This window comes from Gobio gobio, assembly GCF_949357685.1.
Source record: "Gobio gobio genome assembly, chromosome: 7".
NCBI classification, from domain to species: domain Eukaryota; kingdom Metazoa; phylum Chordata; class Actinopteri; order Cypriniformes; family Gobionidae; genus Gobio; species Gobio gobio.
In genome coordinates this window covers 42202327-42324222 of record NC_137103.1, presented here as the reverse complement: position 1 = coordinate 42324222, position 121896 = coordinate 42202327, and the positions used below count along the sequence as shown (strand labels likewise).

Here is a 121896-nt window from a genome sequence, read left to right as displayed (position 1 = left end):
GTTCTTTTGTCCTTTATTCAATCTGTGTCTGAAACTGCTTCTCTTTTCCCGTCTCAGGGGAATATATGATACCTGTGAGACTACTCAGGGATAAATTAACTTAATTTTTTCTATTTTATTTAGTTATTAAATACTCTGCAATATCCAAAGCAATATTTTTGGTGATGTAAGGCTTGGATGCAGCTGCTCGGCCATGGAAACCCATTCCATGAAGCTCTCTACACACTGTTCTTGAGCTATGTTGCATGTTTTTAAATTTGATATTAAAATATAGGCCTATTTTAATTTTCTGATCACAAATAGTTCTCAATTTCTTTTTAATGGATGGATGTGAAGGGTTCTACATGAAAGAGTTCAATACATTTGTCTTGTAATATAGCACTGACCCAAAATGTATAATTTCCAGTTGTGTTGAGCTGTATCGCTCCAATTTCAACAGTACAAACCCTCAGATCTGACATTTTGTCTTGAAAACAAACAAAATCTTGACCCAAACCAACTCAATTCTGTTCTACAGTAAGTAAATGTGATACTTAACTACAGTGTATTCTCAAAAAAATACTACATTTGTTTTTCGGCCTAAGGATTTTATTCACATTGCAGGCTCTATTTGGGAAGGTAGCTGCATGAATCAATTTATGCCTCCAGTTTTCATTCCATTCCTCGGGTAAACACATTTTTGGTCTGAATATTTGAATATGTGGACAACTTCTGCTGTTTAGCAAGTTCTACCTTTCTTAATCTTAAAAGCATCTCTTGCCTGTTCACTGCAGAGATGCTGACATTACGACAACAGAGTTGAATGGGTGTTTACTAAATTAAAAAGTACTTTAACGTTCACTTTTGTTAACAGGCCTAAAATAGTCAACAGATCTCACTTTCCTAGTGCAGTGCTCGGTGCTTAAATTCACAGATCAAAGTGAGGAGCTCTCATTGTTCAGCTCACACTACACACAATGTCACCATTCATGCATGGATGTCTTTTAAGCCAAAAGCCTCTCATAACCCAAAGCATTGCTGGGTAAGGAGAGGAGGGTGCACTTGCGCCCCAAACCCTGACCCGGTCAGATCTCTTTGATCCCGAAGCCTGTGTTCTTCGCAAGCGTCCTTTGATGGAAAGTCTTAACCGACTCAATGACAGTACAGAGGACAGGCTGCAGTAAAGTGAATTTAATGTGATGACCTTCTCCTGAGGTCAAAATTGAGAATTTTTTTTAATGCACTGAAACAGCACTTGAAGCCTTTGGTGGGTAATATGATGCATGATGTAATGGTGGTTAATATGATGCATGATGTGGGTAATATGATATGATACATGATATAATATCATAAATCTTGTACAGGTGCCAAGTTATTCCTATATAAATGTATAGTGGGCATATTTTGTTTGTCCCTGAAACATTTTTTGGGACCTTTTCTCATCTGTTCAATGTCTTGCAAAGATGGGACCATTGCACAATGTCCATGGGACTTTCAAAGATGTCCAGACTTTACGGTCAGCACATTCACCATTCAAAAGTTCGGGGTCAGTAAGATTTTAAAAATAACTAAATTAATACTTCTATTCAGTAAGGATGCATTAAATTGATTAAAAGTGACAGTAAAGACTTTTAGAGTATTACAAAAGTTTTTGATTGCAAATGAATGCTGTTCTTTGGAATTTTCTATTCATCACACTATCATCAATATCATGGTTTCCACTAAAATATTACAAATGCAGCCTTGGTGAGCATAACATAACACATGAGCATTCCAAAAACCTAACCAACCCCAAACTTTGGAAACGTACCGATACCATGTCATGGTACTGTTGGACAAACTTATCAGTTGCTAGTCAAATCCACTTTCGTGCTATCCTCCTGTTCTTGGTGCTTCTGAGATTTACCCGGGGGCTATTTTTCCTCCATCATTTCTCTGAGAGAATAAAGAATTACAAGGCAAGAGAAATAATTTGGATGTGGATCAAATAAATCTTCAACAATTTTTTTTTTCTGTAAGGCTGGAATTCAAATCATTCGCTCCCTATGTGCACTCCCTATTCACTGCTACTGGTCCCCCGATTCACTGCTATTCAAATACAATCAATAATTCAAACTATAGGAAGTGCTCAGTATGCATTTTGTTTTTGTTCATTTTCAAACCAGGGTTTACGCTATTTGAAGAAAAGCATTCAAAGTTCTCGTACATACAAATTTTGAAATAAATGCTGTCCCACAATTAAGGCAGTAAATAGATTTCAATATACATGAGCTGTTTTTTTTAAATCTACAAAATTCTTAAATTTATACGAATGAACCAATATACAGTATATATATCTGTAATATGTTCATGCTGACATTATTTAATACTTTTTGCATTTAAATGAACATACTCACTTTGCAGTTTTTCCACCTATTTCTTTAATTCAAAAGGGTGCGCTAGAGAGCTTCTGTAACAATACCTGCTCCACAAGGAGTAGACGAAGAAAAGACAAAAACAAACCCAGTAAACAGAAAAATGAAGATGCTGTATTGAAAATGTACAAAAGCTATACACATGTTGAGTTCTGCGAATGACTCACAAAATACCAACCAACTCCGATAGTTCACTTTCAGAAATCGCTCTGTCCTTGGTGGGAATTTCTTGTAACGGTCCAAAATCAAAGGCAGATGTCATTTTAGTATGTGCCTGTGGTTTATCACAAGCCCGAGAGGGTGATGAACCTGTTAATTGGGATGCGATCTCCGCTGAGAGCACACAGAGTACTTGCATATTCCTTTAAAGACATCTCAAATGGACGCATGGGTTGAACGGCCTCCACTGACTGAAGTGCAGAGACGTAATGCTGTCCTTCAACATCACACAGCTAGATGAGAGGCAACTACAGAGATATGAAACTCCTGGAGCATGCTTCGAGGGAATCTGTCAATACAGATGAAATTGACCAGCTCCGAGGAATTGTGCAGAAATGTATTTCCATCAGTTTCTCATAATTCCCCTTAGGAGTAACAAGGAGGTACATCAGAGCATTGTGCACATTATGAAGAAGCTTGTGCAGTTAATATGCAGTACACATAATTTAAAGTATGAAGGATATGGAATAACTATAAACAAAACAGCAAAACGCAGTAAAAATATCCATAACTCTATTAGTGTAGCTACATACCAGATTACATAGCATTATATGAGTTAAAAAACTTACTTATTACTTACTTCTTTTATGTGAGGCACTTAGTGAATTTCAGTGCACTGATGAGAAAGGGAAAATCAGACTTATACAAGCCCAATAACCATTACCCTGATGTACACTAATATGCATTTACAAACAAACTTACATCAAACATATATGGCTTTGTTAAACATCATCTTGAGGTTTTTGACAGCCTAGTTGCATACAACAGTTGTGTTAGCAAATGTCTGATAATGTAATTGACAGTGTCCACCTGAATGCAGCAAGTTTAACTTTTGCAAGATACTGTATTTCAGTGCCTTTGCTCATGAAATAATGCATAAACACGTTTCTCTGCCTTAGAGCACAAATTAGTGTTCTTAAAACAGTTCATTGTTATTCTTTGTCATTTTATTGTTCAATGTCTTTACATTAAAAGCCACCCCTGATTTTTGAACAAATTCTTTAATTCTCAAGCCATCATGTTTAAGAATTTGCTTTCCTCTGCAAGGGCCGTTAACATTGAGCTCATGTCCCCAATGGCCATGTTGCCAATACCTGCCGGTATCGAGGCTAAAGTAACAGAGTTACGCGGGGTGGTGAGCCGTGAGGAATTCTGCGAAAGACTCTGCAGAAGGCCCGGACTTAATGTGCCGGACATTAGGCTCGAATGGTCTCCATCATCTAAAATGGCATCGAAGTCTATTTGAGTGTGCTCAAGGGTTGGAGTGGAGTCCACTGTGCTGGTGACCTGATTAACCCCAGGAGATGCCATTGTAGACACTGAAGCAACAGGGGCTTGGTTTGAGCACGGGGACATGGGAGAACTGTAATCAACACTGGGGTCCAACATATGGATCTCTCCTGAATAGTAAACAATGCTGTTCCCATTGCTGTGTTGACCAAAGTCACCTGGTCTCTTTGGGCTAGCTTCTGAGGAGTTGGCGTTGGACAGGGAGCAACCATTTTGCTGAACCAAACCTGACCCTGAGTGTTGCCTATTCAAAGGTTTGGGCTCGGATGGAGGTCTTGGCTGTATCAGTCCTCTGCCTGTATTTTGACCGGCAGTCTGAGTAAGGGGAACATAATTTTGCTGGTTGCCGTTATTCATATGTGTAAAGTTTGATCTGTAATTCTGCATCTGTTGGTTTTGCACCGCTCTCCCATTGGGTGGACCCATGCTGTTGCATGCAAGTTGTTGACTGGAGTTGAAATTGAGGTCCTGCCGATATACAGGTTGAGGGTTTACTTGCTCGCCGAGATTCTGACACGGATTGGTAATAGACTGCCGATACTGCTGGACAGAGTTCATCCTCTGGATGGTCCTCTGTGGATAACCCTGTTGCATGCTAGCCAGATTCTGGCTCATTGGTACAATCTGTTGATTGGTGCCAAAGCCTTGGTAAGGGCCAAAATTCTGCTTCTGCTGAACCACTGCCAAGTTCCCTCTGAGTTGTTGCTGCTTTGGAAGCCTTGCAGTTGTATCTACAGAACCAGAACTGACCTCGTTCCACTGCACAGGCATGTTGTTCTTGTTCACGTCTTGCGTTTCGGCCAGTTGCTCCGGATGTGAGCAAATAGGCTCTACATGGCTTCCATTGTTGCTTGCCATGCTAATTCGCCGTTGCCCATAGAACTGTTGTTGTTGAGAGGTCATATTTCCACGGAAGTCTAGTGCATGACCACCGTTGACAGAAATCCCTGGGTCCTGATTTGAGCTACCATTCTGGGACCTGAGGTACTGTACCATGTCATCCGGAAGCACCAAATCATCCTCTTGCTGATCACCTCCATCACTGGCCATATTCTCCATTAAAACGTTCTCTGAAATACTAGGAGGCCTTTGGCTGAAGGGATGACGGTGCAAGCTGCCATCAGAACAAGTGTTGCTCTGCAAGTTGAAAGCACGTCGATCTAACGCAGGCAGACGCGAAAAGTTCATGTTGCTGATGCTGTTGAATCGCTGAACCCTTGGTAAGGAGAGCGGATCGAAAGTTGTACGACGAACAGGATCACTTGCTCGTCGCAGAAGATTAGCCTGAACTTCGTGAGGCATCATGCCAGGGGCACTGTAGCCTGTGTCACTGCAGCGTCTTGAGTTGACTACACCTTGGGAATGGTGCAAATGTGTTGAACTCTCTTGCGAGTCGTTGTACAGGGCCATTCTAGTTCTAAGACTCATGCGTTCCATGTTGGGTAGAGGTGTCGGTGGCGCACCCCCTGTGGCTGCAGCGTATTTCGCCTTGAGGCGGTAGTGTTGTGCCGGCGTGAGATTTAGTAAACTTGGGAGTCCACCTGTACCGCCGCAGTGGCTGGCTTCACTAGAGCGCCGCGACATATCTGTGGAGATGGGGTCGTAAGAATCTGCAGAGCTGATGTTGTTGTTACGGACTCCAAATTGCGAAGCCTCGCTAGAGCGACGACTGGAGTAGCAGGGTGAAATACCAGAGGACCGACGGCTTGTGTATGCTGAGCTCATTGTGCTGGTGGAGCTGTCTCTGCGCTCATGCAGCTGATTTAGCATTGTCATCTCATACGAAGACAAATCTCCTGAACGGTGGATTGGAGGTCCAGGCATCCGAGTGCCCATAATTGAAGTCTCCAGCAATGAGTCTAAAAAAATGTATGAGAGTAATGTTACTTTCTCACAATTCATGAGAATGCAAAGATGGAACTCAATTTCCAAAGTAACAAGTTACCCATTTTTTTGGGCAGCAGTACTCACCAATAGAGGGTATTGGAGGCAGCTTGGTATTTCGGACTTGAGGTGAAGCATTCGCCCAGGAGCAGGAGTCTCTCACAGTTTTTAGTTTTTCCTTCTTGATGTGCTCAAGATGTAGTAGTCCTCCCCTGTTTTTACGTAGCTGAAGACCTACTCCTGCAGAAGTACCCGGAGAACCGGTAGAATCTACTACAGGCGTGTCATCTAAAGCACTCAGGTCCCCCAAACTGCCTCCACTGTGCACTGCCATCTCTACTCCACTGTCATTGTTGGTGGCACTGCCAAGTGGCGATGGCTCACTGCTACATGATGACTGACCACCAGGGCTGGACTGATACATCTACAGAGGAACAGTAATGAGCAAAGGTCAGTTCCACTTACATTTTATCACAGAATCAGTAACGTTTGTGGAATAAAAAAATGAACATTCAGATGTTTTCTGCCTCATATTTCTTATCTGGTTTATGAAATCTGGAAACAAAACTAATATTGTTATTTATTTGAATTAGCATTAAAATTAGTTTTTTACTAATGTTAAGTGGCGTTACCACCACAGGAACTTTCCAAGGAACTAGGAACTTCACTAGGGCCAGGGTCTAAATGGTGTTCCAGGTAAAAAATTCCTCCACAAAAAGTTCAGGAAATTTTGGGGGTGGGACTTGGGCGCTGAACATGCTGATTGGTTCACACAGCATTTTGATTGGTTGACTCCACGCAGCATTTTATTTCAACCGCCAGTTTTAAAAGTCTGTTGTGCTGCGTGCAGTAAGAGTTGTTTGCTATTCGAATAATGGAGTTTAAAAAATGGACAGACGAGGAGGTTCAGGCTTTATTAAGCTTATATGCGGAGGACGAAATCCAGCGGGAACTGTAAAGTCACGCACAGTCCTACGTCACCGGACTAATCTTCACGGTACTTTAGACCACAATGGAAAGGTCTAGGGGAAAAAAAAGTTCCTGGGACAAATTGTTCCGGGTAATTTTGGTGGAAACGGGGCTTTAGATACAAACTTCCTTTGTGTTCCTCCTCATGAAATGTACAACTCACTTGCATATTGGGGAACATGATTAAATATTTCTGATTAAATATTTAAATATTTTCATTAAAATTGTTCTACTGATAGTCTGCAATAAACAGATTTTTTTTAATAGTTCTACAGAAAATGAGCTTTTAACACCAAAAGCAGGAGGCAAAGGTGTTGGCCTCTATTGTAGCATTAGTTAAAAGCAATTCAGTGAGGTGGCTAGATGCATAATCTTTAATATGAAGTCAAAATCAAATCACTTCCATTTCGGTTACAAATGTTTTCACAATACAACTAAACCAAGCATTACTGAAGTTGGGTATTAAAAAAAGTATTGATTTTGCCATGCATTAAAAAGACATTGCTGCAGGGCTCACCTTAGTACAGTCTGTCCATTATTTTCAAAGAGAAGCAAGTTAGTTAAGAAGAAAGGACAGGGTTAGTATATTAGTTGAGGAAATGGTTAGTACATTAGTTTGAATTCTGCATTAAGAGCATTTCACACAGTACATGATAAACAGCAAGCGCTGCACATGCTATATCTCTGCATGAGGTGATTACTGTATATCCTACATGCAAAAAGCTAATATCCAAGTCAACAAAAATAAGTTGTTATGGCATTTATTCCTCCATAAATTAGATTAGACACCATCTTAAATTTTAAATAATTAATGATTTTTTTTAAACATACCACAGTAATAAATCTTGTACTGCCTCTCTCCCATTGGAAAATAATCTGGGAACTTGTGCTTACCGTGCACCGTGTAAAACTGCTTTTAGTCAAAAACATTGACAGACCCTCTCATCTGATGTAATCATTTGTTAAGAACGAAACTGATTATTCTTACCACTGTGTTTTCCGTCTTGATAGACTTGACATGTTGGCAATCCTCCACTCCTCGGGTGGTGCTGTTGGCCTCCCCTAACCCGTCTGTTCTTCCCCTTTCATGCTTTGTGTGGGCCTCATTTTCTCCATTGCCTTTAGGGGGGTGAGGTTTAGGTGGTGCATCACCACGCTGCTTCTTAGTGACATGTGCTTCTGGACCATGAACGGTCTTCACATGTTTCCTGAGAGAACTGGGATCTGTATAGCGTTTTGTGCAACCTGGGATCTTACACACATATGGTTTCTGCAAAGGAGTGACAGATAGCTTTCAGTGCGCAATCAAATCTGACTTAAATCAAATCTCTAGGTCTCTATGAGATGGGAAACAAAATGCATGTAATGAAACAGATGTTGAAAGCTCGAACCTCATTTGAGTGTGTGCGGTTCTGGTGCTTGGCTCGGTCTGAAGCATTGGAAAATGCCTTGTTGCAACCCTCGTGCTCGCATACATAAGGCTTCTCCCCTGTGTGGGATCTCAAGTGAGTTTTGAGGTTTTCCAGTCGAGAGTAAGCTTTCGAGCAACCTTCAAACTAGACAGAGAGAGTGAGAGAGTGAGAGAAAAAAAGCAAGCCATTACATCAGCCCTCATCAGTCTGAACCTAAAATCAAACAGCTTTATGAGTGAATCTCATAAAACCTGTCAATAACACGTCTGGATTTTATTTCACCCCTAAACAAAAATAAAATAAGAAATTATATTTTTATTTAAACACAATTGAGTCTATTGGACAATAAAGAATATTTTCTATACAATTCTCATTATTGTAATGAAAAATAAATGGTTACAATGTGACCTGGGTATGTTTTCAAGAGATTCACCCTTGAAGAAACATTTTGTATTGTGTTAGCTTTGATCATTTTGCTTGTTCAGACCATGTGATCATCCATTATTATGATTAATCTACTGAAACACACACACACACACACACACACACACACACACACACACACACACACACACACACACACACACACACACACACACACACACACACACACACACACACACACACACACACACACACACACACACACACACACACACACACACACACACACACACACACACACACACACACACACACACACACACACACACACACACACACACACGCACACCCACACACACACACAAGGTGTGTGGAAACTTCAGTAAAATTTAATAAAGACCCATGGCACCTTCCTCTCCTCAGACTTTAATTATGTCTCCATCCTGTCAATCAGCACGCTCAGAAGTTCACTTTTTAATATGATCTCAAGCAACTAAAATTGGCTGGAAACGCAAGACAGCAGATCAGCGTGCCTTCATGATATTTTAAAAGTATAGTAGCCAAGATGAAAATGTGTCCTGTTTAAAATCAGATGTTCTGCTGAAATAAGAAACATGCCTATTTCTGTAAAGCAATAGCCTGCTCTACTTGTGGGTCCAGTAATAGATGTGTGTATTTTTGCAATTAAAGGTAAAGAACCTTCTACTAACTATAAGTAACTTTGCAACTGTGTGCCAACTAACTCGCATTAATTTGCAACTACATGTCAACTAACTCTCTTTAGAGTATTAATAGACTGTTAGGTTAGGATTAGGGTTAAGGTTAGTAGAATAAATTGACATGTACTTGCAGAGTTACTTATAGTCAGTAGAATGTCTGTTGGGGGACTATCAAAATAAAGTGTGATCAGATTAACAGTATTAAGCAGACAGACTACTAACACTGTAATGACTGGTAGTTGACATGTAGTTGCAAAGTTACTTAAGTTAGCAGAATGTCTAAAAAAAAAAAGAGTTAGCGTGCATTTAAGAATGAAATGAAGGCCCGATGAGCAGTGGTGCATCACTTACTGTGCACTTATGGGGCTTCTCCCCAGTGTGTCGACGCATGTGAACCACAAGCATGTACTGGGCCTTAAAAGGCTTCTGTTCTCGCGAGCACTCCTCCCATCGGCACACAAACTCCTTCTTCTCTCCATGGATGTGGTCATTATTGATATGCTGCAGGTAGAAAAAAGTGACAACATAAATGTCAACAACGGCCTTAATTCCTTAAATCTGCAATAAACGGCCAATGATATATATTTCTGTAATGGTAATGGATATGACATACACGACATGCTGCTTAGAGCAAGTAAGACATGCTGCTACGGCACAATATAGCATACGTGAATTACCCGTAGCAGATCTATACAGGTAGAGCTGGGGAAGGTGGAGGGTTTCTTAAGTTCGCTGCAAAATGCTGTAGCAGATGCTGACCAAGTATTTGAAAGTTTTGGTAAGATTATTTTTATTTAATTCTTTTTATGTTTTTGAGAATCGGCCAGTAACAAATACAAAAATGTAATAATAATATAATATACACATACACACTATTGTTCAAAATTTTTGGTAAGATTTTGGAAGGAAGTATCTTATGTTCACCAAGGCTGCATTTATTTGATCATAAATGCATTAAAAACAATAATATTGTGAATTATTACTACAATTTCAAATAATATTAATATATTTTAAAATGTAATGTATTCCTGTGATGGCGAAGCTGAACTTTCAGCAGATATTACTTAATTCTTATTATTTTTAATATATCTTATCAGATATTATTATTACTTATTCTTCAGAGTCATATTCTTCAGAAATCATTCTGATATGCTGATTTGGTGCTAAAAACATTTTTTTTATTACTATCAATGTTAAAAAACAGTTGTGCTGCTTAATATGTTTGTGGAAAACATGATGCATTTTAAAATAGAAAATTAAAAAGAACAGCATTTTTAAAAAATGGAAATCTTTTGTAACATTATAAATGTTTTTACTGTCACTTTGATCAATTTAATCATTTAAATGTCTTCGCTGTAAAACATTCAATTCCCCCCCCCCAAAATCCTACTGACCCCAAACTTTTGAATGGTGAGTATACACAAATAATACTATAAAACAATAATAAAAATAACTATTTTGTGTTTCTTGAACAGTACTTGCTTTGTATTCTTCTAACAGCACCTAACCTTTCGCTGAATGAAGTTCTTCAGGGAAGGATTGCATGAAATAAAATGAAACCATGCCATTATTTTGTTTCTTGAGGTATGTAATTTAGATTGCATGCAGAGAGCACAGACTATAGCCTCAGGAATGAAAAGGGTGTGTAGGAAGGAAGTCCAGGCTCTCAGTTTTGCTCTGGTCTCTAAACATTCCTTTGTTTCCACTTCTGATTCCTCTTCCTTGTCTTCTCTGGCTGTAATTATACCTTACACTTGGTCTCGCTTTTCAAAACCATTTGATCGTATTTCTTAGAAATCCGAATAATGATGGACAGCATACTTGTAATCTCCAACAACAATTCACTTGCAACTACCTAAGACCATATGTTTGTTTGTGCTTTCATTTAAGTCTAGTGTGGGTTTTAGAAAACAAAACACACACTAGGCTCAGCTTAGACTGGTTTGGGCTCGTTCTGGAATTGGAGAATGGCAGGAACCCAATTCCACTGATCCAGAACCCCAAAGGATTCCAAAGCTCCAGGTCTCATGGGGAGCCAGACTGGCTCGGTGTGTTCCTGTCAGACTCTGGGCCCAAGTTTATCTGTCACATCGTGGCTTTCAGATTGTTAATAACGCCCAGCAGAGGGGCTGAGGTGTCAGAGGTGGAAAGGGCCACTCCAGAGCTGCTGGCATGATGACGGATTTACTATATGGCCTCAGGGAAGTTAAAAGGTCAGAGGGTGCACAGAGACAGGAGCCATACATACGAGAGTATATGTGTGTAAGTGAACGCGTTCTGCACCTCTGCGGGTATCAACATGCTCATTAACCTTACACGTGTCAGTGACAGGAAAGGATCAGTTACAACTCTGGCTAAAGCTGTCGATGAGAAACTTGTGCAGTGTTTCTAATTATTTACAGTTGTTTCTGCTTTAAAAAGGCAGATAAGATGTTTGCAATTTGTGTTTCGGTTTAGTCATAATGGCCAGCCATTTCAAGAAAACATTTCAAGCTCTGTTCCAAAACTAAGGGCCCTATCATATACCCAGCACAATGTGGCACCAGGTGCGACGCAAGAGTTTTTTTGGTAGTGACATCATTTTGACGTCCAGCGTCACGTTGTTTAAATAGCAAATGCATCTGCGCTCATTTGTGCGCCCATGGGCGTGCTGGTCTGAAAACGAGGTGTGTTCAGGCGCATTGTTGGCGAGTTGCTATTTGGAGGAAACTGAAATAGACTGCTCCATTGATCGACAACATTTTTTGTGTTATTTAAAGGCCCGTACACTCTGCTTATTACACACACAGGGACGCACAACAGCACACAAACATTTTTTAATCTTAAAAACAAAAGGATTCCTCTCTGGAGAAGCATTAATTTTTTCCGCTTGCAAATTCCACCATGTAAATAGCAAATCCGCCATGGCGCGAACACAACTGGCTTTTAAAGGGAATGGGAGATGAGACTCTGATTGGTTTAATGCACAAAACACACCCTTATGGACAACCCTTTTAGACCTGGGCGCGCTGACCATTTTTCCCATTGTTAGAGACACATTAAATTGGTATTTGACTTGATATTTACAATGTTACAAAATATTTGTATTTAAATTAAATGCTGCTCTTTTGACTGTTCTTTTTAATCAAAGAGTCCTTTGAGAAACCTGGAAATTTTATGTTTATAATATGCACTACTGTTCAAAAGTTTGGGATCAGTACGTTTTTGTTATTTTTATAAATTGATACTTTTATTCTGCAAGGATGCATAAAATAGATTTTTGGTCAGGATCATGTTTTTAACATTGATAATAATAAGAAAAGTTTTTTGAGTAGCAAATCAGCATGATTTCTGAAGGATCATGTGACACTGAAGACTGGAGTAATGAAGCTGAAAATTCAGCTTTGCCATCAAAGGAATAAATTACAGTAAACTACATAAGACACTTCTTTCAAAAACATTAAAAATCTTACTAACCCCAAACTATTAATAGTGTATGTAGAGACACTAATGAAGTTATAATGTAGGCAGAAGACAGCAAAGGCAGCTCACTAGGTTTTGAAAAAGAGCTCTTGTGCTGTGGAAATTAATAGCGCTTAGAGTTATAAGGTATTTCAAAATCAAAGGAGAACCAAATAGGAGTTTAATAGAACAAAGTGACTAACATGAACTAGCTGGTCCTGGGTGTCATACTCTTTGGAACATCCTTCCCAGTGGCAGTTGGTCTCATACACAGCCTCAGGTTCTTGCTTGCATTCATCTTTATCAAGTTCCTCCCGTAACTCCATGTGATCCTGTTGAGGAAACAACACTGGTAAACTTTATTTGTATACTTTATTTTATTAAGTCTATCATACATATCAGTCAAAATGAAATGTTATTGCTCAGTGGTTGCTTTTTAGCTTGTGAGAATGAATAGAGTTATATATACACAGTGTTCCGAAGTAACATCAGTAGGATTTCAGGACAATAAGCATTCAGATTTTAGTTTTTCAAAGAAAGTATTTGTTTGTTTTATTTGTCCTTATCTTTGTTGATAACTGGTATCGATCTCAGAAAGGTTTGTTATATACCGAGCTTTGGTTAAAGATGGCTGAAATGCAACTTTACGCACAACTGCAACCTGCATGGAGAGGTTCTTGAGACTCCAGAGACACCAGCAGCTTCAAATACCTGTTTGCTGCTCAACAGTGGCTTTTTTATAGCTGTCCTTTTAAAGGAACACGCCGACTTTTTGGGACTTTAGCTTATTCACCGTATCCCCCAGAGTTAGATAAGTCCATACATACATTCTCATCTCCGTGTGTGCCATAACTCTGTCTGACGCACCCACCGCTAGCCTAGCTTAGCACAAAGACTGGAGGTAAACGGCCCAGCTAGCCTACTACTCAATAAGTGACAAAATAACGCCAACATTTTCCTGTTTACATGTTGTGATGTGTATAGTTACATCGTGTACTAAGACAGACGGAAAATTAAAAGTTGCGATTTTCTAGACCAAAATGGCTAGGAACTATTCTCTCATTCCTGCGTAATAATGATGGGTGCAGCAGGCGCAATGATATTTCGCAGCGCCTGAAAAAAGTCCTGTGCAAGCAGTTTGTCACGTTGGTTATGTTGACGGAAGTTAGCCTATTTCCAGACGCTGTGTAATATCATTGTGCCTGCTGCACCCATAGTACGGCAGCAAAGTTCCTTGATCATTATGCAGGAATGAGAGGTCCCAAAAAGTCGGTGTGTTCCTTTAATACAATACATTTTTTTGACTTAATCTTTTGTCTTAATAAGACTTTATTTGACTGAGTTCTCTTGTGCTGTAAATTACTCACAAATCTTATAATCTCCATTCAGTTTTCACAAAATATGAGATGTTTTCATGCACCATTTCATGCTTTTCATCTTCAAAAAGATCTTTCTTCCTCCCCATATTTCATGAGAAATGTGACTTGCTTAATAATGTGGAACAACCTCTTTAAGTAGGGTTTTCATTTACCAAAGTAGACCTGGCAAACTATTCAACAAACCTGTCTGAGATTGATACCAGTTCTCTAAAAAGATATGGAGAAATAAAACAAACAAACACTTTCTTTGAAAAACATAAATCTGAATGTTTATTGTACTGAAATTCTACAGAATTTCGGTACAATGTCACTTGCATAATAATTTGGAACACAGTATAATTGATTGTAAGAGCATAGAGCTATAAAACTGATAGGGATAGCGTAGCTTCGATTGAGTTTCTTTGAGTTCATATTGAGATCTTTGACTTCTGATTCCAGACTTTGTTATCATGGGAAATCCGAGTAAAGTCTGAGATATACTTGTCTGATACTCTTGAAGAGACATGACATGTTCATTTAAAAAAAAAAAAAGTTATTTAAGTTATTCTCTCAGGAGAAAAATCTGACAAGCAGGATACCTAAGGAACCATTTGGTCTCACTGTGGTCTAGGGGGAAAAAAATGAGACATTAAAGAGATCTCATTAGTGTTTTATATTTCTTATGGGAGCCGATCGTGGTCTTGAGGTATCTTGAGAATCAGATGGGAACTATTGTTGGTGGTCATGTTGATTTCCAACGCAATATTGCAACCCTCGTTTCTCTTAAGGTTTGGGAATGTTAAGAATGTTTTTGAGCTTTATTGAAGCTTAAAGTTAAATGGTTCAAAACCTCTCTAATGTGGCGAGAGAACGGAATGCTTCACGGCCACATCTAATGTCACCTCCCACATGCTAATTTGTGTGATATCCAGTCAAAAGTCAAGGGTATGTTAACCAGCGAGCGCTATGTTGTTAAGAGCACTAAAGCAACAACTGATAATGGTTTCTTTGAAACTATTCAGAGTTTGGTTTCTTTCATTCCAAGTGTTGAAACCTCAAATATGAAGGGTTTTGAAAGAGGTCCATGCTGACTACAGCATTTTTATATCCGTCCCACTACTGTGTGCTCATCAATTCACATCTGCCCCCCGATCACACTCCACACCTCTCCTCATGTATCTTACCAACACACTGTCACAGAACTGGAAATGAGCCGAGAATTCATAAAAAAAAGTAAGATACGAGAGAGACTTAAAAAAGGAAACAAGTGGAACAACGATTGAATGAAAAGATTACAAAAAAAGGATGATTTGATTTTCTAATGAATGTGCTATGGAGATTTTACTTAAATCTAGGGCTGTTTGTCACACAAAGCAATTTTTTGGCTCCAGAATCAGAGCAAAAATCATAAGGACTTTAATAGTTCGTTTGAGTCCATTTTGAAGCTTAAAACCCTTAAAAATGTGATCCCACAAACCTGAGAACCAGGTGAGATGGGGTGGGGTCCATCTGCTTCCGTCTTCACCTTTGACCTCTTGAAGATCATTGGGTTGACAGTGCTGCTGACAGCGGGATCTCCACCAGCATTCTGCAAGAGAGCAAGGAAAGAGTCATTGGAGACACCATGTCGACAGTTTGGCTGCTGGCATGAGTGGTGATTTCACGCCTACAAAGGCACCATGCTCCAGATGCCATATTTCACAAAGCAACTTGCCGCAGAGACTAAACAGTTTAGACTGCGCCATGAGCATCTGTCAGATGGAAATATGAAAAGGAAGAAATTATTACGCCCAGAGAGCGACTACAGACTTTGATCCTCAGATGGATTCATAATTCAACAGACAGTCTCTCTGAACACGCAGGCTCTCCGTTGAAGTGGGGGTGCCTTTCCTTCCAAGCACTACAGTATGGCAGAGGCCCATGTTTTCTATTAACTCAATAACCCTGACATGGTTTGCTCGAAAGTGAGGGAAATGTGTTTCTCATAACTATAGTGTGTGTATGTGTCTTGGAGATCAGCAATAAAGCTGGAACGAAAACTGATTTGGTGAGTGTCTGGATAAAGTGAGAGCAGGTAAGAGGAAGTTTATATTCTGGATGGCCACAGTGTTTACAGCAGCTCTTTGGTCCTTGGTCGATGAGCATTACACAGCCTTCTATAGAAGCTGATGAATGAAAAAATGGGGATGAATGCTCAGATTAGCATGAATTTTCCGGTTTGTTTATGTTGGTTACTGCTGGTGGACCACTATAGCCATGCTAATCAATGCCATTATGAAACGCTTAAACTAAAAGTTAAAGGGATAGTTCACCCTGAAAATAAAATAAAACCATCTTTTACTCATCCTGCTGTTGTTCCAATGCCTTATGTCTTCTATCTTTTCGGATCTCAAAAGCAGAAACTTTTAAAAATAGTCCCGCAAGCCTCCATATAATGAACTCACAGGAACACGCACAGAGTAACGGCCGACCCGAGCTCAGTATTTTGACTGAATTTGACTATAAATATGGATATTTTTCATACAAAAACGCATCGCTGTGCATCAGAAGGCCTTTATTAACACCCTGGTGCCATATGGATTACTTTTATGATGGATGGATGTGATTTTTTTGGGCTTCAAAATCTATGGTACCATGTATTTTTGTTTAATATAACTCTGATTGTGTTTGGTTGAGGAAGAAAGTCATATACACCTAGAATGGTTTAAATTATGGGATACTTTTTGGGTGAACTAGCCCTTTAAAAACAATAGTATAGAATTTCAACATCAATTATTGATTATTGGCCATAACATGAAAGCAATTATTGGCCTATATTTATAGTTATAATAATTATTTATGGGTGCATTCTGAAACATTATACACTACTGTTAAAAAGTTTGTGGTGAATAAGCTTTTTCAAAATGTATTTGAAACAGAGCATAAGAGAAGTCTCTTTGCATTTATTTGATCAAAAATACAGTCAAAACAGCAATATTGTGAAATATTATAAGTGAAATCTATTTTAAAATGTAATTAATTCCTGCAAAGTCTTTAGTGTCACATGACCTGTCAGAAATCATTCTAATACGCTAATTTGCTGCTCAAGAAACATTTCTTATTATTATCAGTGTTGAGTAGTTGTGCTGCTTAATATTTTTGAGTAAACCATGATAATCACTTAAAAAAAAGACTTACTTACTGATCCCAAACCATTGAACATTAGTGCATAATTTAAACATGAAATGTATAGGTTTCTCAAGACCTTTGGAACCCTGAGAACATGGAAACCTCTGTAAAATCACCTGGCTGGACTCTGTGTTGGTGTCGGCGCTGTTGTTGTTGGTCAGCACAGCAGCTGTCACCAGGGTCTGCTGCCTGCTACTGAGGGAAGGAGAAGGCTGTAGGAGGGGGGGAGTGTGTCCAAACGCATTCAGACCTCTCTGTTGGGACAGCAGCTGGTGGTACGCAACTGGTGTGATAGGATGTGGGAATGTGAAGGACGGACTGAGACGTGAGAAAAAGGGAATAGTCACATTTTGTGTTAGTTCAAACAATGGGCAACCTGCAAAAACATTTACGAGAAGGAAAAAAAAAAATCAACACCAATGGGCATTCCTGTACCTGATGGCCCCGACGGAGAGGTGGCCGTAAGAGCTACTTGCAGCCGAGCTGGAGCGGGAGTTATTGATGTAGGCCACCAGAGAGTTGGGCGAGGTGCGGATCATGGTCTGCAGGTCGATGCTGGCATCCGAGACAGGAGAGATGGACAGCGCTCGCTTCCTGCTCACCCTCGGCGTCAGTCTGGGACTGGGGAAACGGGACACTGGAAAGAAAAAGACCCTTTTTTCAATCTCACCTTAAAGAGATCAGTTCAATTCTCTTTATCTCCAGAATCACTCCCACGTTGGCTTGCATACAACTCACTATGAATAATTTAACAGCCTAATCATCCCAATCTCACCCAATGAGTTGTTCTGCAGAATGTCAAACAGATGCTATTTAACAACATTGATCAGAGAGTAAAATCAGGCAAATTAGCAAGCAAACAAGGTTTGGAATGCTGAATAGCCTACATTTTACTTTGAGGAGATTTGAGTAAGATACTTTCGGAATCTCCAAGAATATGATAAGAATATATATATATATATATATATATATATATATATATATATATATATATATATATATATAATTTTTTTTTAAATTAAAAATTTTTTTTTTTTTTTATATAAAACGTTCTTTCTGGTTCTCGAGTCTGATTGGCTGAGAGCCGTGCAATATTCTCCCAGTATCAGCACTCTAACCATTTCACAGTTTGTATTATTATTTTCTGTGCACGTTATTCATCTTCAAAAAATAGCAAGGATAGAATTGTTTACAATTCCGTTCAAGTATGGGGTTGGTAAGATTTTTAATTTTTATTTATATTTATTGGATATTTACTTATGCTCACCAAGGTTTCATTTATTTGTTTAAAAAGTAAAATCAGTACTATTGTGAAGCATTATTACAATAATAATAAAAATAAAACAAACAAACAAAAGAACTAACTTAAAATGTAATGTATTCCTGTGATGGGAAAGCTGAATTTTCAGTAGCCATTATCATTAGCCATTCTTTGATGAAAAAGAACAGCACTTACAGTATTTGAAATAGAAATCTTTTGTAAAAAACAACAACTGTACTTTACAGTTACTTTTGATCAATTTAATGCACCCTTACTGAATAAAATAATTAATTTATAATAAATAATAAAAAAAACACTCAATGCAGATATTTATATTTACAATTTATTGAAACAGCTGCAAATGTTGATGACAAAAGTCACAATTATATCTACAATCACACTTGATAATTATAAGGGCAAAAAAGAGGGTGGAAAATTACAAAATTACCCTTCCACAAAATGTAAAAACTGTATAATTTGACTTTTCATTTGCATTCCAATTGCTGAGTGAGTGTTGACTTAAAGGCCACGTTTCTATGTGCATGTGCCATGTGCGCTGAACTGTAGTAAACAGGTGCTGTGCATTAAAGCCCTGGTGTAAGAGGACAGAGAACAGCAGCCGGGCAAGGAGGCTATTTTGCCCTCCAGGGGGGCATCAGCAAAGGTGCTACAACAGGAAACATGTAATGGGTCCATTAAACTACACACAAACACAAGCACCTCACAAAAAACCCTCGACTAACATTTCAAACAGACGCCTGTCAAACTCTCACAAATCCACAGCCTCCAACCAGTTAATTACTCTCCTGCCATTCTTTAAGCAAGTTTTGATGTGCATTGCAAACAGCAACTATTATAGGTTGTTACGCTACATATAAACTAATGAGATTTTGACATTTGATCCCTCAGTGCTTCACTTAAAGGTAAAGTGTGTAATTCTGCACCATTACATCAAACGGAAAGGCTATAATACTACTATAACTATTGTCCAGTAACCTAATCTTCTGTATGTGTGGGATATCAAAAACACCTAAAACATAAGTGAATAACAACATGAGCATGAACTGTGTAAAATAGAGCTTAATTCATGGAATATTGTATCCCATAATGCAACGCACTCAACCAGCAGTATGAGCCGGGTTGTTTAACATTTTTCTTAATACTTAACCTTCAAAAAGCTTGCTTATAGATACCTATGCATATTAAAGGAGGAGATTTAAACAACTAAAATAATAGACATCACCTTTTACCTCTCAAAAAGCCCTAAATAAATGAAACGCAGAAAAAAGTAAGTAGGGCTGCTCGATTATGGCAAAAATGATAATAATCCTGATTATTTTTTGGTCAGTATTGAAATTACGATTATTTAACACGATTATTTGTGGGAGATATGATCAAAGTCTTATTTCACAATATGAGTAATTTTAAAAATCAGTGAAATTTCACAATTATCTATACTTCAGTAAAAACTAGTACTAGCTTAACTAATGTAAGAAAAAGGTCCTCAAAAACAATTACATAAGACAAGTAAACAGTCAGCAATACAAAAAAACAAATAAACTAATTACAAACAAAATGAATCCTAATTAAAGTTACTTAAGTTATTCAGTCAAGACCAGTGAGTGATTTTCCTTTGTCATTTGTTGTTTGATTATCATAAACGACAGACTGCAGCAGGTATATTAGGCTGCTGTCTCTTTAAGAGCTTATGGACGGCTCCAATATACTATTATACACGCGTTTTCTTTCTCAACTGTGCATGTTTACATCAGACAAAACCCACTGTGTTTACGTGAATACTCTCCAAAAAGGCATTTTAACATTTATTTGCATATCCAAGGCCCATTTGCTGATCCGTGTTTCGCATAGAGAGCCGTCTATGCTTTTAATAACACTGTTTCCTATCAAACACGTCCCACAGTTTAGCAAACAGCAGTTTAGTAGACTGTATTTTTCAATACTCACTTAACCCTTTCATGCATAGTGGTCACTACAGTGGACAGCTATTCAAAAAGCATTTTCTTGCATATACATGGGTTTTGATATAGTTGCACATCAATCTCTATAGACTATAGTGGACCCTCGTGCATCATCCTATACATTGCCACCAAGTGGCAAGCCGCTGTAATTCTAAGTCATATCACAGTCACAGAGTCATATCACAGTTACATTTTCCAAGTATTGATTTTAGATTTAGATCATCTGTCCACTACACCGCTGTGAAGGAAAAGAATGTGTGCGGGACTCGATTAACTTGTTTTCATAATCGTTGGAAGCCAAATTCGATCAATTACGATTAAATCGCACAGCCAAAGAAGTCCGCATTTTTATAAAAATAAAACCTGCCATCTAAGCAAGACTAAACACTAAATAAATGTGTCACATTTCATTTAATGTTTTTAAGATTGGGAGGCTGGCTTTGCTTGGAGAAGAGCAGCAATAGTTTGCGAGTCTGGGGTCAGACTCCGAACCACGGGATGACAAAGAATGACATGAAATTAGTTTTCAAAAAATAACAATGTCTCTCGATTGAATACCGAAAAACCTAAAAATATACCTAAAACCCCTAATAGAGTCTGTCTAAGAACACGTACAGTTTGCTGTGCGACTGCCACGTTGATGGGACAGCGTGTGGCAGCACTTTGCAGGCCGCTGCCCACAGAGTGAAGAGAACAGCAGGGGGTAGCAGCGTCTGGCCTTCCCTCAGCTGCCGAGTCCCACACACTCTGCAATGGTCTGTTTTTATAGGCAGTGTCTCTAATTTAGGGGTGCACAGGTTCCTGGGAGAGCGCTAAACCAGATGTGCAGTGCTGTGAGGCGGTGGTGGCAGAGGCTGGCTCAGGCAGTCCTGTCGACCCTGTGTGGGATGGGGAATCGTGGGTAGGAGGAGGTGCTTCTAATTGAGGATCTGGCCTGATATATGGCTTTATAATTACAGGCGCTCACTGCACGTTTACAAAGGAGGCAATTATATTAGGCATCTGCTCTGATGTTTTTATTGGGATGCCAGAAAAATGTATTTGAAAGGTGTTATTCCTATGTTCCTTCCCTGCTTTAATTTCCTTTTGGGGATCAATGAAAATTATTATCATGCAAATAATACAAATCAACTAATTGTATAATTATAAATACTTAAAAATTAAACAAGTACCGGTAAATAAATAAAAAATATATATTATGCAATACAAAAGTCCAAGTTTATTTGATAAAAAAAAAACAGTAAAAAACAGTAATATTGTTTACAATTGAAAACAACTGTTTCTATTTTATTATATTTTAAAATGTAATTTATTCCTGTGACGGCAAAGCTGAATTTTTAGCAGTTATTACTTCAGTCTTCAGTGACATGATCCTTCAGAAATCTTTCTAATACACAGATTTGGTGCTCAGAAAACCTGGAAACCTTGATAAATATACAGTACATCTTTTCAGGATATAAAAAAAAAATACTACTGACCCTTAACGTTTGAATGATAGTGTACATTACAATTTAAATAAATAAATAAATACAATTAATTCATTGCCGTGCGCTTGAAGTGCAAAATGTGAGCGTCTTGTGTTAGTGTCTGTTGCGCAGGCATACGTTTGTGTGAGTATGTTGGACTGAGCTGCAGTGGTGACAAGACTCCTTTCCTATACACGCAAAAACCTCCGTTCCCAAACACCAGAGTCCTGCCTGTAGCCGGACAGCAGACGTTTGCTTTGGCAGTAGCTATTATCACGGGACCTTAAACTGTTCCCCCCTGGCTATGCCATACAAATGAGTTCAGCACTTGTTTCCCTCCTTTTTCCATTCATAATCTTCAAGCATTCCTGTGTAAGCGACTCAATTAGAGGCTGCAAACCCCTTCACTTCAACATAGAGTGAAGAAGCAGAGGTGAATTGAGCCATCGGTAAAACAGAGGTCTGTTCAACCTATTATCCTGCTGTTTTGGGCATCAGGCAGAGTCTGGCTGTGAGCCGGAGGCTGTGGTGATTTATTTATTCACATCCATCCATCCAGAGGGCGTAAGGCCAGCATTTCCCATCTCACCCATTGAGAAGCATTGAGTGAGACTTCTCATAACATTGCATGCGCAATAGATTCACTGAAAGTACACAAAAAAGGGCCTAAGGAACGTGCCCATTGAGTAAAAACTCGTCTGGGTGTGATGGGGAAATGCGGCTGTGTTGTTTTTAGTGGCGACTGTGCTTTCAATCGGCGTGTCGCCCTGTCAGGCGCAGACCATAATTAACATGTAAAGTGCACGCCATTGGCATGCACATGCACTTGGCTCAGCAATGGAGCGTTTCAGCAAGACGTGCACTCATAGCCGACGCCGACTCCTTTCATTGTTTGCCTCTGTTTGTTATTTTGGGGCCTGTCGGGGCAAATGCGTTTGGCGTTCACATCGTTGGCAGGAGGAAAGTGATCTGCAGGAGTGAGCTACATGTATTCAAAGCTTTTTGGGTTTAAATTCAAGACGGGTGATGATCCATCATTCTTGTGTCTTAAAGAGTTTACTTTTACCTTTATAAGTCATGGATGACTGATGTGGGGCTACATACTAAGCATATTTAATGACGAGAGATTTGTTTTAAATACTCCTATCAGCACCAAAGTCTGTGCATGTGAGCTAGTGCATGAGTGAAAAATAGCAGGGTTCACTACACAATACAGTATATATTTATTTAAATTTGTTTGTTAAAATGATAAGTAAATTATATATATATATATATATATATATATATATATATATATATATATATATATATATATATATATATATATATATATATAAAGCTAAATTGTTAAAATCAAACACTAAATCAAACATTAAATACTATTTATATAAAATAATATATATATATATATATATATATATTTTTTTTTTAAATATCTATCTATCTATCTATCTATCTATCTATCTATCTATCTATCTATCTATCTATCTATCTATCTATCTATCTATCTATCTATCTATCTATCTATCTATCTATCTATCTATCTATCTATCTATCTATCTATCTATCTATCTATCTATCTATCTATCTATCTATCTATCTATCTATCTATCTATCTATCTATCTATCTATCTATCTATCTATCTATCTATCTATCTATCTATCTATCTATCTATCTATCTATCTATCTATCTATCTATCTATCTATCTATCTATCTATCTATCTATCTATATATATATATATATATATATATATATATATATATATATATATATATATATATATATATATATATATATATATATATATATATATATATATATATATATATATATATATACATTAATTGTAGTGGGGCTTATATCCAAAGTGGAGTTTGTAGAAAATACAGCTTTACAGTGAATTTTACAGCTATATGAAATGTAAAAATGCTTATTTTGCTGTACAGTGAAGTCTATAACAACCTATTCAACGCTGCACGGCAGTTAACGGCTTGGTTTGACCCAGTAGTGCGTGTAAAACTGACGAATGTCCAAATAAATTTACAGTCCTGCACATGTTGGCTCAAATGACAAGCTGGACAGATTTTCCATGTGCACGGTTTTCATTTTTTACAACAACGATCACCATTTACAGGAAAACCGAACCTTCTCTCTCCAAGTCAGCTAATGGGCAAATGGGAATCATGAAGGGAAAAACAAGAGAGCCACTTTGTGCATGCTGAACACTCACTCTTGTGGTGGGTCTGCTGAATTTATTAGAACATAAATTGATTTTTTAAATACGCATACGAATTTTATCGGCACACCATTCCAAGACAAACGCTAGGCTCTGCAATGCATATTTATCAGGACTTTGCTCTAATGAAGGGCTTGCTTTATGCCACCACGCCATGAGCTGACATCGGCCATCAATGAAAGCCCTGTGTCTGTGGGTTGGTGTGGAGAGCCGTGAACACCTGAGTGCCCAGAGTGAGACCACATCAAGCCAGGCGGATGAGAAGGCCAAAGACACAAGCCGGGAAGGGGAAAGCCCTACGCTGTGTTGAGCTAACAAGCCTCACTAAACAAACTGTGGGCAGTCAGCTCCGCGGCGGCCAGCGTTAGTGGTCACAGATGCAGCAACTCTCATGACCGACTCATTACAGTCATAAAAACGCAGAGGCCCGTGTTTGATTAGTGATTGGAAGTAATTGGGACATGTGATGTGAGAGGGCGCGTGGATTTGTGGCACTAAAAGTTACTGTGGGTGGCTGGACTGTTTTATACACGGGTGAAGATTGAACGACTTTCAATTTATCTGATGTGGAAAGCTTTTTTACACAATTTTTCACTGAGCGTAGTAAATTAGTTAGCAAAGGTTAATGTCATATATCATTAACTAAAACTAAAAACCTTTTCGTTACATATAAATAAATAAATAAAATAAAATGTAAAAATCAATGGACCCAATATATTCATAGTTTTTCAATCTTTGCTTAGGGAAGAAAAGAAGTTAAAAAAAAATACAAATAAAAATGCTAAGTTATTTGAACGGATGACGGTGGTATTGTGACTTAGTAACCAACAGTAAATAAAACAAGGCACGCATAGAAAATGAAGACAGGACTGCAATTAGTTTCGATTGGGCAAGATATACATTTACAAGCAGTGCAGCTTGCTATCGCCAAATTGAATGCTATGCACAGAAAAAGAAATGCAGAATTTTTGGATGAAGGTACTAGCAGCAAGGGCATTACGATGACGTTGAGCCCCATACATATGGGAAAGACAACGTCAGAGGGATTTTTTTGGAGGTCCTAGTGACCAGACATTTTATTCACAACCTTTGGCTACGACATTTCAGAATGTCAGAGGCCACATTTGAAATATTATGCAACATTATTGACAGAATCAGCGGAAAAAGCCGATTAGTCACGTGGGTTTAATGTTCGCTACCTCGGAATTTATTTGGCAAATGCATTTCCATCTGCCTATATTTGCATGAACTCTTTTTCGCACAAGTCAAAAATCACCTCAAGTGAGCGTAAAAAAAAAAAAAAAAAAAAAATTCTCGAAATTTGGTGTTTCCATCACTAGTTTCTGATGCAATACTTCAAAATGAGTATACAAACAGGTGAATGGAAACATAGCTAGTGTCTCTTTCAGTTTGAATAATTTCAGTTTCTACTGTAAAGCAGCTCTCCCGTGTGGTTATGTTTTAACCTGTGGACATCTGACCTGAACAGAAGAAATGAACCGGAGAAGATTTCCACGTCAAAGAAGGCGGAGCCTCAGAGCACACCTACCTATTATGTAATCAGGCATGGACCAATGGTAGCTTGAAGGCGTTTACCAGCCAGAGTAAACTTTCCCATAAAATGCGCTTTTTTTGAGCTCCAGAAAACGGACTTCACTTTGGCCTGATTTTGCCCGAAATGACGTCACACCAGTTCGTTCTTTGATTTCACTTGAAGTAAATTGGGGCCTTAAGAGCTACTGTGTGAGGCTGGACTGGATCATAGCAAAAGCGCGTGCCAGCTTGATTACTTTAAATTAGCTATTTGTACTGGCCAGGGTTATTATCATTAACTAAAATTAAAAGAACGTTTTTGTTTCTTGAAATAAAATAAACGTATGCTGATATAAAACAAAATATTGAAAACTTGACTTTGGATTTGTGGCACTAAGAGTTACTGTGGGTGGCTGGACTGGATCAAGGCAAGAGTGCGTGCCAGCTTTATTATTTACAATCACAAGTTTCCTGACTTCCCCCTCATCCTCTCTCACAGAGTTACCCATTCACAACACCGTATTTCTCCCTTAAACTCTGGATGAGAGCCGAAAACCTGCTTGGCACCGTGAGACCTGCAACCTACTCGCCCTGGTTCACCCCTAAAGATTACGCAACGACATGCAATCGCGATCCTCTGGGCATCTTTTAACAATGGAACATTATTGAGCCAGGAGTAATCAGTACCTTACAAGATCAAGACCATACACCCGTCCATTACATGACTAATTGGATCACATTACAAAGCAGAAGAAGGGGGTACATAGCTGCCATAACACATCCTTGAAAACAAAGAGCAGAGATGAAAGACTTGGCATTACAGCCACAGCAAAAAAATATGTCTCCCTCCATAACTGTATTTCCCTTTTAAGGTGAGGTTGGAGGGAAGTCGAGTGTTACTTATAATAACACATCACACCTGCAGCCCAATCTGAATTAGAGGCTGTAACAGAAACGCCTCGTAAATTGTTGAGATGGTTCATGTTTACAGCCGATGTTTTATATACAGGTGAAGATCGAAAGGCTTTTTCTTTGATGTTGAAAGCTTCGAATCTATAATTTTTTGCAAAATTTTTCGCAAAGTGTAGCAAATGAATTAGCTATTTGTACTGGACAGGGTTATTATCATTAAAAGCCCACTGAAGTGCCTTGAAACGCGCAGCATTATTCAATGTGTTGACGTAATTTCCCCTGAAACAGGAAGACAAGACGGGACATATAAAGAAGCCCCTCCCACCCCTTTTTAAAACAGCTGATAGCGTTTCGCTTATATCACAGTTTGACTAGAGCCTTTTAGCTCAGTAAAGCCAGTTTCCTCCAAATCTCTAACCGTTTCTCATAATAATCTCCTCCATATCACTTTAAAATACAGAATTCTGTGCAGAATACAAATGGGTCCTATACGTTTTGTTGCCTGTGCTGACTCGCGCATGTGATCCGCCCTGATAGACTTACATTTTGATTGCAGGGGACCCTTTGACTAAACCTAAAACCATTGTATATTTTTTATAAAATAAATAAAAATAAAATATAAAAAAGTTGCTATGGCAAAAAATTATAATTTTTGTTTAGTCTAACGTGAAGTACTAAAATAACTAAAACGTAATAATCCAAAAACCTATCAGTAAAAATGTTTTAATAAAAACTATATAGACATTAAAACCAAAAGCTAATAAAAATGACAAAAACACAACAAAAAGACTAAAACTTTAATTAAAAAGAAAAAAAAAAACTGAAAATATAAAAATAAAAAAGTATATAATAGTATATCAATGATACTAAAATAACACTGGTACTGACTTCATCTAGTTTTGGTCCATTAAGTGCTTTAAAAAAAAAGATGATATCTAAAGTTTCAGCGTTAATAGTGGCATTAAACAAAATTGAAAAAATAAAGATCATCTCCAAACAGGTTTTCCATACTGTTCCACTGTTTGTCCTGCTAGATATACAGGAAGTCCAAAATCAAAACACCATGAGTTAGAAATTGAAATGTCGGCCCATTTAAACCAATAGAAGAATATTTTGAAAGCACCACAAAGCCACAGTGTTTACACTCTTGGAGAAGCAGGGTTCCCAAAAAAAAAAAAAAAAAGAGCCCTTTGGGAGACACTGGCTCATAAAATTAAACTATAAGGAGCCAAATTTGAATTTGAATTTGAATTGTTAAAATATTAGAATATAATTTACGGCAGGGGTGCCAAATCCTGTTCCTGGAGATCTACCTTCCAGCAAAGTTCATCCAACACAACCGAACCAGCTAATTAAGATCTTCAAGACAAAGCCACTTGAATGCAAGCCTGCAAGGTTAAATTCCAAGTTGGCCGTTACGCTTTGTCCAATAATAAGACCATGGCTGAATCCGAAAACACCCCCTAAACCCTCAATCACCATTCCCTACTTTAGTCCACTAATACAGTTTACTTGAAGGAATGAATGAAAACGAGCGAGCGAATTCAGACGCTGTGTGTACATCGGCTGTACACTCGTTATTGCGGTGCAATGTGGGATAGAATGAGTGCACCCAATAACATCCACTATGGTTTCGGAGACCACTACAAATGGCTGTCCCCTTCAAACAGTGCCCTATTTAATGGTATAGGGGGGCGATTTAGGATCCAGCACATATCTGATTAAGATCTTCAAGAGCACTTGATAATTACGGACAGGTGTGTTGGATTTGAACCCTGCAGGTAGCTAGAACTCCAGTACAGGACTGGGCATCCCTGATTTATAGTATTACAAATATCATGTGCATCTTTAACTGCATGGTGCTATATGAACAACAAGTCTGTAAACAGATTTCAAGCCCACAAAGTATTCGACGAACGCATGTGAAATCAAACGCTTCTGGCTACACGAACTCGTTTTTGTGCATTGTTGCATTCCGAAATGTCAATTCTAGTGTGTTGCTTTCTCAAGGGTTTCTATAATAGTTAAATTAGTGTAAACCGAAGACTGCTAATCAGATGAAATCTGACTAGGCCACAAATTGATTTTCCTGCTAATATTGATTAGATGTGACATTATTGTTGCAAATGTATATATTTTGTCTAATTTTCGAAAACTTTAAGTTCCAGTTTGAGACCCTGGGAACTCAATGCTTACTTATAGCTCACAATAAATAAAGTTAGAACAAAGAATTGCAGCACAAAAAATTGGACCTTTAAGGTGACAGTATGGATGTAGTATGCTGTGTAGTGCAGTACTCGCAGAGTGTAACTCACTGTCCACTGGGCTCATGTAGTCAGGGAGATGAGCAGCCGCGGCCCCCGTCTGCATGAGCAGATCTCCATAAGGGCTGCGATGACTGGTGATGAGGTGATAGTACTCTGAGGGGTTGGCCCCAGGTGGGGGAGGGGGCAGGCCAAACAAGCTCCGTTCCTTCAGGTGTTCATGGGCCACTGCTAAGACAGAGAAGAGTTTAGTATTTCAGGAGTCACACACACATATAGATGGGGGAGAGTGCACAATGTTTGTCACATGACCTTATACAGTATTTAGATATGCTAAATGAGAAAAGGCGTAAAGATTTTTGGTGTTAAAAAATGCTTACCAGTTGTAATTCTAAAAAAATCTTATTTGGCTAAAGATTACCAATTAATTATTAAATTAAGCATTTTGTGTGCCAGATGCTTTGAGGTAAGTTGTGCCAGTGGCTGAACTAATATTGATAGCAAGTTTTGCCTTCAAATATGAAATGATTACAAATGCTGTGTAATGTTGGAAACAAAGTAAAACAAATTCTGTATTTATTTGCAATTTAAATTACAGTTTTATATTTATTTTATATAATATGTAATATATACAGTACAGCGCTGGATGTCATATGGTGATTGTGAAACACACGGAACACTTCATGGTGAAATTTGTTAATCAGGTCAGCTGAATTAAAGCCACAGTGCATTGTTCTGATCAAAATTCATATGATTAACATGAAAAATGTTACGCCAATGTGTTGGACTCGGTAGACAGCCAGTTAGGAAACAACTTGATATATAAATTTTTTAATACTGTATCCTAAATTGTGGATGATTAAGCTATATATCATATGCTGAAGTACATTTCTGGAGTGTTAACGATTAAAAAACAACAACAACAAGAACCATACAGAACCAAAAACCGTGACCCTAAAACCGTGATACGAACCGAACCGTGGGTTTTGTGAACCGTGCCACCCCTAATATATATATGTATGTATACATATATATATTATATATATATTAATATATATTAATACATTTTGAAATATGCCTAAAAGTAAAAAGTGACACAGCTTACTTTGCTCTCCCCTTAAGCTCCTTGCCTAAACTTTAACACCTGCACCTAGTAAACCCTAATCTAAAAGGTGTCAAAGGCAATACATGCAAGTGATATATTTATTTTTCTGTCTGCTTGGGTCAGATAACCATTAGTGCCTCCTACATTATTTCCGTAACACTCGCCTATGACGAAGAAATAACAGCAGTTCACGCCCATGCTGCTTAAGTTATGGGACGCTCAGGATGGGGGGGTGGGGGTGGTTCCACCTCATTCTTGCCTGCTTGGCCATTCATACCATAACAGCTCTATCAGGAACAATTAGGCCCCAGCGAGGTTAAAAAAGAACAGGCGTGTGTTTGTGCTGGATTCATGGCAGAACAAGGCCGTTTATTTTCTCCACGCTCGCCGGATCGAATAACTGCGTCCCTAGAGGGGCTCAGAAACGGTGTGAGGAGGGGCGCAGCAGAGGCTGGGGCTAAAAAAGCCCTGAGGCAGTGGACCAATGAAGGCAGATCAGCAGTCAGAACACTGCTCTGGGGCTTGGGACATCTTCAGTGATCTTAATCAGCCATTCTTTATGGACCTTCTGTTAAGGAGAACATGATTGACTTCTGCACGACTGAAGCTCTGTCACAAAGTTTGTTGACTGTGTATAATGTGCGGACACAATGGATGTAGGGCTAAAAAAAAAATCCAAATTAGACTAGGATTAGTGTGATATTTTATGCAAATCATTGAATTAATCACCTGTAATTCTTTTATGCGAGACCTTTTAAAGTGTAGGTGAACTGCTGGTAACACATTGTATATGAAATGATCGAAAAAAGGCTTTTCAGCTTTTTATCTGGATTCATTCAAGCTCAGTTCCTACCATTATCTCTGCCGCCATTTAAATCACCAACACAATCTTTTCCACATTGCTTATTTAAGTGTGAAAGCAGAGCCATTACTGACAAGAGATAATGCTTGGTGACTTATCTCTGGTTTTGGCTGCTCGTCCAAACCTGTCATTGTAACAGGGCTGAGAGGACCATGCTTTTGGCAAGGGAGATTTGCTTTCTTTACCACTATTATCTATTTGCATATTCAGGCTAACATGCCACGTAAGAGCAGGTCTACAGTCATTTTTTAGCATACTATATGTCCAAGTCATTGACACAATAAAGGAGGTAAACAATGGTAGAGAGTTTCTGTGGTGTTTGTGTTTGTGGAGGAGCACATTGGTTCCTCCTAGACCAATGTTTATATTCTTTCTCCTAGACATACTCCCATAAACATAAAATCCATTCTCAGGTGGTACGATGGGTGATTTGAAAGCACTATATATAAAAATATAGTTAAATATAATTTACTCACTCTAATGTCATTCCAAACCCGTTTTATTCCAAATAAAAACCTGTTGTCATTCCAAAACGTTTTAATGTTTTAAGTGAAGTTAAATGTACCTGGGTGACTTTCTTTATTCTTTTGAGTACAAAATAAGATGTTAGATAGGATGATCACTCCATAAAATGGAAGTGAATGTTTCCCAGGGGCTGTCAAGTGCCCAAAACATAAAAAGCACAATTGTGTAGTATTGTAAAAGTGCTTTGTTACGGTCTTTTCTCACACATCATTATCATATGGCTTCATATGACTACTTGGATTACAGCACATTAATCACTTTTATTTTTTTTTACTTTTTTACTTTTATGGTGCTTTTAGGGATTTTTGAAGTCAACATTCACTTCCATTGTTGAACATTTTGCTAAACATCTCTTGTTTTTCACAAAAGGAAAAAAATAGTTATATGGATATAGAGAGACATGAGGGTGAGACATTTTTTTTATTTAGAGCTGAACATACACTTCCCTTCAAAATATTGGGGTTGGAAAGATGTTTAAATGTTTTTTAAAGAAGTCTCATGCTCAACAAGGCTACATTTATTTGATAAAAAACTGTAATATTGTGAAATATTACAATTTAAAAATAACTGTTAATGTATTTTTAAATGTAATTCATTCCTGTGATGTCAAATTTTAATTTTCAGCATCATTACTTCAGTCTTCACTGTCACATGATCCTTCAGAAATCATTCTAATATGCTGATTTGGTGCACAAGAAACATTTGTTATTATTATCAATGTTAAAAACAGCTTCATTATTTTTTCCAGGATTTTTGGATGAATAGTAAGTTCAAAAGAGCAGCATTTATGTGGAATCGAAATCTTTTATATCACTATATAAGTCACTTTTGATCAATTTAAAGTGTCCTTGCTGAATAAAAGCATTCATTTCTTACTGAAAGGTAGTGTATTTGTCAACGACAACAGCACACTGGCACATGGAGAACATTCTGACACTCACCGTCAGCAGGGCTCAGTCCTCGTGCTGCGGAGATCATGGAGAGAGTGGGGCTGCTGTGGACCGATCGCAGGTAGTGCTCCATGTGTGGGTTGACATACGGGTGTGGTGGGTTGAAGGGGGATTCTCCTGTAGCTGCAGCGTGAGGCGATAGTCGGATGAGAGAGATATCAGAGATAACTGGACTGCCAGCTAATCCATGAGGTCTAGCAAAAGACAAAGAAAAACAAGACCGCAATTAGTTTCTTACACAAAGACAGCCTGCCACATGGTTTAAGTGCTTAAGTGTAGCGTAATTAGGGAAGCTCTGTGCAAATCCATGTCTTAAGGTCACGTAAAAGTACTTTTTACCATCACTATCTTTATCACTTTGTATGTGACAGACCTTAATTATTTCACTTAAAACAAGCTCAGAACTCATCAGGAAATTACCATTTACTTCCTTAATGCATAATTTCTGATTTTATAGTGCACGATTCATCGACTTTCCTTTTTAGATGACATCACTAATCCGTCTGGCTCCCTTCTAATAGTGGTAACACTCACTTTTCACAATTCAACACATTTCTGATGGGTAATCAAATCTCACCCAATATTTTTTTCTCCTTGAATTTCCAGTTTCACTTTGAAATATATGTTGCATATTAAAGTTAAATAAAGAATTAAAATAGTTCATAAACAGTGTGAATCGACAATCAAAATGACAAAAGACAAGTTTTGCAAAATTATAGATATTTGGATTTTTTAAACATATATATCTAACATATCTAACTTCAGTTTATTATTCTTATCTAATTGGCAAATTGTTGTTTTTCTTCTTTTAATGTTTCAAGATTTAAAAAAAAAATTTTGAATACAAAAAATGATATACAGTACATGATATACACACACAAATATACACATTATTATACATCTTTATTTTTATTTATTTTATATCTCTCCCTCACAAACACATACACACCCAAACCCTAAACCTACCCATCCCAGAAAACTTTCTGCATTAAAAACAACAACAACAACAACTAATTCTGTATGATTTATAAGCTTGTTTCCTCAAGGGTACCTCATTTTACCTCACAGAGTCCCCATGCGTCAGTGTGCATTCAGGTTGAAGTCCCCCACTGGGATAGAGAATCATGAACACACACACACATACACACACACACACACACACACACACACACAAAATTCTTGACTGAACTTAGTTTGCTGGTGAACAACTCAGGTTCAGATAAAAACATCTGAAAGCACCAATTGGGTCACACTCAAAGGGTCTTTACGGACTGGGTTTGGGCTTCAGACCTTTACTGTAAAACTGGTCATGCTTTTTTTTCACAACACCCAAACACAGACAAGTTACTCCTCCCTTTACGCCTGGAGGTAGTGAACAAGTCGAAACTGAGAGCGCTGCAGTACATGGTTGGTTGTAATGTTTGTGTGGGATGGATGCCTCAGAAGACGCACAAGCCTGAAGTGTTATGATGAGACTGCTTAACACCCCCCATTTCTCAGTCACTGTTTGAAGAGGCTGATGTGTAGAACAAGATAATGGGGCAGAAGTTCACAGATAGCCCACAGGTCATGGTAAGGATATAAATGTGTCACGTCTTGGCAGGTATCTGCACCGCCCGCATGCCAGTCCAAAGAACACCAGCCAGGAGGCAGCTGTAACTCTTAACATATCCTGAAAGTCGAGCACACATCTCTGATCTTCTGTAGCAAGAGGACTTTGAAGAGATGTTTGCATGTGGTTCCCACAACAACATATTAGCATACAGTGGTTGAACACTTGGATGAGAGCAAGATCAGAACCTGATGTCCTGCATTTACATTTACGCAATGAAATGATCCGGAGCCTAATGTCAAACTGATTCAGACTGGCAAATGCTGTGTTTGACCAATCAGAATTAAGTATTTGAAAGAAAGCTCTTTGTTGCAGTTGAGTCCGTAAATGGAGTGCTCTGGAACACAGAGGGGAAGTCAGACAGTGTTAAATAAAGCAGACCTGTCTATGTCCCCATACTACTTTACTTTCCACTGGGAGAGGAAATGACCATGCGTATGAATCAGAGCCTGCGTTCCACAAGGGTGTGTTCTGCACTTGGGCTGCAAATTATGGGGGGATGGTCGGTTCTTTTGGGGATTTGATGGCAAGCAGGCTACAACTATAGCTACACATTCATTTTGTTTCGAGGAAAATTAGGCCGTACTCAATGGGGAAGAAAAAAAGCCTTTGCCTGAATGAAAGGGGAATGTTTCTTTTATGAAAGTGTATGTTATTTAGATTTGTTTGACATGTGAATGAAGAGGATTACAGATTGCCTCCATCAAAATGTATTTAGTTATGTGCCAAATACTTAAAGTAACAGTTCTGTCATTATCTACTCACTGTCATGTTTTTCCAAACCGGGGAGAAAGTTCAATCTGCTCTTTTGCATACAAGGAATGTGAATGGTGACCAGGGCCTGTCAAGTTGCAAAAATGACCAAAAGCACTTTAAACCGGTTTACACCTGGTCTTAAAATGTGATTTGGACAATCGGATCAAAAGTAACTGAGGGAGACACATACCCGTTTACACCTGGTGTTTTAATCCGTCTCTTTTGTCCACTTTCAACCACGTCCTGATTTCTTTAAAGGGAGGGTCTATGGGCGGCTGTTTTTTCAGATCTTTTGATCTAATGGACAAAATAAACATACAGAGAGCAGCAGCTTTCGTTTCTGCTCTGACAGCCACAAGACCATGCCGAACGCTGTGAGTACATGTTGGAAATCAGAAACACCGCGCTTGGTACGTTTTTCGTCTTTAAACCAAACTCGGGTCTTCAGCTGACAAAGTTTAAATCCTGTCTGGCTAGCACGCTTCCCATAATGTTTACACATTAGGTCAGTAGGTGAAGAGTAGGCAGTCTTTTGTGACTGTTCGAACGCATTCAACCACACGAGCGTTTACACTACGAAAGCAATCCGGTCAAATGAGTTTTCGACCTCTGGAAGTGGGCGAAAGCTGACAAGTTCGAAACGTTTTAGACCCCGTCAACACCTGAATTTAGCATCGTCCACTTGTGATCCGATCGACCAAAATGCATCTTAATACCAGGGCCATACAGGGTAAACAGAGCCATACATGTTCTAAATTTTCTTGAGCTTTGTATGAGGAACAAACTGAAATTTAAATCACTATTAATAAAAAAAAATCTCCCAAAATGACGTCAAGACATGTAACACTAGGTTTAATGTTGTTGATGCCAAACACCATTGGTTATTGTGGGGTTCGTAATTGATTAGCAACATTTGAGAACCGAGGGGAGGAATTAACTTTAGTAAATAACTTGAATTTTGGTCTTCATAACAAGTTATTGCATTTAAGGTGTATTTTGTAGAGTAACAGCTCATTTCATTTTATGCAGCAGAAAATAGTACAGGTTTAAAATGGCATGAAGGCAAGTAAATGATGACAGAATTGGAAACCATTGCTTTAATACATACATTTTTCAAAAAGGGATAAACCGTTTTTTGTACCTTTAATGAGATGTGAGTAAGGCCTACAGTGACTATCTGAATGACGGGTATCAGATGCATTATGCTTGGCACAGTCTGGCTTCATCTCAGTCTCTCATTTATACCATCTCTGTTCGGAGGCCAACCTGCACCCAGCCAGAGTCGTGCTCAGTTTCCAGTAAACGCCTGCAGACTACCAGGCTTGTCCTGTTGCCAACTTTCTGCCATCAGCCTCCTTGAAAGGATAGCCATAAAGACGTCTCTGTTCATGAGGAGCTGAAAGAAAACAGACTCGCCATACACAAACCACCAAACCCTCCCACCTTTTGTGGAGGGGGGAGCAAGTGCTCAAAATTAATATTCGCCTGCAATAGTGCTATGATTTTGCAAACTGCCAGCAAAGATGTTATCTGTATGTGGCCATAAGTATGTGTTGGTTGTCATCTTGACCACCGACAACAGTATGACAACAGATCACCACAGAAAATGTCATGGTTGTATTGTAATTATTGTGACCATTGGTTTCAGTGTCCCAAACTAAACATCAACTGATTTCAATTTTGGTCAGCTTGCCAGAAATTGCCTTCTATGCATTGACAAACTCTATTGTTAGTAGAGCCCGTAACTTTTTTTGGTTAAAAATGGGTAAAATTTGGGGTACGGTAATCTCCTTACCTTAGCCCGATTCACAACAGTAAGCTTTGATAATGTTATCATTTGAGTGGTACTGGTAGGTTTCCTAGGGAAAATCGAGCATGGCGCCGTTCATCATTACAGGAGAAGTCCGGCTAGTAGGCTATCGTATGTGAGGAGGCTGCAGGTGGTGGATCATTTATTACCTTTTCTCACAGCAGCTGGAATGATTAAACGTATCATTTTGATGGCGGGTCGTAATCCAGAAAGGTCCATACTTCCAAGATGTAGAATCTGTGATTCCGAAGTACAGTATCTACACCGGTGTGTTGAATGAATGACAGCCACACATACTCCTCAAAACATTAGATTCATCCCCACTGAGGAGCCGTGCCGATGCACAACCCACGTAAAGACGATAATTCCGCAAAAAACTGCAATTTCATGTTTCAAATAGAGATGGCGACACAGAAGGCAAAACTTACGGACTGCAGCTTTAATGTACTGATTCTTTACACACTTTTTAAAAATATATTTATACACTTTAAAACCCCTGACTAAAGCTTAAAGCCAAAGCGAAACACCATTTGCAACCCTTAACCATAATGTAATTATGAATTCACAGCCTTATTGGCACATAATTAAAGATTTGGAGTAATATTTACAGTGGTTTTGAAGTCTTCCCCACCATACTTGAACTACTATGGGAAAGTATGTCAACAACCGTGAGAGACAACTTTTAAATATACATAAACACATATTAACCCAGTTTTGGGTACATTCCCACATTTCTCAGAGTTGCCAGACAGTCAAAATCGACAAGACAACATGTCAACGCATAAATAAATCAGAAAAACTGCTCTGGTGTTTGAACCCTCAATAATAAGCCATTATTTACAACTTTACCTGTCAGGGGATAAGAAAAAGTGGGCTCCTACTGACAAGAATGATAACCAAGGTCTTGTTGTTACGCCCTCTCTCTGACAAGATGGTACTTGAACAGTTGAGGAGACCTTAGTCATAGACAGTGTATGTCATGGTGCATTTAGAGAGCTTCTTCTTAATAGCTACCTGTCATTTTAGCAGTCTTCCATCGTAGCACCATGGGTGGTACCAGCCCATAGTATCGCAACACAATAACTGTCTCCATTTGACAGTCTTTTTTAGTGTCCGCATTACTCAAAAAAACTGTCAGTGGCTGATGCTACCATGTCGCGAAGCTACTGTTACCATCTTGCAGCAGTCATTAGCAATCGTGACCTAACTGCTGTTTACATGTCTGCAAAGTGCAAAATACAATCAGTGTACACTACAATCCTCATTAGAATACCTTTGCAAAAACCACTGACTTGATATGTAACTTGAAATGGTCATGACAAGTTTTATGGCTACGAAGTTATATAAACTACCCGAATGCTTCTGTGAACTTCATAAATGTTCATATTTTGACAATATGTGCTTTCCTTCTGCAGGCTCTGTGGACTTATTCAGAATACGCATATCCCCTGCCCACATCTCTGGTCAGGTGCTCTGATTTAGATGAATCACATCTTATCCCACAGAGACTGCAGTTAACTGCACTGTGGCAGCCGTGGGAACATCTTCCAAACTCCATGCATGCTCTCCAGTCGCTTCCTTTCTCTGCAGTATTACTGCATGACCAAAACTTACAAACATGCACTATTTACAATCACATTAACCAGAGATATGCGCAAAGTTCCCCCTCACTATATAGAAAGACTTATTAGATTAGACAACTTCTTTTTAGTAAATTCATTGGTTCGAAAAAATGTTGGGTGGTGCTCGATACCACTGCAGTCTAAAACTGTTTTCCAAAAGAAAAATGCTTTCGAGTGAATGAGAGTGATTGAGTGAAAGATGTGTTTTTCTCATTTACTCTGCTGTCATTGAGGTTTGGGGGGAAGGAAAGCTAGATTCTGGATGCTAATTTTTCTGTTTGCATGCTGAAACACTCTACAAACATTTAGACATCTTCAAGACTTGTCAACTCCTCCTATGTATGCGTGTTGAGAGAGATTTGATTGCTTTAGAAATTATTTTGGCAAACGCATATCTGCAACATATTTGAATAGACAGAAACCACTTTTAATCTGCAGGTCACAAGTCACAACATCACGATTGCCAGTGTTATATGACAATAAATGAAGAAGTTAATAAACAATGCTGCCACTGCAACAATGTAATGGCATCCCTGAATGAATCAGTGTGTTTGCACAAATCAGTTATAAGAGCGAATCAATTAATCCCTTTTCGCTCCTAAATGAATCAGTATGTTTGAATAAATGGTTGAATTAATGACTCAATGGGGCCCTATCATACACCCGGCGCAATGTGGCGGCAGGCATGACGCAAGTATTTTTTTGCTAGTTTCAGCCCGACGCAGTTATCATTTTCACGTCCAGTGCAATGTTGTTTAAATAGCAAATGCACTCGTGCCCATTTGTTTGCCCATGGGCATGCTGGTCCGAAAACGAGGTGTGTTCAGGTGCATTGTTGGCGTGTTGCTATTTTGAGGCAACTGAAAACAACTGCACCATTGAGCAACAAAAACCTGGTCTAAAGTCAATGGTGCAGTATTTTTTGTGTTATTTAAAGGGCACGCTAGTAATATGTGCCTATAAGCGCATCACACAAACATTTTTAAATACTAAAAATAATGATTCCTCTCAGGAGAAGCATTCAGTCTTTCGGCTTGCAAATTTTGCCATGTAAATAGCAAAGCCGCCATGGTGCAAGCGCAACTGGCTTTTAAAGGGAATGGGAGATTCTGATTAGTTTGTTGCCCGTTGCACCAAAACACACCCATGACTCATTAAGAGACTATAGGTACAACCCTTTTGGAGCATGCTCCTTGGCGTGCAAACCATTCTTTCCATTGTTAAACTAGCAAAAGTGGATTCGGACATGCCCTAAGTGCACCTGCGCCATGTGCTTCAGACCATGCGCTCAGATTGTTAAAATAGAGTCCAATAACTCACTCATTGAGACCTTTGTTTCTAACTATTGTTGTACATTTATAAATAGATTTATATGTATCATGAATCATTCTATAGGATCCCTTAATCAGACCCTTGCCACTACCCTTCCAAAAGATAACATTGTGCTTAATTTGCTGTGCAATATACATGTAATTAGGTGTATTGGGCACAGGCAGTGAAAAGGACAGCTAAATCAAGGTCTTGATGAATTAGGGGGCCTCTGTCAAGGCCAAGTCACATTAATCAAAGAAGCCAGAGTACAGCGAGAGAGGCCAGGAATTCTCTTTCTCGGGCTCGAGCTCGTGTGATAAATTGTTCTAGTGTCGCTGTGATCACAGTATGTATCGCTACCAAATCTGTGATTCTAAATGCAAATGCGCAGATGCACTGATTGTTTCTCAGGTTAGTCTTTGTTTGTGAGAAAATGCTCCTATTTTATATATTTAAAATGTATTATTTTTTCTATTATCAACTTGAGCTTAAACTGATACTTTTAAAAGAAAAATTATAACTTCAGATTTTCTTATTATTTGGTTAGTCTCTTTTGCTTTTAATATTTTTTTTAAACCTAAGACTTTCTTATTATTCCCAGGTTTACACGTCAAAACCTTGCAAAACTGTATCAGTAAATGCCAGATTCACAGATTCTGTCCAAAACGATATATTACAAGGATGAGAGATGCTAACGTTCTGTCAGCTTTATACTACACACCTGTTTTATCTATGATATGAAACTGCTTGAATCACTGGCATTGTGTCTCACTACTTGGACATTTGTTCTTCATGTGCTGCACATCTCACAACAATCTTTCAGCAGAAGACAAACGGCTGTACTGGACGTGACCTGATCATGGCATGTTCTGAATCTGTGTGCTTTATACTGAAGATGACTCAACAGGTTATTTCTATTTGAGACAATGATTCCATCATTGCAGACAGTGGAAAATTAATGTCAAAGTGTTAAACAAACTTACCCATGCATGGGGTGCAGAGGGTGTGGCTCGTAATGGTACCTCCCCTCATGGTGTCGCATGTCGATCGGAATCGGTGTGTGGAAGGTTGAGAATAAATGAGGAGCTATGGAGTCAAACACAGAAGAGAAAAAAAGACAAATAAGACAGAGGCCAAAATGCAAGATGGCTTTTTTGTGCAAAGCTGCTATTCCAAAACCATAAAAAAAATGGTGGTATGTATGTATCTGTGTATGTGTATGTATCTGTGTATGTATGTATCTGTGTATGTATGTATCTGTGTATGTATGTATCTGTGTATGTATGTATCTGTGTATATATATATATATATATATATATATATATATATATATATATATATATATATATATATATATATATATATATATATATATATATATATATATATATATATATATATATATATATATATATATATATATATATATATATATATATATATATATACACATACACATATATAAATAAATTCAATCCAGTGTTATTTTTAGAATCATTGCGATTTTTTATTAACAGCTTCAATTAGTTTTCATTTTTATATTTTAAATTTAGTTAAAGTTTTAGTATTTTTGTAGTGTTTTGTCACTTTTATTATTATAATTTTTTTAAATATGTCTATTTATTTTTATTTCGGTTTTAATTTGAGTTATTTTAGTGTATCAAGTTAAAAAATGAAAATCTGAATTTGGCAACTAGCTTAAAATTTATTTTATTTAATTTCATTTCAAGTTAAACATTTTTTATGGTTTTAGTTTTATTCACCAATAACCCTGATTCGAGCCATAATAAACACAAACATGTTATACATAACATCAAAGCGATAAGAAGAAAATAGTGTCTTGGAACAAATTCTTGTTCACAAGTGCTATGTAGCCTATTTTTTAGCCTATTTAAAGTACAGTGTTGTTAGCTTAGCAACATGCTAATGCCAAACTATGTTTGATTTGAAAACTGAACTTGAAAACTTACAGACGATTCTTCTATATTACTGGTCTTACATGTGCAATGAGTGAATTACAGTTTCTCATGATGAGTTTTTATTTGTCTGGGCTAAAAAAAGAAGACCAAAACATGTTCTTCCTGTCATAAAAAGGTTGATTGCTTTAAGGGGGTCTTGTTAAAAACCAACATGCTTTCATTAATGACTGGAACTTACTTGAGGTGGTGGTTATAGATCTTTGAGTAAGCACTAAATAGAGTATACCGTCTGCGTCTTAAAAGTGTGTTTATCATTACTCTTTGCTCTTAATAAGCTCCTGAGGATATTTTTGGATCAACTCATCATCTCATCTCCTGTGCGTGTCTGTCTGTGCCCATTCCTCTCCTGTATTAAAATTCTTGGGCATCACATGCACCGGTGAATCAGACTTGACCTGAGAACAGAGACCATGGGGGTAATGTCTTCAGATCATTATCTCCTCCTGTGAGGAGATCAGGGTAGATCAGGGTGGGGAAGGGCCATAGGGGCCTCTCAGGGGCCCATCAGGAGGAGACCTATATGAGTCAGCATTCCAGAGCTGCCGCTTTCACTGCACTCATCACGGTGACTGTCAAGCATGCATTATTCCATTTTAAGACTAAGGAACGTGTCCAACAACCTGGGACAAATTCGCTAAAAAGTTTTCTGCACAATATTTCAGTGCAAAAACCTGCACTCCATTCACCTGCGAGTAGAAGGTAACCTTGTTTATATCTAAATTATGCTTATTATTTAGTATGGGCAGATTTGACATCACAGGGAACGAGACCAAAAGTAAAAAAATTGGGCGATAAGAATGTAAAGTATGAAAGCCTAAAATAATAAAATCACTTTTTCCTCTTCTTTCAGAAAATGAAAAATACAAAACAAAAAAAACAATACTGTACAAGAAGAAACAAATCCTGTAGTAAGCAAATGGACCCTTTTATAAAACTGCTGTAATCCGAGCATCCTTAATTTAATTATTATGAATATAAATATGATTAAATTCCATTGCCATAAAATAATACAGAATAAAAAATATATTTTATATAGCTCTGGAAAAAATTAAGAGACCACTTGACATTGAGAAATCAATGCTAAGTGGTCTCTTAATTTTTTCCAGAGCTGCAGCAATGGAATTTAATAATAGTGATCACAATTTCTTCTTCCAAAAATTGTGTCTCTACAATTTGGCATGTTCCACTGCACTATCACAAATAAAACATCTGACTCTAAGAGTTTGAGCTGTAATAATAAGCACATTTTTGAAACCAAAGCTTTACAAAAAAACAGCGTATGCTAATGTACTTTGTGAGCTTGCATTAGATCTGAATGTTGGTGTTTCCAGTGGAATTTGTCCTGGAGAAATGATCAACTCTTCAACCCCTTCATCACTGTCACAGCGGAAAGTACAACTGACAGGTAAGCAGCCTAATTCACAACTGCAGGGAGGGACTGGTGGTGTGATGGCTTAAATCCATCTCAAAAGCTTAAAGTGACTGCATATTTTCAGGCTGTAGTAGTGCGTTTTTCCTTGCCAATTAGGTGGACTCCCTTTCCTTGGTGAGTTGGATATTGAGAGGCATTTCTCAAATCCTGGTGTAGAGGCCAATGTAATGAGGGCTTGCATGTAGGAGAATAAGCATGCATATACATAACACATTCATTGATGCTTTGGCCAAGTGTGCAGCATGTCAGCGCTTGAGTAAGCCTTTGGAAACTCATGGGATTCCTGTGCGTTTAAGAATGATGGGAACTGGTGCTGTAAAGCATGGAAGATCATATATGAGCTAAAACACTTAGTAAGTTGTTCATTACGAAAGGCAGTTTTTCATTTTTTCTCTCACTGAGCTAATGCAATGTTTCACATGAAACCTCATAAATACACTGAAAGACCAAACAAAAAAGACCAAACGCCATATAATATTCATTCTCTGGATGGCAACCACCGAATGACCTAATCTTGGATGCACTAACTCTGACAGGAGGAAGGCCTCAAGAGGATGTACAGAGACAGGGATGGCCTGAGAAGGGCTTTTTTCATCATCATCCATTGTTCTTGGAGCAAAAGGAGGACCAAAGTCCAGTGCTCAGGGAGGTACACAGGTGTTACCGTATGGTTTGACCCAGTTTCTTCTCTTGCCTTGGCTCCTACCAAAGGCAAGAGGCTTGTGCATAAATATTCTCCCCAAAACAGATTGTGGCCGGGTTCATGAAATAATAATAAGAATAATAAAGACATTTTTAGATTAGTTTTTAAAAGAAATTAAAAGAATTTTCTAAATCTTTAGATGCTTATTTTTGTATTATTACCGTATTAATAAAATTACAGATTTGGACATTTTATGATTGAATTTTCCATAAAATATAGGAATGGTCAAATTTGATTTCATGGTGACTTTAAAGTAATTTCAATTATTTTATTATTTAAGTATTCTGTTATGCACATTCTAGGGTTAAAAAATATTAAACAAAATTCACTAAATAAAATTCACTAAAAACGTATTGAATTTATGAATGTAGACTTTTGAGCAGCAATACAATACAATCATAATGCATCTATAAAACTTAAAGCTGCTGTCCGTAACTTTTTGCGCTCTAGCGGTTAATAAACAGAACTGCATGCGTCTTGCGGAAGAACAAGGCAGCCGGAGCTACTTCTCTCTGTTTATGTCTATGGCGAGTCACGCAGGGACTGTGCTCCTCCGCAGCGGTTCCTACCAGTCCGGTGTGAAATAGTCCCAATATAAACACTTATTATAAGTGTACCATAATGATTCAGGGTAAGACAAAAACACGGTTTAGAAAATGGATTCATGTTGTACATTATCATTATATCACTTTTGTAAATCTTGAACACAAAAAAAGTTACGGACAGCAGCTTTAAGTACATTTGTATTATTTTATTGTATAGCCCCCCAAAAAAAGATAGGCCTATATGTTTTTTTTTGCACAAACTAGACTTCGGTACTAATGCTGCGTGCACGTCAATCACGTGCACTTGGAATTATCGTAAATACGAGTTTCCTAGTTAAAAATTGCACATGAACGCCTTCCTATTTCGATGAGCTTGTAATCATGACTTCAGAAGTGGGAATTAACACATTTCCGATAGCACATGAAGGCAGCATTAAGGCTGATTTATACTTCTGCGTCGTGCAGTTACACATGCAAAGAGAGCATGTGTACCCCTGAGGGAGGGGTTCTGGCAGACCAATCACAGCGCTTGCGGTTCGCATAGAATTGACGCGTTGTTCCATTTTGCAACACACAGCCTACGACGTACCTACGGCGTACACTTGACGCAGAAGTATAAATTGGGCTTTAGTCTGTACAAAAATGTGAAGCTTTGAGCACTGTTGAGCAGAATCGTAAACACCTCTGATTGTGTTCACGGACTCATCAGATATGTCTGTGATTGGCTACAATAAATCAACGCACGGGAGTGTTTGAAAGTGTTTTTGAAGCGTTTGAAAGCACAAGCAGGCGTCTATCAGCGGACCGGTCGCGTGTGTATCTGTGTAAACGCTTGGTGAAGAGCGTCAATGTATATTTAACAACATATTTTTGAAGCGCTGATCATTGTAGCCAATCACAGTCATATTTGATGAGCGTGTGCGCCCAATGGGCAATCAGAGGTGTTTACGATTCTGCTCAACAGCACTCAAAGCGTCACATTTTTTCCATTTCAGTCTGTACTTTTGACAACATTAGCACAAACTATTTGTGTACATTACCTCACTCTTATATTTCTGCCTTTTCTATTTTTGCCAATCCCTGTGAGCCGCTAAACGTTGTTTTAATGGCAATGACAATAAAGATAATATATTCATATTTGATCTATTAAACGTTTTAATAAGCACAATGTTTAGATTACAAAAAGTAGTATTGTTTTAGTCCCATTATATGTGCAAAACTTCCTGTCAGGACCTGGTGAGAAACAGGCATCCACGCTCTGTTGCAGGATTAGCTTGTGGCCGTATGTCCTTTTAAAGACAATAGCAGGTGGTAGACATTATCAACGGGTACTCAAAGTAGAGGAAAAACATTCACTTTTCATGTCCGAGCGGAGCCGAGAGACAGGCGGCTTTGTACTGAGAGTAGCTCATCTTTAGAGGAAGCACTCAAGAACAATAATAATATCCTGAGAGGCCAGGCAGCAGCGGTGTAATTAAAAAGGCTTTTCTGTCTCGCTCCAGGAACGAGGAGGGAGCGAGCAGGAGGGAGTCGATTCAGACAGGAAATTCCAGCAGAATGGCCTGGCAAGGGGCCTAACTACACAGCACCATGCAAACCGCTCCACACCAGATCCCTAAGCTGCCTTGAACCCTGGGAAGCCGCAGGCCGAGTGGTAGCCACCAGTGGAGTCAGCCTATCCTGGTAGCATGCAATTTGTTCCCATTTTTGAACTACCAAGCAAAGCCTTTTTTGACTTAATGTCACACATCAGTGTACATCAGTACGCAACACTTAAATGCTCAGGGGGGAAAAAAAGAGGCTTGTCTTCACTCTCCATCCTGCACCTGGGAAATGTCGCACTGTATAACATCCCTATTTAGTCTGTGTTGATGGTTTTTTCCCAAGGCGTTAGTTGTGGCGGCAGAAGGATTAGGGGTTTAGGGGAGAGCACGAAAAATGCTTCCAGCACTGAAAGGAAGTATTAAGTGAATGCCTCTTCTTTTAACACCCCGGGGGCTTTGTAAAATGATACATTTCTTATTAATAGAGGATTTCTGGCAAAGGCCAAGTAGATTAAGTTATGGCATCCATACCACAGCAGTACCTGGTATACCTGTTGTTAACTGTAGATCCTTTAAGATGTGTCAAATTAGAATATTGCAACAGTTGCTTGCTTGTCTCTTACACTGAAAAGAAAATTTGTCCCCGAAAATAAAATAAAATAAATAAATAAAAATAAATAAAATAAAATACTGGTCATTGCCACAGTGTTGCTATACTAAAGCACAAAGTATGGAGTATACTTTAAAAGGGTCGCACGCTCAACTGTGTAAGAGACGTAGAAGAAGGCGGAAAATGAAGTATACCCGGGCCTTTAGATGTTCTGAGTATTTTTTTTTTTGCATTGCTTTGTGGCTCATACAATTTCATACAATACAACATATACTACTGTTCAAAAGTGTGATTTTTTTATGTTTTTAAAATTTTGCTCATTTATTTGATCAAAAACAGAGTAAAAAAAAAAGTAATATTGTGAAATTTTATTACAATTTATTTGAGCTCTTTCTATTTTGATAGATTTAAAAATTCAATTTATTCCTGTGGTGGCAAAGCTGAATTTTCAACAGCCATTCAGTGTCACATGATCCTTCAGAAAATATTATAATATGCTGATTTGCTTCTCAAAACAATTCTTATCATCAATGTTGATTTTTTCTTTTGTGAAATCCATCATTTTTTTTCATAGCTTATTTGAAAAAGAAATCTTTAGGAACATTAAAAATGTCTTTACGGTCACTTTTTATCATTTTAACACTTGATGAATAAGTCTTTTTGAATAAAAGTATTAAAAAAATCCAAACAAAAGAATCTTAGCCAAACTTTTTAAATGGTAGTGTCTACAAGTTATTGATCTGTCATGCGTTATATAATGTTTGTTGACTTAAGTCATACAAAGTTTTTATTCAAATGTGTTAGCAAGACACAAGGTGTAATATTATTGTCTGAAAGTTTTTTTTTATTTGACACCGTTTTCCTAATGTCATTAAATGACAGAGGTTTAGTTAGTTGGCATAGCAAGTCCTAGGTTTACAAAACCCTGTCATAAATACAGTAGCTCCAGATCCTCAGCAGACCTTATGTGCCTTTCCTGTTAATGTTTACAATTGCTGGCTTCTTTCTGGCAGTCTAAGGCCATGTCAAACAACTGGCAAAATCCATCCAATCACTCACACAATTTCCAGTATGCTGCTGGCCCTTATAAGCCCTGAGAGCCGAATGTGATTTATTAAGCCTTTCTGAGACACTGGACTAGTTGCCTTAATTGTCTCGATACTTCCACAGGGTCTCAGTCCTAGGACAAAAGCTATCAGTGGGCAGTGGGGTCACCAGCAAATAACCCCAATGTATCACCGTACAAGTAGAGCTTGCACTATGTGAGTGTTTGTTTTGCTACACATTAGAATGCTTTTGGTGTAACAGTGCCACTTAGATGATGATAAAAGTCTCAGCAAGACTATAATTACACATAAAGCTAATCACCCACCTGATTTATCATTAGAACTTGTCATTGAAATTACTGATGACACAATTATTGTTTTATAAATAAATTAGATTTTTTTTTTTAAAGAAGTCTAATACGCACAAAGGCTGCATTTATTTGATCAAAATACACTAAAACAGTAATATTGAGAAATATCATTACAATTATAAGCAGACTCTACTCCAGTATTCAGTGTCACATGATCTTTCAGAAATAATTTTAATATGCTGATTTGGTGCTCAATTAAAAAATATATATTATTATTAGTGTTGAAGACAGTTGGGCTGCTTAATATTTTTGTGGATTCTTTGATAAATAGAAAGTTCAAAAGAACAGTGTTCATTTTATATAGAAATCATTGTAACAACTATTTTACTGTGACTTTTGATCAATTGAATGTATCTGGCTTAATAAAAGTAAAAAAAATTTAAAGTATCATCATAACATAATCAGAATACAATGGACTAAAATGAATTAAAGGGTTAGTTCACCCAAAAATGAAAATTCTGTCATTAATTACTCACCCTCACGTCGTTCGAGACCCGTAAGACCTCCGTTCATATTCGGAACACAAATGAAGATATTTTTGTTGAAAGCTGATGGCTGAGAAAGGCCTCCATTGGCATTCAGTACACTTATACTCCCAAGACGGATAAAAGGCACTCAAAACATCGTTACAAAGTCCATCTCACCACAGTGACTCTACAATAATCTTACTATGCGACGACAATAGTTTTTGTGCGCAAAAAAAATCAAAATAACACCTTTTTCCAACTTGTTACTGCCTTCCGTGTGTGTCTCCACGACGCATGCGCGAGAATATGACGCAGATCCGGCGTTCGGACAGATGACCCAGAAGTGATTTGTTTACAATCAGAGGAAGACGCGCGTGTCTAAGCTGTTGGATTCTACATTGATCGTGCTTTAGGTCTCGGCGTAGTGCTCAAAATGGGGTTAGAGTGTGCATTTCATGGAATCCCGAGCCCCGGCGCTACGTCATTTTCTCGCGCATGCGTCGTGGAGGCACACGCGGAAGGCAATAACAAGTTGGATAAAGGTGTTCTTTTGATTTTTTTTTGCGCACAAAAACTATTGTCGTCGCATCGTAAGATTATTGTAGAGTCACTGTGGTGAGATGGACTTTGTAATGACATTTTAAGTGCCTTTTATCGGTCTTGGGAGTATTAATGTACTGAATGCCAATGGAGGCCTAACTGAAGCCTTTCTCAGCATCAGCTTTCAACAAAAATATCTTCATTTGTGTTCCGAATATGAACGGAGGTCTTACGGGTCTCGAACGACATAAGGGTGAGTAATTAATGACAGAATTTTCATTTTTGGGTGAACTAACCCTTTAATATGAAATGACAAAATGTTAAAGGGGTGGTAAACCACGATTTCACTATTCTTACTCTAGCTAGCGTATTATGTTGCTGCTTGAGCATAAACACCATCTGCAAAGTTACAACATTCAAAGTTTAAAGCAAAGGGAGATATTTGCTTTTAAAGAAATCAATTTCTAAGGACTACAGCAAACGGCCAGTAGGCGACTACACAAATTCCTCCAGGGTTGGTGACATCACCAGGCTCAATATTTACATAAACCCTCCTCCGAGAATATTAAATATGGGGGGGGGGGTGAGGCCATTTTGTATCGCGGCGCTGTTGTGGTACACGTATGCACGTGTGTTCTAGACAGAGGGGAACAGGCGCGCGCGGGGCTCCCGCAGCACATGTCACGGAGGAAAACTTCCACAAACTTCGCGAGTTCACACACAACGGCTTGTCCTGAAAGCTGGATTTACAAACAGAAGCTGTTTACAGGCCACAACCTGTAAGTCTGATTTATTTTTCATCGATGTGTTTTCCTGTAATACATTAATTGTACGTTTACGTTAACATACGTTTTCATTAATTGTTTAGCAAGGAAGTAAACAGATGACAATGCTGTTCTGCAAACCAGTCTGTTAAATGCTCATTCATACTTAACGTTATCCGACGAACACCTAACGTTACAAACACTAACGTTAAAATCTCAACAGCGAACTTGGCATTAGTGTAAATGATTCTTTGATTAGAGCTTTTATGTATTATTTATCTACAGGCCTGCTAAACATGGTTCTGTGTGTGATTTGGCTAACTTACTAGTAAAGCCAATGTTTAGTGTTCATTTTGGGTTAATAGTTCTTGCGACAGATATTTGGCTATAATCGTTCTAAAAATACAAAAGTAACAGTGCCATTCAGTAGCGATCACTATAGACCCGCAGTCTTTACTCTTGAGGACTGAACATGTTGAACAGGTTCTGCTCGATCATCTTCACTAAAATGACGCCATTGTTTCTAATACTGACCAAAGCACAGCCTCCAGGTAAGGGGCGTGGCGTTTCCGATAAACGTGCACTGCGGTTAGCGAATCACAACACACTGGGCCAGCTAACCAATCTGAGCCCATCGCGTATTTTTGAGGGACTGGCTTCATACAACCCGGAAAGCATCAGACCGTTTTACAAGGAGGGACAGAGCAGTGTAGAATAAAGGTCAAATATATGAAAAATAATGCTTTTTTTTTTTTAAACGAAGCATGAACACATGTTACAATGCACCCCACAAACACAATCAAGCCTTCAAAAGAATGAGTTTTACCACCCCTTTAACTATATTTAAAGGATATTTGCATTAAAAAACGGTGAATGAACACTGAACACACATGTGTTTTGTCAAGATTAAGTAAATACTTTTGCACTAAGATGTCCATTATCTGCAGGGCTGAAGATATTCCAAGGTTGCAGGATGCCAAAGCCCTCAAAACCAAAGTTAGTCATTTAAAATGGGTGGATTAAAACAATCATACTGACGATCTGACATCCATATAGCATGCCTCAAAATCTCATTGGATGACTGGTTGCGGGGTCACAGCACTGATATTTGTGGTTTCGAAAATGGCACTTAGACATCCTCTTAAGAGCTACTTTGTGCCTTTGGTGCTTTCTTGAATCAGTGATTTACTGCTCCTTAGAGTACACACTATCGTTCCTTACCCATGAAAACCCAGAAAACATCAGCTTAGCGTGATTGAGGGTTTCCAATACAGGCTCATGGCTATGCACTCCCTTAAGCTCTACAAATCCAAAAACGGAAAAGGGAGTTCATTTTAACATCTTCTCTTGGGAACACTGGTCTCTATGGTGTTCCATGAGGCCCTTTGGCCTCTGCACTGCGGCTGATACAAAGGATGTCCATTAACACAATGGATGTACTAACAGTGGTCAGTGCTGCTTCAGCACGACTGGTCTACCAAAAGATCTTTTACAACAGGAATGATGGCCGTGAAGGAAGTATTCTCACATCAAGACAAAGCAGGAGCTCAAGAGCCACAATGATTCATTTGAGGAAATCCCTGCTTGGGTTCACATGGGGGTGAGACCTTGTTATCTGAGATGTTTGCGGGGGGAAAAACAACAGTGGACTAGAAAAAGTCAACACTCAGAATTGTGAGATTATATTTTCCCCAGTGTGGCACAAAGCAGTGGTTTCCACATGTTTTCATCGAACGCTACAGTACCAAAAACTTCACCACCAGGCAAAACATTGTTTTTCATACACTAGTCAATTTTGAGATTTTGGGCTAATTTGTTTCCATAACATGTCTTCTTTCAGACTAGTGGAATGAAAACACCCGCAATGCACATTTAAGCGTTTATTTTACTACACTACAGATCTTTAAAGGCCAATTTCTCAAAAGGATTTTTTTTTTGCTGTTAACATTGTGATTTATGGAGTGATAAACCACTACTGTAAAATCTCTAATATATAAATAAAATGAAGTTTGACTTTCTTTATTCAGTGAAACGGTGTTGCTGTTCATACAATGAAAATCATCTGGGTCCAACGGTTGTTTAAAACATCATCTTTTGTGTTCTGCAGAAGAAAGAAAGTCATACAGGTTTGGAACAACATGAGGGTGAGTAAATCATTATTGGGCGAACAAAGCTTTAAAACAAGACTTTCAAGCTCAGAGAGAGGTTTCCAGGTGCGATAAGATACAGTTAAGGTAATAGTCTATTTACATAAAACAGGATCCTGACTATCTAGCCAAACATTGGCTCTGACTGCAACATGCTCTGGGGGAATTATGTGAAAGAATTTGTTGTAAACCCTTTAAACTGAAAACATCTGTGAAGGCACACAGTTATTGGTCTTGTGGATGCCTCAGTTGGGGGTCAGACAGGCTGGTTGCGGTACCTCTTCTTTGCCCTCTCTAGGGGGCCCTCCATTTTCTGTTTGTATTCCTACTTCAGATGCCTCGGGCCACAAACGCTTAGCAATTTTGTGCTTTTCATAAACCAAAGAAGCTTTGGTCCATTCTCCATTTCGGCCTCTTTGTTATTCTTTCTACACCCAGGCAGTGGTCTTCCTAGCAGGTTGGAATGAAGTAAGTAATCGCAGCAAAGCACTCATTCCTGTTACTCAGCATTTCAAATCCTTTTTGTGCAATTCCAGGTCACAAATGCTTTACCTCAATGCCACTGACAATAAGACCCCTCATTAAAATTCTTTTCCATTGTGAATGCATCACTTCCCGTGGATGAAACTTCCCCTCTTGCTGCCATATCCCCGTGGCTCATGCCTTTCATTGCCATCCATTACTTTTTACTCAGCCGTTTGGACCCTACATGCTTCAAAGAGTCCTGTCATTACCACCAGTGCCGAAATTGGCAGCATTCTTTACTTTAACCAGAAGCGCCTTGGCTCACGAAGCTATCTCATGCCATCACGCTGAGAAAGTGAGATGATTTATAGACGGCTGCAATTTTTTACAACATTTACGACCAGGAGAGGCACTGCCAGCATCAGCGCCATTGGACACATAGATAATGAACTGCAAGGAAACGTTTCCCGTCAGCCCTCCCCTTTTCTGCGGATGAGAGGATTAGGACTCTTAATTAGTGCCTCCAAAGGGAGAGCTCAATTTACGGGATAGCAACAGAGTGCTTGGGGGGGGGGGGGTAGGTTGCAGGAAAATGTCTAACAGGCTGGAATGGGGGCCTCCCATTAGAGAAGGGAAAGGGGGAGGGGAGGATGAGAGCTTCTTTCTCCCAGACAAAAGGGGTGCATTCTGCCTGTACCATGATTCACAAAGTTTTAGAAGGAGGGTGTACAAGAGTCTCAAATTCTGGATGGCCCATGAGTATGGGGGTCACGGAGGTAATGAGCAAATTATTGTAAAATCCTCAGGTGCACTTATAATGATAATATGATTTTCACATAGAAGGTTGCAGTGATGAGAATTGAGCAGAATTCATCATTGCAATGCGATTTCTGCACTCTCAAGAATGCTTTCACCATAACGAACAATGCAAACATGATGTAAACACAGTAAGAGATTCATTGTAGTGTAATGGTGTGTGCATACCAAAAGTGAATTTAATAATTTGCGCGAGAAGATTACATACAAAGTCAATGCAAAGGCGCGAAAAGACGCAAATTCGCACCGGGCGACGCAAATGACGCGAAGTGCGTGGCGCATTTGCCGCGAACGTTTGATATTCGCCTCAAACACGTCTTCCGCGCAAGTTGAATTTTTTTTTACTTGAATTAGCATGACGCGTTGTTGCGCAAGCCAATCAGTGAAGAGCTTATTGACACGTCCGGTTTGACAGGTTATCAAGGAGTATCAGGTTACTCCTCAAGTAGCGCTGGAAGCGGCTGTCATCCAGGTGCAGTTTATGGAGTAGATGGTGAAATTCACAGAGTTGTGTGTAGCTCTGGATGGTGCTGTGAACCCAAATACGTCGTTAGATCCACTCGCTGCTCATCGACTGAACACCAGTGGGCGGGGACAATGATGCGAGTAGGCATTGTTGTCCTGCTCCAGTGGCAGTCGTATGCAAATGATTGTGCCACTGTGACGTCACATGCCACCTCGGATCCAAACAAAGCTTCTTTACAGCTTGATTATATAAATGATTTTTTATTGAAGACGAGGACGTTTTAAGTTATGGAACTTGCAAGGATGTATTAATGATACAAAAACCTTTTAATATGCCAAAAGATCGAGGAAAATTTTATTTCTCATGTCATGACCCTTTTAAAACAGTAAAAAAAACATTTTGTCTGATACATGGTATATGCAAATAACTAATATACGCACAATTGCTCACCTGTAACAGTAGCTGTGTTTACATTGACTCTAGTTATACGATTGTAATCAGACTAGTAGCACAGTCGGAGTAAAAAAAAGTCACATCATCATAATACACCACGTCATCATAATAAATTGGCCAAATACGATCATTTCATTTCGGATTGTAAGGGCTTTTCTAATCCAATCGAGAGGGCATGTAAACACTGAAAAGAGTTCTGCGCATGTGCAATGGCGTAGAAATGGCATAATGATGTATGACGCTGGAATGAAGTCATGAATGGTGTCATTCTAAAAGTTTCCTCGGACCTATGGTCTGTGAAGTGGAGCAGGACAAAGCCCCACCAGCCCTTGTTTCGGACTCTCATCCACAGACGCCTTGTTTTTACCACTTGATAAATATAAGCAGCACGGCACAATGGTTCATGTGCTCATCGTCTCCTAATAAGTACCCAAAACAGATAAATATTAAGTGTGCTCTTTAAAAAAAAAAGAAGTAATGTAGGAGAATAGTGCGCAAACAGCGGGAAACTCCGCCCATGCAGTGTTTGAAAAAATCTAAATAAATACGCGTAATTAATTAATTGCGATGGAAACAAAAGGTGTCCATTTAAACTTAGCTAGTGACCACATAATATAATTCTATATTCACGTGCAAAGTTGCAATGTTGTTCGGGAACCATACAACCTTTAGTTACACCGTGTGGTTTTTAAGAACATACAACAGTAAACAGAATTTCTATTGGTTGACACATTTCTATCACCATCAAATCGTTAATAAATGACAAGTGTCATACTTCCCAAGACAGCTCTAATTCACAAAAATGTTTGCTCTAGTAGTGGTAAAAACAGGGCTGAAGGGGGAAGTAGAGGGGAGCAGACCTGTTGCTTTCCGGTGATGAGTAAGACTCAAGGCACTTGCGTTTCTTTGTGCCATGCCGCCTGCTGCCCATAAATCATTGTGGTAGTCCTGTGCTATCCAATGAATGCCCTTTCTTGTGGGAAACCTTTCAGTCAAGTCATGCTTTTCCCACCATTGTTCCCAATTTGGGGGCCCACCTGTTTACTACTTTTAGTGTTCTAAATGTTTACACAGGACCTTATCCCGTAGGCGTATTTTTTCAGTTGGCTTCACCTAACCTGACCAAGATGTTTTGAATGCTGAACCTGCAATTTAAGTGGTTGGTATGAGCTTTACGTTAATATCCATGTACATAATGAATATGATTGCAGACGAAATTTTAATTAATGTTTAAACGTGTCAGCTTTAAATCCTGTTCGTTTTCGGTCAAAAATCTCGCTGCAAATAAACTAATCCTATGTTTTGGTGGTTGCTGAGGTGAACCCAGGTAAAGAGGCACTAGAGACCAGCTCTAATGTAAGGGTCTTATGAATGCAGCACACAGAGCAATCTGCTATCCTCCACCATACCTCTGAAACCACAGTTTGCAAAAGTGACTTTCTAACAGACTGCAACTGAAATGTTTACTTGGCGGCAATGAAAGCATAAAACTAAATAAACAAGAACCCATGAGTAACACATGTAGCTTTTTTTCCAACCCACACTGGAGGTCAGAGAGGAGAGACATGGGCAAATGTTAGTCTATATGTCTCTCTTCATTCAATTCTAAATGAAAGAACACAAACAAGACAAATTAATGAGAGCGACTCGTCATTGTGAATGGCCAATAATATTTGCCTGGACAGACCAGTTGCTACTGTGTGGGGTATGTTTTCTTTTTTTAAGCATTTCCCGAGGATAGGATTGGACAAAAATAAAATAAAATACACACACACACAAAAATTGTGTAAAATAGTCACCGTTTAATTAAATTATTGTTATCAAAAGTTACTTATAAATTATACCTACATAAAACATATAATAAATATTTATTATATTTAGGTATAATTATAATGTAGGTATATATATATATATATATATATATATATATATATATATATATATATATATATATATATATATATATATATACATACATATATATACATATATATACACACATATATACACACACACACCGATCAGTCATAACATTATGACCGCCTTCCTAAAATCGTGTTGGCAGCCTTCGCTCCCCCAGTGCATCAATGAGCCTTGGCCGCTCATGACCCTGTCGCCGGTTCACCACTGTTCCTTCCTTAGACCACTTTTGATAGATACTGACCACTGCAGAGAAGGAACACCTCACAAGAGCTGCAGTTTTGGAGATGCTCTGACCCAGTCGTCTAGCCATCACAATTTGGCCCTTGTCAAACTCGCTCAAATCCTTACGCTTGCCCAGTTTTCCTGCTTCCGACACATCAACTTTGAGGACAAAATGTTCACTTGCTGTCTAGTATTTCCCACCCACTAACAGGTGCCGCGATGAAGAGATAATCAGCGTTATTCATTTCATCATAATGTTATGCCTGATCGATTTTTGGAACAAACTCTATTTGTGCACACGCCTTAGCCATTTTTAGTGGTGTCTTGTATCAAAGCGAAAAGTTCAAAACATCCTTGTCTTTAACGTCGGGACAAAAGTCAACTGTGAGTCTACTACGTTTTGTTCACACACTCGTTTAACTCCTCTTAGAGCTCTTGTAAATATTGTCAGACGAGCAGAAGCTTGCCTCTGTCTGCCTCTGAGAGAGCTCTCTACACAGGGCAATATTTATCTTAGTGCAGGCCGCAGGGAGGGCTAAAGCTGAAGAAAGGGGTCTAGGTAAACACTTAAGAGGGGTCTGAGACAGCCCTCCAACACTTTACTGAAAAGTGCCAGTGACTGACCTCACAGCTCAATGGCACGGTGCTAACTAGGACAGAGACAAAGCGGGCAAACAGCCAATTGTTTGAAGATAGAGCCTGCAGTGCTAAATAGGGGACGGGAGGATGGGGGCAGGGGGAAATGCCAAAACTCTACTGGAGCTGTAATTTACAGCATTAGTGCACAGCATTAAGATAACTTGTGCTTCTTCTAATGCAGTGGTTACAGTCTTAACATGTCCAGGGCATTTTTCACTCCAAAAAAGTGAAAGTGTCCAGGGCATTTTTCACTCCACTTTTTCAGCTCTTTGAAATACTTCATTCTGATTGGTCAATCGTGGCATTCTGCAGTCAAACATGTTTGTATAACGACTAAAGATATTTAACACCTGTATATTTCATTATTTATGTATCTATCTAATAAGAGGGATAATGGTTGCTTCATGACAAATAACTACATCATCTACCTGTTACCATAATGCTAAAAATTCACATAAATGCAAGAAAAAACTCAATGATATTATATTTAACAAAATATTCATACGTCCTAGTAGCAGAAAATATAAAAATAAAAGCTCATACAAAATATTAATAAGTACTATATATAGTATATAATACTATTTAGTAAAATAATACTCCTGGTAGTATTTTTGTACTGGCTTTAAGTTTTTAAAAACTGAAAAGTAAAATACCTGGATACATTAGAGTAATGAAAGTAATTGTGTTTAATTGTCATAAAAAACGAAATGTAAAAAAAAAATGCAATAGGCTTTATGCACAAAATGTATGTAAAAAACAAACAAACATTTTTCTATTTTGTGGTAAGTTTTGTCATGATCTGTTGCAGGTTTGCATGAGATTCATCCTGTTCAGCCAAATAGGAGGAGACTATGAAGATAAGAGAGCTTTGAATTTTATATGAGTGTCGTTTCATTCTACACCGTCAAACCTTAGACCAACAGAAAAAAACGGACAATAAAGACCATCAGAACATCTTTGTACTAAAGTTTCTTTTAACTGTTTGCACCCACTCAAGAGTACCGACCTGTCTGAATCAGTCAGTTCTCATTACTTGTGGTCACAGAAATGACGATAAAGTAAAATTAGGATTGATAATGGTCAGCAATTAGCTCAAGGTAAAGAAAGAGAAGATGACAAGCTTCAAGATATGTGTTGTGAATACTTAAAACGAGTGGAGACTAAGAGCCACGGTGGCTAACTGGGCACAGCCTGACAGCCGGGATGAGCAATACAATACACTCTGTCTGAGCTAAGAGGAAGGTCATTAACACATAATAGAGAGGGGTGTCACTTTAGACACCTTAATTTGATAATTACTGACAGGTAAAATTACACTATGGAATGATGACAGAACAAGGCATAGAAAAGTTTGCTGTGCCCTTAGCCAGTAAGATACAATGAAACGGTTCGGCCTGCCTGTTCTACAGTCTCTAAACCACAAAATGCAACACCAGGTGATTTTCCAGAATGAAATGACTCACATGGAGACTGGCTCCGGACTGTGGATTTATCCTGCGGGGCAGCACATGAGTCTCAATAATTTTTAATGCATCTTAAAACATGGAACTTAAATTTTGCATTTATCGCTCATTATGCCTTTGATGAAGCTTTCGCTCTGAACAGTTTTGTCACTGGGCCAATAATCTAAATGACTGCCAGAAGTTTTCTCTTACAAAGATATTTAGACAGTAATCAAAGCACCTCAAAATGTTCCTGTTTTCCATTTAGAGTTTGCTAAGGAGGGCATGTTGACTCAAGTCATCTCTTTCTTTTGTATTTTAATAGGAGAGCTCACTCAAAACTGATCAATTATTCTGTAGAACACACACAAAAAAGATACTTTGAAAAGTATTTGGCTATACAATGAAAGTCAATAGCCCCAATGTAGTTTTGGACCCCACTGACTTTCATTGTTGAGCGAAAACATTCCTCGAAATATCTTCTTTCATGTCCCGCAAAAGAAATTAAATGCAATCGCATGTTTACAAATGTAAACAGAGACGGCAATTAGAGTAGCACATCCACGCACACTAAATAAACATCTGGTTTTCTAACGTCTGTCGCGATAGAAACGGTGGCGTAAAACAGAACCGTGCTTTACCGAGAAATCTGATTAAAAAGCAGTTCTCCTCTCTCGCAAAGTAATCTCAAAGTGCATTGAAGTTTAACAGTTGCCGCCGTCTTGATGAAGATACACATGTGCCACAGATGTATTCACATCCACGAGCTGATCCTTCAATGGGTATCAGATGGTGCCCCAGCATCAGCGTTTGTTTCTGAACTGTTAAAGACTTACAGTGAGCTGACATGACACGAGTACAAAGGTATCAAATTTAGATTTTAGAATTTAGACAGATAGAAGGATTAGATAGACAGACAGCATGACAGAACGATAGATATAATAATACGGTAGATATAACAAGAACGATAGATATAACAAGAACGATAGAATGATAGAACAATAGATAGGATGAATAGAATGATAGATAGAACGACAGACAGAACATTAGATATAACAATAGATAGAATGATAGATAGACAGACAGAACGATAGACAGAATGATAGAATGATAGATAGACAGAATGATAGACAGAATGACAGAATGATAGAACGATAGATAGACAGAATGATGGATGGAATGATGGCTAGAATGATGGATAGATAGGAGAAATAGATAGACCAAGCGATAGATGATAGATGACAGAGAATGACAGAATGATAGACAAACAATAGAGCGATAGATAGATAGAACAATAGATAGATAGATAGAACGATAGATAGATAGATAGACAAACAGAATGATAAAACGATAGACAGAATGAAAGAAAGATAAAACAATAGATATAACAATAGACAGAATGATAGACAGATAGAACGATAGATAGAACAATGGATAGATTGATAGATAGGACTAATAGATACAATGATAGATAGATAGAACTAGAATGATAGATAGGATGAATAGATAGAATGATAGATAGACAGAACAATAGAACGATAGATAGATAGATAGATAGACAAACAGAAGGATAAAACGATAGACAGAATGAACGAAAGATAAAAACAATAGATATAACAATAGATAGAATGATAGACAGATAGAATGATATATAGAACGATGGATAGATTGATAGATAGGACGAATAGATAGAATGATAGATAGACAGAACGATAGATAGATAGATAGACAGACAGAACGATAGAATGATATATAAAACAATAGATAGACAGACAGAACGATAGAATAAAAGAATGATAGAACAATAGATAGAACGATAGATAGAACGATAGATAGATAGATAGACAGATAGACAGACAGAACGATAGAATGACATAAAACAATAGATAGACAGACAGAACGATAGAATGATAGAACGATAGATAGAACGATAGATAGACAAACAGAATGATAAAACGATAGACAGAATGAACGAAAGATAAAAAACAATAGATAGAATGATAGACAGATAGAATGATATTTAGAACGATGGATAGATTGATAGATAGGACGAATAGATAGAATGATAGATAGACAGAACGATAGATAGAACGATAGATAGAACGATTGATAGATAGATAGATAGATAGATAGATAGATAGATAGATAGATAGATAGATAGATAGATAGATAGATAGATAGATAGATAGATAGATAGATAGATAGATAGATAGATAGATAGATAGATAGATAGATAGATAGAAAGAATGATATATAAAATAGATAGACAGACAGAATGATAGAATGAAAGAATGATAGAACGATAGATAGAACGATAGATAGATAGATAGATAGATAGATAGATAGATAGATAGATAGATAGATAGATAGATAGATAGATAGATAGATAGATAGATAGATAGATAGATAGATAGATAGATAGATAGATAGATAGATAGATAGATAGATAGATAGATAGATAGAACGATAGAATGATATATAAAATAGATAGACAGACAGAATGATAGAATGAAAGAATGATAGAACGATAGATAGAACGATAGATAGAACGATAGAACGATAGAACGATAGATAGATAGATAGATAGATAGATAGATAGATAGATAGATAGATAGATAGATAGATAGATAGATAGATAGATAGATAGATAGATAGAAAGATAGAACGATAGAATGATATATAAAATAGATAGACAGACAGAATGATAGAATGAAAGAATGATAGAACCATAGATAGAGCGATAGATAAATAGAACGATATAGAATGAAAGAACAATGGATAGACGGATAGAATCATGCAAAAATAAGTGTATAAATATAGTTTGTGTGCACTGAACATGCGAGTGTCACACTGAGTGTTCTTCTGTTTGAGCAAATGATCATTAGCAGTTATAGGCCAATTACACTGTCTCAGAGCATCTGACAACCTGCCAGCTCCAGGTTTCTTGAGGTGTCTCAATTGGGCTACACAAACAGATGAGAACACAAGGTCTATTTAGGCTCCATTTCCAGAGTTAGCATGAACCCACCTGCAATAACATATTTCAGACATGCCTGATTCTGATTCTTTTTCCATGAGGAAAAAAAATATAGCCTTTGATAACAGTCAGCATACTGCTTGAATGGAAAGCCTTAAAGGCTAGTTAATATTAGATATAGGTTAGATATAAAAATAATAAAAGTGATGTATTGCTCACAGTCATCAAAATAAACAGCCATCCCAAAAATATAATAAATAAAATACATGCCTGATATTATAACTAAAATCAACCATTTAGGCATTTTGTAAAAACGGCGTGTTATTAAATTATTAATATTTTTAAAGGTAAATTTAAAGTGAGGTAATCTAAATGTAAAAATAAGCGTAAATGACCATGCACAATTAAATATCCAATATCTACTGAAATAAAAAAGTAAAATGTGCTTGGGTGTGAAGTTTAAATCGATTCTTGAGAACATACTTTGCGTGGTTAAATAATTTCCCATTGAAATCTATCAGCACGTAAAAAGCAAATCAAAACACTGCAGGATGATATATGTGCACCGACACAATGGAGGCTTGCTCTGTACGCCTGCGGTATTCGCTGACTGCTTAAATTAGATAAGAGAAAGCATATTTACACACTGGCCCAACACTGCGATTCAGTCTGGCAGTGACAAGGTCTCAGTCAACATTGCTCTCAATCCATTTAGCTATTCTGTGGTTGCGCAAACAATGGTATTATAAAGGCAATGATGTTTATGCTATTAAGTGGTGGGTTGTGTGGGAGAAACTATGTTCGTTTTTCGCCTCCTGCTCTTGGCAGTGCCGGCACAGCTCCCTCTGGCTCCAGACGCCTCTATGTCGCTGCCAGCAGGGCGAGACTCGCTTGATAGAAGAAACCGTTACCTGGAGCAGACTGCTAATTGGCTATGTCCCAAACGCCAGAGCTAATGAATACTCGAATTAACTGAACGTAACATATGAGGGGAACAAAAAGTTATATTATTTATTCTCTCTTCTATAATACAAATACAGTAAAAAAAAAAAAAGTGGTCCCACTTTATATTAGGTGGCCTTAACTACTATGTACTTACATCAAAAAATAAGTACAATATACTTATTGTGTACATATTGAGGTGGGATACGGGTAAAGTTAGGGCAGGTGTGGTAGTGTGGGTAAGTTTAAGGGTAGGGTTAGGTGTAAGTGAAGTGTCAACTGTGTAATTATAAATGTAACTACAGAAATTAATTACAGACGTAATTACATGCAGGCAATGTTTAAAATGTAAGTACAATGTAAATTTCAAATGATTAATTTAAATGTTAGTTCATAGTTGTTAAGGCCACCTAATATAAAGTGGGTCCAAAAATGTAAGTAATAAGAATTTAAAAATGCCAAATGTGGGACTGCAACAACTAATCAATAAAATGAATTATTAAATAAATTAATGTTTTAATCTATTAAGCAGGATACTACCATTAACCAACTTCACAAGTTTGAAGTTGGTATGATTTTTTGTAATGTTTTTTCAAAAAAGTTTCTTATGCTCACCAAGGCTGCATTAAATATTACTATATTATTCATATTATTTAAAATATTATTATAAATATTAATATTATTATTTTAAACACTACTTCTATTTAAAATAAATATTAAATATTATTACTATTTAAAATAACTTTTCCATTTCAATATATTTTAAAATGTATTCCTGTGATGGCAAATTCCTGTGATCACTACTCATGATCCTTCAGAAATCATTCTAATATGATGATTTGCTGCTCAAGAAATATTTCTTATTATTATCAATGATGATAACTGTTGTTCTGATTACTGTTTTTTGGAAACCGTGGCCTATTTTTTGATTAATAGAAAGTTACATTTTCATTTATTTATTAAAAAATCGGCAAACTTTTGAACTTAAAAATGGCAGCGGCCACTGTAGTTAAATACAGTTACGTTTGATTTCTCAGTAAAGACATTTATCTTCTACTAGCCTTTAAATCCCATAGTTCACTCAACAATATCTGAACATTCTGACTGAGCATGTTTGAGATTTTACTCTGCTTCCTGTTTCATTTTGATCTTTCATACCCGTGTTGATACCTACATGGCTCCATGCCACAACATGTCAAGTGCATGTCTTGTTTATTCCATCGGTCTCATTCCGTGTGAGTCAAAGATAAGATACTATCCTACTGGATCCAAGTTAAACCGCTCGGCTCCAGGAGGAGGAGGGTTAGAAAGAACACTGGGGCTGGGAACAAGTCCGTATCTGCTGGTGTCATGCAATGACCTTTTTTTTCTCTTTGAAGCACAAACCAAGAATGCATAGTTTACACTGTGGGAAATTACCTGAGCCACAACAGAGTTTAAATTCGCACCGATTTATATACCTGAAGAATCAGACGGACCTTGAACTTGGACTTTGCATGACCAAAAAAACCTGCTTTCTGAACCATTTGGGTGTGTAGGCGGTGGTTCCAGCCGAATAAGTATTCCGATGGCATGGATTTCATTTGGAAATGATGTCCATTTTCCTGAAAGCTACACTTTTTTTTGTTCACTTTTTCTCTTAACATAAGCCAGACTTATTTTGGGAAAATTGTTTTAAGAATGATTACAACTGTAAGCTGCTGCCAGCAGTGTGAGTTGGCTTTTACAAGAAGCAAATGAGTAAGGAAACATTTTGATTCCATTTCCCATGTACAAGCTTTCAAAATTCCAAAAGATTTTGGTCTCTGGCAGCTTTTCCATGCTGCCCACAGGCCACACAGAAGGAGAGGAGTGAGCAGTACATATGATACTGTACATCCTGTGGCTTCCTCTTGAGGCCAATGCTTCAGCAAATCTGAGCAAATAGCCATCAATGTATTATTTTCTTAGCGCTGTTTTCTCTGACATTTTGACCAGCAGGTTTACGGGCACTTGTTCTGCGAATCAATCAAATCTGCAAGGCGGAAATTCAAAGAGCCAGCTTGCTAACATGGCAAGCCCCACATAAGGCTTCAAATTTCTCCTTACAAATGAAGAAAAGTGCACAGCAGACATTTCTGACGATTTTCCCCCCTACCTCTTCAGACAATCTTCTCTCTGAATGATTTTTGGTTTCTTTTGAGTCTTAGCTGAAAACCAAGTCTCAGAGAAATAATACTGTCATCATTTACTCACCCTCAAGTCATTCCAAACCTGTATTTTTTCCCCTGTTGAACACAATATATGTTTTCAAGACTATACTAGTTGCCCTTTTCCATGTAATTACAATGAACTGTTCTTCAAAAAGTGTGCAAAAGCTGAATTTTATGTCATTATTTACAAATGTTTTCACATTCATCCTAGCTCTCCTTGACTCACTCACTGAGAGTTGAAAGTTCAAGAGTGAAGTAGCTATTTGGTTTGTGAACCAATCTTTCCAATGAATCAGTCGATTTGGTTCACAAATCCAGTATGAATGATTCATTCATGAATTAGACTGGTTTGGTTCTTAAGTTCAAATCACTGACTCATTCATTTATTCGGAGTGGTTCTCAAGTTAACCGTTTCTCACCAAAAGATAAAATATCATTTCAGAACATCTGGAATACAGCATGTTTTGGACCACTTTTATGATGCTTTTAAGCAGTTTGCTCATTCATTGTAATTGACCTATCGTTAAGCCCCGCCCGCCCCCCTTAGTTACTGTTGCTAACTTGGACAAACAAAGTTGCTAACTGTCTTACAGTGACAGATGTCAGTGTGAAAAACTTGTCCCAAAATGTTTTTGGACACAGAAGGGCCACCTCTTTTCAAGAAGCATTCAAGTGAGACTTAAATGTGTCATGGAGGGATATAAAAAATATTGTAAAATAAATATGGTGGGTAACAAGATTAATTTGGAAGCGAGGGTTTACAGATCACAATGCAAGCGGGAGAAGCCTCATGTGACCATCGTCACGATCGCAGATGACAACATCCAGGATCAACACTGTTCATGTACCACAGGGTAAGATTTAATTCATTTACATTTAACCAGTTTAATATGGAGAGGCACTGAAATGTAGACCTTCGTTCATGTTTTTGACCTGACTATTTAAGTTTGTACGTTAGCATGGACTCCTCTCAGGATACCTAAAATAAACACCATCAAACCATTGAGAACTTCGGATCTTCCAATGTTTCTCTATGGCGAGGTCTGGTCCCTGTGCGACTGATACTCAACTGCCATTGGCTCATCTGCGTTCGAGTGGATGGGGTTACCAACAGGTCAATTGCATACATCCTACAGGCTTGGGGTGAGTAAAATAAATGACATCATTATCTTTTTGTAGATAAAATATTGCATTAATATGTTGATTCGGTGTCATTTTGTGGACCTTTTCACTCAAGTGATTTACAATACTAACTGCAGGACCATTTTAACTGGAGTAGTCTAAGGTTAAAAACTTGCTCAGTGTTACTCGGTTACATGCAATAATCCATATTTTACCCAAAGCAACTTACAGTACATTAATAACAGAAACAGAAACGCAATTTTGGGTTGCTGTAGGGGACAACAGGATCTCAGTACCTCTGTGATCATGGGTTACTATCTGGATTTATTCCTGCAACTGTTAGGTCAGTAGCCCAGCTTCATCACTAGGACACTGCCATCCTATCAAGGGCACAAAGATAACAGCACAGGATTGTTTTGATGCAGTCCTGATGTAGTTAATTTGCCAATCTAAGATACTGTGCAAAAATGTATGGCAGAGCTACACCAGCACTGGCCACTGACTTCTTGAATGAATGGTCAAAGGAGCCGCCGCATGCTTCTGTGCGGCTGTCTGTCCACCAGCGGTTGGAGGATTCCTCTGTTTGTTATCACTTGACTGACTGCATTTACACAGTCAACCCCCGCTGCTTATTTTGCTGGTCGCACAGTTTACTATAGCGCATCTAGGCCCTGTCCTTGGAGCGTGTCCAGTAATGACTACTGCTGCCGGCCCCCCCCTCTCCGCCGGTCTTCAACGCAGGACAACCTGCTGACACACCAACCGCCAATCTGTGGGAAATTTTTCCTGGAAAGCAGCATATTCTAGACGATATGCAGCTGTGCATTTGAATGTAGTAATAAAGGTGCTTCTAGATATTATATTTAACATACATTTCTGTGCAGACCTCCAACAATGATCTCCATATTCTGAAAAAAATGACCATTTGCTAGGCTCCGCCCCTCTTGGTTTATAGTTTCTGACGCCTTTCATAGTCAACTAAAAAAAGAAGCCTCACCTGACAGAATTTACAAGTTATAACATTATTTTAAGAGAAAAAAAAAGTCAAACATTTTTTTACAGCATAGGCTACTATGGGATTCTAAGTTACTTCGCCTGTAGGTAAAATTTATACCAGTTGCGATAAGGTGATAATTGTTTGTATGCTATGGGAAATACCGATATTATATTGTTATATAAATGAAAAATAAGTAACCAAAAACCAAAATCAACTTTAAAAATAACTTAAGTGCATTCTATACACTAAACTTTAAAAACAACTAATGCATTTAGTCATCGCAACATTATAATATACAGTATGAAAAATGTATATTTATTTTGATTAGTTAAAAATTACATTTAAAAATGTTAATAATTGTTAAATCTTGTTAAGATGAACTCTAAATGAGGTAATATAAATGCAAAAATAGACCAAATAAGTAATTAAATATCCAATATCGACTGACAGCAATAAAAAAAATAAATAAAAAAAAAGATTAAATAAACATATCTAATAATAACCAATATGGTCCAGAATATTTTGTGCATCCCTAACAGCCCGTACCTGAATTAATACATACATGAAACATTTTTGCATCATTACAAATGCTTAAAAATAGTTTTTGTATCAGTATCATTAAGCAACTATAAAAAGTAGAAAATCAGCTTGCACATTCTGTCTATATTGTAATGAAGCAGTGTTCCGGATATTGTCTTTGTTTATCCTCTGCAAATGTCTGGAAGACTTCAGACATTCTCTTCCTGTCATGCTTCAGTGGGCTGCGGGTCTGGCTCAGGACTGTGTGTGGGTAGAGGTTCACACCCTGTTTTCATTAACGGCGGTACAGACGTGTCTGTTCACTGGACACTTAATTTCACCGTATGCTGCCTGAGCCCAAGCCATATTTGTATGTGTGTATGTCCTGATCTTTCATTCTCAATTAAGTAAAAATGACAGTAAAGGGGCCACCAAAACACCTGTGTGTGAGCGAGTCTCCAAAGCCTTTGAATACACACTAGGAAACATAAAATGGATGGAATTATCTCAGAGTTTGAAGTCAGGACTAAACGGTTCATGCTGGGAATGGCACGCTGTTAAAAAAAAAGGAGAAAAAAGGACGCAGAGATGAACAGGGAACAAGAAGGGGAGTGGGCTAATCCCCCGAAGCATCCATATATTGCTCCTTACTCCTCTCCCACTGCTTGTAAACGCCCTGGAATGTAACATGTTGTCTTTGGACCCTGTGTGTGTGGATGTCTCCAGTACGGAGAGATTTATGTGCGCAGACGTTGCCTAAAGCTCCCTCTTTTTGACTTTTAACAAGGGGCTTTGAAGCAAGGGTAGAGCCTTTCAGCATTAAAGTAATATCTGAGGCACATTCTTTCATTTCTTAGTCAGTTATGCATTGTATCTTTGTGTGGTGGGTGTATCTTTGTCAACGCGTTATGTCTGGCAGATACAACATCTGAGAAATGGGTCAGAATGAGTTTGTCTTCCCTTGTAATAGCGAATCTTCTCTCGCGCAAAGTTTGCGACGCATAAGAGCCTTTTTTTTTCAAAAGATGTACTTTCAGAGCACTTTAAATATTCCTCAGAACTCAGATGTTAACAGTATACATATATTATTCTTTATTTTCAAGCACACTAATGTTCGAAATACACCAGACATTTTTTTTTACATCAAAAACTGTCGAAAAGTAAAAAGACTAAAACCCATGTGACCGAATTCAAGCAAACTTGAAGGAAAAGTGCACTGGACTTCCTCTTCCCAGTCTCATTCCGTATGTAGGGCACAACTTCTCTGACTTTTACTTTTTTTAATGAGTGTGGAAGGGAGCTGAGCTACTTCTTCAACTTCTTTATCGGAATCTCATGTTTTTCAAGTAGACTTTATGCCACAATCAAATGCCTGTGGACTCTTCGAAAAAAAACAAAATCAAGACATCCCCCTGCTTTCACTTACCATATCTAATCTTTAAATCCCCTTTTGGGGCTGGTCAGTCCCCCATGTGAAATTTAAGATGAGGAGAACAGGGGATCTTGGAAAGCCATTTACTTAACTGTTTATAAAAGCCACATGAAGGAAACTTTGCACAAATCCCTTTAACCGCTGGTGAAAGAGCTTGTTTCCACACAGAGAGAACAAGCAGCAAGCACAACTAAAGCGAAAAAAATGGGAAGAAAAATTAAGCACATTTCATTTTTCTTGTCTAGGTAGGATCAAGCCTAGGTGCTTTTACACAGTCTTGGTCACCGTTGGGAAGTCAAAATTAAAGTATTTCCCACTCTGAAATGATATCAATCTTCTGCAAAGATTGCAGTCTGTTCCAGATAGTTGGCGGTCATACATCTGACAGGAACACACAAAAAAAAATCAAAAGTCAATAGGCCTTCCTGTAAGCTGCCTGCATGACTTCTCGGGTGTCGGGCAACGTTGGGGTCGGTATTGACTGAGGTAGTTTCGAAACCAAGAGAAAAAGTAACTATTCCTTTCATGCGCTAGGGTTTTTGTAGGGTTTGCGCTAGTTTCCTTCATGGATGCCTCAACACATCGCACATGGTCATGACGCCAATGGTTTTAGCATATTGACTAAAGCTGGTCATACAAGATGGCAACTCAAAAAAGTGACTCTAATCACTATACAGACCAAAGTTTACTTCAAGAATGAACAAAGTGGCATTAATGAGTTTAAAGTCTGGTGATTGAAAAAACTATATTATGATATTTCTCTATACTTTTAGGAGAATAGACTTTTATTGACAAAAGACAAACTTATTACTGAAACACTAATAGAAAAATTGTTGGAAGACATCGCGACCCTGTTAAAGGTACCATATTCAAGAAGAGGGTAACAGATTAGTGACTTAAATTCTGACACAAAAACTCGTACCGCTAAAAACTATTGGAACATAGCACTAAGTTGTATAGACTACTTTTTATGATGTTTTATAGTGCTCTTTCGCCATTTTGGAGAATTTTACAGAAGAAAATTATCACTTTTTGTATTGCACAGCAAAAAGAAAACATGCATACAACTTGCAATAGTTCTAAGATATGACAAATTGGTAAAAAAATAAGACAAAAAACAACAACTACAACACCAGTATAAATGTAGCCTGTTCATGCTATCCTGCCAGAGATCCTCTTTCTCTGGATCAGAAAACCCACTGCAGCGGAAGGGCCTCATTTAGAGAAACAGAAAGGCAAGGCAGAGGAAAAAAAGAGAATAAATCCCTTTCTCAGGAAGATTAGTGGCTGTCCCTTTAGAGTGGGCTGTGGATGGAGCGGCTTTTTAAGCCACATTTTTCTCTGCCAGTGGCTTGACCCCTGGTGCACTGCATCTCTCCCCTGGGCTGCCCGCTGTACTGCTCTCTGCTCCTCCCACCCAACCTCCTTACCCATTCTTCACCGTCTCTACGGAGAACTACTCAGGAGGGATAAAGAAATACCTCTTTTTCTCTGACATGGTGTCTGTGACCAATCTAGAACTGCTCTCTGTGCTTCCACGAATGAAAAGGGCGTTTCTGGGCTGGAAAGAATCATCTCCACCTGTCATCAATCTACTGATATTATGCCAGGCAGGAACTAGTAAAGTCACAGGGCAGGGGGCGGGATGATATCCTCACCACATACAGGTATCAAAACAAAACTAATTGGCACCAAACATGATAATCAAGGCTCCCTGAAGCAGTGCAGCCACAATTTGATCCTTTCCCCAATTTTCTTCTTTATTTTCCACGTCTGCTGAAATGAAGTGATTATCCACAGATAAGGGTACATTCACACCAAGAATGATAACTATAAAGATAACTATATTAGCGTCCACACCAGTGGATTATATATTTCAGTTTATTCTAAGCACGTGCTTGTCTGTCACTTTAAATGCTCAAGCTCGTTACAGCAGGATAGATTCCGATTGGATAAAATCGTTCTGAAAGTGATTTCAACTATATTGGTTTCACTGTGTAGCTGTGGTGTGAACTCTGCTATTCTTTAACCCCTATGGGTCGGTGTGATCTTCGACCTCTAGGGGTTAATATTGAGAACAGTTTTTAGAACTATATCTTAATCGTTATCTCTATGGTTATCTTTAAATGTCCTTGGAGTTACAGTCTGCATTTCATTTAAATTAGCAAGGTCTGTACAATAACCTTTAATTTAGTACACACATCTACATTAGATGGACCAACCTGAAAAATCTTTTTTTAATCTTTAATCTGAGCTACAAATCTAATAAATCTAAAAATAAGAAACTAATTAGACATACATTAATGCTTCAAAGTTAAAAGGTCAGTATTTTGTTTTCTGAAAGAAATTAATACTTTTATTCAGCAAGAACGCATTCAATTGATTATTAGTGTCAGTAAAGATATTTAAGATATATATATATATATATATATATATATATATATATATATATATATATATATATATATATATATATATATATATATATATATATATATATATATATATATATATATTTTTTTTTTTTTTTTTTTTAATACTGTTCCTGTGAACATTTGATTTAATCAAAGAATTCTGGAAAAAAAAATGGATCACAGTTTCCACAGAAATATTAAGCAGACATATTAAATATTAAACTGTTTTCAACATTGATATTACATTTTTGAGCACCAAATCAGCATATTAGAAATATTTCTGAAGTGACACTGAAGAGTGAATTAATGAGTAAAATGTAATAGATTACGGAGAAAAACAAAAATTTAATAGACAGTTATTTTAAATAAATAATATTAATGTTTTAACTGTATTTTTGTTCAAATAAATGCAGCCTTAGTGAGAACAAGAGACTTCAAAAAATCTTACCAACCCCAACATTTTAACAGTAGTGTGTTATTGAAACGTAAGATTGGCAAACCTTTTTCGGTCTATGCAGTTCATACAGCAGCAGTAGCTGTATGTGCATTATTAGAAGTAACTGCCCAAGGGTGTTACCAAGATGGCCGCCAAGTGGACTGACTGTGGGGATCATGTCAGGACACATTAAATTTGAGAACACCGGTTTAAAATTTGGCCTAAACTAGTGGGAAAGAATGTGTTGTGGTCGGAGAATTTTCTTTGCAGATTTTCCTTTGAAATACTGACACCTTTCCTTGTTCCTGCTTCGTATCATGTACCTACACCGAGCACACATTGTCTAGGGGTACTGAACAAAAGTTGGAAAGAGCAGCTAATAAATCCTGCAGATCCCCTGTAACCACTAAACTGACCTCAATAAAACAAATTCTGCACCATAAAAGCTGGAAATAGACATAAAAGTGAGAGGAAACAAAAGCTATTGAATAGCTTAGAAATGCTTTAAATAAGTGCAGCCCTGCTCCTAGAGATCTATATCGCCCTGCAGGGTTCAAATCCTCTAAACTCTATTCAAACACACTTCAACCAGCGAATCCAAGTCTTCAGGTTCACTGGCAATTACAGACAGGGTTTGAAATAAACCATGCAGGGAGGCAGATTTCCAGGGACAGGACTGAGTATGTGTGGGTAATGGTCCTAATATTTTTACAGAGATGCCGTCAGTTCGTTCCAAACCTGTATGACTTTCTTCCGTTGAACACAAAATTACATTTTTGTGGAACATACTGTTTTATTTAGTGCAATAGCAATGAATGGGGTATGGTTCAAAGCTTCAAGCTTCAAAAATGGCACAAAAGCAGCATCAAGTTGTTCATGTTGTGCAGAATATGCACTATATTTCAAACATTCTGAATTCAAAGTGAAATTTAAGTACAGTAAGTATTATAGTAACTTGAGAATCGTTAAATATGATTTGTGAATGTACCATTCAGACCAATTTTGTGAACTGGATCAATGATTCATTGAAAAGATTCAGACTCACGTGAATGCTCATGAACATGCTAAGGAGAACTAGAGCGAATATTCAGATTTTCAGTGAACAACAACTTCATTTTCAGTCGTATGGACCACTCAAATGATACTTTTGAAAAGCTTTACCCATTTATTGTTTTTGCATATAAAAAAAACAACCAGGACATTCTTTTAAAATGTTTCACAGAAGAAATAAAAAGTCATACAAGTTAGGTATTGACAGTAATTTTTGGGCGAATCATTAATCATTTATTTTATGCTTATATATTAAGTGTAACACTACATTGTAAGCAAGAACTCCCATGTCTACATCTTTATACAGTCTTGTAAATCTAAAATTACTCCCCACCCCTCAAAAAAACACTTGCATACTTGAAATAATGATGTGTATGCATAATTAACGCACATCTTTGTTGATTTATTCATGTTATATGGGTATAATGCTACATAGAAAACAACATCACCAATAGCCATGTATTATGAAAATGCATTTCTTTACATCAATTTGCTATGGCAGGCCAACAATATTGATGTCATCCAGCCCAACACTATTAAAGTATGTCATCCAATGATAAACTACATTACTATCTCAGCACAGACTCCGAAGGCCAAATGACCCATGATGCTAACAAGTTCAGACAGCTATGATTAGAAATACATAACTTCTGGTCTCTAGTTGTGAGAACAAGGTCCTTCACCATCACTGAGGTTTGTATTCAAAAGCCTTTTCAGCAGGCAACTAACAAAATGAATTACTATTCCTTGAGTATTTCCTATTATCATACTTTTTAAGTTTTAAATATGTCAAAGAACTCTTTTCACATTTAAAATAACCTACAACATTATACACCGAGACAAAAAAAACACCCTTCTGAAAACCGGGTACACCGATGCCCTATTTCTCCTTTTGTCTTAAACAATTTATGATCATTGCTTTCTTATGGCAGGCCACCAAACCCCTCATTAAACAGTACGATGCCATAATATGAGCAGGTCATTAGCATTTCAAAGGTCTTTCACTATCTTCATGTTTGTCAGATGGACAGCGCAGTCCACTGCTCTCCCTGAAGCTTTAAGAAATTTATAACATTTATACTCTGGAGGTAAGAACAAGGTCTTTCAACCTAGTTAGAGAAGGGTTTTCATCATGCATTCGCTGACATCTTTTAAACATGTACAGCCTCTCGTCCATCACTCTTTTCTTTGCATCTTTGAGTCAACAAGTGATACACGAGCAAACCGGGCCGATACGCAATGAATTCTATTTATCTGTCAGCCGATATATGAACACGTCTTTTGTTATGTAGCGTAATCTTGGGTCTTAATAATAATTTTAAATAATATGTAAAAAATACCACTTGGTAAATGGATATTAGGCGTGGTAAATCAACAAAACGAGATTTAAACAATAAGACTAACTGTGTTGAGGTATATAATAATGATTAGTTTTCTGTCGATGAATGTATTCAAACAGTTGCTCACCTGTCTAATAAAACACATTATATATTAAAGCTTCTTTGGTGTTTCCATTGTTTCTACAAAATAGAACCATCATAGATAGGCGACACATGAACACGGCCTGTGTCCTGTTTAAAATAGCTTATTTCTGGATTTAAACATTCTAATAATGTAAACATTTGGAATAATGTAAGTAAATATACATATATATAACACTGTTCTTGTGGTTTTCGGATATTTTAATTAAAAAATCGTAAATATTATGCCTTTAAAGCCGAGTGGAAATATTATAAAATACAAGCTTATTAAAAATATTCATAAATACTATAATAGAATATAAATAATACTAAAATAACACTTCTAAACTGGATTCCCAAACACACTATTTACCACCAGGAGCTAACTAGCTAACCTTAACTTGGTCGGACAATCCAAACAAATAAAGAAAACTTTTGAAAAGCACCAGAGATCACACTTCGTAAGTCAAGCTATGAACTGTCTCTACACATTTAACTGGGATAGGAAAGAAAGCAGTTCAACATCAGAAAATAAGGCAGTGCACCTTTTCCATTGGAGAATACAGTACCTCGAGATGCCGTGGTCGGTGAGGGCTTTTTGGGAAGGTCTGAGAAACTACTTCCATCCAGGCCTGTCCCCTTGCATTCCTTCTTTTCTGTGGTGGTGGAACTTGTGGTCTCCATGATGAGCCTGAAAGAGAAAAAACAGATTTTTAGTGTCTTCTGAGTCACACAAATAGATGACCTGCTGAAACATGAAGTAGGTTAGCAGACAAAAGAGGTGTCGTAACCTGCCATTGATACGCTTTTAAAAACATATGCAATGACTGATGCAAAATGTAACATCACTTCCCTCGACAAATAGCTCTACAAATGCATGAAATCTTCGGAGGGAGTGACTGAAAATGTTTCCATTATATAAACTACAACTCTAAAGAAAAATCCTTCACTTCCCTCTGCCCTGTCTCATGACTTGGCTGTTTGTTTTGAGAGCTTAGAAAAGCCGTTGTAGAAATGCCATGTTACCAGAAGAGACAAAGCAGAGAGCGTGCAGAGTACCTCCTCTATGGCAGCTCTGTCAGAGCGCTCAAGTGCCTGTGCTGAAGGCAGATGACTTGGCAGCACGCCGCTTGTTTAACTTTGTGTAACCTACAAGATTATCCTTGGTTCAGAGCAAACAGCGAGTGGTTTAGGATTGAAAAGAGGTCCAGACTGAGGCCATTCAGTGTCTGATTGTGGCTGCCCATGTTGTTTGTTCTTCAGCAAATGAACAAGTATGTTTAATACACCTTGCAAAGCATGATTCTACTCAGATTTAGTTGAAATAAATAGGGAAAAAATAATAAATTTTCACATCAACACTCATAAGGCCCTATTTTAATGATGAACAGGTGTACTTAGGGCATGTCCGAATCCACTTTTGCTAGTTTAACGACAGAAAAAACGATGGCGTGCCAGGCACATGTTCCAAAAGGGTTGTACCTAGTCTCTTAATGAGTCATGGGTGTGTTTTGGGTTAACATGCAACAAACCAATCAGTCTCTCATCTCCCATTCCCTTTAAAAGCCAGTTGTGCTTGCACCATGGCGGATTTGCTATTTACATGGCGGAATTTGCCAATTTGAAAGCTTCTCCACAGAGGAATCCTTTTATTTTTAATATTTAAAAATGTTTGTGTGCTGCTGCACGTCCCTGTGTGTGTAGCAAGCAGAGTGTACGCGCGTTGTGTACCTGCCTATAGGCGCACATTACTAACGCGCCCTTCAAATAACACAAAAAAACTGCGCTATTGACTTTAGACCAGGTTTTTGTTGGTCAATGGCGTAGTCGTTTTCAGCTGCCTCAAAATAGCAATGTGCCAACAATGCGCCTGAACACACCTCGTTTTCACACCAGCATGCCCATGGGTGAACAGATGGGCGCGTGTGCATTTGCTATTTAAACAACGTGCAACGTTCAATAAATGCATGTAGTCAGTAATTATGTTAAATAATCCCGATCTCAATATTGACCAAAATAATCATGATTATAATTTTTGCCATAATCAAGAAGCCCTGTAGACTGTGGTATTTGGAACCCTTTAAAAATCACAATTGAAAATTAAAGTCATAATTGTGATAAACTTTATATTTTTCTTCTGCCAAAACAAACAAACAAAAGAAGAGGAAAAAACCCAGCATGTCTGCATTTATCATATCACAACAGACGATTAGGGAAAATAACTGGCTATATTATTAGTAGTGTGCTGCAAAAAGTGATGCATGCAAACTAAATGATGCTTTACTTTTGACCTTTTGAATGTTGTTTCTACATGCTAATCCAAAATATAATTTTCTTATGTTCAGTATCCTGCAAGAGTACCTGTGGCCACATTCATCAGCCTTTTCTTGTGCCAGTTAAACATCCTTTTGCCAAGATAAGCCGATTAGAGGTGGACTGTTGGAGTTGGCCAGCATCTGTCTCACTGCTTGTTAGCCAAGAGGGTACATTTGCCATCCTGTCTCACTGACACCTCTTCATAGATGTAACTAAACATTGTAGATGTCAAAGGATTCATTTATACATTAATAATGAGGCCTCCTAATGCGACTTGTGAACTCAGTGTTGTCATCAAATGTACACAGGCCAATTATAACAACTGGGACATTTCTATACGTCTCTTATGGAAACCACCTTCCAGGACTCAAGGTTTTTCTTGTTCCATATCATTACCACGATTGTTAAAAGAGAATGTTAAATGAAATGAAACCCTGTTTGAGGACATTAGTTAAACACAAACATGCTATTACTGGCGCTCGTCGCCTTTATTTGCCAGTAACACCCATTACTGCAGCCAAATCTGCCCTGGAATAGACGCACAGTAACAATGACTCATAAACACCTGTCAAAGATGATCAATCATTATCCATAACATCCACCATGCAAGGATTCATTTCAATACTTCAATTTACTATATAGTGCTTTTAGTTTCAACTATTAATCGTGACTAATCGCATCCAAAAATGAAAGTTTGTGTTTACATAATATATGTGTGTGTACTGTGTATTATTATTATGTATTATAATATACATGCAAATATTTCTAAAATACATACATGTATGTATGCGTGTATTCAAATGTACATACTAATTATACACAGTACACACACACATAATATAAATACAAACTTTTATTTTGGATTTTATTTTGACAGCCCTATTTTTTTAACAGTAATATTGCATAGTATTTTTTACAATAAAAAATATATTTTCTCATTCTTATCATTGTTGAAAACTGTTTGTGATGCTTAATATTTTTGTGGACACCATGATACATTTTGTTCAGGATTTTCTGAACTTTGGATCAATTTAATGCATTCTTAATGAATACAATTAATTTCTTAAAAAAAACATACATACCCGCAAACTTTGAAAGATAGAGAGATTTGAAAATTGTGCATTATTCAAATGGCAGGGCTGTTAGCTATTGGTTCAAAAGTTAAGACTAAAAGGCTAACCTGGTATGGCTAATCATCCCAAAATGGCCAAAATTCTACTGTTTGATTTGCATAGCTAATATGTTGCCATTTTCTTGTCACGGTGTGTAGTCTAAACCTAACTCTGACCCTTTGACAAGAAGTTCTGACAGTACAGGTGTACATAACCGAGTGGACAGGTGGCGGTGAGGGTGAAAAACGACAAGAAAGCAACTTTGTTCTTCTGCGTGGCTGCTTTGACAAATGCAGCGTGCGAAAAGGATCAGAAACTCAGGTCTGCATGACAGAGGGGTGTGAGACCACGCAGGCTTGCGGGCTAATCCTCCATAGCCGCCCCCTACCGCATTACCCCACCTACTGCTGGGCCGGAAAGTTCAGCCGTGACCGTTCACAAAATCCCCCCTTCGCTCCTGCTCATGGATTGGCCATGCAGACCACCTTCACAAATTCACCATCACAGATAATGATTAGACCTGAGTGTTTTCTCAAAAAGTGTGCTGCAAGAGAAGAGCAGAAGGAGGACATTTGATTAACTTTACACTTGTTGTAAATTTGATTTCCCTTCCAACCAATAGTTTGACAAGTTAAGTCAAGTAATAAAGCTGGACACAATCCACTTTATCTTCTTCACACAACTTTCCCTCCATTTTGAGGAAAGCAATTACACCGACTACTTAACACCAGCAATTACGTGGACTCCCAAAGTGTCAAAAGTGTTTTTCTTCCAGGAAGCTCCATGAACTTTTCTTCAATTTCCCTGAATACATGACAGGCAGCTTTGACTGCTTCTTTCTGTGCCTGTCATCAGTCTGAAAGGAAGCAACAGGTGTGAAAAAGACCATCCACCCCACAGGACTGGGAGGGTGAAAAAAAGGACAAAAACCAGAGATAATGAGAGAGAAAACCCCGTGGCCCTTCTGAACAATCAAATGGATGCTGAAGAAACACCTTGTACCATCTTACAGAGCTGAACATTTTCCATCAATAAATGATGAGTGCAATTCTAGAAGCCCACGCTTCTGTTCAACACTCCAATAGCACCATAAGCTCTTAGCAGCAAAACAATCCAAAGCATAAACAGATAAATAAACCGCTAAATTAACAAATAAACACTTTCTGTACGCTAATGCAATGAACGTGTTTGGCTCGGAGCCTCGTTTCTTTTCAACTGTGTTACGGCTTGCCTCTCGAGCAACACAATGGAATGCAAACTTCCTCTTATTTGAGGATCTCTCTAGTCTATCTCGCTTATCTTTTGCACAGGGCCATGGTGAGGACATAAATCACCTCTTCTTCATCTGTACAGTTATAAATGCAAGTGAGAGTTACATTCAAAACAACTCAATTCCAGTGCAATAGTTGAGCAAAGTGATTAGACAAGGTTATTTCTTTACGCTTAACCTTAATCGTGTGTTAAGCGTCCGTTTCCATGTGGTATGTGTCATCTTGTAATCCAGGAACATGGATAACATTACAAGCATGAAGTGCATCTAATGTCATCAGGTCAGCAGGGTCGTGGAAGTTACTCCAAAACGGTTATCAATAATAAATCACTACATTATAATGGGACCCCTTTTCTAATTACTTCCACTAAGCCATAATTACATCACTCATTACAACACGTTTGAATGATGGCTATGACACACTATAACACATAGTATGCCATCTTTAAATTATACATTATAAAAAAAAATTAAGAAATGTATATAGAATATATTCAGAAAGGATGCATTAAATTTATCAAAACTGGCAGTAAATACATTTATAATGTAACAAAAATGTTATATTTTTAAAAATAATAGATATTTATATATATATATATATATATATATATATATATATATATATATATATATATATATATATATATATATATATATATATATATATATATATATATATATATATATATATATATATATATATATATATATATATATATATATATATTAAGCCGTGCAACTGTTTTCAACATTGATAATAATAAGAAATGTTTCTTGAGCATAAAATCAGCATTTTAGAATGACTTCTGAAGGATCATCTGACACTGAAAACTGGAGTAATGATCCTGATAATTAAGCTTTGCCATCCCAGGAATTAATTACATTTTGAAATATATTAAAATATTTTAAATTTCTATTATAAATTGTAATAATATTTCATAATATAACTGTTTTACTGTATTTGTTGATCAAATAAATACAGCCTTGGTGAGCAGATGAGACTTCAAAAGAAGTACAAGAACTGTATTTAAACTGTATTTTGTAATTTTATAAATGGAAAATTGATGGTAATATCTTGTGATTATAGTAACAAGTTACTATTTTAACACAACACTCGAACAGGACCATTAAAGGGATAGTTGACCCCAAAATAAAAATGTGGTCAACATTTACTCACTCTCATGTCGCTCCAAACTCGTAAGACTTTCATTCATCGTCGAAACACAAATGATAATGAAATCAGGAACTACCACTTTGATGCTTCAAAAACTTAATAACGAGACCGCAAAATGAATCCAAATGAGTTGAGCGGTTTAGTCAAAATTTTATGAAGAGACATGATCGCTTTATATGATGAACAGATTGAATTTGGCCTTTTATTCACATAGAAACGTTCATCAGATGTGGTAAAAGGTAAAAGGACGCATGTATGATTGATGTGTGAGAACCAATGAGGTTCATTCTTGTGTAGCGGAAGCTCAAACATGCTGCGTAAGAGCATGTTCGCTGTTCAATGTGTGAATAAATGCCTAAATTCAATCCGTTCATCATATAAAGCCATCAAGTCTCTTTAGAAAATTTGGACTAAATGCTCAATTCATATGGATTAGTTTTACAATCTTTCATTGCATCCGAAATCGAATACTAGTAAGGCGAAAAACGCCAATATAGTACGTCCAAATTCATAGTTTTCGTAAAACGGGAGGCGAAAAGTCCCTAGATGACCTAGTACTTCCGGCAGGATTCTGAAGTGTGCATTTGCTGGACACTTAACTATCCCAGGAGAGGATTTATGAATGGAGGTGAAGCGACGCAACTGACGCTGGTAGGTCATGTGATAATGACAACTTGGCAGATGTAGTACGTCCGGATTACATTCACACTACACACATTCATACTATATAGACCATACTTTTTTTTAACGGTCCTGAAGTAAGTTCAAACTCAAATGTAGTACCTACTCAGACAGTACGCGATTTCTGACGCAGCGTTTATTTATCTCTTTAAGCGAGAAAGTGGTAGGGAGAGAAATCTCTCAGATTTCATTTAAAATATCTTCATTTGTGTTTCGAAAATGAATGAAAAATCGTACAGGTTTGGAACGACACGAGGGTGAGTAAATAAGGTATACTAACCCTTTAAAATCTCCTCATATTCTTTTTACATTCCGGAATAGGACAAAGCTGCACCCAGTCAATGTCGCAGTTAGAATATCTCACTATTAACTCCCATAACAACCTGATGCACAGATCATTATGAATGAGCAGGGAAGTTCATAGCAAAGCAGCAGAACTATAATATCCTCCTCTCAACACTGACAGACCTGATGAGTTGGCAGGCAGTTAGAGACGGAGATATACCCCACTGACCAGCAGGGAAAAGACCAGAGGATGACCTTACCCATCCCCCCCAAGCCTAAACCCCTGCATATATGCAATATCCTGTGCTTGATCTCTTTGTCCTCCTAAAAATCTGAAACAGATGTTTACTTTACAACCAAGTCTATCGTTTAAGAAGCGGTCTCAGCGAGGGTCAAAGCGAAGCTCCGTTGAGTGTGCTGAGAATGTCGTTGTATATGTTTGTGCACCTAATTAAATCGTTATGAGAGCTGTGTTTATATTACAAGTGTTTATAAATAAGGTGAGGCTTACTGAGAGGATACTTTAACAGAGCGTAGTGCAGCTGTTGCGTGTCACATCGCAGATCTCATGAAAGAATTTGCTCTCTCTGCACACCATTTGCTCGGGTCACTAAACCAAATGGGTAGTTAGCGCTCTCTCGCTACAGGCCCAGCTGTCATCCCTCCGTCTGTCCTCCCAGAAAGAAACAGACACAAATGTTAATTACATGCTTGTGAAGGCAATTATAGTTGCGGTGTAATGTAGTTTCAACGTAATTAGCAGCTAACTTACTGAATGGGACGCATTTTATTGTACAGTTGGGCTCAGCAGCTTGAGGGTGTACTGTATCATTAAGGGTAAATATAATTTAGGCTAAGGAAACATTATGAATGCCGACCGCACAACCAGCACATGCATGTTTTTGTGATTAACCATGTTCTTAATCATCCAATGTATTTTAACAATTGTTACTTTAAATTATCTTTGTCAAAATAAAACAATGAATAATATATATATGAATATATACACTGAACAAAATTATAAGCGCAACACTTTTGTTTTTGCCCCCATTTTTCATGAGCTGAACTCAAAGATCTAAGGCTGCGTTCACACTGCAGGCTGAAACGACCCAATTCCGATTTTTTTGCCCTTATGCGACCTGTATCTGATCTTTTCATGACAGTCGGAACGACACAGATCCGATCTTTTCAAATGCGACCCAGGCCACTTGGGAATGTGGTCCAAATCCGATACATATCCGATCTTTTGAAATGCGTCTTCAGTCTGAACTGCCAGGTCACATGTATCCGACCCGCACGTCGTTGATACGCGACAAACGTCATCATTGTAACTCCCGTTCCTTACTCCAGTCCAGTGGTGGCGGTAATGCACAAGAAATAGTTGCTAACCGCCAATAAAAGAAGTACGCACCTGTTGCTAGCCAATACACTCCAACTCCAACGCGTTTCTGCACTGTTATGGGCCGCCGCAGACGTGTCTCTTCCCGTGACAAAGTTAGTTGAAGGCGCTCGCAAACATAATTGAAGGTGGATCTGGTCATTCTGAAGTTACTGACAAATTCGGTATCAGTAAAGCCACTCACATCAGTATCCCACCACTCCTGGCTGCGACTCCGCACACACACGTTTCTCTGTACCGACGTTGCTACCACTGCTCCACAAAACGCCATGGCCAAAAACCTTGCTCTCCTCCTCTTTTTTAATTTTCTTCTTAACATGAGAAGGTTGTAATGGTGCTGGCTCCGTTGCGAAAATAACTTTAATAAAGCTAAACGAACTCCAATGCTGACACCCATATTTGGCTACTTCCGTAAACAACAAGTGACGTCGTTGACCGTTGAGTACTCTTCTGCGCATGCGGGTCACTTCTGGGTCATTTCACGTTCACACAGGAGATCACAAAAGGTCGCATTTAATTGGAAATGTGAACGGCCTTGCAAAAAAATCGCATTTTTTCAAAAAATCGGAATTGAGCATTAAGCCCTGCAGTGTGAACACAGCCTAAGACTTTTTCTATGTACACAAAAGGCCTATTTCTCTCAAATATTGTCCACAAATCAGTCTAAATCTGTGTTAGTGAGCACTTCTCCTTTGTCGAGATGCTCCACCCACCTCACAGGTGTGGCATATCAAGATGCTGATTAGACATGATTATTGCACAGTGTGCCCTAGATGTAAATGTGAAGTTGTTTACATAGAAGAAGTCTTAGATCTTTGAGTTCAGCTCATGAAAAATGGGGGCAAAAACAAAAGTGTTGCGTTTTGTTCAGTGTATATTTTTTTGTACGTTTTATGAACGCAAAACCTTTATATATACGTATGCTGTATAAATGTGTTTTGCGTTCATAAAACGTCAAAAATGGCAATATTCATTATTCATTCCTATTGTTTAAATTAACTTAATAGTGGCGAGTTTTAATTTATGGCTTAAGTAATGTAGTTCATTAGCTAACTGAGTGACTATTTATGGCTGGAGTAAACATACAGAATTTATCAGCAATGAACGTGGCTCATCCAATCACAATTTAGAGTCATAACTCTATCCATTTCATAATATCATTTCACCGTTTGGTTTATACCTGCACACTCCAAATTTGAAAATATCGGCCCATCGTCATGGTCAAATATAAAGTAATTCTAAACCTGAACCCTTAGTTATACTCATCTTCTCAGTTCAAAGTGTAAGGCTTCTGTTATCTTCGTCTCTCTGATGATTTCTTCATGGTGTCAGCAAGTGTAAGCATATTTTACAGCTTTTTTTGCAAGTCGGGGGTCTGTCAGCTGTGCAGGGGTCCGGAGGGTGGAGAAACACTGGTCTCTGTAACGTGTGAGGGTGTCTGTGTGGATTCCTAACTACCAGCTGCTTTACACCCTCACACTTACCCAGGTCCCCTACCCTGTTTTGGACAACTCAGATACATTCAGCTTATCGGTCAGCACTAATATTCTATGAATTTGTTTCAAAGAAATTGTTCAGCCAAAAATACACATTCAGTCATCATTTACTCACCCTCTCATGTTGTTCCAAACCTTTTTTTGATCAATTATTAAGTAGTTCTTGCCAAACAACAACAGAAAAAGTGGCTGTAAAGCTCCAAAAATTACAAAAACGGACCATAAAAGCATCATAAAAGTGGTCAAAACTGTAACAGACTGCAGCAGGGATGAGGTAGTTTTGTAGGCCAACCCATAAGTTTGCATCACCCTGGTTCCCTAGACAAAAAGCCAATAGGATTTTTCCACTGGCTTTTGGATTATTGTAGAAAATAAGCTCTGTGACCAACAAAAGTTCTCTTTTCATCGTGATTTAAAATCTTCAAGTTGAAAAGTTTGAATAGTTTGCAAGAGTATAAACACAGCACTGCAAATGCTCAAAATAATTAATTGGTTTGAGTAGAGTAAACTTAAACAAATGAGTTCAATCTAGTGAACTTTTATGAGCTCACAAAACTGACACATTTTAAGTTATCTGAATTGTTTCATTGTTTTGAGTTTTATGAGCTTGTTTCTTTTCATTTAGACAAACTTAAATTTATCGCAAACTGGGCTGGGATTTCTATTTCCCAGCATGCTTTGCCGTAGCACTCGAAAGGGAGAATAAATGCTCAAATGAAGTGTTATATAATGTTTTGGTGGGAGATTTAGTGGTAACACTTTACAATAAGGTTCATTAGTTAACATTAGTTAACTACATTAGTTAACATGAACTAATAATGAACTGCACTTATAAAGCATTTATTTATCTTTGTTAATTTCAACATTTACTAATCCATTATTAAAATCTTGCTAACATTAGTTAATGCACTGTGAACTAACATGAACAAACCATGAACAGCTGGATTTTTATGAACTAACGTTAACAAAGATTAACTAATGCTGAACAGCGGTGTCGTTCATGGTTAGTTCATGTTAACTAATGCATTAACTAATATAACCTTATTGTAAAGTGTTACTGATTTAGTAGTGTTTAATGTTTAGCTATTCTAATTTAAAAAGAGTTTATGTTGGGTGTCATGGTGACGAGTGGAGCATGAGCTTAGCTTGTTAGCAATTAGCAAGTTAGCATTTGCTGAATTAGCTAGTTAAAGCTAGCTAAGTTTTGTAGTTAGCTTACTCAAATATTTTAAGTTAAAAGCAGTTAAAAGGGACAAGTGCAAAATAAAAAATCTGGCAGTTCCGCTTGCTTAAACTTTGAATTTCTTAACTTTAAAAATGTGTTGTAACTGATTGCCTACATTTTTGGGGTTTTGCCAACTTATTCGGGTTTACATTGAAGGCTGTAAAAGCAGGCTAATGAGTCGATGAGTTTTACTGTTCGGTGTGAGGTTAAATGTCCCCAACAACCTCTGTACAGTTAGCCACTTGTTAGCAACAGTCTTTTTCAAGACATAGCTTATAAAAGCTTAAAAAAAACTAGGGTATTACTGATGTATTTTACATCATTCTTATGAATAAAACTATAAAATATCCTGAACTTATGTTAACCACAGACCTTATTTCAGCCATTTAACAAAAAAACAAAACAAAAAATACCTATTGACTTTAGGACGATGGAACCTGAAGTTCTAAAATGCTAACTCGCATCAAGGCTTAAGGATTAATGTTTTGCAGGACACTATTATTTTGAGTTGAGAATAGACCAAAACTGAACTTGGTTGTCATTGCATCTAGTCTGCGTCCAGACTAAAAAAATGAACATTTGAGAGTGCACCTATATGAATTGTTGCTTTTATAGCAAGGGTGGTAGAAAAAAGTGGTACAATGAAAGAGCAATTTTCTCATCCCTTGTCATGAATGTTTCTAATCTTTGAGATGCTCACAGTTCTAAAGACCCCAATGTGGGGAGTCATATATTTAAGCTACACCGGGAACTGCGAGATGATGACAGGGACACACATGATCCTTATCCAGCACAACGTAGTGAGAAAATTCCACAGTGAGCCTGGCCGAGATCCAGCACGGCGTTCAGGGAGAGGCCACGAGCGGGAGTGGACATGTGTGTCGGGGGAACAAGCGGGCTGATTGCTAAAGATTACCACATGGCTTCTCCTTGCTCAACACATCCAGCTCGTCTTCCAGTCTGTTGGAGGAGTCTGTGGCCTGGCAGGAATTCAGCGCTCCTCTTTGGATCTCCCTGCTCATCCTATGGAACGCAATGAGACTGATCTATCTACCCACTCCATTCCTTGCAAGTCTGGTCAGGAGTTGGGAGGCCGCCTGATAAATCACAACTCCCTTGCATCGACTTCTCCGTTTCCAATAACTCCGGAAACAGAAGACTACCCTGCCGAACCGCCGGTGGCCTCTGTGCACTTCAGACTCGGTTTCTGCATCCGATTAGCACTGACAACAAACACTTGGAACAGTGTGCTATTGTTTGAGCCTGTGACAGTGAGAGGGTAAACTGCGACTCGCAGGCTGTGAAGATGATACAATAACTGAATAACGATACAGGCAGCCGCTGTGAAGAGGTTCCCATAATGGAGAACTGGATAGCCCGTCAGCAGCCCTTCAGGAATTAATTAACTAGCACATCAAAGCTAACCCTCAGAGGCCACAGTGTCACACGGAACTTTGATTTAATGCTGGCTGTTGACTTAATAGTAAGCTGCACATAATGCCTGCCTATCTTGACATACACCGGTTTATATTCCTTCCTCTCACATTGAGAAAGTTCTCAAGCAAAAATTCGACTAACTTTTCTCACAAACTTTTCAGGATCGATTCAGGATCCTTTGATCAAAACATTCAAGTCAAAGTTGGGAATTGTAAAGAATTTATCGATTCCTGTTCTGGTTTGGATTCATCTTAACAACTCCAGTTCCCTAACAGCTTCATCAATGATTCTTTTAGTAGTTTTAAGGGTATTTGGGAAACGTAAATGTAACTCCACTGCAAAAAAATGGTTATGATCATTTCAGTAATAAATGGATTAAACACTCTTTGTATCGAGTTGTCACTGACTTTATAGAGACAGCATTAATGCAATCCAATGAATGGCCTTAATGTTTAACAACAGCACTAAACAAACAACGGAGAAACGTACGTCATTCATTCATTTAAGAGTCATTCGTTTCAGTGATCAGTCTAGACTGATTGCACTTTATGTTTTTGATTCACTTGGAATCATTTGTTTGAAAGACAAAACTACACTGCTCTGGTAGCACAATATGTTTTTGAGTCATTAAAAAGAATCGACTCGTTACAGTCATTCGTTTGGAAATCAATACACTGGTTGTGCTATTTGTTTTTGATTCACTAACAAGATTCGACTCATTACAGCCATTCGTTTGGGAATAAATACACTGGCTGTGGTTTTATTTTTGATTCACTAACATGATTCAACTCATTACAGCCATTCGTTTGGAAATCAATACACTGGCTGTGGTATTGTTTTTGATTCACTAACAAGATTCGACTCATTACAGCCATTCGTATGGGAATCAATACACTGGCTGTGGTATTATTTTTGATTCACTAACAAGATTCAACTCATTACAGCCATTCGTTTGGAAATCAATACACTGGCTGTGGTATTGTTTTTGATTCACTAACAAGATTCGACTCATTACAGCCATTCGTTTGGAAATCAATACACTGGCTGTGGTATTGTTTTTGATTCACTAACAAGATTCGACTCATTACAGCCATTCGTTTGGGAATCAATACACTGGTTGTGCTATTTGTTTTTGATTCACTAATAAGATTCGACTCATTACAGCCATTCGTTTGGGAATCAATACACTGGTTGTGCTATTTGTTTTTGATTCACTAACAAGATTCTACTCATTACAGCCATTCGTTTGGGAATCAATACACTGGTTGTGCTATTTGTTTTTGATTCACAAACAAGATTCGACTCATTACAGCCATTCGTTTGGAAATCAATACACTGGCTGTGGTATTGTTTTTGATTTACTAACAAGATTTGACTCATTATAGTCATTCGTTTGGGAATCAATCTACACTGGTTGCATTGTAAATTCTTGATTCCCTAAAAAGAACCAACTCATTATTAGAGTTATCATCTAAGAATCGGTCTACACTGGTTGTACTATATGTGTTTGATTCACTAACAAGAAATTACCCATTATGCCCGGTACACACTGTGCTAATTTGGGCTGTCCCATACGAAAACAAATCGTGACGATTTCTATAGTCGTGGCTTTATTATACAGTACTAACTTGTGTCGTAGCCTACAATTCAATACGTGTCATCATCGTACAGTCTACATACATGTTGTACCCAAGTTTATTAGATCCATGTTGTACAGTGTGATTATTTGTAATGATTTTATAGGATTGTAGAAATAGCACTGTCTGTAGCAGGCATTAGAGACAGAAAATGTAATGATGCTGGTCATACAATTGTATTTACTTCAGTGGATTTTTTAGTTTAAGAATATAAATGTGGTGGATGGACTTTGATTGCTCCTGTACACTGTACACTTTTGTTGTTGGCTCAACAAAAAAAATTAACGCAACAATTTGCATCAATATTTTTGAGTTATGACAACTTTGAGTGAAATTACGTTCAACCAACAAGCTACATTGAGTTAGAGGGACTTAATACTTTGAGAGGAAGTTGATTACTCAGATGAAGTCATAAAATGAAGTCGCTCCAACTACCAGAGTTGTAGCCCTGGAACCAATTAATCTTATCGATTTCAGTTCAAATGAACAGCCATAATAAGCACATGCTAACATAACTTATTTAACATGTATATTTAATGAACAAGATATTACCTGTCACTGGAATTAGCACAGTCATTGCTTATAGAGTCAATGTAGTTTACCTTCATGTATCTACACTTCAGCACAATGGTAATTCAACAACTTCAACATTACATAAACTCTTTTAAAATGTCAAACATAACAGCATTCAACACTAACAGGTCTCCCTTCCCTAAAAACAAATACATTTACACTTAATTTCAACATTCACCCTGCTTATCAAGTCCTACGCAAAGCATGCTGGGAGTTAGAAACCCACTGCCTAATTTCCAAAGTTACCAAGACGATTTCCTTATTACAATCTAATAAAAAATAACAAAGAAAATTTAATTACAGACGATATTAAATTGATGTAATGATCAACATTATTGTGTCAACAGAACTCTACAAAATAATGTTTGCAACTTAAAAGGTTTAATTCAAACAATAAATTTGAATTTTTAACTTGCAGCCATGCATTTATTTAAGTTGTGGTAACAGCTCCCCTGAATGACTTTTTAGAGTGTATATAGTTGTATATAGATCATCAATTATAAATAAAACACAGAACATATTTAAAAAGTTGTACTGTCTACCACCCGGGGAAACTCCCATGAAATTTGAGAACCACTGAACTCATTCTGACAGTTATCTACATATAATTCCCAGCACCACAGCTTGTTTTCATGTTCTATGGATATTCCAACAGACTCAGCTGTCACTACACCTCATCTAAAATTCAAATACAGACTTGTAATTTTGGTCTAGTATGATGTTTATTCATGGTCAGCTAATAAAATAAATGTAAGGTCCGTCCTCCGCATACAGTGTCTGGAGGTTTAAATGAATCACAGGTGGACGTGTGGTTTAGGAAACGTTAGCCTTTCACTGTATATAGAGTCACAGCAATGGCAAGTCAAATATAACTTAATGTAAACAGTATACATTTCAACTGTTCATTTTCCAGCTGTCTTTAAACGGTGGCCCGACCAGCCCACAGCCCAAAAGAAATGAAAGAGTAAAAGAGCTTCAAAATAATAATAATGATAATAATACAATACATTTTTGTGAAAGAGAACAAAGTAGAAGGCTTAGCCTAGAGCTTATCAGGCCTCTGAAGAAGGTGAACGGCGTTCCTGTCTGCAATGTACTTTCTTTACCCGCACACGTGCATGCATTACACCAGCAACTTTTGCCCAATCCATTGAGATCTGGAATGCATATAAAAATGCACTGCTGCATTATTAAAAATAACACATATGGTGAGTCTCCAGCATATGTAAAAGATCAACCAGCCTCTCAAAATGAAAACTTGCCATTTCATCTAAGGCACTCAGTGTAATGGGCCTTATTTCCTTTAGGCTTGGCAACAATTGCTAATGAGGTCAATCAATCAAATTCAGGCCTATTTAATAGCATATTAAAGTCTTTTTATATACATATGAGCGTTTGTGTGGTTTCACGGATTTCTTTGATGACATTGCTACAGACTTAACAATGCCCTGATAGTTGCATGAGAGAACGAGAGAAGAAAAAAAAAAAAAAAAAAACTGTGAAGGACCCCATCCACACTCATAAACCGGATGTGATGTGATCCTTATTAACCCCAGACACTTGTGGGAGAATGAGGCGGATGTCTGGAGGGGTGTCCGACACAAACTACTAAAATGCAGGGATTGTCCCGTGTCCTACGGGCCAAAGCCGAGGAGATGGGTTTCAAAGAACAGCCTTTGAGAGGGCAAATGAATATAAGCAGCTACCACTTCTCACATCTCTCTGTTTTCTCACCACACTACCCTCATCTTCAATTCAATCCGACACTAGAGACGCCGCGCACAAACTTGAAACACAGCTGTCTTTCACAGCACTTTAAACGGCTATTAAAGTCTCATCAATTCACTTTGAGGCACAAGTGTACTTCAGGAACTCCTCAAAGCTTTTGCTTGCTGATAAAGAGATTCAAGGTCTTGCCCAACACACAACGTTGAACAAGATACAAAGTCTAGTTCTAAGTTCATCTCTTTGAGAGTCTTTTCTTCCCTATTGTGACATAAATCAGAGCGAAACGTAGAATTTTTTTTAGGGTGGGACTTGATTTTGTTGTTTGCGAAGTGTGCACATCAGAGAAGAGATGAAGCAAGAGGGAGGCGAAAATATTTTGATTAAAGATTACGAGGGCACATGCATTTTATAATAATTCATGTATAATAAATACTGCAATGTTTTCACTTTTGATTTAACGGTGACTAAATATGTATAATATATCCTATTTTCTTTGTAGAAAATTCCATGATGTTTTGCATCCTAACAGTAGAGGTACTCTTAAAACTTGTGCGGTGCATGTGCAATGTCATTCAAGGTCCCCCTTTATGAGCGTTTGTTAAAATCTCCCGCGGAATTCCAAGGCTGAACAGCCCTGATTTAGGCAGCAGGACAAGAGGGAAATGTGTGAAAATGTGCAGAGCAGCAGGAAAGGAAGATGAAAGTGACACGCTCGACCCATGTTTCAGAAGCTGATGACCATAGCCCAAACCAGGCTGAATAATCTGAATGGGCCATCATTTTTTCCCCCCCTTTTTGAATCCTTTCACTCGCTCTGCCTCTGACTGCTGGCGCTTCTCATTCTACACAATGGGAAATTCACTAAGACCTTTTATTCTTATGCTAATGCTCTCAACTGGGCATCACATTAAATTTAACACATGCACACACTTTTCTGTTTTTCAGGAAAACAAGGCACACTCTTGCCGCTCTTTTTTGCCAATCCTTGCCAAACAGAAAATTCAATTTACATAACACCTTAAATTCTTTGCAATATTTTTATAGAAAGTTACTAGTTACTTGAGTTTGTCAACAGAAAAAACTAAGAAAAGCCACATAGCTTATGATTAGGCTACTGATGTTGCTTTCTGTGAATTATAAACAGTAAAACCAAAATTTATTCAGACACCTTCAATATTTTCTCACATTATCACATTTTAGTTGCTATAGTTTAGAAAATGGTAATAAAATTACAAGAACTCAGAGTTAAACTGTGTGAAAACAAACTAATCTTGATAATGTCAGATAACTTTGATAGAAAGATATAATGGATTACATTTAACCAGTTAGCTATGTAATTTAAGTACACAATTAGATAATAACAATTTAGGTCAACCATTTACCAAGCAATGCTTAATTGTGTTCAGTCTGTGGTATAAAAGGTCACATTAGCAATTAAAGAAAAAACACTTAAGCAAAACATGGTCAGGTCAAAGTGTCTGAAGAATGTTTGGGTATACTATTTAACAGTTTACTTTATTTTGCTATCCTTACTTGCTTAAATGAACTAGCCAATATGTCCTGCACCCACTAGTAAAAATGGTGTCTGAATATATCTTATTTAAAAAATCTTCTTTGGGAACTTTTCAGCTTACTTGAACAACCCTAACTATGCACTGCACTACACTACACAGACAATATGGTAAGGGAACTGAGAACCATGTTTGTTCAGTTACGTTTTCTAAACAAGAACTGAATGATTTCGATTAATCAACATTGTTCTGTCAAGTTCCTACACAACTATTCAGGGTCGACACCTTCACTGAATCTTAAACATGCATCCTACAGGTATAGTGCGATTACCAACGACTTTTATAAACCGGTTCTTTCAGGTGAATCAAACAAACAGCGCGAATAGCGTAGACCGACTCCCGAATAAATTACTACGATCCTGAACGAATGAATCTTGTGAGTCGGTTCTTTTAGTGATTCAAAAACTACAACACGATAAGTAAGATTTGACTCCCGAACGAAACTGTTATGGACTTATGAATTGAGTCGATTAATAAATCTGATTCACTTACTGAACTACAAGTTAGGCTCTTTGTCATGCCAGGAAAATAAACTCGTGGTGGTTATTGTATTTAAGGTTTTTGAAACTTAAAAGTAGCCTGCAGTGACAACGTTAATGTAAGGCCTAAACACTGCGTTTTGTTGTTAGTTTATTTAATAGATTTAGTGCTACTATTGGTATATTTGGTACTACACAAAATCTACATTTCTTAAAGAGTAGCCTATCTGATTTCTCATATCTGTTGTAGACTGTTACAATCTGAAATGATCTCGTAATTGGGCAACAGACTGCTGAGAACAGTAATACAATCAATAATCGCTTCATAACAATACTGCTTCATTAAAATACTAAACAAATCTTTAATAGAACCATTAAAGAACCGGAATCGTTAAGAGGAATCTCAATCGATCGAACCAATCGAACAGTTCCTTACGATTCCCATCCCACCTGGGACACGAGTTGACAAAAGTTTGAGATTACAAAAGTCAGAAGATATACCTCCAAGTTATGAAAAGTAAAAGAGCCAAAAACTCTTCTCGTCAGCATGGCTATAACTTGTAGTTTATGACACATTCCAAAAATAACTATACAGCAAGTATGTCGACACTTGTAACAACCGAAAGATGTAATGCATTGAAAACACATCTGCATACAAATTGTGATCATAACGAAATACATATTTACCTCCTTTGATGTTGCAAAGTTCGTCAGTTGTTCAGTTGTCCAGCGTGCATCCAAAAAACAACGCAATTGTACTTAAAACAAAAATGTTAAAAGTGATTCTGTCACGAAACTCCATCAGCGATTTATTTTGTTTTGCAAAAGCAAACTACATCATTCGCGGACGACGAAGCGCTACAGTTGCATCTCGCAAACTTTGACGATCCATCACACGCACGTCTTCAAAAGACTGTAGTTAGCCTACTCGAACATTAAAAAGTAATTTAGCCGTCAACACGGCAGAAATGTACCCGAAGCAAGTTTGTTGAGTCGTCGGTTGTGATGAGCGGTGGGAGATCTGTTGGCGTGATTTGTTTTCAATCCGATCTGCCCTCCTCTATCTTTCTCCACTTCTCCCCCCAGTTCTTTTTAGTTTTGGGCCACTCACTCTCTTCACCAGATGGGCCGGGTTACATCAAACCAAAGGTAGTTGAGGCTTAAGAGGAGTTTGCTTTCAAGTTTCACTTGAGATTTGCAAAACCTTTGCATAAGAATATTACTTGGCTTAAAGTAAATCGATGAGCAGTTTAAGGTTGCTTGCAGATTACACGCAGTTAAACTGACAATATCACATAGCTCATAATTTAGCTACACATTAAAAAGTAGCCTAATCATATCGTGATTTTCCAAATAATCGTTTTAATTAAAAGTGATCTAAAAGTGCATTGAAGTTGTAACGTTTGTTTTTCAAAGGTTAAGGGGGCGTTTTTCGACTTTTTGCAAGTTGCGTATAGCTATAGTGCAGTTTTTTTTATTTATTTTTTTATTTTTATGAATGAGTGGGTCTGGTTAAGATATCTTCATTTCAATGATCAATTAAAACATACAATAAAATAAAAAAACAATGTTTTTGTGGTTGATGCACTCTATCACATTGCAGATAACCAGCCTGTGAATCCCAGCTGAAAGAATAATAATAAGAAAATAGCTTAAACCAATCTAAACAAGTTTGTTGGTCTTAGCTGGTTCAAGATGGTCCCACATCATGGCCAAACTGGCCTTCAGCTGGTTTACAACCACTATAAACCCATCAGTCTAGATTTTTTTTTAAAGTAAGGACGTAGCCTATATACTATTTTGCCAAACGGTAAACGCAACACAACGCCACCTAGTGGATAAAACGGGGAGGCATTTATTGGAATGGTGCAATTAGTGGCCTATTTGTCATTAAAGTCATTAAAGATTTTTCAGATAGGCTATACACTTTCCAAATAATTCAAAATCACCTGTACCTTTTGGATTACAAACAATTCTGTTTTAATGTATCTAAACATATACAGGACATTATTAAAATTAAGGGAATAAAGAAAATAACAGCAAAATCAACCCATTCATTGTATGTTGGCCTACACATAATCCCCCATAAAGTAATGTTGACTGAACTTGACAATTTCACATAACTTTTTTCAATTACACAAGTTTATTTACTTAATTTTAAGGTAACTCCTCACTTTTATTAAGTTTAGTCAACTGATCACTTTTTTACGGTATGTTTTTCGAGGAGTGGATTACATCAAATAAATTGAATAAGATTAGGCTTTGCTGAGTAGACAGACATCTTTTTTCAAATTTTAAGTTGATTCCTTAACTAAAATAAAATGATCAGAGGCAGAGCCTATCTAAAGTTTCCATGTCTTGTAAAACTTATCATGAAATTGATAAAGGCCTTTACCTACTAAAATGCATGCGGGCTGGCTTTTGAAAAGTTTCATCCCATCAGTCTTCTGACTCACATTACCCCAAACATTTTTCTTTTTTAAACATCTCTGTTGCTTTCACTGTCATACAAAGTCTCTCAAGCAAACTGCAAAGACACTGGAGAATTCTTTGAGTGTTAACCAAAAAATCCAAGGCTGAGACACTCCATCTGGATGAATGCAATTGATTCACACCTGTAGAACCACATTCACATTTCTCAGTAGTGTCTAGTAAATGCAACAACAGACCAATGGAGATACCGCGGCGCCATCTAGTGGTAGACACTCTGATTCAAATTCAGTAACGTTAGATCTGCCGGTTGTTGCATAATCTGCCTGGAAGAACTAACGTTAGTCTTAAAAGTTAGTCATCGAATTTTTTTTTTCAAGACAACTCATAACTTTTTAAAGTCAGTTACATAAAAAGGTAGATCGGTATAATTTGAATTGAAAAAGTAAGACGGTTGTCGGTTTTCTGCTAATGCTAGTTGTCAAATTAGTAGTAAGACGGCTAAGTTTATGCAACTGGCCCCAGTTCTTACAAGAACAAACGATTAGGACTCCTTTTAACTAATTATTTTATTTATTAACGGCATATTCGGTTAATTGTGACGTTAGTACGCTGAAATACGAGAAGGTCCGTCAACTTTACGATAGCCTATTCGTTAGTTCATCTCCTTGTCGCTGGGAGGCGCCAAATATAAAGTACTAGCTCAGGTTTAATTTACCTCCAGATTTGAATTTAAAACTAAAGTCTTAAAATACTATCCAATGAATACTTTCATTTTTAATTGTATTATTTTGTTCTGAAGCACGCTGTCGACATGCATTTGCTTTCTAAAGATATTTCCCTGAAGATAGAACTCGTGCCACACGAAAAGGTATGTGTGTGTGTGTGTGTGTGTGTGTGTGTGTGTGTGTGTGTGTGTGTGTTTCAGAGGATCTCCAGTGTAATAGTTTGAAATATACGTGTGGGAAATGTTGAGTTACAAACTGGGATAATTGAAAATAGTGAATGGTTTGTGTTGTCAGTCTGTGTTTGAGATGAACCTTGCTTGTTGTTGACTATTTAGGGTAGGCCTACTTGTGTTTGAAAGCTCTTGGTTAAGACCAACCATTATTGTCATACCAAGAACACTGTGATCAGAACTCATGTTTGTCATTTTGGTTGGGCCTAACCAGATGCTATTTACTTTCCCTTGTCTTTTCAAAGGGCATCATTTAAATATTTACATGAAAACTAGACTGCTTCATATAACAAATGCTATTGCTTTTTGGAACTATTTGCCTTTTAACTGGCATTTTGAACCATTCTTTAAGAATTAGCTAGTGCTCTTTTGTTTATTTCAATTTCGATGTATGTTAAAAATAGCATTGTTTGCTTTTTAATGTAAATAAATAGTAAGTGGTTGAACGCATGTCGAGGGTGGTCATGCTGGTGGGTTGAGATGGAGGCCCATCATGTCTAGACTTTCTTTGAACCCCAAATTAATACCCATCGTATTACTGCCCTATCGATGTTATCACAAAGCAAGTCTAACGTTTTCATGCTAAAGTTTCCATGAAACTAACGGAAGGGCCATTCAGGAGGTGGTGATTGAGCTGGTTTGTCGTGGGAAGGTTTATTTTGTTTTGACCAGTGTCGCCACTTCAAAGAACGGGAAAGTCGGTGGGGGTTGGGGGATATTGTGCCCTCCACTGACTCATCATGCCCATCGTTTAGATTGTGGTTTACCCATTTATTTTAGGCAGATTAGATGTCGCCATCTAGATGGTTCAATAGTTTTTTTTTAAAGGAATAGTTCACCCAAAACTGAAAATTCATTCACCGTTTACTCACCCTCATGTTGTTACAAACCACTATGACTTTGTTCTGTGGAACACAAATGAAGACTTTTTTTTGTCTAAACAATGAAAGTCAATGGGGTACAGTGTTGTTTTGGACCCCATTGGTTTTCATTATATGTACAAAAACATGACATGAAGGTAAATGATTACCATTTTAATTTTGGGGTAAATTGTCCCATTAAATCTAATTTAAATCTTTTGCTGTGACTAATTATAATCTTCAACATACGGAAGCTTGTTTCTGGTAAGGAAAAAAAACAATAAAAAAGGAAATTGTAACTTTTTATCTCACAATTCATTCAAAAAGTCAGATTTGTGAGATATAAACTCACATTGCAAATTCCGAGTTTAGAACTCACAGTTCTGAGAAAAAAGTCTGAATTGTGAGATTAACTCGCAATTGTGAGATAAAAATTTGCAATGATTTTTTACGTTTTTTTTTACTTTTTATTCTGTGGCGGAAACAAGCTTCCATACACTAAAAAAAAACAAAAAAACACTCGTAAACATTTTTTTTTATTTTTTTTTATTTTTTTTTAAGATTTCAATTAATAATACAATTCCATCAAATTGAATTGAATAATCCATACACATTATTCGTATTATGAATTAAGAATTTAAATGAGTAAAAAAACATTTTGTATATATTTTAATGGTACAAGGGAATGGACCATTTTGCTTATGTTTGCATATTCATAGATAAAGAAAAAAGATTTATATGAATAAAATATATCAGGATAATTCAATTTAATTTAAATGGAATTTTACTATTAATCGAAATGTGTAAAAGTGAACAGGTTGATATTATTTTGTTCGTGTTGCACAGAAAAACACTCAATTTCCTCTTAATTTTCCTCCAAATTTCTTGAATGCAGAGAAAAGTCTGTTGTTTTCAATGGGATGTCCAGTTATGACATTTTGAACATTATGATGTCAAAATAAAACAAAAATGAAACCTGCACTGATGGATCTTTAATGTGCATTTAAAAAAACAGATATGGGTAATTTTCATTTCATGTCGACTTTAAAGGGATAGCTCACCAAAAAATGAAAATTAGCCCATGATTTACTCACCCTCAAATCATCCGAGGTGTATATGACATTCTTCTTTCAGAAGAATAAAATCTGTTATATTAAAAATGTTCTGGCTAATCCAAGCATTATAATAGCAGTAATAGTTGCTCTGTTTTTGAAGTCCATAAAAAATGCATCTGTCCGTCAAATAACGTGCTTTACGCCGCTCCAGGGTGTTAATAAAGGCCTTCTGAAGCGAATCGATGCGTTTGTGTAAGAAAAATATATCCATATTTAAAAATGTATTTCATTTTTTTCTATGGCTCTGCATCAGCCGTCCCCGCGCCATCACTTCCGGAGAATAAGGTCAAAAAAATCCTGGCGCGATCATAGATATATACATAGATTCTGCATTAGTGCCTGCGTGGATCGGTCGAATGAGGCATCTACGTTTATATATCTTTGATCATGGCAGTATTTTGACCTTATTCGCCGGAAGTTATGGCGCGGGCAATACTAGATGACATTCGTCTGATAAGAGGTAAAAAAATAACAAAAATACTGGTCGATTTCCCGCAGAAACCAATCGTTTCGTGTCTTAAGACATCAATGTGTCGCCACGAGCCTCATGGTTTAATAAGGATTCGTATGTCTATGTGTTTTTACTCTCATTGCTCTCATACTCTAAAATATCCCCATTGACATGCATTATACGACTATCACACTGCAACGGTTGGAGTTAAAAATCTTAATTTGTGTTCTACTGAAGAAACAAAGACACGTACTTCTTGGATGGCCTGGGGGTAAGCAGATAAACATAAAAAATTCGTTTTTGGGTGAACTATCCCTTTAAACACAGTGTCAGATAAGTACACATTGTTTTCCTGACAGTGTACTGATGGTGATCTTGTCTGAGGGCCAAACTGAGTGTGGGGCCGTACATGGCGGTTGTCTGACCCTAGATGCTATCTAGTGCTAAATAATAATATGTTTGTACCAGGCAGGCGACACTCATCTGTGACTCATAAACGACTCTTTCCTCCATGTCGTGCTAGCAGTGCCTGTGCCAGAGCACGCGACCCGACCATAATATCCTCCTTGCTAATGACAAACTTGCGCTTCCAGAGAGAAAAAAAATTAAAGGCCTTGAAGTGGGACGGTGACCTGGAAAAACGCCTCCGGTTTTCCCGTAATGTGTGGTTCTGTGCGGTCTGGCCTGCTTTTTAGTTTAATGATAGAGATGCTGTATCACTAGTTTGAGAACCTGGAAGAAGAGAGTGCCATAGTTTGGGAAGCTGATAATGAAAAGTTAATGATTTGGGCAGAATGGGCACTAGAGGGCAGCAGTGAACTTTTGATTGCAGTTTTGTTCACGTACTGCTTGCCACATATTTTTCTGACTGATTCTGATTTGATAGTTTTTTATGGTTTTTATTCTGATTTCTTATGGAAAAGCTCTCAGACACTATAAGAAGGCGCTCACGCAGGAATTGTTCTCGCTTGTTTCAAAAGCAGCTACACAGAATTACACCCACTGCGTAGTGGTCTTTACGTGCTCCATAGCATTCAAAGATCTCCATCTAAGAGAATGCATTCAGCGTGAATTGACAATGATTGTGTGCCATTTATGCTAAGACAGTGCTAATTAGTTTACCGCATGTTACCTCATATATTTTCCCAGAAGGTACTTGGATATTTATGGGTGTATGCCGCTTACACGCATTCACACACACATTGAACGTAGCGTGTGACCTTGTTTAAGCACTGACACCGAGAAGAATCACCAGGCAACTTCGCCACAGTATTTTTAGAAAATCCAGTGGGCAAACAAATTGCATGTTGACCCTCTTTCACCTCTCCATGTTCAAGCTTGACAGGTGTGTAACTTATAGCCTGGTCTCCTCCACCCTTCTGATTACATGCCCCGGACCCCCTCTACCCCCACCTCCTAGTATGTGAGAACCTCTGTCATGGGAGGAGTTCACCTCTGACCCCTATTTCTCCTTGAACTCCACACTTTTTGTGTGTTAAATTGTGCCATGTCCCTTGTGCTGGTGGATCCGACCCTATTTTACAAGGAAGAGAGGAAGACCAAGCCTTTGCTTTTTAGCACAAACAGCTTTTTTCCTGTGACATTCCAATGATACTGTGGTTTTTAACAGGTGGTTTGAGCAGCTGTGTGTCCTAAAAGATAGCACAGAAATAGCCTTTGGAATGATCTATTCAAGGAAATGCCCTGTTGTTTTATCACTGAAATCTGTTTATAATCAAGCTCTTTAAGCGTATTCACTATTGATAACTGACTCCAGAAGATTTCCACACCTTTGGTTGGAGAGCATGTCTGAAATTCATGCGCTGATTTTAAAAATTCTGGCCAGTACCGATAAGCTGATCATTATTTTTTATGTAATGGTGGCTGATATTAAAATTCTGTACTACTTTGCAGAAATAAAATCAAATGAATAAATAAAAGACCAGACTAAAATCAGTTATTTTAAATGCTCTGAGTGATCAGCGTCATGTTCGGCAGCGGCAGATCTTAAAGTGACAGCAGCGACTAATGCAGTCTGTCAATAATGTTAATCACAGAACAAAGGTAACAGAGAAAATTGTAGCTTTAATAAGGATTTGTCTATATTGAATTTATAATTTATGCAGGGCAGACTGTTTGATAACTTATTTTTTAAAATCCTAATAAATGTTGAAATTGATAGCTTTCAATTATACTGTAATGTTGAATGTCTATCCTTTTAATGTTTTAAAAAAAAAATCAATTTCATAGAGACATCAGTTGCTGAATTAGTATCAGTGATACTGGCCTTCATTCATAAAAAAGATGCCATTACAACAAATATTTAAAATATGCTGTCTTTGAGTTGTTTCTACAATAATTTGGAGAGTAACTGCGAAATAATTACGATATAAAAATATAAAAAACTCTATTTTTAATCACGATTAATTACAGAAATAAATGTGATTAATTAGTTCATTTCTTAAAATGAATTGACTATATATATATATATATATATGTGTATATGTATGTAAAATATTGACTATATATGTATATATGTATGTAAAATATTGACTATAAATCAATAACAGAAAAAAATTATATATAATTTTTTTGTTTGTTCTGTTATTGATTTTTAGTCAATATTTTACATACACACATACACACACATATATATATATATATATATAGTCAATATTTTATATATATATATATATATATATATATATATATATATATATATATATATATATATATATATATATATATACACAGTGAGGAAAATAAGTATTTGAACACCCTGCTATTTTGCAAGTTCTCCCACTTAGAAATCATGGAGGGGTCTGAAATTGTCATCGTAGGTGCATGTCCACTGTGAGAGACATAATCTAAAAAAAAAAAATCCAGAAATCACAATGTATGATTTTTTAACTATTTATTTGTATGATACAGCTGCAAATAAGTATTTGAACACCTGAGAAAATTAATGTTAATATTTGGTACAGTAGCCTTTGTTTGCAATTACAGAGGTCAAACGTTTCCTGTAGTTTTTCACCAGGTTTGCACACACTGCAGGAGGGATTTTGGCCCACTCCTCCACACAGATCTTCTCTAGATCAGTCAGGTTTCTGGCCTGTCGCTGAGAAACACAGAGTTTGAGCTCCCTCCAAAGATTCTCTATTGGGTTTAGGTCTGGAGACTGGCTAGGCCACGCCAGAACCTTGATATGCTTCTTACAGAGCCACTCCTTGGTTATCCTGGCTGTGTGCTTCGGGTCATTGTCATGTTGGAAGACCCAGCCTCGACCCAGCTTCAATGCTCTAACTGAGGGAAGGAGGTTGTTCCCCAAAATCTCGCAATACATGGCCCCGGTCATCCTCTCCTTAATACAGTGCAGTCGCCCTGTCCCATGTGCAGAAAAACACCCACAAAGCATGATGCTTCCACCCCCATGCTTCACAGTAGGGATGGTGTTCTTGGGATGGTACTCATCATTCTTCTTCCTCCAAACACGTTTAGTGGAATTATGACCAAAAAGTTCTATTTTGGACTCCTCTGACCACATGACTTTCTCCCATGACTCCTCTGGATCATCCAAATGGTCATTGGCAAACTTAAGACGGGCCTGGACATGTGCTGGTTTAAGCAGGGGAACCTTCCGTGCCATGCATGATTTCAAACCATGACGTCTTAGTGTATTACCAACAGTAACCTTGGAAACGGTGGTCCCAGCTCTTTTCAGGTCATTGACCAGCTCCTCCCGTGTAGTTCTGGGCTGATTTCTCACCTTTCTTAGGATCATTGAGACCCCACGAGGTGAGATCTTGCATGGAGCCCCAGTCCGAGGGAGATTGACAGTCATGTTTAGCTTCTTCCATTTTCTAATGATTGCTCCAACAGTGGACCTTTTTTCACCAAGCTGCTTGGCAATTTCCCCATAGCCCTTTCCAGCTTTGTGGAGGTGTACAATTTTGTCTCTAGTGTCTTTGGACAGGTCTTTGGTCTTGGCCATGTTAGTAGTTGGATTCTTAATGATTGTATGGGGTGGACAGGTGTCTTTATGCAGCTAACGACCTCAAACAGGTGCATCTAATTTAGGATAATAAATGGAGTGGAGGTGGACATTTTAAAGGCAGACTAACAGGTCTTTGAGGGTCAGAATTCTAGCTGATAGACAGGTGTTCAAATACTTATTTGCAGCTGTATCATACAAATAAATAGTTAAAAAATCATATATTGAGATTTCTGGATTTTTTTTTTTTAGATTATGTCTCACAGTGGACATGCACCTACGATGACAATTTCAGAACGCTCCATGATTTCCAAGTGGGAGAACTTGCAAAATAGCAGGGTGTTCAAATACTTATTTTCCTCACTGTATATATATATATATATATATATATATATATATATATATATATATATATATATATATATATATATATATATATATATATATATATATATATATATATATATATATATATATATATATATATATATAATATATATAATATATATATTTGAAATAATTATATTTTAATAAAAAAATCTGTAATATCTACTGCTAACCATAGATGTATATCCTCACTTTACTATCCTATCAAATAAAGACAAAATCACGTAAAATGAATCAAATAAAATAAAAATTAAGTGCTGGCAAAGTTCCACTCCCTTGAAAGATTGTGATCATTATGATATCATGTCTTCCTTGTCAGAAACAATATTTACCAGGGTAACAACGTAAACAATACCTCTATTTTTGAGTTTGAATGTGTGACGTAATGAAGATTTATTGCAGATATTTCTTTCCACGTCAGTCATCTTTTACCTTGACATCTGATAGCTACATTGTCTATGGGTGCATTGTCTAATATTGGATGAATCGTGGCGCTTGTGGGTTTTTTTCTCAGTGTTGGTGGTACTGTCAAAACGTGAACTGACAGGAATGTGTCTGATGTGCGATAAAATGCTAAGGCTTCGTGCGTCACTCTGTGGGCATAGTGCTTTGAATGATATCTTCTCTCTTTCAGCCTCAAACACCAGGGAGAGATTCTGGGGTGAGGCCACATCTTGATATGAGTTTGGATATGCAAGATATGAAAAAAAGAGGAAACCCTCCTGCTCGCCAGTCACTTGGGTGAGGCTCTCCAATACGGTTTCCCTGCAAAGCCTTGACGACACTTTCATGCTTTTGGATCCTGCCACCCCGAAAAGTATGTTCGTGATAATGACCGAGAGAGTGTAGCTGTGTTGTTTAAAGATCAATGTGACCTAACTCTACCTAACTTGTGTCTAGCTGCTTTGTCAATATTCAGTGCGTTTGTCCACAAAACATGTTTAGTAGAAGCTTCTCTAATGTTCAAGATCTTCTCAAGACCTTTGTTTTGCATATGACGAATTGAGATCACTTAACCAAGTCCCCCAAGCTAAGGTTAAGCTACAATGGTGTGTGGATCACTTTTGGTATCATATAAGCTTCATCACAGTTACTTGATTCCTCTTGGGAGCACCGCAGGAAGAGGAGGTCAGAGGTTGTTAGGTTGCCCTGTTGTGCTTTTGTAACCCTTCCATTGCTTCACTGTTAGAGCAGTGAATTAACTCTTCACTACTTGCCTTTCCACACATGCTTTGTGGCTTCTTTGATGTCCTTTTTTGCCAAAGGGTAAAGGCGATTGTTCTTTTGGCAGGTAGGCTTGATGAAATTTCAGAGCCCTTGAAATCAAGACTTATTTTGGCCATTTGAGAATTTAGAATAGAGAGGAAAATGAACCTAAAATGTTCCCTGATATGTTTTTTTTTTTTTTTATAGTACTGTAAGCATAACTTTTGATAGTTATCATCAGCAAGCAAATGCCTTCTCATGTTACCACTGTGGTTTTGTGGGCGTTTGATGGACAACAAAGCAATTGTATAAGAATGAGTTGCATGTTCACTGGATAAAAAAAGATTTACTCAACAAAGCTTTTGCATCTCAGGGTGCATGATGTGAATACAACCAACTGATAAGATCTTGATTCTGGCTGTTTTGCTTTTGACGTTATCTTTACATTTCCATGCCGATCTACCCACTCACTGAGATTCTCAGGGATGTAGCTTTGCTGCATGTTCTCACAGTCCACTTACTCCGTGTACAACATCCCACCTCCTCAGTTTTCTTTTAAGATTTTTCTTCTCACACCTGCCGTGTTTTTCATAATCAACATTCCTTTTTCCAACATGTTGTTTCATCTATCTTTGGGGTAGCAGGTGGTTTACTTCTCAGCAAAACTGGCGTATCTCCAATAGATATCATAATATATAACAGTCTATTCTAGAATTTTTTTTGATGATTTGTAGTCGGGCTGCACAATATATCGAAATATCGCAAATGTACATATCGCGATATGCATATCGCAACGGAATGCAATATCTTAATTATTTTAATAGCCTACTTTAACATTGTAAAAAGTGTACAATTTAGGTCATATAGCAGAGAATAGACTGGGCACACGACTGTTACTTATCAGTCCTTCCAGAAAAATGCAGCTTTTTTTTGTGATTGTTGCGGGCAAAAATCCTTGATTATGCGGCACGTTTTCTTAAAAAATGCGATGGCTATTTATGCAATTTTATGCACTACATCACAGAAAGTGCTGGGAATATTTAAGTTCTTGTTTTATTGAAAACCTTAATAAACACATGACTCAAATTTACAAAACATTGAGTCAAACAAGTTCTGTAGCTTTACAAAAGGAATATGCTACAACTTCTGAAAAAATGAATAAATAACTTCCTGTTTTACAGAGGTAGCTATACAAAACAGACATTTGAGTGCTTCCAATGCACAAAGTGCAATCTCTTAAAGGGTTAGTTCACCCAAAAATAAAAATCCCCTCATGTCGTTGGACACCCGTAAGACCTCCGTTCATCTTCGGAACACAAATGAAGATATTTTAGTTGAAATCCGATGGCTCAGAAAGGCCTCCATTGGGACAATGCACTGTGCACTCTCTCAAGACCCATAAAAGGTACTAAAGACGTCGTTACAAAGTCCATCTTACAGTGGTTCTACAATAACTTTATGAAGCGACAAGAATAGTTTTTGTGCTAAAACCTAAATAACGACTTGTATAGTGATGACCGATTTCAAAAAACAGCATCATGAAGCCTCGAAGCGTTATGAATCAGCGATTCGATTCATGATTCGGATCGCGTGTCAAACTGCTGAAATACGTGACTTTGGCGATCCAAACCGCTGAATCGACTCACTGATTCATAACGCTTCGAAGCTTCATGATGCTGTGTTTTGAAATCGGTCAACACACCGGGAAACTGCTTTGTGCGGCCTTTTGCTGTTATTTTTGTTGGCAAATGGGTATTTGCGTGCTTCATCATGGTTTCACCGATATCTATGGTTTCACCACAGGGTTTGCAGCTTTTCGATGACGTTCACGTCGGGCAATTACGTCACTTCAAAACGTTCCCATGGCAACAGGGGGAAATGGCGGCTCTTGTGTGAAATAAACGAAAATTTTTCAACTTTCTGCTAATATATATATGACTTTTTTGCAACGAAAATGCGGGGATTATGAAATCATGCTAGCCCCGCATATTTTGCACGCGGAAATAGGCAATTTACACGGTGAAAGTGCTGCGTATTTGAAAAAATACGGCCCCCGCATAAATATGCGGACTTTGGCTGATTATGCATTAAATCATGCGATCGCATAATCACGTTTTTCTGGAGGGACTGACTTATGTGACTTTCTTGACATTAAAAATAGTTATTAAACGCAATAACTCGCAAAAAACACCTCATTGCAGTCTAGTGCTGTCTGACACGCACACCAAAACGTGCGCACAAGCCGCCTCTCTGAAAGCATGTGATCCCTTCAGTTCTGTTTCATGCCTTGTTACACACTCAAACTGTCAAATACACACACAGTTGTGTCAAAATAGCTGTCTTGACGAGTATTCATGTAAACACAGTCGGTTATGCTTCACGTGAACGATATCAGTTGGGGAAAGAAACCGAATGCGTGTCAATAGGATCCGTGCATTAGGTCTTAAAGTGACAGCCTGCTTACACAGTAAACCTGCTAATACAGTAAACCTGCCGCTGTCTGTCAAACAACAAAAGAAAAAGAAAAAATCACTGTGCTCTTGACTGAATAACCTTTGTAGCTTTATTATGTATCAGAGTATATTTAATTAATGTGAAGACTACTGTTTTTAGTTCTTATTTTTAATAGCAAAGATGAATGCTTTTCCCAGACACACAAATTATATTATTCTCAGTTTTTAAATAATTTTTAAAAATAAAATTTAAATAGATTTTACACACTTTAAGCAATATGGTATCGCATTATTTAACAAGGTATTGCATATTGCATTCTTCTTCAATATAGCACAGCCCTAATTTGTAGGTAATTGTTCCCTATACAGATTGTTGGGAATGATACAGAATCAATATGTTGTGCATCTCTCTTAGCCTGACGTCGTCATACTCCATTCTAGTCAGAATATGAGTCTGATACTGCTCCATTGGGCTGTGATTAGGGCCCTGTCCCAAATGGCACACTTCATGTGCACTTTCGGTCTTGTGGACTTAAAATGGCCATTGTGTGCGCATGTCCGTTAAGTCCACGAGACTGCAGGGTGTCCCATTTGTCATTTTAGGTCTCGGAAAGGTGCTCGCGAGCGCCCCCTTTGAGGTCGATATGCGTCCTCGATGCACACTTCTGCCGAACCCGCACTGGTGCGGGTTACGCAGCGGACTTCTTTCCGGCAGTCAAAGCGGCATTACGTCGTGAAAGTGCGGACTCGGAGGAAGACCGTGAGGGTTTAGGGTGCCATTTGGGACTTGTTTCAACCGAACCAGGAAAGAAAATGCCTCTGCACTCAATTGGACAGACCTACAACCAATCAGAGCAACGGAGCGACGCATAGATATCAATAGAACTCAACTGCACTCACGCTGGAAGAAGTAGAGGAAGAAGATGAGTGTAAATGATCTTTGCCGGTGTTGTAAAAAATTATTTAAGGATACAAGGACTACTTACCAACACGATCATCATTTTTGAGAGAAATAGTAAAGGTGAATGCATATACGAACAAGTTCTCAGTTTAGGATTAGAACAAATTCACCCCAAGCGCTCTTTGGTGACGTGCATGATTACGTCACTGTTGATCATCTGTCCATCATCGTATAAAGCCCGCCCTGACAATTTGATCGGTCCGAACAGCTCTGGTTCGAGAATAGTTGCTCCATAACGGATCAAGTCCAGACCGAACTTCCCGACGTCAAATGTTGTGGGCTCGCATCCAGGCTACATCTCTCTACTACTTTCTCACAAAACAAACCAGTGTGTTAAACTGAGATGCATTGCCAAATAACCCGTCTTCTCTGCAAATAGTTGAGTCCTAATTTAGCTTTTTTTATTAGCGATGCACATGAGTTCACCTCTGGAATGCATCAAAAATGCATGATCCTCATCTGCTTGGATCAGAAAGAAGAAGGTGTCTCCACTCCAGCTTACAATGCAGCTCATGGCTTAGATACAGTCTACCAACAAGCCATGATCCTCTGCTATCAGAATAACTTACACTTCATGGTACCGTGCTCACAGGGCTTGATCACTGAGCAACTTGATCCCTGGAAGCTTTGAGGTGAAATGAACCTGCATTGCACACACTCACTGCTGCTTTCTTGTTGAGGTCCGCTAATGCAAAAGTGGACATTTATTTCAGACATTCTCCCTTGTGAAATTCCTATCAAGTGATATTTTCACTTCCAGCTTTCAAATTGGATATTACAGTATATAAAATAGGAGAAATTAGCATTATTTTAGTATTATAATAATTAGCTACTAATGATAGTATTGGATATTTAATTATGCATACTCTATTTTTAATTTATTTGAATGCAATCCGCCCGCGGAGCCAAAAGTACATTGTGAAAAGAGACCAGCACGGATACATTTAAAATTCGGACCAAGTCTAAAGACAACCTAAACTATATTCTATAAGTTTACCTTTTTTTTTTTAGAAATGTGATGCTACTTATAGTGATCATATTCACTAGTCTCTGATACGATCTGACCAGTGTCTGAGGTCTGTAGGCTTGTTCCTACAATCTACTAGAGGGGAGAGCCAAGAATTCTGTGTATTTCAGCATACCTGTCATAAACATGGGCTGTAAACTGGACAGTCCATCTGAGAATGTCCTGGGGCCTCTTGCGTGTCTTAAAGCCCCCCACCAGCTGCAGTCATTCCTCTCATTTCTGCATGTCACTTAACACCTCAAACCACTGAAGTCCACCTGGGCCCATAGCAATGCCTGGCAGAAGCCTTGAATTCCCTTCCTTACTTTCAAACGTGGTGAAAGTTATGTCATCTTCATTTTCAAATGGCAGCGTGTCATATTGTGTAGGTTTATCAAACTCCATTTTATTAGTCTGCTTATTTATATTACTGCATGTTTAAGGAAGACGATTAAACGTGTTTTTTTTTTTTTATGACTAAGGTTGGTCAGTTTGCTGCCTCTATTATGAGCACTAACTTAATCGCAGCAAATCTCATTAAAACACTACCAGAGTCTAGACCGTCTCTATGAGCACAGCAGCCTTGGCAACACAAACTAACATCACCGGGACACTTACTCCATCTGCCCCCATTTCAGAAGCACTGGCTTAATCCAGGAAACAAAACCCCCCACTGAGGTCACGTAACATCAGCCAGACAATGACCTGTGATCTGCTAGGGGGGAAAAGTAAATGCTAGAAACTTTAATCCAGGGAGAAAGCTGTTTTTTCTATTTATACTTGTTTTGTTCACTTAAGGGTTTTGTGTTTTCCTGTTTTTTAAGTATTTATGTTTTCCCCCCCCCAAAGGCCTGGGCTTTGCTCGATTGGATAGTACCGGTAAGTCCGATTTGTTGAGAAGGATATGTTCCAGACAGTCAAAAGGATTAAGTAAAAAAAAAACACACTGAACATCATGCTTTCATATCAGAACACACAAGCTGATTACATCAATTGAACAATAAGTCATTCGTTTTACAAAGAATATACCTTACAATCCCGAGCAAACAAATCAATAAATCAAATAAATTTCTTTTTAATGGGACACCAATGGGGGTCCTGACACACTTTCAATATCGAAAAAAGAACTAAAAATAAACTAAGCAGTGTTGCAATTGATTTTGACAGCCAGTGATCATCACACATTTCCACTGTATGGAAATTTGATAAGTGACAATCAGCTCTCATGTTCTGTTGCTTGTGTGGGATGGGTAACACATCTGACATCCACTTTTGAGGGGGCTTTTTGATGTGGGGGTTGAAGTTCAAGTTCATGCTTGAGAGCATCTTGACCTATCCCAGTGGTAGGTACTTTTTCAAATCTATATTATGTATTCAATTAAAATCAAATCAAATCAAATCATTACCTACAATAGAAGCCTTAGCCAATAGCTTTTGGCCACAGGTCAATATTAAAGGGCTAGTTCACCCAAAATTCTGATGGTAGCCATTGACTTCCATAGTAGGAAACAAAAATACTATGGAAGTCAATGGCTACCGTCAACTGTCTGGTTACCAACATTCTTCAAAATATCTTTTGTGTTCATCAGAAGAAAGAAACTCATACAGGTTTTTAACAAAATAAGGGTGAGTAAATGATTATTTTTTTTGGTGAACTATCCCTTTAATGGCCCCACTTTATATTAGGTGGCCTTAACTACTATGTACTTGCATCAAAAAATAAGTACAATGTACTTATTGTGTTCATATTGTATTGCAAAACACTTTTGCTGATATTGAGGTGGTATAAGGGTAAGTTTAAGGGTAGGGTTAGGTGTAAGGGAAGTGTCAACAGTGTAATTACAAATGTAACTACATAAATTAATTACAGGTGTAATTACATGCAGGTTTATTTAAAAATGTAAATACAATGTAATGACATGTATGTACACAATAAGTGCATAGTATCAAATGATTAATTAAAATGTTAGGACATAGTAGTTAGTTAAGGCCACCTAATATAAAATGGGTCACCTTTAAACAACATCTGTGTTGTCAGTTGAAACTATGAAGAGTTTTATTTTTTTGTTGAAAAATGTGCATTGATGATTTCTGCATAAACTATAAATATATGCATATATAAAGTAAACAAGGTTGATTTTGATTTTATAGACCAAGTGTAAGATCTACTGGAAGAGTAGAACAAGGAACTACTACAACATACCTATCACAAAACATATTGTTAAGTTGCATAATTAGTTACTATTTAGCGCTGGTAATTAGCCTTTTTCTTGCTTGTGTTGGGCATTTCAAACTATTGATGCAAGTATTAATCTTTATTTTTCAAGTGGAGTTTTGGAGAAGAGCCAGTGGTTGGTTCTGCTTGTGGTGTTGAGACTGTTGTTTGTTCACCTGCTAACTATTAGCCCTTTGCTAATAGTGGAAAAAAAAACTGGGAAAACTTCTTCACATAGTTCCTGGCTTTTCTGTAGATTGTGCTTTCAGTATAGGTGGATATCAATTAGCACATAGCTTTATATGTTTTAGTGTTTAAGGATATAGTACAATTTTAACTCTAGTTCTCTCTGTTGCTAACAATCATAAAGACTGTGTGTGAGCTGTGGCCGACTGCGTTTATCAGACTTTGATTCTTTGTTGCCTCTGAAAGATTAATGTCATAGTGCAGTATTGCATAGTGCGTCCCTTGAGTATTGCTTTCGTACACAAATAGTGAGTCACATGTATTATTGTGTCTCTTGAGTTTATTGTCAGAAAGGCTTGGAGGCCTAAGTGACTATTCTAGAGTTTACTTGGCTCGACCCTTCTATAAAAGAGAGGTGCATTGGATGCTTATCCAACAAACAATAAAGTGTATCTACCCCATCAGATCAGCTAGTAAAATCCTCTGTACAAATATTCTCAGGGTCTTGATGGTCAATTATTTTATAACTGGCAAATATGAATGAGCACATTTGTTTTCTTATATTTGTTTTAACGTTTGTTTGTTTTAGTGTGTACACAATGTTGAATATTTTACCTATTGTCTTTTTTCTCCCAAAAACTCTTCCTCTTTCCTGAACATCCGTATGGTATTTATTTACCAAGAGTAGCAAGAGATACTGGAAAAGGTGGGGTGGTGTTTATTCAGAGTTCTGGGAAGTCTGACACAGGAATGCCTGCAGCAAAAGACTAACAATTTCAAAAAAATGGTGTTTAACAATTCAACAGACAATTAGCCTGAATGTCCCGCAGTGTGCACTGGTCCTTCACAAAACCGCTTCATTCAGTCTGCCTGCTTGACTTCTAGTTAAGAAATCTTTCGGAGATTCTGAATGGATGACTTGTGCTACAGTAATGTAGGTAAATCAGATTTCATTAACCGGATACGTGTCACTTTTACAGTCGACAGTTCTAATATGTTTTTCAAATAATTATAAATATATATATATATATATATATATATATGTATATGTGTATATATATATATATATGTGTATGTATATATTTATATTTATTGACATTTAGGAAATATTTTAGTGTTTCGTTCAAATGAATATATATATTTTTCTGTGGATATGGCTGTATTTAAGTATTTTTTTTATTGGTTACCCCAAGATTTTTAGTCAGTAAATACAATAATTTCCTTATAAATGATACATATATTAAAGGATTAGTTCACTTCAAAATGAAAATGGTGATATTTTACTCACCCCCCATCTCATCCAAGGTGTTTGTGTCTTTCTTTCTTCAGTTGAAAAGAGAGGTTTTTTGAGGAAAACATTCCAGGATTTTTCTCCATATAATGTACTTCAATGGCAGCCAAAATGTTGAAGTGTCTAATGTCTAAATCAATGCAGTTTAAAAGGGCTTCAGAGGCTCTGCACAATCCCAGACGAGGAATATGGTCTTCTCTAGCAAAACCATCGGTCATTTAATATTTTTAAAAATATATATAGTTTTTAACCTAAATTGCTCATCTTTTGCTGCTCTGTGGCTTGCCACAAATTGCGTAATCATGTCGGAAAGTTCATGCTAGACGTAGACAAAAGTACCGCTCCAAGCGAATGTGCGAAGACTAATACAAACCCTTAACCAAAAAACACTCCATCTTCAACTTAAAAATTGTACGACTTCGTTGTTTTACCTTTTTTTTTGCTTAAGAACGTTTGTATTAATCTTCACATGTGCACTTTGTGAACACATGTGCGCCGGTACTTCTGCCTACGTTTAGCATGACCTTTCCGACGTGATTACGTAATTACTGGCACGCGAAGATGAGCAATTTAGGTTGAAAAGTATATTACTTTTCTTTTTTCTTTTTTTTTATTACCTATTGTTTCACTATAAGACCCTATTCCTCGCCTGGGATAGCGCAGAGCCTTTGAAGCCCTTTAAAAATGCATTGATTTGGACCTTCAACATTTTGGTTGCCATTGAAGTCTATGATGTGGACTAATCCTTTAACAAAAAGAACTAAACTCACGTGTAAACTAAAATTTTAAACATTTCTTTATATTTATAGAATATATAATTAAAATATAAATATAACACTATGTATCTGTGCTGTCTTATTTAGCACATAAAACATAAATGATTCTTTTGCTTGCACTGCAGTTCTTGAATCTGACATGTAGTCTCTCTTACATCGTGATGCCCTTATTTATTGTTTGTCAGGCTTAAATGCTCTTCCCGTTGGCAAATACTTTGAGGCTAACTTTTCTCCTTTAAGGAGGTGTCTGGTTACTTCAGGTAAAGCTACGGCTCAGTCTGTTTTGTTTTGATTCGGCATGTGGGTGACACACTTACGCAGGAGTCACACCCTGCTTTAGGCTGTGTAGGTGTTAAGTCGAGAAACGTGATTATGTGGTGATGAAATCTGGCAGCAGAGGTCGGTGTGTGTGAGACAAATATTGTGGTTATTGTTTCACTAAGTTTTAAAATATTTACTTAACATAAAATATTTCATAGAGATTCTATGTTTTCCATAAGGTAGTGCCGAACCTGGAAGAATGGAGTGCTGGATGGAGATGGAGAATCTGGAACAATCTTTGTTATTACATCTAAATACAACAATATAATCCTCCTCTCAGAAAAGTGAGTTTTGTGGCCTTTCACACTGTAAAAAAACATTTTTCGAAGTTGTAAATAAAACTAAATATTAATGGAGTGAGTTTCACAAGAAACTACTATTTCAGTCTTTTATGTTTAATTCAATGTGCTTTGTAATAATTTTTTCAAAATTTGCTAGCAATTTCTGTGTGAATTTTTTTTTTCAGTGCAATATCTCCGGGGTCTGCATTGTCACCAAATTCCAGACCGAAGGATCTGACCTTATGAGCAGACCTGGATGACCTCCACGTTAGTGTACCAAATACCATCTGCCCTATTTGTTCTTGGCCCAGACTCCAAAAGTCCTCGTCTCTTGGTGCATATCCAACACAAACCAGTATGTTATTTGAATCAAATTGCGGTACAGTCACAGAGAAAGTGATCTGTTTGATAAGATACATGTATGTGTATCTAGCTGTGATCAGGGAATGAAACATTATTTGCATGAAACATGATTCAAGTGGAGGTTGAACTTTGGATAAGGTGTTGGATATGAAACTGCACTTTTTGATTCACCTTGAAATGATACGGTAAGAGACCGTTATGTCTACTATGCTACGTTCTTGTCTAATTCTACTGTTTATTATACATTCATCAGGACCAAAGTATTGTTTTATACATTTGTAGCTGAGCTGTAAATAGGCTCCTCATAACATGTGCAGCGTTGAAAGGGTTGCGTTCAAGCACGAGAATGAATACTCGCCTAATGTTCGGCAATCAGAAAGTCATGCTCCCAAAATAAAAGAAAACGCTGTGCAAACATGCTGCTTGTCAAGAGCTCATTAAAGCCGAGAGGCGTTTATAATGCAGTAGAGGCATAGTAAATCACTCTATCCCCTAAAGCCCTGTTAGAAAGGCAGCCTTTTTTAGCCGTGTTTGCCCTCTTACGAGTTAATGTGCCACACCTCTAACCCACTGCTGTCAGACCTGCTGCCACATTACCTCTGAAAGCAGCCATTGGAACAGAAGGATGCATTCAGCTCGCTTTCCTTTCTCTCTTACAGACGCACAGTCTGCCAACACGCAGTTACGTAGCGCCATTTGCACATCGCAGGGTCAGAAACTTTTCCATTAAGAGGGCAATACTTGCCCCCTGGAACTGAGATGTATGTATACAGAATATACACTCACCACTTTATCGCCTATACCTTGCTAGTACCGGGTTGGACCCCCTTTTGTCTTCAGAACTGCCTTAATTCTTCAAGGCATAGATTCAACAAGGTGCTGGAAACATTCCTTAGAGATTTTGGTCCATATTGACATGATAATATCATGCAGTTGCTGCAGATTTATTTGACTGCGTTCAGTACTTGCTCTGCAGTAAATCGCTGAGCCATTTCAAGTTTCGCTAATGATACTTCCTATTCTTTTGTTTTCTGCCTGCGGTAACTTTAAGTGCAACGTCACTTCATTATTGTGTATCAGACATTGCCACCCTGTGGCATAAAGGCGAATTGCACTTATTCAGTCATCAAAGATTCAATTATTGTTGTGCAGAAAAAAATATACTGTTACACACCTCGGGTCGTTAGCGACCCTGTACAATTTTTTACAAAAAATGTATGGGAAAACAGGCATTCTTTTATCATTTTTGTTTATTATTAATTGATTGAGGAATGAGGAGGGATGGCTAGTGAATGACGTACCGGGTCACTCACTAGAGACTTGAGGTATGCGCTTGAGGGATAAACAATGCTCAATTGGTAATAAGGAACCTAAAGTGTGCCAAGGAAATTCCTCCCACACCATTACACCAGCAGCCTGAACAGTTGATACAAGGCAGGATGGATCCATGCTTTCATGTAGTTCAGAGATGCTCTTCTGCAGACCTCGGTTGTAACGAGTAGTTATTTAAATTACTGTTGGCTTTCTATCAGCTCAAACCAGTCTTCCGTTCTCCTCTGACCTCTGGCATTAACAAGGCATTTTCACCTACAGAACTGCCACTCACTGGATATTTTCTTTTTTTCGGACCATTCTCTGTATAGAGATGGCTGTGCGTGAAAATCCCAGTAGATCTGCAGTTTCTGAAATACTCAGACCAGCCTGTCTGCCACCAAACATCCTGCCACGTTCAGAGTCTTGCATTACTTTTCTGATGCTCAGTTTGATCTGATGTTGTCTATACTGCGTAATTAATCTTGTTTACTTTGTATCTGTCCCTTTATGTTTATGATGAAGGAATACGCAAGAAAGTCAGTGTGCTTGTTCACTGAACAAAACTCTGATGTTTCCAGCAAATTTCCTCAACACTTTTGTTTTAATTAATCACCTCTGATTGGCTATTGCATTCATATGCTCAACAAAGATGTTGTGTGAGTTGTTATAATACTCAATGTTGCAAAAAACATGTAAAGAAATCTTTGATGCAATGTGAGCAGATCTAAATGTGATGCTGCACACTGCGGCAGTTGCAGTAAATTTAGTTTAATACTGCAGAGTAATTTTTTTGCTTCCTTATCGTGAATTTGGGGGTATTTTGGTTAATTTCGGTCGCATTTTTGCCCCAAGCACATGTTAATTTCTGAACACACAATGAACAGCCAAGAGACAGGTATGATCGGCTCTCCTCAGCTGATATGAATAGAATTGGATAACAAGCATGAAGAATGACTGCTTTCTTGTTCAAATTAAGTGCTGCTCTGGGCGTCCCTCGAGGCCACACTGTCTGTTTTTGTGCGAGGTAAATGGCCCCCATTCAGCAGCCCAGTTAATGTTAGACATTATTTAAACAACTGTTAAACACTGGATTAAGTTGGATTTGGCTCAAGCAGACTTGAGGGAGCTGTGTTTTCCCTCTGCACACACACACATACGCTCAGGGTGACACACTATACAGGTAGACAAGAGCTTAGGGTGGCAAAAGTCAGGATGTACTACATCAGGTCATTCAAGCACGTATCAATAACGCCAAGGTTTTTAGCTTCCTCATGGAGCGTTGGACCCAGGAACGGGTGCCACGCGACACACTTGGCGTGTTCTGCAACGTCACCCATTCTGGCATCCTGTTTATTGAACAGTTTGGCTTGAGAGATAGTTAATAAATGAGTTATGACGTTTAATGAATGAGGACGTTCCCCTCATGAAACCTGTAACAAGCATAAATTGTTCTCAGTTTCTCAATTATCACAATACAATTTTAAGTCTAATTGTAATAAAACATCTCTGATCAGAATTTAGAAATATCTTTTGGTGGGTCATTGCATTGGAAACAAACGGCTTTAGATATAAATATGCAATTGGCATAGCCTGACAAGCCAGACCCACATCAAGATGTTGGGTCTGGGAACTCACCATTGTCAGGGCTCAATCCGAGGGGCGGGACAAAAGGTTGTCTTTCAAATTCCCTCTGCACGCAATTGGATAGCGCTACAACCAACTAGAGAGCAACGTGAAGTGGAGCTAGTTGATGGATTAAACTTTCGTCGTATCCGGTCGGCAAAACTCAGAACACATCTTCCTTTCTTAAGAATGACTTCAGTGCCGTTCTTTGTTCTTTTCTCAAAGAAAAGGTTAACTCAAAGTCTTCCAGAGTCGCGGCCAAAGCCGTTTCGAAAGACCGCCATTCGCCAGCTTCTTTGTTTACGAGTAGCACGCGGAACCGCCGCAACGCTGCCGTGACGTGCCATCATTATGTTAAGTCCGCCCACCGACTCTATACACGATGTGATCGGCCTGACCAGAGTTTGTTTTTTCCAGCTCGCAGGTCTACTGAGAGTTGCTAGAATACACTCGCGGCAAATTAGATTTGCTGCCGCTAGGGTGCGTCTAGATTTCTAGGCTACAAATGGCATGCAAACAAATTAGAACTTTTCTCAGAAGTGACTTCATTTTTCTGAGATGATTATCATTTATATTATTATTATTTTTATGAAATAATTTTTTTAGGTCATCTTTGAAGTCAGTTTTCCTCAAGTAATGTAAAATAATGTAAAAGTAGCATGTTTGTGTGTGTGTGTAGGGCTGTCAAGCGATTCATTTTTAATCAAATTAATCACATGATCACACTTCAAATTTGTCTGGGAAATGGCCATCACATGATAATTTAAAGTCATTATTGTGTTAAATGAGAGAAGCATTAAATAGACATGACAAAAAGTATCTTTAAAAATAAATATTTCATTTGATTCAACCTAGAATTTATTACTAGCGATGCATCGATACCACTTTTCCCAGAACGAGGCCGACACTTTCATTTTTGGTATCTTTCATTTTACTTTCATATTAAGTAATCAAATGTAAAATAACACTGCATAATCTTTACTGTATAAATGAAATATTAATCCTTATCAAAGTTATTTCCTTATTAAAGTCATTCAGTCTTTTTGTTTTTGTTGTTGATGAACTTCAAGGACAAAGTAGGGTTATTAGGCTGCTGTCACTTTAAGAGCTGCACATATCCAACATACGCGTTTTCTTTCACAAATGTTTACGTTTACAAATGTTTACGTTCACTAAAAACATAACCGACTATGTTTCACAAGGAAGGGTACTCACAGATACAGGCATTTTGACATAATTCTGTGTGGATTTGTCCGATCACACGTCTGAGAGGCAGCTTTCTGTGTGTGCGCTTCAGATGTTTGCGCACAGAAAAAAACGCCATGGGATTTACTGTGCCGCTTTCGTGTAATAATTTAGGAAACCATCATTATACATGAATCATGTAACAGTTCATGTTTTTATTTGCATATACAATTTATTTTTGAGGCATATGCATGCAACAGAAGTGTCCTTACCGTCAGTTAACGTTAGTAATATGTTCCTCGTTTGACTTTCTTTGCTATTGACATATTTGACCAAACTACAAGCTTTCCAGCAATGTCTGTAAAAAAGGGAGGCACTCGTCAAGCTGTGTGGTATCGGTTTTTGGTAGGCTATTTAATGAGTATGACTACCACAAGTGCAGTATCGGGCCCTTGTATCCCTATTTATTATACAATCTTTTAGGCTACAACTATCAAGATTGTCTTGTCTCTATTCAAATAAAGATGTAGGATAAGTCCCTAATTAAACAAGTATATGTTCAGCTAATTGTCAGCCTCTTACGTCTGCATCTCGAGAGATTGCAGAATTCAAATGAACAGCTCAAATCATCGAGGCATATAACTCACCTAGTTATTACCTTGACAGTTTTCTGCATCCCTCCGCCACCCCGGCTCCTCACTCTTGGCTGGTTGCTATTAAATTCTGAGCTCAGAGCCTCCCCTTGGACAGCACGCCAAATAAGATTTATATTTAATTTACTCTTTTACTTTCACTATTCGATCATTTGTAAGTATGAACTTGTGAATAATGAATCTTTATGTTGTCATCGCAGATTAAAATATATAAATCAAAATATTTATTACATTTATAAGGGGAGAAGGCTCAGCGCCAGTGGCTTAATCGCCTATTGCCTCAATGGTGTACAGTGTCTTTGGGACATTTTAGGATTGTTTGTGATTTGGTCTTAGTGACTTATAGGGGTCCTCTTGACTACCCCTAACTTTTCACAAATTTAGGAGCTGGTTTTAGCGCTTTAGTCTTAAAATTAGGACTGACATGCCCATTATTTTTAAGGGTTTCTCCTAAATCGGCAAGTTATGAGCTACTTTTAGCCTTAAGAGATTTTGTGAATATGGCCCCAGGGCCCGTATGTATAAAACTTCTCAGAAATGCTCTTAAGGATAGTAAGCTTTGACTTAAGTGTCAAAAATTCTTAGTAAAAAGTAGAACTTGTCTAAGAGTAGGAGACTTTTATAAAGAATCTAAAAGCAACTTTCAGTAAAGTCTAAGACTGATTCTTAAGTGCTGACTGAGGTGGCACTTAAGTGTTGAAAACTAAGGACTACAATGATGTCAGCGCAAAATGGCCGCCCTCAACCACTGAATCAGCCAATAGTGAGGCTGCAAGGGTGAAGTCACAGCAGCATGACACACCAATCATTTCATGTATTATATAATAAAATAATTTAATTAGGTCACTGTCATTTTATGTGTGTTATGTAAAATGATCATGCATTAGTATTGATGCTGTGTGATCCTTTTCTATTGATGTCTCCTCATTTACAGTTGGAGCAATGATGTGAACATGAGTTCCATCAACGGCTTCAACAACTCCAGGGAAGCCCGAAATCCCAATAAAAGTGTCTTGCTTTTGCAGTATGGTTTGAATGTTAGTTGGGAAGTCAATGAACTGCCATACAGTAGTGGCCAAAAGTGAACCTTTATTCAAATATTATTAAAAATGCCAAATTTTACAACATAATTGTCTGTAAAGAAATTATGAACACATGCAAAAACAAGAGAGGACTACTGAAATATTAATAACTGATTATGTTGCAGTCAATGTATGCTTTTTTCCTGTGAGCTTTTTTGTTTTTTTTTAAACATGTAGCTGTAGTTTGCCTTTTTTTTGCCAAATTATTTTGTCACTAAGTTTAGTGTTTTGTTTTTCCTCTCATATGTTAAAATATATATGAAAATAGGGAGCAGTTGTATGCACTAAGTGCAAATAGTGATATATTTTATTTACACCATGTAACAGTGGAAGTTCTTTGCAATATGTGTAAATTGTAATTAGCTATTGCTACTTTATTTTGGCAGATATACTATTTTATTCCTCAGTATTGTTGTACATTAATAGGATAAAATAATAACAGTGTAAATTATTATATTATTATTATTATTTTATTTTTTTAAAAGGATGCCGTCTTAATGGGACAATAACCTACCCCTAACCTTACCCAATAAATACTTTAATTATTATTAAACATTATTTCCACTTTTAGAACATTTTCTTAATATTTATTGAAAGTAAATGCCTTTCCGGTGTGATATGTGATGGGAATAGGGAGAAAAGTGAGCTCGGCAAAAGGCAGATTCGAACCCGGGTCGATCGCATCAAAACCTAATTCCAGGAACCTTACACTCTACTGACTACGCCATTGAAGACAGGGTGTCTTTCTGTTCAAGCTAGTGCAAATAGCGCTCACCAACAAGGCACGCTATTTGCACTTGGTGTAAATAGACACTGTGATAAAGGCATTGTCCTCATATTTTGATGGTTTAAGCAAACTTATGGTTAGGGTGTCTTTTTTTAAAACTCACTTTTGGCCATTACTGTATGTTTGGTGTGGTCAGTGTCACAATGGTGCTACTTAATACCCTGCACTGTGCGCTTACCCACTGCTGGGTCGAAGTCATCACCGCTGCTCTGCTGCATTTTCCTGTCCCCAAAATATGTAATTATTACTTTCAATTCTGCAGTTAGAGCATTGATTTGTAGAGTGGGAGAAGTTATTAAATTTCTTACTAGGTCAGTTACAAAAAGAATATCTTGACGATCAAGCTTTTATCATTTTATAAACTCCCTGTCATCATTTAACACTCACTAAGATGTGTGTCTCCTCCTCTCTGCTGCCATCTTGTTACTCCTAACTAGGTTAGGATACCTCTCCAACTCTCTTAAATAATTTAGGAGCTGAGACCTAGCCTTAACACCTAGGAACCTTTATGAATCACACTTATTTTTAAGTCTAGGAATAAGAGTAAAATGACATCATTCTTAGAATTTTTACACACTTTATACACAATTTTTACTTTGAGCGGCTTTATACATACAGGCCCAAATATCTTCATAGAATGCCATTCAAACTGCATTATAAAGGCTCCATCACACTGTGAGTTTGTTGCCCTGTTTCATGTTTGTCACCAATCAACTGTATGAAATGTAAGATGCCGTACATACAGTAGGTCTGGGGCAGGTGCATTGAATGTGTTCAATTATTTTACATGTGTTTTTCCCCCATAACTAAGTCATTAAATCGACAGTCTTAATTTCATGAAAGTATGCTTTATGTGGCATCATAATGGAAAAATGTTTCTTGGATTTTTGTTGATGTAAAAAAAAACTAAAAAACACTAACACTTGTGACATCTGTTTCGCAGAAAGACCCATGTGCTATTTAAAAAAAAATCATTTTAAAGTGTTAGTTCACCCCAAAATGAAATTTCTGTAATTAATTACTCACCCTCATAACTTTCCAAACCTGTAAGACCTTCGTTCATCGGATCACAAATGAAGATCTTTTTGATAAAATCCAAGAGCTTTCTGACCCCTACATAGACAGCTGTTTGATTAACACTTTCAAGGCTCAGAAAGTTAGGAAAGACATTGATAAAATAATCCAAGTGACTGAAGTGGTTCAACCTTAATTTTATGAAGCAGTGAGAATACTTTTTGTGTGCAAAAAAGAAACAAAAATAACAACTTTATTCAACAATTTCTTCTCCTCTGTGTCAGTGTCCTATGCTGTTTACGTTGGTCTGCTCCTGCATCAGCATCACACACATGCGTCCTGGTGCTCACGTAAACAGCTTCAGCCAATAATAAGCCGGCGTTCTGACATAACTTGGAAGTGCTGGATTGTATTCACTATGTCAACAGCGTAGGAGACTGACTGTGAAGAAATTGTTGAATAAAGTCATTATTTTTGTTTGTTTTTTGTGCACAAAAAGTATTCTCCACGCTTCATAAAATTAAGGTTGAACAACTGGAGTCACTTGGACTATTTTATCGATGTCTTTCCTACCTTTCTGGGCTTTGAAAGTGTTAATTAAATAGCTGTCTATGGAGGGGTCAGAGAGCTGTCGGATTTCATCAAAAATATCTTACTTTGTGTTCCGAAGATGAACGAAGGTTTTACAAGTTTGGAATTATATGAGGGTGAGTAATTAATGACAGAAATGTTCATTTTTGGGTGAACCAACCCTTTAAACCTTCACTTTTTGTGAAATGTTTTTTATTTTAAATGTTGCTTGTGCTATCTTTATTTAAAGTAAATGCCTTTTGGTTGGATGTTTTGTTACCTAATGCTTTTTGAAGTTCAGCTTAAGCGTCCAAATATATCATTGCTTGCCTTCATTTGAACAATCTATTCTTTTTTCATATGAAACCAAAAAAACTTTAGACCTAAATGTACAAATGCGTTTTGGGTGTCACTGTATATTGGCAGGATTAAAGGTGAATCGCACACAGACAAATTCCCCATATCCCACTTTCCG

General features: G+C 37.6%; 1 protein-coding gene across 3 annotated transcripts; it reads right to left on the bottom strand.

Annotated features, from left to right (window-relative positions):
* Positions 1-2487: 2487 nt before the first annotated feature.
* gli2a (GLI family zinc finger 2a) lies at positions 2488-93049 on the bottom strand. 3 transcript variants are annotated; one of them, XM_079821884.1, is made up of 14 exons: positions 92630-93049; positions 74129-74250; positions 40428-40530; positions 32325-32527; positions 28943-29122; positions 17673-17874; positions 17354-17555; positions 15547-15657; positions 12915-13043; positions 9622-9771; positions 8147-8311; positions 7744-8025; positions 5874-6210; positions 2488-5761 (listed from the first exon to the last, which is right to left on the bottom strand). In XM_079821884.1, the coding sequence occupies exons 2-14, from the start codon at positions 74241-74243 to the stop codon at positions 3621-3623; spliced, it is 4320 nt and encodes a 1439-aa protein (XP_079678010.1). In that variant the 5' UTR covers positions 74244-74250; positions 92630-93049; the 3' UTR covers positions 2488-3620. The 3 variants fall into 3 exon arrangements, with proteins under 3 accessions (XP_079678010.1, XP_079678012.1, XP_079678011.1); XM_079821886.1 differs by having other exon boundaries at positions 28943-29119; XM_079821885.1 differs by lacking the exon at positions 92630-93049 and adding an exon at positions 74351-74489.
* Positions 93050-121896: the final 28847 nt, after the last annotated feature.

Coding starts and splice junctions, on each gene's coding strand:
- gli2a (XM_079821884.1), bottom strand. CDS start 74,243: ATGGAGACCACAAGTTCCACCACCACAGAAAAGAAGGAATGCAAGGGG. Junction 29,123..32,324: donor AGGACTGAGCCCTGCTGACG/GTGAGTGTCAGA, acceptor TCTCTGTCTTAG/CAGTGGCCCATGAACACCTG. Junction 6,211..7,743: donor TCAAGACGGAAAACACAGTG/GTAAGAATAATC, acceptor GTTCCTCTGTAG/ATGTATCAGTCCAGCCCTGG.